The sequence below is a fragment of the Trachypithecus francoisi genome, unplaced genomic scaffold, assembly GCF_009764315.1.
Source record: "Trachypithecus francoisi isolate TF-2019V2 unplaced genomic scaffold, Tfra_2.0 Contig00208, whole genome shotgun sequence".
NCBI classification, from domain to species: Eukaryota; Metazoa; Chordata; class Mammalia; order Primates; family Cercopithecidae; genus Trachypithecus; species Trachypithecus francoisi.
Window position 1 is genome coordinate 146,497 of NW_022680507.1, and position 144,179 is coordinate 290,675.

Consider the following 144,179-nt stretch of genomic DNA (forward strand, 5'->3'; position numbering starts at 1 on the left):
TACATAATGAGTTGATAGGTGCAGCAAACCACCACGGCACATGATTACCTGTGTAACAAACCTGCACATCATGTATATGTACCCCAGAACTTAAAATAAAAATAAAAATTAAAAAAAAAAGAGAGAAAGATCATTTACGTAAGTCAAGTGTGAAAGCAGAGTCCCCCCCGCCCCCAGAACTACTGACATTTGTCTCTGGATAATTCTTTGTGGTGAGGGCTAACCTGTGCATTGGAGGATGTTGAGAAGGATCCCTGGTCTCTACTACCCAATGGAAGTCAGTGGTAGTCCTCCTCCAGGCGTGACAACCAAAAATGACTCCAGACGTTGTCAAATATCCCCCAGGGAGTGACACTGCCCCAGTTGAGAACCACTACATTAGAATTTTTTCTTGTGATTCTGCCATTAAGAAGATTTTTTCCCCTTTTCTCATATTTTTTATCCTCTAAAATCTTCCTACCCTCACCTCTCAGAAAATGTAAGCTCCATGAGAACCTTGTTCATCTTGTTTAACACATGCAGACCCTAGAAACTTTAATACTTCTTGAGTAAGTGAATACAAATAAAATCAAAATAAATCTGCTCATGCTCTATGTGACTGGATAAAGGATGTGATTAGATTAATAATATATGTAAATCTTTGTGAGCTCTTCAGCTGTGTGTTAAATGGCATTTTATTTACCTTGGATAAGTGAACTTTACAAATAATATCAATTGTTCACACTTGCCCTATCTCCCCTCTGCTTATTGGGTTGCAAATTCAACTAATAGCCATTGCAGGCAAGGTTGTGGAGAAATAAGTAAGAAACGTATTGTATACTGTGACTGTTTTGTGGATTATAATCTGGGAAAAAATACAGAAAATCAAGATCTCTTGTCAACTGAAAAGGAAAAACACAATTCACATAAACTGGTTGTTTGGCTTTGATTACTTTTCAATGGGATGTTCCAATAATGGAAAGGATATGTTCATACTTGTGGGTAAAAACTAATGGTGGACAAGCTCATAGACTTCAAAATAATGCAAATTAATTGAGGCAGTTTCAGTGCAGGCTACACTGGAAAAATGAAGAAAGAAGCAAAACGAGGTATCTGCTTTTATTAAGGGAGGTGCTAGAGCATGTGAGGATGTGAGTTCTAAGCTTGATCTGAAGCTAGACATGGGCCAAACTCAGCACAGAAGCAAAAATCTCAGCAACACCTGAAATCTAATGTTATTCAAGAAAGTGTGGATCCAGGGACTGGCAGAGATAAAAACACCAGGCAACCAGTGACAAAGGACAGAGAAAGGAGGAGTCAGGTACAGAGAAACTCTATCACTGGCGAACAGACATAGGGTAGCAGGAATTCAGCCTGCTTGGATGCCAGAGCTTAAACCAGCATCCAGATGTGGGAGCTAAGAGTCCAGCAGATTTAGAGAACTAGAAGGGGCTGGTGGTAATGTGTTTCTAGTCTTTTTGGTCCCTGGTTTGAGGGACTTATATCCTCAGAAGACTCCCCTCAACCGGGCTTCTAGTAGAGCCATCACATGAGAAATGTTTTGGGCTAAAGTTGCTAGCAGGCATGCTCCAGCACCTGCAGGATGGACCATACCCTGTCTATCTCATTGTGGGGTTAGAGGAGGCATGTGCCATCTGCTGCTATTGGGTGACTAACAGGAAACTTGGTCCTGTTGCACAGAAAGCAAGGTAGGGAGAGAAGGAGGTAAGCAGAGAGGGAGAAAAGAAAGGAGGGTGGGTGGGAGAAGATGATGGGTAGTTATATAAAGATATTACATCATTCATGGATTTTATACAATATGCTTAAGTTAAAAGTACACTTTACAAAGTTGCAAGTGCAGAGTGTGTGTAGAGTCCTTTCCTGTAATTGTTCTGTGGATGTCATCATGTTTTGAGATCTTCCCACAATTTTTCAGACAGACTTCCCTAGAACAAAGCATGCCCCCTCCACCTGTTGCAATCAATATTCTAGTTCCTGGAACAGACAAAATGTGAGAAGCTATAGCTCTTACAGAATGCTGTTTAATAAGAATGATTTCCAGTCTAAATGTGTGAACTTTTGGGGAAGCTTTCTATACAAGTAAGCTATTGCCAGTCTTCTTTGATGACAAACTGATATGGTTTAGCTGCATCCCCACACAAAACTTATCTTGTAGTTCCCACAATCCCCACATGTCATGGGAGGGACCTGGTGGGAGGTAATTGAATCATGGGGGTGGGACTTTCCCATACTTTTCTCATAATAGTGAATGAGTCTCATGAGATCTGATGGTTTTATAAAGCACAGTTCCCCTGCACATGCTCTCGACTGCCACCATGTAAGACGTGCCTTTGCTCCTCTTTTGCCTTCCACCATGATTGTGAGGCTCCCCCAGCCATGTGGAACTCTGAGTCCATTAAATCTCTTTTTCTTTATAAATCATCCAGTCTAGGGTATGTTTTGATTAGCAGTGTGAGAATGGACTAGTATACAAACATACTCAGGTGTCCTTTGTGGAGAACAGTTCTTCCCAAAATCTCCCCTCAAGACACAACCTTTGTGCCACTCCATTTCATGCTAAACAGTCCAATTGAGAACTCTGCCTTGCTGTATCTATTTAAGATTCTTACCATTTCTTTTATCCCCCTTTTAAAGTCACTTTCTTCTCCCAGTGCTTTCCTGAAGCTGCTTTCTCTGAGGCTTCTTATGAATTTATGCTGGTTACATCATTCTCACATCTTTGGTATCTCCAAGGAATTGACCATTCTGTTCCCTCCCCTTTGACATCAAATGAGCCCACTCGATTTTCCTGCTACTTCCCTTGTTATTTACCTGACACCATTGGTCTCTTTGTGTTCCATGAGCTCTGACTGTATTTCTGTGATTCCATTGCTGCATGCTCCTCCTGATCAATCCCCTAATCTGGCAGTTGCTTGTCTCATTTCCTCCCCTGCTTGTCTCTTCAGGATTTTGCCTGAGAAAGCTTCCTTGTTACATCCCTTGGACTTGAATCCTTGGGCTGGGGTGAGTTCTGCAAGAACCGGAGATAGACACTCTGGCTCCTTAGACCTCATCATTCCACCGATTAGCACATCATTAGTCTCTATCTTTGCATTCACTATCACATCTTTAGGTCTATTTATTTCCTCCTGAACCACTCCCTTCTTCCCTGACCACCACCACCACTCCATTGGACCACCACTCTTCCACTCCCATAGCTCTATCACCTCCAGGACAACACATACCAAATCGCCATCCTCAATGTTAACCTTTCTCCAAAGCTCCCAATTGGATTATTTTCAATGAAATATCTACAATTCCCACATTCAATATACACAAAAGCAAATCTGTCTTCTCTAGGCCACACTGTCTCAAAGACTTGCTGTTGCTAATCATTTTCTTCCTCTTAGCTTCTGCAAATAGGGTCAAAGCAGCCCTCTCCACAGTGCTGAAGTTGGAGCTGGGGGTAGAATGGAGACGTTTAATTCTGGTTTGCATTCATGTGATGCCTATACTTAGAGTGTCGCCCATAAGACCGCGATATTGGGGAGCTCTTGCACCCAGACATCTGTCCCCTTCACCGGACAAGAGCTCCACCCAAATCCAAACCCATATTTGTGGTGTTAGTCAATCCTCTCTGAGCCAAAGCAGCTTAAAAGTCCCAATATTTACCTAATTCCTCTTGCTTTAGGCTTTTCTCCAAAACTACTGGTCTGGCAATTCTTCAGAGTCTTTGCAAACTCTTGAATCTTTTAAATATACTTTAAAATGATATTTTATTTAGATTTTTAAAAATTACTTTCAGTCAGAAACGGAATTGTTTTGAATGACCCAGTTAGCATTCCTGGAAATTCAATGATTTCTCTTTTCTCCACCATTACTTCAATTCAGACCCTTCTAATCCCATCAGAGAATGATAAAATCATCTCTAAATATGATTTCTTAAGTCATTTCTTGTTCCCACTCAGTGAATTCATATTCGTCTTCCTGAAATACAGTTATGACACCTTCCTCCAATACAGTTCTAACACCTTCCTCCTTCCACACTCAGAAATGGTCAATGTTGTTCCACTGCCAAAGGAGTCATTACAAATTCCTTAGGCACAGGAACGCAAGTTTGTTTCCAGGACATGCCCTCATGTAATCTCCCACTTTTCACCACTGTGCATTTAAAAGATGCTTCAAATAAATGAATTCTACATTAGCAAACCTTCTGTTTCTAAATATGTTTGTGCATACACCCCCTTTCTTCGGCACAGAGTGATCTTCTCAGCTTCTTTACAAGGCATCTTATTGCACATAGTGCTTACCCGGCCTCCCATGCAGAGAAGCTTTCCTATTCCCTTGTGTCAAGACTCTTTTACCTTCAATGATACTTGTATTGCTACTTTGTATTCCAGGACTGTGTTTAATATAGCTCAACATTTTGAGTACTGGTATATCACTATTAGGGTACCCTCATCTCACCCAATTACACCTGGTGTAGTGCATATTACATTAGGTAATCCATCCTTACCCTGAAGATTTATCTTTTTTAAATGTACACATGGCTTTTTAGCAATGAGGAAAATTTCAATACAGTTGGTGTCACTCTTACCCAAGTCAACTGGAAAAAGAAGTAACCAAGTCAGCTGTTGAATCATAAGAGGGGTAAGTAAAGAATAAAAGAAAAGCCTGAACAGAAATAGACTTTTAGAATAAAACTTGGAATAGGTATCACATGATAAGGTAAAGTAAATCCAGGTTTTAGAACTATCTTTCTATGCCTGGGAGAAGGGAAAGACCCCAGACCCAAACAAGAGAGACTGAGAATGTATGTGTTCAGTGCAAAATTGGCAGTGCTAGGCCTAGAACACAGTTTAGGATTGCAGACTGAGTACGTTAAATAAAGTTTCTGCTTGTTCATCCATTTTAAGCATCCACAGAACTCTTCTAGGACAATAGGGGGAATCAGCAGACCATAGTTAACAACTGCAAGTCATAAAATCAGAAAGACAAAGAACATATGGCTCAGGGAAAACAGAAAAACAAACAAAAACCTGTTCCACAGAAGAGCATTAATTCCCAATTGATATGGTTTGGCTGTGTCCCCACTCAAATCTCATCTTGAATTGTAGTTCCCCTAATCCCCACATGTTGTGGGAGGTACCTGGTGGGAGGTAAACGAATCATGGGGGTGGGTTTTTCCCATGCTGTTCTCGTGATAGTTAATAAGTCTCATGAGATCCGATGGCTTTATAAAGGGTAGTTCTCCTGCACAGGCTCTCTTGCCTGCCACCAAAAAAGATGTGCCTTTGCTCCTCATTTGCCTTCCACCATGATGGTGAGGCCTCCCCAGCCATGTGGGACTGTAAGTCTATTAAATCTCTTTTTCTTTATACATTTCCCAGTCTCAGGTATTTCTTCATAGCAGTGTGAAAATGGACTAATACACCCATAAAAGACACTAACTTCTAACCATTGACTTAAAGCTATAGGGAAAGAAAATTTGTAAATTGATCTAGTGAGCAAGAGAAGGCAATGATCATTGATTATAGAATTTTCTTAATTTCTAATTTGGTATCATTAACATGCTCTGAAGGAAGAAAGCTTATTTGTTGTATCTTAATGAAAAGAGTATAATTATCTAAGATTTTCTAAATTTGTGTGTGGCCTTTATCACTCTGTTTTCCCATCAGATCTTAAAAATTTGCACCCAAAACGTCCTCTACATGGTTATTAATCACAGTTGGAATGCCCTCCTGTGTTGGCATTTCATTCATGTATAGCAAGTGAGTGAATGAATGAATGAATGATTAGTGGAATATTATATGAATTTCTTGTTTGCCTTTCTGCCTCTTCAGATACTACCTTCACTTAGAATAATGTTTAAATTAGAAGTGAAACTAGGATTATTATCTTCCCAGATATAGCATTGCTTTTCAATTTTGTTCATAATTTTCTCCATGAGTTGTTCATTTTAGGAAAACCCTAAACAAATATCAAATTATTAGGCTGATTATTTATAATGTTGACTAATATTTAAATCCATATTGATAAAGTTTACTTCTGTGTGTACATCTGGCATACGAACTTTGCCTTCATTCTGAGTTGTATGTTTTAGTATTATGCACAGAGTGTAGCAAATTTATTGTAAGATTAGCCCATTCTGTGAGAAACATCTGTCTACATGGAAGTTTAACATTCTTATCAAATGTTTGTCTTCGGATTTTACAAAAGCCTTGGAAACTTTGACAACTTTTCTGTTCCTTGTCATATAAAACTTATCCCTTATCATCTTCATCTTAGAAATACAGTTCAAATTGGAAATGATAGTTCAAATATCACATTGTGCTTATAATTTTAGATTATATACATGATCTGTGAAGCAATGCTGCACACTTCCCCCAAGTCTGATATCCTTTGGAGAAGCAAAGAAATTCCATAAAGTAAAATTTCCCAAGTCAAATTAATTTTACACAAACACACCAACTCTTTTTCTCAACACAAATAGTTTGAAGACTTGGAGTGCTACTTCAGCATATTTTCTTCCTTAGTTACTTATGCTCAGATGTAAGAACTCATGTAAAGAGTTGTGTCAACTCTCTACCTACAAACCATAGGATGTGTTATGTGTTTGAGAATAAATTGGGCTTAAAAGGTCTTCTACCCTTGCAACTTCCCTTCTCCTCCATTTAGACTTTAGAGTCCATCTTGGGGGAAATGGCACCAGCAAAGCAAGTTTCAACCCCGGTTACCAAGCTGGATGCATGAAAAAACCACAGCCTTCCTTTCATTTTTCATGAAAAGAAAAGAAAACTTAAAGGAGGTAAGCCTTCTGTGCATGAATTTTGAAGCCTCCGTTTGAACGCAAAATGAGATTCCAAGAGAAAGAAAGAACCAAGTCCAGATCCAGGGTCATCTCGTGCATTGCCACATACCTAGAGATCACCACTGAGAAAATGCCTGCCTTCTCTCTTGCGTAGATGTGAATGAAGGAAGCAGAAAGATGTAGAGGGAGTCTTTTCCCAATGCTCATACCTCCTTAAACATGGAGAAGAGTTTTGCTTCTCTTGACAGGAAATAAAAAGGGGAATAAGAAGACATAATTCGGCCACCACTATCAAAGAAACATATGAATAAGGACTCCAACTAATGGATATAGCTTAAGACATGAGTTTCTGAATATAGATGAAATCAATCCTTAAAATGATAAAAACCAACCCAACTTAAGATTAATATGTTTTATAAATTAAACACAGTATATTTCTGTTTTTATATTTCTGCCAACCTGATCCTCAAAATTTGAAAATATTAACACTATCCACAGTTAATGAAAGTGTGGAGGAAAATATTCTCAGAAAATGCTGACAGATTATATCTTGGTACAGCCTTATTTGAAGGGCAATTGCCTAGAATGTCTCAGAATTTTAATTGCATATGCCTTTGAGCCAGCAATGCTACCTGTAGAGGGATATCCCATGGAAGTATTTGTAGTGTGCAAAGACAGATGCACAAAGATCAAAGAGAATCTAAGTGACCACATGTAGGAAATGATCATATGAGTTTTAGTGTACTTAGACATGGGCAATCTATTAAAACTAATGGTTCCCGTGGTGTACTACCTAGTAGTAGGAAAAAACACAAGAGAAAGTTGCAGATGAATACATACCTTACAGAAAGTATGAACCAAATCTATTTTTGTACTAGAAAGAAAAAGATACACTTTTGTGTCTGTGTACCTACACACAAAGGAATACACACCAAACAAGAACAGTTAATACCCCTAATATGTGAATATGATGGACTGATTTGAAGGTGCTTTTTTGTTTTTTTTAAGCACATATACACTTTGTTTTTCAATATGCATCACCATTTGGCATTAAGACATACACAGAATTTTTAACATGTGCTGCCAGATGTGAAGTTTCTAAAAACACTCAATCCATGTAGTAGAAAGTAGTTGGGTATTTGCCTGCCACCCATTGAAAATCCAAATCTCAATGGGTGGCTTGACAGCTATATATAGACATATATATACGTGACTCCCGTCTTGCTTAGAAGAAGTAAACCCACCTAAAACCAATCTGCCCCATGTTGTCAGGCTCAAAAGCTTATTCATTCTAAAATACCCTGAAAAGAAAATACTTCAGCTCAAATCACAGTTTGGAAATGCTTTGCATGTAGAAAGCAATTGTAAAAATAAGTGACTTTTTCTCCATAAAATTTCAGGAATATAATATTTCTATGAATGTTGCTGCAGATTATCTGGTGTCATGAATGGTATAATAATAAGGCTGCTTATCTGACAAATCTGCAAATGCAAACAGAGCTTTTAATAAGAGTATTCATCAAGAGTGGGGAAATATGTCAATTCTAAAAATGTCACCATAATCAAAAAACATTAGCAAGTACAAAAACTAAGTATAATATTAAAATGTAATACCTATGTAGAGTAATTCCAGTCTTTGCATTAACTCCACTTTGTATCATTATATATTCGCTTGTTTTCAACATTTTGTTATACACCATAATAAAAGTTTGTTTCTTTCACTTCTCCATGCCTGTTTTCCCATAAATCACCTTCTACTGATAGTTGTAGATTATTCAGGAAGAACAAGATAATGGAATCTTGTTTTCAAGTGTTTTTCTTATTCTAAACATTCCATCTGTCTAACTATACTTACGGTATGTAAAACATCTGTTTTTATTTCCAAGGGACTAATCTAGTTCTAAACTCACAGCTGGTGATAGTCTGAGAGGGTGTTCAGATACTATTTCTCAAGCAGGGCAGATGGCTATCAAAAGAAGCTTTGTACTTTTATTTTTTATCGCCATCAAGAAATTTGGACAAACTCACAGAACTAGAACTGGGAATACTTCAACATGAACAGTACAGGACTGCATGTGATGAATAATCATAGGCATGTGACAGTGGAAGAGATCAAACACTAAGATTCCTAATCTCATAAGAAAAATGGCAATAGTGTCAATACTTAGGACTAAATGGTGGATGAGCAATGATTTTCAAGAGCCATACTGAACTAAACAGTTAGATGTAACTAGCTTTGGCCAGGTCTCCTTCAGAACAAGCAATGGCAGAGAACACTCCCTCTAGTCTGAAAATGAAGGTAGGCATGAAACAGGTAAGTTTAGACTGATTTGTACTAAGATGACATGTCCAGACCAATAGATGTTTTGGGATCAAAGGTAGGGCTACCAAAAAAAAAAAAAAAAGATATCGACAAACTGTTGGAGACAGTGATATGGACAATTCCTTATGTAAAGGGCAAAGTTAACTCTAAAAGTAAGACCTGTTGTGCAATGGTAAAATCGCCTTGGAAGGTGCAAAAAATTCTGATGACCCACACCATAAATTTGTTAGTAAACCAGATCTTTCAACCTTGGGCAATCTAAAATGCTTCTTCTTTGTCTCTAGGCTGTGTGAGTTTACTGAAACACTCCATACATGTAAAATTAGTAAAACTGATAAAAATGTACAAGAAAGAGAGCTCTAAAAATGAAATGAGAGAGAATAAGAATATAGATAATGAAGAGATACCATGAAATTACAGGTATTAGCACTTTTGACCTCATTAGCCTGAGTGAACCAATCTAATTAAAACAATTGTAACATTACATGTGCTTGTTTTGTCTGCTTTGTATAGCACTTAAAGTATGAAGAAAATCAGATCTATCAGACTGTGATTTTAATGAAATTATTAAAATAATTTGATTAGGTGTGTAATCAATGTTTAAATGTCTATGGGAATCTAATTTGTTAAATTGATTAGCTTTTGCTTCATTGGTTACATAAATAAATATGGATATTTAGGAGAATGCTACATAAATAAAAATAAACCAGATCAAAAAGTAAAAATGGTGGTGACCTTAATGCGCATAAACTTTTGGAATATTAAGTAATTTCTTAACACTAAAAAGGGCAGATGCCTCAGTATTTCACATTGTTTATAGCTTGTACAAATTAAACTCTGGAAATACTGGTAAAGGAAGGATGAAACTAAAGATGCAATGCCCTCTGGAATATGGTAAATACATTATATAAATCTGAAGGATATAATCACTAGTTGAAAATATTGTGGGTTTAACATATTTAATTGAGTGATAGGAAGCAAAGAAGATCACTCCATGGAATTATTTATTAGCTATTAGAATTCATTCTTAAGAGAGATTTTGACACTGAAAGGAAAGCTTGCAATATAATTCAGCAATTAAAGGAATAAGTTGAAAGAATTAAAAATCAAATGATAAAATGTAAAACTGGCAAATATATTACATATACTTTATCATACATCTAGATGGGGTATGGGGCCACTTGAGAAAAAACCATTTTGAGGCTTTAAGAGATGGTGAGGATGAGATCAGTGTTTGGTTACAGATATGTCAAGTTTGAAGATGTTTCTGAAACACCCAACTTGAGGTATTTTGTAAGCAGCTGGATAAACCAGTCTGGGGCCATGGTAAGTCTGGACCAGAGCTAGAAGTTGGGAGTCATCGACTGATGGATTGCATTTGATGCCTGCATTACTCAGCTTAGAAGAGTGAGCGGGAAAAGCAGAGGATTCACAAGATCATCTGAAGATCTCTGACCCTGAACGGTTGTGCGGAAGCAAAGGTGACATTAGACATCTAAAAGAGTGCCCAAGGACTTAGGAGGAAAATGGCAGGAGGGTGCCAGTGTTTGGAGATAGCATGCCATTAATACTGTCATGACATGAAGTAAGGTGAAGAATGAAAAATGTCCCCTGTATTTATCAACTCATACCTCTTTGGTATCTCAGCAAGAGCAATCTTGATGGCATGTTGGGGGCATACCCTACACCAGGATGGAAGAAGTGTTCCTAGGAAATGAGTAAACGGAGGTGGTAGCAGTACGATTCCCGAGAAGTTTGGCTCTCAAGGTGAGTAGTGAAACATGGTGGTGCCTTAGAAGAAAGTAGGGCCCTGGGAGGCTTTTATTTTTCACATGGTGGATATTGAAGCCTGTTAGTGGTAGAGAGTATGAAGGAGAAAGGGAGAGGTTGATGATGCCACCTATAGATGGTGGAAAGAGCTCCCGGAAAAGGTAAGAGGGTTGGGCTACAAAGTCAACACACATTTCGGGGCTTTGAGAGAGGGAGAGACATTTTCTCCATCTTGTAAAGGGGAAAAAAGGGAAGTTGGATATATTGATCATGAGAAGGTGATGGACTCCCCATTAGATGTGTTTCATTTCCTCCATGGTGTGGAAGATGGGGTAATATGCTGACTCTGAAAAGAATGGAGGTACCATGATAGATAACGAGAAGAGAGGAAGAACAAAACTGTTATCCCAGTGGGGAAACTGAAAGATGAATGTACTAGCAAGCACTGGCTACTGGCTCTTTTTAAGTGTTAAAATTAATTCAATGGAATTTGAAAACTAAGATTTTTTCAAAATGTGGGTATAATGAAAATACAACCTATAAATTATTTTATAACGCCTTAACCCTCAAATTATTAACAAACCCCTAAAGTGATTCTATCATCTGAAGTAGAAAGACAAATATTATCATTACTAATCTTTTGAAAAGGTTACTACTGAATGCTCTATTAGTTATTAATAGTTTTCCTGGAATGGTAATGGAATTTGTATATTCATTTTCTATTAATGGCAATGGTAAAGCAGTGTACTCTAATGAGTTTAGAAATTGCTCACCAACACTACCATTCTATGTACAGAATGATAGAATTTCATATCAGAAATAAAACTTTTGATTGGGATATTTCCTGGTTTCTCTCCCAAACTCCCACCCCTAATTTCTTCCATTTTCATCAACCTACCTAATCACTACATAACCCAGGCAGCCATGGCACCAGCAGGCATTGTTGCCATCCTAGGCTTCTTCACTCCATAACTTTCCAGCCTCCTGCCTGTCCGGCTCCCACTACCATCATCCTTGTTCTCTGCTTGCAGTTGCAGGCTATTTAAGTGTGGTAGGATATATATATATATATATATATATTATATATATATATGGTACTGTTTTCACTAATTGTCAAAATACATAATCTCAGCTAGTTTCTTGCATTTTCTCTGGTAGACCCCCACTTTTCATAGCTGTTCCAAACTTAGATGATTTGTCTTTTATTCTGAAAGACAACAGACCTACTCATGTTTCTCTTCTCTGTTCCCAATCCCTTTGTCATAGCCAGCTTCTCTCTCTTCTAAGATCATGCTTCTCTCGAAGAGTTCTGTCTCAGTCCTCCATCAGTGTTTTTGATCTGCCCTATGCCAACTTTCACCAGAAACTCGCTCAACAAATGGACTGCCTGTGTATTCTCTTCCTGTCTTCCATTCTCTGGCCCTTCTTTATTTGTTGACAAATATGCCTCATTCTTCTTTTTTCCCCATTATCCTGCTGTCCTCAACCCAAACTAATTTCTATTCACACACCCAACTTTCAATTTTACAGAACTCTCTCTATCTTTTTAATATCACACATCTTGGGAAAAGTTGGTTTATAAAATACAGCAATGTTGTCTGTATAATCTGTCACTTATTATACACTTAAAAATAAATTTGTATTCCCATCACCATAGAAACCACCATCTTAGCTTTGCTTCTCAAAACTTAATGTGCATACAAATCACATGGGATTGTAGTTAAAAACGTGGTTTTTGTTTAATAGCTGGGAGATGGAGCCTGAGAGTCTTCATGTCTGATAAGCTCCCAAGGGATGCCCCAGGATTGGTTCACGGACCAGAATTTGAAATGTAAAGAGCCAGAAGATCATCACCCAAAGTCTTGTTAATTTTTTTTTTTAACAGGCTGTCATTTGAAGATTAAACCTAAAATCATGTCTACCTATTTTTATCTTCTCCCTCTTTACTCATGGCTATTTGTCTTCCAAGTGCATCTCTCCACACAATCCGTTCTCTTCAGTCATCTCCGTGGTGTCACATCCAATAGATTTTTCATCATCATCTCACTGGTTGCCTCTGCTGAATTCACAGACTACTCATACAATGAAACGGTACAACTGTGGCTTCTATGGAGGAAGAGATTCCCCTTATAGCATTACTGGGTAGCATTTATGCCGTAGTTTCAAAAAAAACCAAGTCATAAAAAGGTTTAAATATTTATCTCTTTCCATGTTGTTTGAGCCACAGGTCAACAAACTGAACACAGATTTAAAACCAAACTGTAAGGATATCCAGCCTCTATGCCCACAGCAGGTCAGGAATGATACATGACTTAATCATGCCCAATCAGAATTCTCTCTTAGACTTTCTTTCAGGCCTATTTAAAAAAAAAAAAGCATATACTCTGTGGCTGTTAATATGATAGAATGTGAGTTTTGCTCTGAGAACAGCCATCTCACTCACCATCTGTAGAAGGTCTGTTGTGAAAACAGATGACATTTGAATGCCTTCATTTCAGCTGCTGTGCTCAGGTGGCCAGGAGATAGCCCTAGATTGTACAGCTATGTATACTTGTAATTCCTTTCTCTTTCTTTGATCTCTCTGTGGCTTGTGGTAATTTGTGCTGGGCTTCCTTCATATGCAACAAAAAGTTTTGACAATAATCCCTCATAAATAATCTCTTATCTATAGATTTTTATGAAAAAAAAAAGTTGAGAAAATGACATGTCTACAATAGATAGAAAAATTTGGATATAAACAATCTTAGTAACTGTTTTTAAGTTTTATAAATTACCAATTTAACAATTGGGAAAATAATAAGTTAGCTATGTTTTTATGGGGTTTTATGGTCTGCCAGATGAACTTTAACATCTATTTGTCACATTTTGAAAACTAAGGTTCTGAGTGCAATTGACATTTGTAAAATTTGTAGTTTATATATGGGTACTCAACACCAATATACAACGTAATTTTCCCATTCAGCAACATAATATGTCTGGTATCACATAAGCAGATTTAATGTGCAGAGTTTTTGTATGTATCTTGCACATTTTCTGTGCGTTGCCATTTTTTTGCTATTGTGATTGCATTTTTCTACTTTTAAAATTTCTGCTGATATAGAGTATTATTAATTTCAATATACTCTTACAGACATTTGAATGAATCCTTTAACTTCTCATACTACTTTTTCAATTGATTACACTGAAATATTTAGGCATTCAGTTATTTATTTATTCCTCAATTATTGAGGACCAGTGGTGTGTTAGGTCATGTGCATGATGCTAGAGACAATTTACAATTTACAATATAATTGTTAGGTTTTGAAGGGAAGCTGTGGGTTAAAAAAAAGACACACACACAGAAAGAGGGTGGCTCAACAGCAAATGCAGGCTTTGTGTCCAGTATAAAACCTAAAGAAGTGGGGGACCAGCTTAATGCCAGAGCCCACCGCTGCTTACAGGCTGGGGGTACTTATAGGTATGGGCGGCAGGGGTTTGGGCAGTATGGCTTGCTGCCCCGCGGGATATTGATAAGATGTTCCCATGATGAGGTGGTTCTGGTCCTTGTTCTGGCGGGATGTCATCGTGGTGTTCCTTGTATCTTTGCCCAGCAAGATATGATAGGGACGTTTCTTTAGTTGGGGCTTTGTCTGCCCTGTGATCAGGGCAGAATGTTTCTCATGGCCCGAACCCCCGTGAAATGTTTCACTTTGATCAAGGTCAGCACAATAGCGGGGAGCTGACATAAAGGTGCAGTTTGGACTCACATTCTTGCAAGGTTTGCAAAATTGCGGGGAGCTTACAAAATGGTGCAGTTTCGACCAACAGTAATGATTCCAGTATTATTTTTTTTCATTTTATTAGTTTTTCTTTTTCTTTGTTGCTGCATTTTCTAAGTCTTGCAGAATGGTGTGTGGAATAGCAGAGATGTCAGGCACACAAGCCTTATCCCTGATTTAATGGAAATGCTCCCATGCTTCCTGACCCAGAATGAGGCTTGCCATTTGATTGTGTTTTTAAAAGGTATTTTATTGAAACTTCTTTTTATTCTTGAGTATAGCTATTTTATTAATCTATCATGCATACTGAAAGAAGAGCATTTTCAAAAGGATGGTCTGCTTTCACTGAACAAAACCAGAAAAGGGCAGTGTTGTGTCTACAAAAGAACTGTATGGGGATGATGCCAATCTCTCTGATACAACACCTGGAGCATTACAAACAGTCCTCACAACATCAAAAAAGACTTTTAAAATTTATTATTATTTTTATTATTATCTGTGATTTTACATTATTTGTGCCAAAAGCATATTAAACTAATCCAAAAGGAAAGGTTTCTAAAGATCAGTCCCAATAGCACTAGCACCATCAGACAAAACAAAACTACTGTCAGCTAATATCTGTAACAACGTCTTCAAAACAGCAGCTGGGCCATCATGGCACAATCCTGTAAACCCAGTACTTTGGGAGGCCAAGGTGGGAGGATCCCTTGAATCCCTCCAGGAGTTCAAGGCCAACCTGGAAAACAAACACAGCAACACCCCATCTCTACCAAAAAAAAAAAAAAAAAAAAATTCTTTCTTTCTTTCTTTCTTCTTTTTTTTTAAAATTATTTGGGTGTAGTGGCATGCACCTATAATCCCAGCTACTCAGAAGGCTGAGGCAGGAAAATCACTTGAGCTCAGGAGTTCAAGCTTACAGTGAGCTATGCATTCACTGCATAGTGCCACTGCACTCCAGCCTCAGTGATAGAGCAAGATCCTGTTTCTAAAACTTAAAAAAAAAAAATAAGAAAAAAGGCAGCTGATTATGATTGAGCAGGCATCATCCATATCAAAGTCATTGAAGATGTGCATTACAATAGCAAAAATACAATAACTTCCCAGCAAATGGCAATAAACCTCTTGAGGAAATAAAGTCATTTTTTGAATTAATGCAAGGATACCACTGGGAGTGAGGATGGCACTGATCCTGCTATGCGTTTTGTGAGGCCATCTTCCCCATTAGTCTATAGCACCATAGACTATTTTATTCTACTTAATTTTGTAATTTAATAAAATCTCCATTTTTAACCTTGCTTATTGACTCATTTACTTGTTACTGCTTTCTCGCCCAGTACAACAAATATTCCCTTAAGTCAGGAACCTGCTTTATTTGTTCACATCTACATGTCAAGTATGTAGCACAAATCCTGGCACATAGCAAATTCTCAATAAATATGTATGGAATAGACCAGAAAGCAATGATTAAATATCTTCTTTCTGACCCTTCTAATACATAGAAATACTTTGCAAATCACTGATATTTTGAAATGTATATTAAAACTACATTGGTACCCTCTCAATCTTCCCAGTTATAGTCAATAATTTAATTACGCCATTTAAGATGACATGGAGGCTAGCCAGTAAATTGTAGCCACTAAGCAAATGTGATAGATCAATATAGAACATGGATTGAAGAAAGATCTTTATGCAAAGTATTTTACAATGTTGATTGCATATTCTAACTCCATATGCATTCTTTTTTTAACAGTAAGTTAATTATATTTCACTGACAGAGATAGTGAAGGTATTGTAAAACACAAAAATATAATATAGTGTATACTGTTGTTATATAAAATAACAACAAATGAAAATGAAATCAATTGCACTTTTTCATGCTAGTAGCCTGGTGTACTAAATTGTTCAAGGACAATCTAGCCAACTGTTTTTATGTTTATTGTTGCAAGGTGACAATGACCTATGTTAGATATAAAGTATTTGCACACTTACAGGTATATTTACTTTATCTTATTGTCCACAATGTGGCTAAAAAATAAGAATACTTTTTGGTTTATATAACTAGTTGATTAAAGAATTTCATCATGGAATGACTATCACCATTTAAGTAGCTTTATATAGATGAAATACATAAACTAAGGAATTTTTATCCATAGCACTCATAGAAAATAATCATGCTTTGAGTAGAAATAATTTCTAGAGATATTCCGTAGCCATAAATTTAAATAAAACATATCTAAGACTTAAGAGGAGAAAGAAAAGGAAATTATTTAAAATAAAGTACTAATTATTTTTGGATGTCATATTTTTTGTAAAGTCTTTTAAACACAAGTTGAGAATTTCAGTGTCTGTGTTTGTTCTAAGTTTGCATTAGAATGTTTTCAAACTGCAGATTGTTATCCATTAGTGATTGTGAAATTATTTAAGTGTAGCATGACGATTTTTACAAATAAAAATGGAATAAAAACCTCAAAAAACATTACACATAATAAAAGTGTTTCATAAAAATTATTTTTATTTATATGGGTATGTATTTACATATTTATTTTTGCATATGTATACCTATATGCATATGGAATATATGTGTAAAATATGTGCATATATGTATTGGATTACCTTATAAAACAGGTCAGGCCAGGGGCGGTGGCTCACACCTGTAATCCCAGCACTTTGGGAGGCCAAGGTGGGCGGATCACTTGAGGTTAGGAGTTTGAGACCAGCCTGGCCAACATGGTGAAACCCTGTCTCTACTAAAAATAAAACAGGTCATATTCAAGAAAGATTGGAAGTCATTGAAGAAAATGTTGTACCAAACATTAGAATACATAGGTGGCTATAACATGCAACCAAAATGTATTCAGTTCTTAGTGTGTGAGGAGGATTTTACAAAGACTGTCAGCTAAAAACAACTTCATGGTGAAATGTAAGGAATGATAATGTGATAAGCCATTTGATCTCCTTCAGCTCCTCCTCTCAGTTTCTGAGCGTTAAGGATGTATTTGAAGGCGGACACTCCTACTCTTTTAACCCACACATAAGTTCTAGTTAAGCACCAGGTTTCTAGTTGGGAGACAGATGACAACCTCTCTTGTTTTAAAGACACATGTCAAAGCTGCGTATCTGTAAATGACAACCTAATCTAAGCCCCTTTATGTTTCCTTTTAATGCTTACTTTAGGAGGAAAGACCTAGGTACCCTAAAACAAGCACAACTGTACTGTCCTACACAGGGATTTTTTAACATAAGAAAGTAATAAAGAAATACTTGTTAAGTCCTCATCTGCTTTTTCACCAGTTGTTGGGTAGTTCTTTATGTACAGTTCATCTTTGAACAATATGGGGGTTGGGGTGCTGACTTCCCTGTCCACCACTCCCGTGGTCAAAAATTCACATATAACTTTTGACTCTCCCAAAATGTAACTACTAAGAGGCTACTATTGACTGGAAGCTTTACTAATAACATAAACAGTCAATTAAGACATGCCTTGTATGTTATATGAATTATACACTGTATTCTCACAATCAAGTAAGCTAGAGAAAAGAAAATATTAAGAAAATCACAGGCCGGGCGCGGTGGCTCAAGCCTGTAATCCCAGCACTTTGGGAGGCCGAGACGGGCGGATCACGAGGTCAGGAGATCGAGACCATCCTGGCTAACACAGTGAAACCCCGTCTCTACTAAAAAATACTAAAAACTAGCCGGGCGAGGTGGCGGGCGCCTGTAGTCCCAGCTACTCGGGAGGCTGAGGCAGGAGAATGGCGTAAACCCGGGAGGCGGAGCTTGCAGTGAGCTGAGATCCGGCCACTGCACTCCAGCCTGGGCGACAGAGCCAGACTCTGTCTCAAAAAAAAAAAAAAGAAAAAAAAAAAGAAAATCACAAGGAAGATAAAATATATTCACTGTTTACCTAGTGAAAGTGGATCATCATAAGGGTTTTTGTCCTCTTCTTCACACTGACTGGGCTGAGGAGGTGGAGGAAGAGGAGGGGTTGGTCTTGTCTCAGGGGTGGCAGAGGCAGAAGACGTAGAGGAAGTGGAAGGGGAGGCAGGCACACTTGGTGTAATTTTTACTGAAAAAATCCACAAGGACCCTCACAGTTCAAACTCGTTTTGTTCAAGGGTCAAGTGTACATCGACTCTAAGTGGGGTCCTTTAGCAGCAAGTTAAATAGACCCTGGCTGTGTTAAGTCACACAGAGCAGGTACTGGAAGGATATGATATCAACAATGTCTAAGTCAATGTCACCTTAGAAACAGTGGCAACCACAGTGACCTAGGATGGCCAACCTGATGCCAGAAATGGCAAAGTAGAACAGATCTTTTCCCTCACTGGGAGTGACTGGCACTAGTAACCCCCTTGGATTTGAAATTGTCAAGAAATAGTTCTGACTGAGGTTGATCAGTAGAGCTAAATTGCCTAGTTCCATGACCTTGCCAGGAACCAAGTTTTGGGGTTGATGTGTCCGCAGTGTCGAGAAGCCCAGTGATCACTCCTTCGACCATTTTACCTTCTTCCTGGAGTAACTTCAGGATTTGAACGCGTGTCATCCTGAGCCTTTCCTCCAGGGGGTCCTCTTGTGAGTGATGGGTGTCCAGGTGAGTGGTGGGTGAGGGGGTAATAGTGAAGTCCCTGTCTTGGCTAGCAACAGACACCAGCACATCTCGCTGTCGGACAAAAGGAGAAGCAGCCACCTTAAACCTTCCTCAAGCTTCCTGGCCCTTTCACATTGCTTGTGTGGCCTGAATTATCTCACATGTTTGTTTTCTTGGTTGCTCAGGTGAACTCCGTGAAGAGAGGGATCCACAAAAGTGCCTGGTAGACTCTTTGCATGGCCCAAGTTCAATCTTGCAAGGGACAGTTTATGAATCAGGGACCCACCTGCAGGGTCATGAGCTTGGCCATAGCTGGAAGGTCATGTTGCAAAGCCATTGAACCCATCAAGGGAGGGCTGATATTCTTGGATTGGCTGGAGCTGTGGGACTTTCCAAAAGAGTAGAGTACCCATATGCACTTTACTAGGTCTGCCCACAAAAGTGGATCTGACTATGTAAATGTTAAAGAGCATTTATAAACTCAGTGAAATCGGGCATTACATAAATGCTGTTTCATCTCGGCACAGTTAAAATGCAGCTGCTGTGACATGTTTTAGGTATTGCATATGTACATACATATATATGTACAAGTATGTTCATAGTCATGTTTTTCACAAATTATCTTATTTCAAGATTAAGTTGGATGTGATATTATGACTTGGACATGACTGTGTACTCACACATGCTTTCTAAAGTATGAATAAAATTAAATCATATTTTTCCCCTCTAAGTCAGTCAAAATGGGGAAATTATACTGAGTTAGGGGATATGTGCAAGGAAAAATAAACATGTATATTAGCATTAAGTAAGCAGAGCTTTGAGTTGTGCAGTTAGAGAAAAATTGAAGTGCAGAACTAAGCAAATAAATGGTGAATTCTGCTCAAGGAAACTGTCAATTTGCAAATCAGAATCATGATAACTGTCTAAAAATCTGTACACTTTTCACGAACTGCAATAATTGTCTTCCTTCCTACTTTGAGTTATTCAGATAATTACTTCAACTTCTGATTTTATTTTGCTATCATGTAGACAAAATTTAGGCAAGAAAAATCCCAAAACACTGATCTTCCATAGTTAGGCTCCTCAATTGTAAAAGTAATAGACTGGATCCAAAAACTTTTTACAACTAATATTTATAAACATGTTTTTATGTAATTGTATTTCTCTTTTTTAATCCTCTAAAAAATTAAAAGCATAATCACTAATATCTGCGTGTTTTGAGTGCTCATGCTTGTTTAGAATCAAAATTCAATGCCCAGAGTGGTGTGACTGTATCTTTGCAAGCTTCTGGTATACACACCCCGCACCTGATACTGAGAACCCAGAATTAACAGGTTTTTTTCTTTCTTTTTTTAATATATGCTTGTTGCTTTAGAGCACTGTTTAACTTCAAAACCAAATCTATTTTCTCTAATTATCAATGGAAGGAGTGGGTTACCACAGTTACAAAGTAAAGCGTGTTATTGAAAAGAAGAAAAGGAAGACTAATGACATTTTTAATGACAGATTCCAAGATATAAGGAAATTGCCCCCACAGAGAATTGGGAATGTATCAAGCTGCCAATCACAGTAATTATCCTGCAAACATATCAGTATCTGGGTCAGAAAGTCCTTTCAGATTTTCTACATGCCAGTTCTACAATGCCTCAAAATTTTGATCCCACAAGTAAGGCAGATCCTGTTGTGAATGGCTGTTTTCAATGAGTATGGCTGCATGAGCACACACTCCAGCAAAGATAAGCAGAGCGTGCTTGGGAGCGTGCTCACAGGAGAATTGGTGCACCAGCCCCAGAGAGTGCCTAGTGTGTACCAAGTATGCGTTTCATTACACCGCTGTATTTCTCTCATGCAGGAAAGTTGCTGCAGACTGATATGTCAATGATCTTACAATATTTTTAAAGTACCATCACCCGGGTGATAAATTAATCTTTACAACAAATCCCCATGACACAAGTTTACCTATAACAAACCTGCACACATACCCCTGAACTTAAAATAAAAGTTAAAAAGAAAAGTACCATCCACCCACAGGGTCAAATACATATATAGTCAATACCAGATACTTCAAAAAAGTCTTATACAATGAGATTTGGTTTTGCAGCTTAAATTTCTTCAATTTAAGGGTACATCAATAAGGAATTTATTGAAATACAGTGTATCATACAAACAGAATATTCACACAAAATGATCAAAGGAAGGGCTAAGGATAAAAGTATTAAAACTGAAAATTTACCTAGTGAATAAGTGGACATAACAATTGAGAATCTATCCACTTCATGTCACTTATGGAAACAACACATTAAGATTAAACCTCATGTTAGCTAGAGTAGGAGAAATTACATACCACAGGGACCATCGTTATTCTAGAGTGGGTCTGTGCAGAACTCCTCAAAAAGAGGCCATCTTTGGTGTTTATGTGTTAAAAAATTGTGTATTTTGCCTTCTGAGAACCATAAAATTGACTCAAAAATAGTTTCAAAGGGTAAAAGGAAAAATGCATGACAATTGAAGACATGGAATTAAATTGGTTTGTCTCTCACTGCCTCGTAGTAATCAAGGGTTCATACTTGGCAAAATCTCATAAAAACAGACTTAGGATTTAAGACAGTGTGAGTAAATTAGTACAAGCCCATACACAAGTCCTCAACGTGATGGACAACTACTCAGAAAGTAAAAGACCTGGGATCAGTATATGATTTAAAAATGAGAAGTGAATGATTATTCTGGATTTAATTCTTATTTACTAGGCTACCTGGTTCTTTGTGTTTAGTAGTAGTTTATCTATTTAAGTTCCCACAATAGATATATCCAATATATAGAACAATAGCTAAATACTCAGAGAGGTATGGCCTTGGAGAGAGAGAGAGAGAATGAATGACAACCAGCCTGATAATCTCCTAAACTGAGGGGTGGGGTTTAGGGGAGGAAGATGAGAGGGGATAAGCCTCTTCAAAATCTCCTGGGTTTCTGGATATCTGCCCTTAACTGCACTGGGAGCAACTGTACACACCTGTGGAAAGCAAACTGCTATGGTTTGGCTGTGTCCCCACCCAAATCTCATGTTGAAGTGTAGCTCCCACAATTCCCACATGTTGTGGGAGGGACCCAGTGGGAGGTAATTAAATTATGGAGGCAGGTCTTTCCCATGCTATTTTCATGATAGTGAATAAGTTTCAAGAGATCTGGTGGTTTTATAAAGGGGAGTTTCCCTGCACAAGTTTTCTTCTCTCGTCTGCTGTCATGTGAGACATGCCTTTCACCTTCCACCATGATTGTGAGGCCTCCCCAGTCATGTGGAACTGTGAGTCCATTAATCCTCTTTCTTTTGTAAATTGCCCAGTCTCAAGTATGTCTTTCTCAGCAGTGTGAAAATGGACTAATACACAAACCTTTGTTCCTCCAGTCCTGATCAAAGGTCTTTAACCATGAGTCGCCTATTTCTCAAATCCTTCCTCTCCTACCCTGTGGCCTGGGTCAGCCTGAGAGCCTAGTTCCTTCAGTTCCAGAGCTACAGGGATACAGCTAAGTCATGGAAACACCCATGCTTCATGTCAAGATCATGCCACACATTCTCCATGGCACTTAAGTGGTGGACCTCCATTTTCCATGTTCCTCAATTTACCCAAAGAGCCTATCCTCCTCCATTTTTTAAAGGACATGACAATTCACCAAAAATGATTCCTTACCACCTAAGTGTATCCTTCTTAATGACATTGTCAAATTCTAATAAAGTGCCTCTTACATCCTTGCACTAGGTAATAATTCAAATATTAAAAATAAACACAAATATTACAAGGAGTAATAATACAATTGAGAGTCTTGATAGATTTTCTAAAAAGGATTTGATTAGAAACTTCCATCAAAAACTGTCTGAAACATGTTTTGCATTATAAGCTTTTAAGCATTTCATTCAAACCAATTTTCTTTAAGTAAAAACTTAATAGTGTCATCAAAACCACACTGATATAGAGATTCCATTTTCCTCTTGCTTGGGGGAAAAAGGGCTTGGTTGAGTCTCACCAGGTTTGCCAGGGACAACTAGAATAAAAAGACTGAAATTTAAGCTGTAGGATATTGCAGTACAGGAAAATATACACTATTTTTATAATCTAGGTTTTCTTATCACAGATACAATTAGCAGTAACAAAAAAATCAGTAGGAAAAATTTAAACTTCAGAAGTTACCTCCACTGATACAGTAAAGGAGGGTTTCTCAGCCTTGGTACTGCTGACATTTGGGGCCGCGACGTCTTAATTGTGTGATGGTCATGTGCACTGCAGGATGTTTAACACCATTCCTGGCCTCTACCCACCAGATGCCAGGGGCACAACTGGGACATGATAACCAAAAATGTCTGGGTACGATATCATCCCACATGGAAAACTATTAGACTAGATTAAGGCAATCAGTATTTTTATGTCAATTATTCATTTGGGTCCCTAAGTTTTTCTCGACTATTTTTATATATTTCATTACTTCCATCTTTCTAAGCAAATAAATGATTTTATTTAAAATTGCTCTGGGCCAGGCATGGTGGCTGAGGCCTGTAATCCCAGCACTTTGAGAGGCCAAGGCAGGCGGATCACTTGAGCCCAGGAGTTTGGGACCAGCCTAGGCAACACAGTGAGACTTTGTCTCTGCAAATAATTTTTTAAAAAGGTAGTCGGGTGTGGTGGCACGTGCCTGCAGTCCCAGGTACTTGGGAGGCTGAGGCGGCAAGATTACCTGGGCCTGCAGTGAGACATGATCTTGCCACTGTACTCCAGCCTAGGGGAAAGAGCAACATCCTGTCTCAAAGAAGAAAAAAATTGCTCTGATATCCTACCACGTTTATTGATGTGAAAAAGAGTTAATAAGCAGCAAAAACGGGTGGGCATGGTGCATGTCTGTAATCCTTTGGGAGGCCAAGATGGAAGAATCACTTGAGCCAGGGAGTTTGAGACCAGCCTGGGCAACCTAGTGAAACCCTGTCTCTACAAAAGATAAAAAAAATTAGCCCTGCGAGATGGTGCACATCTATAGTCCCAGCTACATGGGAGGCTAAGGTAGGAGGGGTGCTAAAAATAAAATAAAAATAAATAAAAATAAAAGCAGCAAAAGGACTTAATGCTGACAGTCCATAAGAACCCAAGTTCCTATGCCTGATACATGTTGTAAAGTATTAAACAATACACTAAAGAGAAGATGCAACCCCTACCTACAATTATCAATGAGCTTCCAGTGCTTGGGAAACACGTTGAAATCTGTGGAAATTTTTAGTAGATCAGGACTCTTCATATATCACTGAATATAATTACTCACCATGATATCCTGCTTGGCGATATTAACATACAGATCCAGCTGCCCTTTGTCCTGCGGGGAGATGTCCAGTCGTCCACTGAAGGGGGAGATGGTCACAGTCCGGCCGACGGGCAGGATGGGAAGAGCGTTGGTGAGGCCTCCGTCCACCCACTTCTGTGGAAAGAAACATCTCACATCAGCACATGTCAACAACACATCCCGCACAAAGAAAAGCAGATTCTAATAATATGTGTGCTTTGGATATGCTTTTAAATTGCTATTTTTGAGGACTAATCCCATTGGGGATCTGTTTTGGGGGTAAAACAAATCTTGGTACACATATCACTTACCAATATAAGAACAACTCTGGACAGAATTTAACTAGATTATTGTCTGTAAGACTTGAATTCTTACTGATTAGAGTGCATGCCTAAGAAGCCATGTGTAATTAGATTGGGGCTCATTATTCAATCAAACTAAAAAGTCAAATTTACTGTGGATGCTGAACAAAACATCCACCACCAGAGGAGGTTCCATTTTTATTATAAGAATTGGAAACTGGCATTTTCTGTGGCAAACCTAAAAAGTAAATACAGCAACTAGAAATGCTTCTAATTCCAAAGTGGTTCCTGTGCTCTTGAAGCAAGGGGCATGTCCTGAAGTCATAAGGAATGGGAGTGCTGCATCAAAGCACACATGCCTCAGTAGGCACTCAGTGCTCTCAAGCCCACCTCAAAGGGGAGTGAGTGATGGAGAAGGCGGAGGACAGAAGCCTTCCAAGGAAGAAAATGAAACAGTCTTGGGGCAATGAGGACGGACAATGAGGTACTCAAGGTGTGTGCAGCCTCAGCCCCTAGCTCTACAGAAGTGCACGATGAGGAATGGTGACAGAAGAATCACACAGACAATATTCCTTCTGCTGTCTATTCCAAGGCCAAACAGTCTCAATGCAGCCATGATCTGATGTATTCACATGGTCAGCCATAGCAATCAATAAACACAACACACATGGAAATAACGTCCAAATTGTCTAAGTTTATCTGTTATTAAAAATAGCCTTCAGATAATATACAAAAAAACAAAAAGTCTGGTAACACTTGAAAGTCCTGTATGCAGGAATCTTCAGTGAGGTTTGTAAACTGAGTTTTGCTTGAATATGTAAAATGAAATGCAGATAAAACAAATCTTTGCTATTCAACATAAAGATGGCAAGAGGAGGGAGAAAACAGGCCAAAATAAAATGTTCTCAACTCACTTAAAACCATGCATTCATTTTTTTCAATGTGTCTTTTTCATGTCCTTCTTAATTGTGTTATTTATTTATTTCATCTTTTTTTTTTTTTCTTTTGAGACAGAGTCTCGCTCTGTCGTACAGGCTGAACTGCAGTGGTGCCATCTTGGCTCACTGCAAGCTCCGCCTCCCGGGTTCACGCCATTCTCCTGCCTCAGCCTCCCGAGTAGCTGGGACTACAGGTGCCCGTCACCAAGCCTGGCTAATTTTTCGTATTTTTAGTAGAGATGGGGTTTCACCGTGTTAGCCAGCGTGGTCTCAATCTCCTGACCTCGTGATCTGCCCACCTTGGCCTCCCGAAGTGCTGGGATTACAGGCATGAGTCACTGTATCCGGCCAATTGTGTTTATTTCTAAAGCTGGTGACAAAATGAGTGGTATTACATTATTTACAAAGGCTCTAGCCAGCCACGAACTCCTCCAAAGGAAATAAAAGTAAATAAATAAAAGATAAAAATGGGTTGAAAATTCCTTTTGAGAGAATTGCATTTTGGTGGAGAAGAGAGTATAAGTAGATTGGATTAAAATAAAACTGACCTGTATAATTTGCATATTGTCATTATGTTTAAAAGAATATAAAGATTATGATATGTTATGTGTATTACACCTACTTATTCATATGTGTATGTGTATATGCATGTATATATGTGTTTGTGTATGTGTGTTTATATATGTATGCATATGTACACATAAAATATAGCTGGTTATATAACTGTATTATCTAAAAGGGAGGTTTGCAAAAAAAGGCGCCAAAATATCTGATTCTGTCCCAGAACTTGCTTTTTTCCCTGATTGCTTTAGGTGTAAATATCAAATTCTGGAATAGGATAATACCCAGAAGGGAAAAGAAAGACAGCTTGCAAAATTATTTCATATTGTCAACAGAAACTGTCATCAATGATGTAAAAATTCATATAGGTTTCATCAAGAAAAATTAAAGATATGAAACTTTAAGTAACAGCTCTTCTGATTTATTCAACTTAATGAAAAGAAGGGCAATCTGGCTCATTAAATGGAAAGTGTTCTAATTTACTGTGGGGTTAATGACTGCTGTTTCAGGAATTGAAAATCCTTTTTCCAAATTTTGTTCACTCTTGTTAGCTTATTCTGATTAGATAAATGACAAGGGAAAATGTACAGCAGCTTATCAAATCACTTGATTAAACTTGCAATGATACCAGCTCCTTCTACAACCCTTGATGCTATAGCCCCACTACTCAGATATGCTAAATGCGGTACTTCTTACTCCTGATTTATGCTCTCATGAGCTGTATCACTCAGGACAATCACACATTCATTTGGGCATGCAGATTCCAGCAAAGTTTCTGGAAACAACTGTCACAACAACAAATATTCTTCAACCTCCAAATTAAAAGTAGAAACATTTTATATCTTGTGCTCTACTGATAGTTTAAAATCTTGCATAGTAAACACTTCTGTCCATGAATTCTCTGGCTGTTCACAACATATGGCTGTGAGTCATTCCCATCTTCTTGCTTCATAGGCAGCATTCTACATGCTGGTAGCTACTTCCATGAGTTTCTGTGACTCCAAAATTGTCCTTAAGAAAAATAGCTGCTGGTCTAAAGTTTTCCTGTGTGTGTATAAGTTTTCATCACATAGCACCATCATCCTCAAAGGAAAAGGGAGATCAAGTACATAAAAATTCCAGGGCAAAATCGTTTCAAAATCATACTCGTTACAGGCTGTACAGTGACCACCTCTCGGTCCCACTGCTAGACCTACTATTCTTTTCTCTAATCTTTGGCCATATTCTAAGTGTGTTCCACATTCAAGTCAATGCCTGAGTCCTAAGACATAGAAATAAGCAACTGCTCAATAGAAAAACAAAAACAAAACAAAAAACTCATGCCCAATTGTGGGGCAGACATCTACTGTGATTGTTCTCTGAAAGTTACAGCACTGAAAACTCTAATTAGTGGAATCACTTCTAAAGAGATAAGAACACTTTCCAATTTAATGAGCCAGATTGCCCTTCTTTTCATTAAGTTGAATAAATCAGAAGAGCTGTTACTTAAAGTTTCATATTTTTAATTTTTCTTGATGAAACCTATATGAATTTTTACATCATTGATGACAGTTTCTGTTGACAATATGAAATAATTTTGCAAGCTGTCTTTCTTTTCCCTTCTGGGTATTATCCTATTCCAGAATTTGATATTTACACCTAAAACAATCAGGGAAAATTGTTACATCTAAACAGGCTAGAATATTCATCTGGCAGTACTTGTTAAACTTTGCTTTATACATTGATATGTTATGGGTACCTATGGGAACATGCCTTATGAATTCAAGTAACTGCTATTATATAATGTAGGTGGAAAACTTAAAAAAGGACTTGATGAGTTAATCTCTACTGAAAGGGCCAGTTTATTCATTCAGCAAGTGATCCCTGAGCATCCAGTGTGTGTCTGGACGTGTGGTAGATGCTGGGGATATGTTTGTGATAGAACTTCAACGAAGGGCTCCATTTTCTTAAGGTATATTTCATTCAAAAAACAAGTGAATAAAAAATACTTTTCTGGAAGAATGAATAAGATGTTGCTATCTATAATTATTATAAATACCATGGCACAGGGCCTAATAGTTCAAAAGTGATTTCACATGTATAATTTAATATGCTCTTTACAAGAACCCTATAAGGCAGAAAGGTCATGCTCGTATATTCAGTTACCTCATGTTACAGAAGAAGAAACTGAGGCTTGCAGGTTTCCTTGCTATAGTTCACAGGGTGGCAAAGTACGGCCCACCATCTGCTTCAGTAAATAAAATTTTATTGGCACATGACCAGGACCTTTTGTTGAGATATTGCCTGCGACTGCTTCCCTCTACAACAGCACAGCTGAGTAGGTGTGTTGACAGAGACAATGTTGAAAGTATTTACTATCTGATACTTTACAGAGAATAAAACATCTATTGCTACAGAATATACAGGCAAGAAGGGATAGAGTTGTCTTTTCACTTCAGGTTTTTTTTCTCACACACTGTAAAATTCAGGGATGCTCTATGGGGCAGGGCAAATTAGAATTGATTTCTGAGGGGTGAGAGAGAAGAAAATGTGCTTTGAACAATAATTTCATATTTGCAAACATATCTGCATTGCTTTCATGAGAGAGCCTACAGATAGCAATGCCCAACAATGCTCTTGATTAGCAATTCCTAAAATAGAAGGGAGAGGGAAAGAGACAAAGGGATACCCACCTCCTTGGATACAGGTGAGAATCTCCCATTATGGTGGGAAGAAGAGACAGATGAGATTTTTTAATCAAAGAAAGACAAGTAAAAATACAATTCTAAAAGAGAGGTTAGAAACCTGCCATACTAACCTCTACTAAGTATTGATTCTTGGTGCATTGCTTTCTTGGTTTTTGCATGTGTGAAGGATGATTAAAAATGATGACTCCAGATACCTACTTTTGAGAAGGCTCTAAAGGGTTATTTAACAGTTGACCATCTATAAACACCATATAGAAAATTTTCCCTAGAGGACTAACATGTTGTTTCAAAAATTAAACAGACAAAGCAAAAAAATCTAAAAAGTCACTGAAGAATAATAGCGTCTATTTCAGAATAACTAGAAATTGATATCCAGGTTTCCATCCAGCCAAATCTAGCTGGTGGCAAGGCCAGCTACCACTGTTTGCTATGACAGTGACAGAGCTGCATTTCTATGTTAAAAGTCTAAGCCATGAGGAAACAGGAGCCTAAGGACCACAGTATAAACCTCATATAAAAGCATAGTTACATGGAGTATTCCACAATTCTGTTTCCGACAGAAGTGTCAAGAATGAAAGAATAAATGACCCATAAGGCCAAATCCGCATGGACTAGGATAATACAATGGTGCATTTTCATGTTCCTGTAATAGTATACACTTAATCTTAGCCAAAAGGCCAAGAAGTGATCTTGTAATACTACAGAGTCAAAATATTACTTGAATTTCAACTCAGATGAAAGGAAACAACGTGAAATCCTACAGCCTTTCTTTTCTTTTCTTTTTTTTTTTTTTCCCCAGAGTTTCACTCTTGTTGCCTAAGCTGGAGTGCAATGGCGTGATCTCTGCTCACTGCAACCTCTGCCTCCTGTATTCAAGAAATTCTCCTGCTTCAGCCTCCCGAGTAGCTGGGATTACAGGTGTGTGCCACCACGCCCAGCTAATTTTTTGTATTTTTAGTAGAAACAGGGCTTCACCATGTTAGCCAGGCTGGTCTCGAACTCCTGATCTCAGGTGATCCGCCCGCCTCAGCCTCCCAAAGTGCTAGAATTACAGGTGGGAGCCACCGCGCCCAGTCAATCCTAGAGCTTTTCTTCTGATCTGAATCTGCCAGTTCTGGAGATGATTTTTTTCTGATATTTTAGTCACCCGCCAATGCTAATTCTATCTTTTAAAACAAATCAGTTAAGAATTCCTCTTGAAAATTTTCATTCTTATTCCAAATTGACATTAATCTGTGAAAACATGGCCTTAAATGTGTGAACATTCCTGTGGATTTATTCTACCATTGGAAAGAGTTCATATGTAGTAAAGAAAAATCATTAGTCAAAAATATAGGACTAAACTTCAATTTATTTCCATTCATTCACTGACACATCTATTAATGACTATGTACTATAAGTAAGGTACTAAAAGAGTCATAACATGAAGCCAGAGAAAACTACAGAACTTTTTAAAATAATATTTTTTAAAAAGCAGTTTTTTCTTTTTCTTTCTTTCTTTTTTTTTTTTTTTTTTGAAACAGGGTTTTGCTCTGTTGCCCAGGCTGGAGTATGGTGGTGTGATCATAGCTCACTGCAGCCTCAACCTCCTCAGGCTCAGGTGATCCTCCCACCTCAGCTTCCAAAGCAGCTGGGACTATAGGCACATGCCACTATGCCTGGCTAATTTTTGTATTTTTTCGTAGAGACAGGGTTTTACCATGTTTCCCAAGTTAAAAAGAAAAAGTAATTTTCAAAGACATCGTTCCACTTTAATCACTGGTAGAGGGTTTTGAAAGGACTCATACTGGTATTTGCTCTAGTTGAAATTAATCTTATGTATTATTAAGGTATGATTCTTCTAAGCGATTAATAAAAACATTTTAATGCACATATTGGATCCACAAATATATCTTAATAAAATCCAGCAATACCTGCAATGTAGAAATGAGGAGGTCTGTGTATTTAACAAAAGTAACAAGTGGAGTGAATAGACTCTGCCCCTGTTTCCCGAGTCCCACTTTGTCTGCCTTCCTGACTCAATGCCACAAACATAAGTAACACTAAGTCCCTTTTTCCTCCTCTGCCACCTCCACTTTCGTCACTTCAGAAAAACAACCAAAGACAACAAATACATCAAAACCTGAGCTCTGTGAAAACATGAAAATCTAGAAAATGAGAGGTGCATTCAGCATGACTGAAATGTTTATATAATTTAAATCACATAAAAAGCTTATACTAACATTAAAACACTGCATTTAAAGCAGCCTTCACACTTCCCTGAAAATGGAAAGCAAAGATTCTAGAAAACAACTCGGCATGGAAACCCTATTAGAATGTGGGAGGTGATCGGGCTTAAGGAGAGTTAGTGTTAAGCAGAGAATGGCACTTGTAAATTGTCGCTTTTTGGTGTTATAAACAATGCGAGGCCGCTGTGGCTCTCTTGTCAATCATGTGCGTGAGGCCCCCTTATTGCAGACTCCATTAAACAACAGAGGAAAATTGAATGCTTTCGGGAGACATAAGGTTCAACTCTACAAGTAATTATGATGTGCCTCCTATGCACAGACACCACATGATCAGCAAGACACTGTCCTGGGACATTGCCCAGGGTCAAGGGGCTTGGGTGGGTCGCTTTCCATCTTCCTCACAGTTCTGGGCCTGTGCGTTCCCTGCTGTTTAACTGTGGCTGTCACTCTATGTTCATGTCCAAAGTACTCAATCAAATCATGGAAAGTTCACTAGAAACTCTGATTCCTCACTCATGTCCTTTTAAACATTGCTAGTCTTCCTGTCACATACCCACGACATGGCACTGGGGCTGGACAGGAAGAAAATAAGGAATGCATTGTTTGAAAAGAACTAAAGGGCAAAGCAGAGTAAGAGGCACAGCAAAGATAGAAACATTAAGGACTATCTTGGGGAAGTTGCCCCCTTCCAAGCTCAGAGACTTCAGTGAAATAGACTGACGTCTTTACATCTCAATTTCCTCACATGTAAAATTGAAAGTAAGAATCCCTACAGCAGACAGCACTGGATTCTGGTGTATACAATAATAACAAAAGTTTTAGGCCAGGCACAGTGGCTCACATCTGTAATCCCAGCACTTTCGGAAGCCGAGGCGGGCGGATCATGAGGTCAGGAGATAGAGACCATCCTGGCTAACACGGTGAAACCCCATGTCTACTAAAAATACAAAAAATTTGCCGGGCATGTTGGCAGGTGCCTGTAGTCCCAGCTACTCAGGAGGCTGAGTAAAGAGAATGGCGTGAACCTGGGAGGTGGAACTTGCAGTGAGCTGAGATTGCACCACTGCACTCCAGCATGAGTGACAGAGCCAGACTCCATCTCAAAAAAAAAAAAAAAAAAGGTTTTACTTCTTTTTTTCTGGTAACAGGAATATCGAGGGCAGGATGGTAAGGCAGACTCCTCAAATCATTTAGGACCTGGGTATTTCCAGTTCACTGCTTGGCCATCTTCGGGGTGTGATCCTTGACCTCATGATGAACAATAGCTGCTGGAGCTCCAGTAATCATATCTAAGTTCTGGGCAACAGGAAAAATGGAAAGGTATACAACTTTCCTTGTACTGTAAGTCTCACAGTTATTCGGCTCACATGTCATTGCCCAACAACAAAATAAACGGCCACACCTAACTGCAAGGGAAGCTGGGATATATAACCTAGCTGCACAGCCATAGGTCCAGATATAAATTGGGATTCTGTTACTAAGGAAGAAGAAGAAAGTGTATATTGGAAGAGAACCTGGAGCTTCTACCACCTGCCTCTCCTTCTAAGATAGAAACACACTTAATTTGTAAATGAGAGACTGGCATAATAGGGACATAGAGGAAAAATATTCTAATTACTAAGTGGCAAAGTAATTTTACTTGTCAATTCGACATTTCGTTAGGTATTTCAAATGACAGCATCCGAATACGTGGAATTTTACCACTCGCTCTCAACCCATTACCTTCTGCTCTATCAAAACATACATTCTCCATATTAACTGAAGCCTATTATGATTTGCACGAGAGAAAAGAAAAATTCCAAAGTTCAGCAAAGCTCAAGGAAAGACACTGATGAGGACCAATGAGATCAGAACAGAGACACTGCCTCGATCCTATTAGCCAAAGGGTTTGTAAAACTCAGTTCTTTTGTTGAGAGACCATCAATTCCTTGAGCACAGCCTAGTGCTGGGCCCTCAAAGTGAGTAGGTGAATGAATGAATGAATGATGGTTAAAGTACTTTGTATGTACTCTTTTATTAATAAATAAATATATATTACATATATAAAAACAATGTAGTTTATTCATCCTGAATATATGCCTGATCTGATATATGCTAAATACTTTATTAGATATATGCTAAATACTTTCATTATAAAATATGTATCTCTGATATGTATTAAATATCTACACTATTTGATTATAAAACATATATCTCTGGCATGTGTTAAATAGGTACTATATTTGATTAAAAAATACATATCTCTGGTACATGTTAGATATTCTGATTATAAAATACATACCTCTGGTATGTGCTAAACAGATACCCTATTTGATTATAAAATACATATCTCTAGTATGTGTTAGATATCTACTCTATTTAATTATAAAATATATATCTCTGGAATGTGTAAATAGGTATAATATTTGATTAAAAGATACATATCTCTAGTACGTGTTAGATAACTCTGATTATAAAATACATATCTCTGGTATATGTGCTAAACAGATACTCTATTTGATTAGAAAATATATATCTCTGGTATGTGTTAAATAGCTATTCCATTTGATTATAAGATGCATATTTCTGGTATGTGTTAAATAGATATTGCATTTGATTATAAAATGCATATCTCTGGTATGTGCTAAACAGATACTTTCTAATTTGATTAGAAAATACATATATCTGGTGTCTGTAAAATAGCTATTGTATTAATTATAAAATGCATGTTTCCATCATATGTTAAATAAACACGTTAAACCAAATACTACATTTGGTTATAAAATACATATCTGTGACATGTGTGAAACAGACACCATATCTGAGAATAAAATGCTCATATTGAACCTGTGTCCACGCGATGGGGGAGCTGCCTCGGATAGAATGGTGAATACTCAAAACAAACTCTGTGTAGATCACAGAAGGAAGCTGGGTCACACTCAGCGCAGACATTAGGTGCATGCCCATGTCTAAATTTCCCTAAAAGAACTGGCATCCTGTCTTAAGTGCCAGCTCCAAGTGAGGAGCACTCTCCTCAAACAAAACAGGTTTTGGCCTTGCAGTGATCAATGTGTCTGGGTAAGTAGAGACCCTTGGAAGGGAGTGGGTCGTCCCCTAGCAGAGGGGCTGAGGGCAGGCTGGAAGGAACCCATGCTGCATTGTCTGGGGGAGGACAAGGTGTGGAGCCCTGAAACCTTTTCTCACCCTGATGGTGGTACAACTCTGCTTAGAAGGGGCTGTGAGTAGGACTTTACTATGTGGGGAAAAAAATCATTCACTGCTAATAACAACAGCAACAACAGAACATATATATATATACACACACACATATATATGATGAAAATAAGAGCATCACAGTCAATCATTCCCATTCACGAGATCTTGATGATAAGTTATCACTGGCCCTGTATATTTTTTCCTCTTAAAGAGAAACAAAGCTATTTATGAGGAAAAAAACATATAAACTGATTTGAAGCCACTAGAATAATTATAAAATTGGATGTTTCAAAAGAAACATATTAATATGGGGAGGAAGGTAATTTCTCAGTTATAACAAGCTTACCTGCCCTTTGTATTCCACTGGCTTCAGTCCTGCATAAATGGGCACAAAACTGCTGGCTAGGAGGACCTAGATGGATAAAATAAAGAAGCAGCTCATGACTACAGGCATGAACATTCAGACAATACAGTTGATGTAGTATTGACTAGCAAAATCTCAATAAATAAGCCCCACAGACTTCAAGTGCAGCACTGCACATAATTACAAAAAAGATAACACTTTTAATAACAGAAAAGACTCTAAACAGATAGGTACAAGTTGACACACTCAGAATCAATCAACTTCACCTGGGTAAAAATCAGCATTTTTTTTTTTTTTTAATAGTAGACACACAAGTTATCATAAACCAAAATTTAAGGTAAGTCTAAGTTCCTGACTATGTAAAGGTTACGGAGAAAGTATTTGTAATGTTCTATCATATACTGTAAAAATCATGTTACGGTTGCACTCCTACTTTCTGGAGGAACAAAGCCCTCTGATTACGACAGGAGAGGTTAGTCCACAGCTCAGAGATGTTCTCATTTATGTCACCAGGATTTGTAAAGGGAATGACATATTTTATGTTCCAATGACGTGGTCAGGATATGTAATGGAACCCTGGCAAGCAGTGACATCAATTGTGCTTTATCTCCCATTTAAAAAGTTGAAAAAGATTGTCATTTAGGCAATTACCATTCCATACATCATAGGAAGTTGGGCTCTGATAGCTTTTCTGAAATGTAAATGTTTATTTGCTGTGTAGTTTCCAAATCACTAGTGTTCTATTTGAAAACATACAGCATTAGATACTGAATATTTTTTAAGCTATAATCTTTCAACTGATAAGTGAAAGACTCTGGCTGTTTGTTGTCAAAGATTTCATGAGACTTTTTTTTCAACATACATTATTCAGAAATGGATTATGGCTCAAATGCTGACTTGCAGATCATCCATTTACAATTATTTAGAACTCAAAAGGCATTTCCTCTAAAAATCAATGTTATAGGTATGGTTTCTGGGTCAGCTCTCAAAAGCCTATTTATTCTGAACTGCAACTAAATTACAGATTCAGTCAGCAGCATAACAATTTCCATAGGAAAATCCTCTTTTAAGCTGCGACCTGACACAGCTGGAACCTACTCTTGCCATTTTTATTTCTGCACCATGTACAGGGAACTTCCATAGCTTTCTTATGCAGTGGTTCTTCCTTGGACATGTCTCCTGTTTCCTCATTACCAAAAACCCCACTGAAAGGACAGGGACTTGTGTCTCTCCTGGTATGTCCAGCCCTTGGCAGAGCTCATACTCAACAAACATCTGTTGGGTATTTCTCTCCCTTCTCTGTGATGTGAATGGACCCAACACTCCTCCACCTACCTCAACAGTGGGACTAAAGAAGGTTGCCCAGTGCTGTTGGTGGCATGCTGGTTGCAAAGGCACAGGCCTGGTTGTAACAGCTCCTACAGCAACAGGCTCCTGACAAATGCCCAAAGAAGCTTCTGGGGCCTCAGCTTTCAGCAGTGGCAAATTCAAGGATAACAGCACAACACAGGGACTCCAGCAGGAAAGAAGGTAAGAAATAGCCATGTGTGAAAGGGTTCTGTTGCACCATGCTGGCACTAGGTGCCAGAACCAGCTATATAATTTCTGGGTCCTGTCCAAAATAAAATAAATGCAGGGCCCCTTGTTCATAAAGTATGGAGAATATTGAGATGTTGGCAGCAGAGCATTAAACCAACGGTGAGGCCCTTTGGATAGTGGAGCCACGTGCACATGCACAGGTCATATACTCATGAAGTAGACTTTGCCTCACATATACTGTCTAGTTTAATTATTTCTCGGCCCTGTCTCAAAAAGATAAAGTTGCTCAAAGATCTCTCTGCTAATACATGGTTGAGACTGCCCCCGGAACCAATTTATTTTAATATAAAATGTATATTTTTACCAGAGCCAACATAAACATGTCAGATTTCTCCCAATGAGTCTTTTTTTCATCTTTTGGTCAATTTTATACACATCTATCTCAATCGCTTGTTTATTGAAATAGTGAAAGCACGCTAGTTTGCAGCACTGTTTCTCAAAGGAAAGCAGGCACTTCTATTTATTTTTTATGTGCTTGTTTATTTATTTATTACAAGGCATAATAATAACCTCACACAAGGTCTGTCAACCTTCTACAAAATGTCATTGCGGACATGCCCGCACCACGACATTCTTCTCAAAATCTCAACTCTAAATGGCCCACATAATGCAATACTGTGACATTACAGCAATCATGTCTCTTTCACAAAGAGGCAAAGCAGGAGTGAGTAGCACCTTGGGTGATTTGGTGAAGATCACTTAATAAATCAATAGGAGAGAGAGGACAGAAAGCAGGCATCTTCAACTCCAACCCTCTCAGCCCACTGGTAGCAATGACATCATTGGCTTCAGAGAAAGGTTGCTTATGGTTAAGGTAACTGCATTCACCCTAACTAAACTCAGCCTTATCAGCAATTGGCTACACTTTTAAAAAAATAATCACAGACCCTAGGTATGTCTTGCAAGCACAATGTAGCTATTTAATGAAGTTATTCAGCAAATGCAACACCACAAAGCAATAACTAGAGCAATTTGTGGATAGCACACATATTGTGAAATTACAGTACTTAGAGGTCTTTAAAGAACCAAAAACACTCCATAAATATAATGATTTATTTCATTATTCTGCAGAGAGACACGTGAACTGCAAAAAAATCACTAACCTTAGAATTATGGTTTGTTTTTTTTTCTTTTCCCCGTGTCAAAGTAAAATGTAGAGTTCACAAGTTAATGCTTGGAACTATTTTGAGATATTTTGATGAAAAATGCTATCCAATTACTTTCCTACAGATAATAACAGTAAGAATCCTCCTGAATGATATGAAAAGTGCAGTGAACTGGAAAATACTTGTCACTCCTCCAAATCAATGTATTTGTTTTTGTCATAGCTGACTCTCCCTTTATGTGGACTGATGATTTGTATATCAAACCAAGTTTAGTGGGGAAATTAGCTTTAGATAGTTAAGAGCTAAGTAGCTTTTCTTATTTGTAGTCAGCTTACTGCAATTTTATTGCAGGCAAACAGGATTTCCTAAGAAAGGAGATAAAGACTGACATTCTAAGGTCATATAATAAAATATTATGCCTAAACATATGCTTTTAGTGTATTTCACCTCACAATATTCCCAGTGAAATTCACCTCGCCAATGAATCTTAACACATCTACAGCACTTGTTCTCAGCTGGGGGTGATTTTACCCCCTAGGGACGTTTATCAATGTGTCTGTCATAACCTGGGGTAGAGGGTGGGGTGGGGGGTGGTGTCCTGCTGGCATCTACTGAACAGAGACCAGGGATGCTGCTCAAATTCCTACAAAGGATAGACAGCTGTCACAAGAAATAGCTATCTGGGGAATAATCTGGGTCCCTACTGCCAGGAGTGCAGTGTTTGTGGCTGAGAACGCTGATGTGGAAAGCAGGGGTGTAATTTTCACACCCTATCCCTTGGTATAGCACTTTAAATGTTGGACATATGTGAAACCAATGATTTGTGTTTTTACTAAATACGCAATGATAAAAATGAGAGCTAGTGTCTTCCTATAGCAACAGTATAAAACACTGTCAGGTGCGCATTCCCGACACGCTCTGATTGACTCTCTTCATTTTGCATTTTATAGAAAAGAGGTGTTTAGAAAATTAGGTGGCCTAGCTTCCTTAGGGATTAAATTCTCAACAAGTTTCATTTACGCCTAAAGTTTACTGTGGACTTTAATGAGAATCTAACTGTTTATACAGAACCTGCTGGTGTAGTTGAAATTCAAAGACAGATTCAAATTTATCTTCCTCAGTTTTTCCAAGATAATGACCAATCTCAAATTCAGTTCTTATTTCACCTTCACAAGGCTAAATGTGAGAGGATCTTGTTAAAAGCATTCTCACACATGTGAAGAAATTCAGGACATCACTGCAATAGAGACAGGGCAGAATTTTCTCAAGATGGCCAGGGACACTACTGTGCAGGAAAGGCTTCCTGGGTACCTCTATCCTACAGCATTCACACATGTCAAAAGACCCTTTTGGAAAACACTTGTGTATCAGTCTTAAACATGAAGAATTCAGTGATTCGTACCAATTCAGGGAAGCAGTGGAACTCCACCACGCCACTGCACTGTTAATTTTTTTTACACATCATTTTATCTCAGCCATGGAGGTTGCATATGACTTTCTTTTAACCTAGGGGCTCACCTCCCTAGTTATGCTTTGCTGAAGGCTAACATTAAAATGTGTTTGGATTTCTTAGTTGCATGCATGCTTCTAAAGAAAAACAGCCTACAACAAAATCTGGAACTCGAAATGAATGAGTTGGTATGCAAAATGCGCACACTTGACACTCGGGGGATACTGTGTAGAGCGGCACACCAGGAAAGGAATCAGGAAGGAATCATGCTAAATAATGAACAGTATGAAGAGATGGATGTCTGGAGAGTGGAGGCACTTGAAGGCGACCATGCACATCTGGTGTGTACTTAAGAGTTGATGAAATACTTTCACACATACTTCTTTTGACCTTGTTCTGAAGGTATCCATCTTAAAGATGAAGAAACCAAGGCTCTAAGAAGTTGAGACTCGCCAAAGGTCCCAGAGCCCACCAACAACAGGGTTAGGTGGATGTGTACCACCCCTCCATGACTCTTTTCCATCCCCTAAATTATCTGCATTTGCAGGAACTGATCTCATCTTGGTTTTGATCTGCTGGTGACCCACAGACATAAAGGGTCATCCTTGGAGGGAACATTTTTCTGGGTGTGGCACCCAGAAATCAATCTCTCAGATGGGAAATAAAGATATGATTTTTGAGGGGGGCCTCCTGGGGCTCTGGTTAACTCTATAAAGGGGTCTCCCCTCTGCAGGCTGCCTTCAAGTAGTTGAGCAGCAGACATCATCTGTGTTTCCCTTTGTTGGTATAGTCACTATAAGGGAGGAGCGGAATGGTTGACACCAATAAATTCTGAACAAAGGAATGCCTTAAGGCCTGCATCTGTCTTATAACGGTTTATAAAGTAGAAAAGACTGAGTTAAATCCTCATGAACATAAGATTCAAAATTCTGTGGAAATTCAACCCTAAATAAAATGAAGAGTTGGACCACACAGTCTGCAAGGGTTCCAAGAAAACAACCAACTAGCATTGCAGCTATCAAACGAGTGATTTTCCATGCCACTAAAGGTGAGCTGATTAAGATAAATTAAGTATGAATTATCACACAAAATTATTTATTTTAAAAAAGAAGGCTTGGCCGGGCGCGGTGGCTCAAGCCTGTAATCCCAGCACTTTGGGAGGCCGAGACGGGCAGATCACGAGGTCAGGAGATGGAGACCATCCTGGCTAACACGGTGAAACCCCGTCTCTACTAAAAATACAAAAACTAGCCGGGTGAGGTGGCAGGCGCCTGTAGTCCCAGCTACTCGGGAGGCTGAGGCAGGAGAATGGCGTAAACCGGGAGGCGGAGCTTGCAGTGAGCTGAGATCCGGCCACTGCACTCCAGTCCGGGCGACAGAGCGAGACTCCGTCTCAAAAAAAAAAAAAAAAAAAAAAAGGAGGCTTATGATGATGAGCTGTAAAATCAAATGCCTAAAGGTGGCAAGAACTCAGTAGCAACCATTTCCTGAAGTATTACAGATATCAGTTAGCACATTGTTCATGAAGACGGGTGATAAGTAAGGGGTTAAAGAATAACACTGATAAGAAAAAGTAAGTCCTATTCAGCCTGAAGAAAAGAAAGCTGTGATTGAACATGGCTTTAAAATTTCATGACAGATTCATAGAAGGGCGCTGAGCAGGGGTGTGTATGGGTTATTACGTTATTTGTTCATTATTTATGAAATATTGGCTCCATTCAGCATGCATAAAGGGCTTTACCATTTAAAACACACTTTCACATGCTTTATCTTATTTATTCTGCACAGTAACACTAGTTAGTATTACTGTGCGAATTATTCCATTTCAGAGATGAGAAAACTGAGACTCAAAAATAATCAGTCCAAGAGGACAACGTCAGGAAACGACAGGCCTAGACATGATCACCAGGACACTCATAAAACAAGTAACCATCTTTGAGGAGATTCAAAAAGACCTCAAAATACACACACACACACACACACACACACTCTCTCTCTCTCTCTCTCACACACACACATTCTAAGCTACAGGTTTCTAGTTGGATTTTCAGGTACGTAGGCACGCTGTCTGTAACAAACAGCATCAGTCAGCTAGTGGATAATGAAAAACTAGGCATTTTCTTAAAAAATTCAACTATTAAGTAGCAAAACAAATGAGTTAATGATAAAAACAGACAGAAAATACAACATGGAGCAAAGTTTAAAGGAGGTGAAAATCATCAGTGTTTAGTATTTCATGCTCTCCCATGCTCTTTTCTCTAACTTGAGTTTTAATCAACCTCTCTCTTTCTCTCTGTCTCCCATCCCTTCCATCTACAGAATATCCAGATACTGGGAAGTAGACTTGTATTAGTTCATTTTCACACTGCTGATGAAGACATACCTGATACTGGGTAAATTATAAAGAAAAAGAGGTTTAATGGCCTTACAATTCCATGTGGCTGGGGAGGCCTCACAATCATGGTAGAAGGTGAAAGGCATGTCTTACATGGCAGCAGGCAGGAGAGAGAATGAGAGAGAAGCAAAAGCAGAAACCCCTTATTAAACCATCAGATGTCGTGAGACTTACTCACTACCAGGAGAACAGTATGGGATGGGGAAAACCATCCCCATAATTCAATTATCTCCCACTGGGTCCCTCCCACAATACATATGAATTATGGGAACTACAATTCAAGGTGAGATTTGGGTGGGGACAGAGACAAACCATATCAAGACCTCAGGCCGTGTGTTCAGAGCCAGGTGTACCAAGCCCTGGGAGACCTGCAGCTACCCATCATCGAGCTGCTTCAATTCATGGCTTCAGAGCCTCTTGTCTCCACCTAAAGGGAGTGGGGTGACCTGCAGGCAGCCTCCCCAACCCCAACCAAAAAGGTCAGAAGCACCATCCTCCATGGCACCACCTCAGACAACATTCTCCACCATCCTCTTCTTTCACGGAACATATATACTTGATCATGTCCCTATCTGGCAGGGGGTTACTTTACTTCCTCTTCACGCTTATTCCTTTGCTACATCATCCCTAGTCTTCCCGCACTCTCACTCTTTTCTGCTAAATTCTTCCTGAGTATTCCAGGCATAGGTTTCACAGTTTAACAGTCACCATCTGCTATCAAGGAACTATTCATCCTTCCTTCTTTTTAATTCTGAAAAAGGTTAAAACATCCTCCTAAACACGTAGAATGTTTCTTGTAGAACCCAGAATAAATGTCAATTATTCGATATTCTCCTTACAAGTATTACACATTTGTGTCAACAATTTCTCTTCTGTTCAATGAACTTAAGTAATTACACGAATTCTCTGAATAGTTATTATCCAAAACAAAGGAACTAGAAAAACATCATGTTTTCTTAACAGCAACAGTTTGCTATTGCTGTTATAACAAATTACTACAAATGTAACTGCTTCAAACAAGACACAGGTATTGTCATACAGTCTGAGGGTCCAAAGTCTGGTATGGGTCTCACTGGGAAAATCCAGGTGTCAGCAGGACTGTGTCTCTTTCTGGAGGCTCTGGTGGAGAATGTGTCTCCTTGCTCATTCAGGTGTTAGGAGAATTCAGTTCCACAGGTTACAGGGCAGGTGCCCCCTTTTCTTTGCTGGCTGACAGTGGGGAGCTGCTTTCCTAGAAGTCTCTGTGCTCCCCTAGCATGTGGCTCTCACATCTCCAAACCAGCCATGGTACACAGAATCCGGGAAACATGTCCATTTTTCAAGATTCCGGTACTTAGTTTGGGTCCACTTGGATAATATGGGATCATCCTTCTATCTCAGACCTTAAACTTAATTACATCTACAGAATCCCTTTTGACAGGTAAGGTTACATCTGGACAGGTTCTGGGGATTAGGGTAAGGGCAGCTTTGGGTGTCATTCTTCTGTTTGCCACATAAAAGAGATGGATAGGGAGGATGAACATTTTATCCAGCGTGGAGTAGAGTTAGGTAAGAATGCTAGACGCGTGGACCACAGTCACAGCTGGGCCCCAGCCAGCTATGTGATTTTGCCCGGGTCATAGAGTACGGAGGGCCCAGCTTCTTTCTTTTCTTTTGTTTTAAATCAAGCCAGTGTAACAGATACAACCTTGGTTCATATCCATTCATTTCACACATATTACAGAGTGCCTACACAATGGCTGGCAGTGTGGCAGGTACTGGGCTGTAGCAGTGAGCAAACCAGAGAAAGCCCTGCCTCTTGGAGCTTACATTCTGGTGAAGGAGGATGGACAATAAAAGCTAAACAGGACAGCAGTAAAGAGGTAGCATGCTAAAGAGTGATATGTAAATCAGGAGGGATGTAGGGAGATCAGGGGCTGAGAGTTCTGTCATTGTAGACAGAGAAGCCAGGGATGGACTCCATGAGAAAGAGAGAGCTGGGGGCAGAATCCCTCTCATTTTATGTCACAAGAGCACATAGTCTGTTCCTAGATAAACACGAAGATGCGTGTCTGCCTACCGCAAGCCTTATCTGTCTGTATTGGACATTGATGACTTAGGACCACTTAGCATGGGTTGCCCAGCTCTTCCCTTACACTGTCAAATCTACATAATATTGTAATGAGATTACAGAATAATGTCTTCTTATAAGATAGAAAGACTCTTAACTTGTAAGTGACAGACTGACGTAATAGGGATATTGAGGAAAAATATTCTAACCTATTAAGTGGCCAAGTAATTTTACTTGTCAATTCAACATTTCATTAAGTATTTCAAATGACAGCATCCAAATATATGGAATTTTACCACTTACTCTCAACCCATTACCTTCCGCTGTATGAAAACATACATTCTCCCTATTACCTGAGGCTTGTTATGATTTGCACTAGAGGGAAAAACAAGAAAAAATTCCAAAAGAAATACACTCTTTCCACCCTACAAATATTCAGTGTATTACCACAGCAGGCACATTGGTATTTGGAAATCAATCAGCTGAAGTATTTCCCAGAGATAATGAATTCTCAATCAACCAACTTTCAAATGTGTTTGGACAGAAAGACATCAGAACAAAATGGAAGAAACAAAATGGAATATTAGATTGAAAAGTTAAGAGACCTGGGTACCAGATTGGCTCCCACTGCCACGCAGGATAATCTTGGGTACATTGGTACATACATCATATAAAATCTTTTCATTCACTTCTCTGTTAAAACATAAAAGGTATCAGGTGCGGTGGCTCACGCCTGTAATTCTAGCCCTTTGGGGGGCCCAGGCGGGCAGATCTTTGAGGTCAGTAGTTCAAGACTGGCCTGGCCAACACGGTGAAACCCTGTCTCTACTAAAAATACAAAAAGTAGGTGGACATGGTGGTACATGCCTGTAATCCCAGCTACTCAGGAGGCTGAGGCAGGAGAATTGCTTGAACCTAGGAGACAGAGGTTGCAATGAGCCAAGATTGCACCACTGCACTCCAGCCTGGGCAACAGAGCGAGACTCCATCTCAAAACAAAAACAAAAACAAAAACATAAAAGGGTCACAATAACACCTATCCTACCTGATTTACAGAAGGACTTGAAGGACTGAATAAGAGAGTACATGTTAAAAACCCTACATACACTCCAAAGTATTAGCCACATAGATTTCGGGAATTATTATTGCTACTAAATTGCATCAGCGACTTGCTTCACATAATCAATGTGAGATCTGAACATTGCAGGAAGACACTGAACAAGTACAGGGAGCTTTTGGATCACAGTGCATCATGAGGCGGCCTCAGGAGGGATCCTGGTGAATACTTTCATCAAACACGTAATTTACTGAGCACTCAACCATCTATTGGGCCTGATAAGAGACACAGGATCTAAAGACCATGGTAATACTCATTACTTTTATATAAAGTATTGAAATCAGCACTTGCTGATTTCTTCAAATAGGAAACATGGCTTTATTACCTTAATGAGGTCCTCCCTGGAGGAAAAAGTGGAGACTAAGTGATTTTCTCTGGTTCTGGTGTTGGTGATGGATACATGCAGTCGGTTCTGGGCCAGCTCGTGAGCATTGGGAGGAAGAATCGACTCCATTCCACTTCTAAAGAAAAAGCAATCTGCATCATTCACCTTTAATTATTGAACACCCTGTAAATATTTTACAAGAGAGAATGCTGAACTTGCCACTGTTTGTACAGAGAGTCGTCAACATTCTGTCTCCATGTACTTTTGGGCAAAATGTACTCTGTATACCTTAGTTGGGCCATGAAGTCATAACCGGGTGTTACTGCCCCAAAAGACTGCCTTCTGATTTCTTCGGCAAACTTGTAGGTAAATGGTTACATTCCTAAAAAAAAGAAATTAAGAAGTGACCCTATGTATCATTATTAAAGGTGTGCAAATTCCCCACTGCTGGGCCTCACCCACCACTCTCAGGCCCTTTGCAAGGTTACACTCTCAAAATCCTAATCTTTTTTGTTTTTTCCTTTGTAAAGCACCTTAAATGGCATTTGCCCCATCTGAAAAATCCTTGAAGGCTCAATCTGAATTTTAATTGAGCACATTCTTCAAAAGGTTTCCTCAGCGCAACTAACCTTCTCTCCCACACCTATTTTGTGGTCTCAGCAGCAGTTTGATTACAACCCTGCAACAAAGCTGATTACAAATGACAGCACCAGTGACAGAAATAGGAGTGGTGACGTCTATGGTTTGCACAGACTGAACCAGTCATCGGAGATTCATCTTGGGCACTGGTATTTTATAAAGTCTTTCAGCGATGCTCTGTCTACCCTGGACTGGGATCCACAGAGGTGACACTGTCAGTTCATCTTCACATCACCCTGCAAGGTGGGTATAACCATCCCACTTGACAGATAAGAAAACGGAGGATTGAGAGTTCAAGTACCTATCCCAATATCTCACTAAAAAGAGTCTCAGAGCCAGGATTTACACCCAAGTCTCTTTTGGTTAAATAATGAATTAATTGGCACTAACTGGACACCACATACTTGGCTAGGCACTGGGACTTGGACAGGACAAGACACAAAGAAACTGTCCTCATGAGATTCATAAGTGCCTCCAAGAGCAGGTGACAGAGGGCTATGAGAGCCCCCACGAGGGTGTGTTTGGCTCTCATTTAGTGCAAAAAATAAATAATAACAGGTAAACTAATTGAGAATATGAGGACATCAAGTCTCAAATTCAGGTAATTATTCAATGTCTTAACATTGCAGAATTTCAGTTAAGTGGCTATCTTATTGCAGTGGTCTCTCCTCTCCCCACAAAGATATCCACATTCTAGTCCTGGAACCTGTGACTAGGAGACCTTTGTTAAAAGGGACTTTGTAGAGCCAATTAAGGACCTTGAGATGAGGAGATAATCCTGGATGACCTGGGTAGGACCAGTGTCATCGAAAGGGTTCTTGTAAGGGAAGGAGGGAGGTAGGAGAGGTAGAGTTGGAGAGATTTGAAGATGCTGTGCTTATGGCTTTAGAAATCAAGGAAGGGGTCAGGAGCCAAGGAGTCTGGGCACCCTCCAGAAACTGGAAAAGGTAAGGAAATGGATTCTCCCCTGGAGCCTCTGGAGAGAGTGAGCAAGGACATTTTGATTTTAGCTCAGTGAGACCCTTTTAGACTTAAGACCTCCAGAGTTGGAAGATGATAAACACATGCTGTTTTAAGCCACTAAGTTGAAGGTCCTTTGCAAAGCAGCAACAGGAAATGAATATGGTGTGTGTCAACCTCCAACCTCGTGGGTTGCCAAAGGTTTCCCTCCAATTTGACACCCAGGCTGGGACTTAAACAGGAGTTGGGCAGGGGATGAAGGTGAAAGCAGAGGATAGTAAAAACAACAGCAAGAACAACTCTGAGACGGGCACAGAGCTGAAATGCATCCCTATGGCAAGCCATAAGTAGGGCTAAGTCACATGGGGCCTTGTGATACAAGCTGAGAAACGTGGGTCACATTATCCTAAGTCAACAGACAGCCTCTGCCCCAGGGGTAATGAGGTGATCAGATATACCTTTGGGTGACATCACTCTAAGTGCTGTGAGGTAGGTGGATTGTAGAGAGCTTGAACGGATATAGGCTGCAGGAAGCTCCTGGGTGAGAAATGGGGATAGCCCCACCAAATGTATGTTCATTCTACTGAGCTAGACTACCCACCTAGCCTATTTCTTTGTACTAATTTTAGTTATATTCAATACTCTCCATAGCCCGGACCAGACTGTAAACTTATTAAAGATGGACCTATTCATCTTTGAGTTCCCCACTGAGTCTAGCACCATGGCTTCCTCGCAAATTGTGAGGGCAGAGGAAAGACTTGTAGCATTGAGTTCTTCCACATCAACGTCTAAATTTGCCTACCACTTAAAACATACCCCGTATCAGGGCTCTCTTAATTATTCATGCATAAGCTCGGAACAAGATTAATTACACACGTATTTGTCACAACAGTAAAAAGCTTGAGGAACTTACATCATCAGGAAGAACCAAGCAAACACGAATCTGAGTAGGTAGAAACATTTGCTAAAAAACACTCAAGGCTATCCTACAGGTGGATTATTTCAGATGCTAAATATAAAGGAACTAAAATAACCTTAAGTCAAAGGGTTACTTTGGCTGAAAAATTATTTTGAAGAAGAACAAATGAGGATGCCCTAAGGAAACGAAGAAAATTATTTTCTACCTTCCCATGGGAGCACCAGATAAAGACATCTTTTCATCATACCAGCACCATCAGACAACATAACCCAGTCTCTCATTTAGTGCAAAAAATAAATAACAATAGGTAAACTAATCTGAGAAGAGGATGGCATCAACTCTCCAATTCAGGTAAATTATTCAATGTCTTAACATGGCAGAATTTCAGTTAAGTATAAGTGGCTGTACTATTGCAGTATTTCCAAATCAGGTTAATTCTAAATCATATAATACATTTTTAATTTGCTGAGAATTGGAAACCAAGTCTACATAACTCCAAAGCTTAGGATTTGCCACAGCTCAAGAAAAGACTGCAGTAAAAAGGAAGAAGTAACACCCTGAGAGTCCCCTGCTTCAAAAATGAAACACAGTTATGGGAAGGAGGTAGCTTGTAATTCAAAGCATATGAATCTGCTAGTTTAGGGGGAATTTTCCCACCTCATTTATACCTTGCATGGCTTACAGTTCTCATCCTGTTTAATCTCTGCAGTTTTTAAATCAGTTTTCTAGTTCCCTGTAAATCAACCATATAAAGACAGGAAGATAAGTGGATTTCTGAATGATTGGCCTCAAATCTAGCTTCCCTTTGATAAGCAGCTCACAAAAGATCTGAAATGAGATTTTGATGATTAAAATTGCATAGTTTTAGAATTTTAAATGTGACTGAAATTCATTCTTGGGCATGAGGGTGTTAAATTATTATTTCATTATTGTTCAAAGCTGCTAAAGTATGTAATGATTAACAAATATATCCTCCAACTACAGAATCCAGCTCTCACAGTCAGTAAATGATTGATCACTGTCTGGATAGCAGAAAACAGATTTTTAAAACATAGATTGCATTAAATAAAATACTGAACGAAGACTTATTTGTATTACTTCTGGATAAATTGCTTGGAACTCACAGCTTCCTCTTACTGTGAGAATTAAAAAAGAATTAAATTCCTATACCATTCCACTTAATAGAAATTGCATGCCCACATTTTAATTTATATATCTATTTCTATGTAGCAGTGAGTAGAGACTTGTTGCCCACATGTTCAAGGCCTTGAAAACAGGCCCCATGCTCTTCTCATCATAGAAAGAAGAAATATCCTTTGCTTGAAAGGAACAGAGCTGGAATCTTAAGGATAAATAAAAACTCAAGAGTAATATGTCATTTTATTTCCTTATTTCACTATCACCCAAAATAATCTTTCCCACAACCAGAGCACAGATCCCTAATAATTACATCTTAAAAGAAAAGTCCTAATCCTTTCTGTTTCCAAGCAAAGGATTAATTCTCTGCCGTGTTAACTTAGTAGAGTCAATGCTCATGTTTGCCTTTGGGTCTTAATTTCTTGATGAGCAACACAGTCTAAGTTACTACTTAATTACCTCTATTTTTTCTGGTGCAGTTAGCAGAACAGAAGCAACCAAGGATCCCGCAGACGCCCCAGCGAAAGCTTTGACATCCTTCAGAAGTTTTTTGCCATGTCTGCAAAGTGCAGATGCTGCCCCCAAGTGGTAAATGCCCAGAAATCCACACGCTGCAAATGACAGGTTGATGTGCTTCATTCTAGCTGCAGCACTGGCAATACAAAAAGCAAAAATGCTGTAAGTTGGAATAGTTTATCCCACGTACTGTGTAGTCTTATGTTGATCATCGTTCCAAGGCTTTCTTCTAACATCATTCTCTGTTTTAAGCACAGTGGTTTCAATTAATTCTAATTAAACACAAGAATATTTCAAGGAAATCTTTTCTTTCCCTCCTCACCTTGACCCAAGTCTTATACATTAAAAACAAAGAAACAAACAAAAAAAAACCCCAACATTCCACATTTATTCGGTACATAGATTACGCAATCTACGATTTAATTACTTGGCAAGAAACAGATGTATACATTCCAATTGGCAAGGGCATTTGGTCTTTTCTCTTGACCCTTTGAAACGTTTTGCAGGGTGGGGGCGGCACTACCATTATGAAACAGAAAATTATTAGAGACCGTATCAAATTCTAAATGAACAATACATTTGTTCTTGGTAAGTGTATCAGAAAATTTCAAATATAGTTCCCTACTCCCCTTCCCCATTTCTATTATGAGCACCCATATTTTTATGAACGCCAATACAATCACTCAGTAATGCAATAAGCAATCACTCAACAATGCAATACATTTCTTTGCCAAGTATCTCAAGACTAACTGAGGTCATGACTGGCGAAGGCAATTTAAGGCTCCATGAAATGTCAGCCACGCCACTTTATACTTGGAACACATCTAAATAGAAAATTATGTTTTCCTATGCCTCAGTGCGCACTACTTGCCCATGTGAATGAAATTGTGCCTCCACAAGGCTGTCCATTCTGAAGGCCTCAGGGTTTCCTTGGGGGCCCGAGGGCCCCATTCAGGGACCCCAAGATGAGGCACATTGCAGGGCCTCGAATTTAGGGACCTAAGACCGCCTGTTCCTGATGCACCCGGCCAGGCCCTGTGAGGGCAGGAGGCTCGGCCGCCGCAGGCTGCGCTGGCGTCCGCGTAGACTGTACCCCAGTCAACGATCCGGGGGAGAGCCCCAGTTTTGATTCCACTTCTGCAAATGGGGATGGGAAGAGGTTTGGGTGCTCAGCATCCAGGCGGCCAGGCCCAGCCAGCACAGGCACAGTGCCCTCCGGCGGCTTGGAGGCCGGCGGAGCCGGGGTGGTCCCCGCATCAGTCCCGCAGAAGCACACCCTTGCTGGACCCCAGGGCTCCGTACCAATGCAGCCCCAGGACACTTCCGTGTTGAACGAGTCCCTTTAAGCAGATGGCGGCGCCCGACCGTCATTCAACGCCCTTCCGCCAACAAGGCAGAGCTACGCTCTACGCAACCCCGCCCATGAAAGTCCTGCGGCAGGGGTCGGTACCGCCTCCCGCGCAGGCATGTGACGTCATCGCGCCGACGCAGGCGTCCGCTCGGCCCCGCCTGCTCTATTTAAACTTCTGGATTCAAGATGGCCGCTAGACCGGAGCGTGCTCTCGCGCAGGCAAGACTTACTCGTTTAGATTCATGTTATCTTCGAGTATCTAGAGAGACATTTTAACCCACGCCCTAGAGAGGCGTTGTAATCCCTGCGTATCTTTTAACGCTACTTGGCCCTCACCTGCGAACCTACTGTTCTTTAATAATCCTCATTTTCTGTGCCCCGGAAGTGCCTTCTCCTCTTCGCGTCTGTTTTCCGGAAGTGGTTCTTCTCCCTCTCCACCCTTGCGCCCGCTTGGGCAGTCCAGCTGCCCCTAGGGCCGACTCAGTGGCTATTTGTCGGCTGAACATCCTGCAGTTTTTCAAGGTGTGCCTTTGGTTTTTTAAGAAGTGCTATCTAAAGGAAAGGCTGGACTATGGCTCTGGGGAACTTTCATATCCTCAGTTGACCTTAGGCTGTGTGACCTTGAGCAGGTAGCATAACCTGAGTTTCCCGCGTGCCCTATGTGCAGATTGAGATGATAAAATGAGAGGGCTAAATCGGAAAGCTCTTTCCACATAGCGGGCCGTTAGCAGGTGGCCATTTTGTCCTCTGGCACCACTGGCTCAGACTTAAGCAGCTTCACTGACCGCCAAGATTGCATGCCATGCCCACCAAGATTTAAAGGACTCTGATAATTCTTTCTCTCCCCAAACAGTGTTTTCCCTCTCTAATCTTAATAAGCAAGCCTGGAGGAATCTCTGAAGGCTCTCCAGGTCCCCTGGTTTAAGGGCAGAGATTTATTTTCTCTGAGGCTACAAAGGAGCATCTGGGAGATGAGAGAATTCTTCTACCTTAGGCAAAACAGAGAGGAGCGGTGGAGCGCTCCAAGTTGCCTCTGGCTTGAACTTTTTCTTTCTCTTTTGGTGTGTCGTCTCTGGCCAACAACACCTGTGAGTCCTTGATTTGGTGATTAGGGAAGATGTTTTTAATTCACATAACTATTCTTTAGAGAAAATTGATCCTGAAAACACCTTATTGCCTGATCATAGAATGACTGCATTACTCAGAATTCTTTACCTCCACTGGAATTTAGTGAAGGGAAGGCCCAACGTACATTAGGAAAATACAGGCACACTCCAGTCCTTAAACCTTCCACAATCCTCTAACTCTTTAAGGTCGAGTGTGATCCTCCCCAGACTGCATCTTCCAGGAAGTTCATGAGAAGGGAAGGATCCCAGGTCCCATCCCTGATCTCCTGAATCGGCATCTGCATTTTAACAGAATCCTGAAGCAGTGGTCTAACTCCTTTGGTTGTGGTATGGTTTGAATGTATACCTCCAAAATTCACATATTGAAATACCCCCAAGGTGATAGTATTAGGAGGCGGGGCCTTTGGAAGTTAATTAAGTCATGAGGGTGTAGCCCTCATGAATGGGATTAGTACTCTTAGAAAAGGGACCCCAGAGAGGTCTCTTTCCACCATGTAAGGATAAAAGTACAAGGAGAAGATGGTAGTCTGCAAACTGGAAAAGGGACCTCCTCAGAACCTGACCATCTTGGCATCTTGATCTCAGACTTCCATTTTCCGGAACTGTGGGAAATAAATTTCTTTTATAAACACTCAGTCAATGCTACTTTATTATAGCAGCCTGAATGGATTAAGACAGGTGGTCTGGTTTAAAGTGATGTGTCGGCATCAGAAGTTTAAGGAGAGACTAGATTCACAGAACCAGAATCTGGGATGCTGTTTACAGAGCAAGTATTTCCTGCATTTGGACACTGTCGGCAGGTCGATTCAGGAGACAGACGAAAACTTTATCACTGGGCAGGCTGGATGAACACCACAACTTTAAGATCTTTCACTTAAAGGAAAGATAAGGGCATCCACTATTTCTACACCTGGCTGGCAGAGTGAGAACTCACCAAGGGTAAGTCGCTTTGGAGCAGCAAAATGCTCCATAATTTAACTCTTAAAATTTTAAACTAGTATTTCCTCCTTACTCCCCTCTGTCTCGTATCGTATCTTCATGTAACTAGTTAAAAGTTCAGCTCCCAGCTGGGTGAGGTGGCATGTGCCTGTAGTCTCAGCCACTCAGGAAGCTCAGGTGGGAGGATTGCTTGAACCTAGGAGTTCATCTTCAGCCAGGGCAGTGTAGTGAGACTTCATCTCTAAAGAAAAAACAAAAGACAAAAAAAGTTCAGCTTTCTAATGTATGGAAGAATGTCATATTCATTCACATTTGTCTTTGTCATCTCATCACCAAGCCTAGCACTTGGCATATAGTATATGATCAATAAATATTTGTTTTGGATGTTGGATTTATGTAAATTACCATTGTGATCTGAAGATATAGTAATGTAATTGCCCTTTAAAACGTTTTTTTCTGTGATTAATTTGCTTATTTTTGCTCATCTGTTTTCGTTAGTAATTTAGTTTCAAACAGGTTTGTTTATTTAGCCATTTATCATATAATTATTAAGCATCTGTTGTATAGCAAGTGTTACATTGATACAGGTCATACATAGTTGAAAGAATTCAGCCCTTATGAGGGATGCAGAGTCCAGTGGGTAGGAAGACATCTGATGTGTAATTACAGAAGTGTGATGATATGGTATTGCAAAGCCATACACAGATGTCCTGGTTGTGCACACCAGCTACGGAGTAGGAAACCTTTAGCTCCGGGAGGTGCCTGCAGTAGCACCCAGCACAGAAACAAAATGCCCCAGCTTTCCTCTCCAGTGCTCCCTCCCAGGAGGTTTATTCTGTATCTCATACAGGAGGAGAAATGGACATGGATAAGGAATGCTTGTCCACACCCCTGCTCCAGGGAAAGGACCGTATCTCAGAATCTTTGAGTCTGATCAGTTCTTTCAGTCTACTCTCCTTGTGGTGTTATTTCATTTTCCAGTCTTGGCTTTTTTTGTTTTTTTTTTCTGGTTTTTTTTTTTTTGAGACAGAGTTTTGCTCTTGCTGCCCAGGCTAGAGTGCAATGGCACCATCTCGTCTCACCGCAACCTTCGCCTTCCGGGTTTAAGTGATTCTCCTGCCTCAGTTTCTTGAGTAGCTGGGATTACAGGCATGTGCCACCAAGCCCTGCTAATTTTGTATTTTTAGTAGCGACATGTTGGTCAGGCTGGTCTTGAACTCCCGACCTCAGGTGATCTTCCTGCCTCGGTCTCCCAAAGTGCTGGAATTACAGGCGTGAGCCACTGCTCTGGCCGGCATCTTAACACCTTAATACCTCTTGTTGGTCAACGTTACAAGTGATTGGTTTTTTTTTTAAAAAAAAACCAAATCTCTCATCATGTGTATTCAATATGCTTAGTTTATTCTGCCTCCTGCTTGATAACTGCTCTTCTTTGTCACTTCCTCCCCATATCTTGCAAACTGATCCCAATGAACTGTGCAGCTTAGATACATGCACTTTAATTTCAGGGGAGTGTGACCACACTGCTGGAGCACTGCCCTTTCCATGGGGGCTTCACAGTAATAACTCAAGATAACATGCCCTCTCTGCCTAGTTTAAGCAATATCTTGTCTTGAGACCACCGTGGACTTCAGAGAAAGGAACTTTTGCAATCTTGGAGTAGAATTCCCCATCCGAAACCATGGAAAGAGGGGCTACTTCTTTCCCATAGATCACCATCTCTAGGAACACAGTGAGGGAATAGATGAAAAAGGTCAGTGTGAATGCCACTATGTGGAGGGAGCCAGCCTGAAAACAGAGGCAGCTTAGCTGGATCCAGAGCTGAGAATGAGGTAGAGAGACACACACAGAGAGAGAAGAGAGAGAGAGAGAGAGACAGAGAGAGAGAGACAGAGACAGACAGGCACCTAGGTATGGTTGCAACTCTTGAACCTGTGGATGCAAATGTAATATTATACATTGAACTGAAAAATAGAGATGGTAAGGATTTCCTGAGTATTTCTGTTATTGTATTAGAATTCCTTAATTACAGTGCTTGTAACTGGTATTCTAGATAAGTATAAGATACAGCAGATAAGCTTTCAAAGGTTTCATGCATAAACAATGCATTTTATATTCCTGACTTGCTTTCCCCACTGCACCTACCCTTTTGTATTTGTTTAGTTAGCATTGAGTTTGTAAAGCTTGCAAATCAAACCATTCTTACTAATATAAGTGCTTTTTACGTTTCACATGGCTGTTTTCCGTTAGAAATATGCTATAAAAACTGACTGCTTAAAGGAACACTGGGTAAATTCTTTCTAAATGTAATAATATATTTTCAAAAAATATGAATTATATATATACTATATTATATATATTACATTATTACATATTTCTGTTATACATATGTTACATATTCATATAAAACAAAATAAGACTTTTCTTTGATAACGTTTGTGTTTTAGTCTGTTCAGACTGCTATAACAAAATATCCAGAACTGGGTGGCTAATAAACAATAGAAATGTGTTTCTCACAGTTCTAGAAGATGAACGTTCCAAGATAAGTCACTAGCAGATGGTGTGTGTTGAGTCCCTATTTCCTGGTTCATAGATGACAGCTTTTTCCCTGTCCTCACATGGTGGAGGGGGCAAGGAAGCTCTCTGTGGCCACTTTGATAAGGGCACTAAACCCATTCATGAGGCTCCACCCTCAGGACCTCCTCCCCTCCCAAAGACCCCACATCCGAACACCATCACCGTCGGGGATAGGATTCAACAAATACATTTTTGGGATGGGACACAAACATTCAGACCATAGCAATCTGAAAATATAATTCAAAATAGCCATCCTTTAGAAATATAATTTATTTGTGACTCAGTATATCTGATAATATATGATAATCTTTAGGTCTTTCAACATGATGTTGAAACTAAATATCAAACTATTTCTATTAAAGAGTAACATTTTAAAAATGTGACATTTATTTTATAAGCTTCATTTTAATTTAATATCTGAAGGGTTCCAAATGTAATATTATGCATTGAGCTGAAAAACAGAGATAGTAAAGCAGGTGAGCTTTCAGAGTTTTCATACTTAAATGATGTATTTTATAGAAAACAGGTTCAGATCCTTGATAGCCAGGTGGTGAGTATGTATGTGGTAACAAATGTACACATATCCTAAATATTTTTTAAAATCCCAATCAAAGAAAACCTGTATTCTCTGCTCTGTGTACTTCATTGCAAAGCAACTGTACAGTGGACATGGCTGCTAGGGGTCCACAAATTGTGCAGACATAAATACTGCTTTCTAGCCTTCAAATATTTTTGTTATCATGGAGCTGATTATTAAGGAAATAATATCAATGTCAAATAAGTAATATTGTTGGGTGACAGGTGGACAGCTTCAGTGCCTTATGCTCCATCAAATTCACCAAAATGCTGTGTTTTAATTTGGACTACAAGATCTAGTCATTATTGGTGCTTTATCAAAATAAACACCCTAACTACTAAAACATTTAATTATCTAATCACCTCATTTCAAAGAGACAAAATAAGGATTTTGGTCTATTCTTTGTTAGTAAAATGCCTTGCTTTCCTGAGCATCCACTCCTATTACTAGAATCTTATTATTAATATTTACTACACTTATTGTCTGCCCACTCCTTGCCATTCCTTTATAAACACTGTCTCATATCACTTGTACAGTGTTAAAAGATAGAAATATATGGGCCAGGCGCGGTGGCTCATGGTTGTAATCCTAGCACTTTGGGAGGCCGACGCAGGTGAATCACGTGAGGTTGGGAATTCGAGACCAGCCTGACCAGCATGGAGAAACCCCGTCTCTACTAAAAATACAAAATTAGCCGGGCATGGTGGCATGTGTCTGTAATCCCAGCTACTCAGGAGGCTGAGGCAGGAGAATCTCTTGAACCCGGGAGGTGGAGCTTGTGGTGAGCCGAGATGGCACCATTGCTCTCTAGCCTGGGCAACAAGAGTGAAACTCTGTCTCAAAAAAAAAGATAGAAATATATAATAGATGACCCCCCAAAAAAGAGAAATATATAATAAAGTTTAAGGTAGCCTTTCTATATCTTTGCAGAGGTTATAAGGCCAGGTTGCCCTGCTCTAAAGCCTGTGCGCAAATTAGTGAAATACTAAGCTCTTATTATGTGCCAAGCTTTGTGTTACTCGGCTACTATGAGTCTCAGAATCTTTCTTCCTTTAATTCTTTCTAGGGTCAGATTTGTGATTGGTATTCATATTTGGATATTTATAATTTGAAAATGGTAAAAGTCTTAATAGATGTTATATATGAGTTTATTTATAGCATTTAAAGAACTTGTTCACGTCTTGAAAAGAAAAGTAAAGCAAGCCTAGCAATTAATTAAAACTACCCTTCTCTATTGGTCATTTGCAGCAGTAACTCTTTTTTATGTCTCCTTTTCCTGGAAGCTATGTCATAAAGTAGGTGATTGTAAAACAAACATAATTTCCATTAGGAGCAATGTTATAAAAGGGGATTATGTTATTGGCTAAGGTCTTAACTACAAATAAATTATGTATCTATTCATTTGTCTTCACACCTTTGCTGTCATTAGATAAACTTTTTGTCTAATATATGAAAAGAGCTGGGCTAGGCATTAAAAATATATTTTAAAAGAATCTTAAGATAAACTGTTCCTTTAGTTCACTGTATTTTCTTGCTCCAATGTCCTTTCACACTTCTGTGTCCCATTAAGCCCTACTTTTTCTTCAAGGCCTAAATCAAACTCTACTTGTGGAGTTACAACCACCTCTGTTAATCTTTGCCATACCCTCATCTTTGTTACTGTGTATACATTATTGCTGTAGCATCTCTGACCATTTATTTCAGTTATAAATATGCTTGCCACTGCTCTTTAGGTTCAGAGTTCATTTGGAGCAGGGACTATGACTTGTACTTTTTGGCTTTCTCCTGCACACAGAAGTTAGCTAAAGCATAGTAAATGAGTAAATGTTTTTAATAAGAATCTTTAAACTGGGCTGGGCACAGTGGCTCACACCTGTGATCCCAGCACTTCGAGAGGCCAAGGTGGGCAGATCACCTGAGGTCAGGAGTTCAAGACCAGCCTGGACAACATGGTGAAACTCTGTCTCTACTTAAAATACAAAAATTAGCCAGGCGTGGTGGCAGTTTCCTGTCATCCCAGCTTCTCGGGAGGCTGAGGCAGGAGAATTGCTAGAATCTGGGAGGTGGAGGTTGCAGTGAGCCGAGATTGCACCGTTGCACTCCAGCCTGGGTGACAGAGTGAGATTCCATCTAAAAAAAAAAAAAAAAAATCTTTAAACTGCATGTTTCAGATATCTAACTAGCTTTAGCAGAGGAAAATATGCTACTTGGAATAATCAAGGAGCTGGAGGTAGTGCTAACTGCAGATATGGCTCGGTCAGGCACTCAGTGAATGCTGTTAGGGCCACGTATTAGTCTGTTCTCACGCTGCTATAAAGAAGTACCTGCGACTGGGTAATTTATAATGGAAAGAGGTTTAATTGACTCACAGTTCCACATGGCTGGGAAGGCCTCAGAAAACTTATAATCATGGCAGAAGGGGAAGCAGGCACCTTCTTCACAAGGCAGCAGGAGAGAGAGAAGTGAGTGAAGGGGGAAGAGGTCCTTATAAAACCATCAGATCTCATGGGAACTCACTTATTATCATGAGAACAGCATGGGGGAAACTGCTGCTATGATCCAATCACCTCCCTTCCTTGACACATGGGGATTATGGGTCCCTCCATCAACAGGTAGGAATTACAATTTCAGATAAGATTTGAGTGGGAACATAGAGCCAAACCATATCAGGCCACCATTTTGCCACTTCCTCTCTATGTTTCTTTTCTTAGTCTCATTCTTCAGGCAGCCCCACATCTTCTTAGCTTATCAGTGGAGAAGTCCTTTTATCATTATCTCCCTCCCAAATTTAGAAAAAGACTCCTGTTGATTCTGTTTTTATTACCTGCATGTCCTTGCAATAATCAAGGTGAACAGCAAATTATGATACATGACGGTTTGAGCCCATGATGAGATGAGCATGAACTGTGCAGACAGTGGGTAAGTATGAATGGATGCACTGCAAGTCCAGAGACAGTGGGTGGGGAAGCCCTCCTAGGAAGAGGCCTGGCAGACTCGATCCACCTGCCCACTGCAGTATTTGATAAATATTTGTTGAATTCAATGAAAGCAAAAAGGCAGCTGTAATCTCATAAAATGGGACAATTTGCTTTACTCCTTTTGATACATAAAACTATATAGTACATATCTAATTGGCACACATTCCTTCAAGAATAGGAACACAAGTATGATGTTTATTACAATGAAAAGTTAGTTGCAATATTAGATATATTCAAATGAACAGCATGTTACTTGGCATCAATATTGTCCAGCATTGAATTAACTATAGGGTTACTTGGCTTCTTTGAATTTCATGGGCTATTTTGGATGTGAGAGGGAGCATAAGACTTGCTCACCAAGTCAGTGTAAATGGATGATGTTTCACTGTGATAAATTTCCCCGTATGGAGCTGTGCTACTTAGAGTGGTGGCAAGAATCTTATCTTACACATAGGATGAAAGTAGATGCTAAGTAAATGTTTGTTTTTGACATCAGTGACAATAATGATAATGCTTTTCTGCCAAAAATTTTTAAGGAGTAGGAGGAGATCCCAAGGTTCTCTCCATCGTCTCTTACTTTAGAACATAGCATCATAAGGCATTTTGAAAAAGAGAATAGTCACCATTTAGTGGACATCTTTTAAGGTATCATATTTTGTGTTAGAGCCATAAATAAATATGCTATTGACATAAACTTTCAAAAATGTTGTTTACAACAACTTCACTAAATTTCTAACGAAAGTAACATAATATCCCAAACCATACAGATACATTCCCTATTTGGAAGACTACAAAAAGAAGAGGTAAAATGGATCAGGCGTCTGAGCTAGAAGTTACAGTGAAATTCCGAAAGGGCCCTGGCTGACATGTAGAAGGTGGCTCTAGTTTCAAGCTCTCTTATTATGACTTGAATTCTCAGAAAACCAGCAGAGAAGTGGGGGATAATAGAACCCAATAACATGTGGGATAATATTTGTTGAATTTATGAATTGATTCTATCATTCCTGGGGAAAAAATTCCCAAGTTCTAATGAACTGCCATCGATTCCTGTAAGCAGCTAAATTTAAAATAATGAAAACCAGGATTCACCCTCTGTGAAGGAAAGAGATGGCAAGTTCAAAGTCATTCCAACAGTATTAATTACATGGGAAAGCCTATCCCCAGGTATACCCGCCTAAGATGTGTTTTGCATTTTAAAATTCCCAAATGGAGGCTGGAGAGTCCTATTTATATTGTCCTTTTAAGCACCAAGCTTTCTTTCCTATATTTTATTCTCTCTCCTCATCTTGAGGGAGCATGATCCCACTCTTAAGATGCGTTAGAAATGTCATATTAAGACAGTAAACCTTTCATAATATAAACATTTGAGTAGCCACATAGCACCTTCACATCTCACTTAAAAAGCAACAGTAGAAGCTGGGCATGGTGGCTCACGCCTGTAATCCCAGTACTTTGGAAGGCTGAGGCGGGCAGATCACTTGAGGTCAGGAGTTCAAGACCAGCCTTGCCATCATGGTGAAACCCCATCTCTACTAAAAATACGAAAAAATTAGCTGGGCTTAGTGGCAGGTGCCCGTAATCCCAGCTACTTGGGAGGCTGAGGCAGGGGAATCGCTTGAACCCGGGAGGCAGAGGTTGCAGTAAGCCGAGATCACTCCTCTGCACTTCAGCCCGAGCGACAGAGTGACCGTCTCAAAAACAAAACAAAACAAAACAAGACAAAAAAAAAAAGCAACTGTAAGAAGCAGAACACATCATAAATATACCATAAGGTTTAGGTTCTTCAAAAGGCTCTTTATCATTCTGGAATTTGGTTTTCCTGTATCTTCATGTATATCTACACCAAACTTTAGAAAATTCACTGCACACCAAAGATGAGGACATTTTTCTAGTTTTATCAGATAAAATAATTCAGATTCTGTAGGGTATAGAAACATTTATAAGATAATACTTTAAAGAGGAGTGAGCTTCATTTCACCATTCTGTGAACCTAGGCAAAAGTTACATTCACTTCTGTTGGAAAAGAAACTGAAATGACATTTTTGCTTAATTGTTAAAAGAGAAGTACCTTCTGTTAATGCGGACAAACACATTGGTTCAATGACCCCAATTTTACTTATACTTAACATCCACCCAAACTGTATTTTCATTAACTGTTGATGTGATTGTTGAAAGTGCAGGTCATTTTCCATCACTTACATGTTTTCAAATATCTTTTTTTACTTTCTATACTCATTTTGTTTTTTACTTTGTATACTAGAATGGCAAATGATTATGCTGTATGCAACACAAACCTCTCTGTATGTACTTTTAATTTCTATTTTGTGTTTTTAGAGGAAAGAGTGTTAAGTTTATGGTTTTTTAAATTTACTTAACACACACTTGCATGGTGTTTACTGTGTGTGTCTTCTAACAACCTTACAGATATCAATGCATTTAATCATCTTAATAATGCTGTGAGGTATGTACTGCACTGGCACTGGCATTTTAAGGGTGGCTAAATGATCTACAAAGAGACTAAGTAACCTTCTCAAGATCACACATTTGATCAGTAGCAGAGCCAGGATTAATTTCTTCACCATTTTGCCATGGTGCCTCCCCAGTGCCAAAGTCAAAAGTCGCAAAGTAGACCCATATTCACAGGCTGTTTATGGCAGGCATTTTCATAGAGACATTGATAAGTGAATTGAGAAATGAGGCTGTCCAGCTGTACCCCAGCAGCATCTTGAGAGGCTCATCCTCCTCTACCAAGCTATTAAATGTTGAGTTACCAAGACTTACACTTGGGGTCTATTTCCTTGTGCCAACTAGGGGACACCATTCCTGCCCAAAGCTTTGGTGCGGCCTCCACATCAGGTAGTGTGATAACATGAGGACTCCCAATTTGGACTGCCTACTTATGCGTAGGAACCAACTCAGGATATAACTCAGGGAAAGCCCCTGCCTAGGTGAAGGGGGAAAGCCCATCCTGCCACTAGCACAGTCGCGGTGTGGGAGAAGGAAAAAGGGGTACCAAGGTAGAAAATATGCTTCTTCCGCCATCTTCATGGTTCTATGTTGGGAGTGCTCTTGTAGACACACACAGGAAGGTAAAGGGCATGCCTGTTTTCCCACGCATGGCCTTGGGGAGCTATAATACTCTAGTACAGTGGTTCTTAATTCTGCTGCTTTTGATGAGTTTAGGATGGAGCTGAGGCATCAATATGATTTTGGTGGTGGGGAGTCGGTGGGGTGGGGGTGGCGGGGTGGAGTTGAGGGGACCTCTCGGGTGAATCTAATGTATAGCTAGGGTTGAGAACCACGATTCTTAGAGAAGTTCTCTGGTTGGTCAACATGGCACCAGGGCTGTAATGCAGGTTTGGGAGAGGGATATGCCTAGATCCTGAGCTAACATAAGCAGCCTGGTGATCAAGGGATCTGGAAGATTCTGCACACCCTGATGAGGAGTGACAGAATGGCTGAGTGAATCCAGGCTGACCTGAGATGGGGATGCAGTCCTGGGGATAAAGAGAACGGAGGCGAGACCAGGGCCATGGAGTCCAGCATCAGGAACATAGCTGGTGCCACACGTGCCAGGTGCAGCCTCAGGGAATGCCAGTCCAGGAACCACCCAGACCAACAGAGATAGCACAGAGCCTTCTGGTACTTGATCAGACCTCCCATTTCTTCCCCACAAAGTCCTAGGAACAGTGCTGGATATACCATTTGCAGGGTCCAGTGCAAAAGGGAAATGAAGAACCTGTGCACAAAAAGCAGGAAAAAAATTGCCATTACTAGGTTTTTCCTTACTTCTGTGGCCTATCTCCCTCAATTTGTTAAAGAGTTTTAAATTTGCTATTTAATGTCTAAGTAAAGAAAAAATTGTAAATAATTAATATGAAACTTCACCACTCATGTTTATATTGCATGATGCCAGTTTTAAAGACAAATATCAGAGCATTTAAGTAGGATGTGGGATTATCACAATCACACAACCATGTTTTATAGCCTGCACATGCACATGCTTTTCATTCTTTCCTGAATAGTGAGGATGCTTTGCAAAACTAGCCCAACTTTTCTGATTCCACTTCTTGATATGCACACATTGCACCAACACTTTCCACCTGCTGAGTGAGGAAGGCCTGAAAGGAAAAGAACATGGGCTTCTCTATCTTTTGCTTTCCTCTATGTCATCATTTTGAGCTTAAGTGGCTGGCCAATCCAGAAGATGACATGGGTAGGTAGGAAAGGTTTTAACAGGCTTCCCTGGTCACATGTGTTTCTTAGTATACATTTGCTTTCTCTCTGCTTTCGAAGAAAATTCTGGTTCAAATGGGAAAATGTGGCATCCGAGGCTGGCAGCATTTCTTCTAAATCAACCATGAGTATAGCACTGTCCTTTTGTACTTGCTTTGAGACTATGTGATCTCCCATGCGTTGTGGGTCTGTTGTTCTTCTGTGCTCATGAAGCATCACAGACCCTATGTGTACGACGCAGGCGGCTGAGAACAGCAGATGTACACATTGCCAGTATCTGCTCTGCTCATGTTTATACATCAGTGTCCCATCAGATGTCCATTAGAAAACACAAGTTCAAATATAAAATCACTACAGATCTCAAGACGGACACAGTGTAGCATTAATCCAAGTATGGGGTCCTTCTGAGCATGGCATCCTTCTGAGCATGAGCCCTGTCTGACTGTGCCAGCTACCTCCCCATGAATCTGGTCCTGCTCAGGGATGCTTTCCAGTATTCCCAGTTAACATCTCACAGAAAATGGGGAGAGAAGAAACTTTCTGCTCTGCATGAAATGAGACTGTTGTGATTATTAGATACTAGTCATAACATGAAAGAACAAAATAACTAACTCTCGGCTATTTGTTTAAAGTTTCTGTTCCTGAGATTCATTTTCTTAGCTAAGACTGCTTGGTTGCTGAGAGAAAAAGCAGAAATTATATGTGGATAAGAAAATTACTGTTAGAATATACTTGCTAAAAAAGTCGATTTTAAGTGTTCTTGTCACAAAAAAATGATAAGTATAGAGATAAGACATGTTAATTAAGTTGATGTGGCATTCCACAATGTAAACATATTTCAAAGCATATTATACGTGATAGTTATGTAAAATTTTTCTTTGTCAATTTAAAAAATAATAATACAGAACCCGGGGAAGAGGGGATGTCTAGGGGATTGGCACTAGGAAGTGGAAAGCCACCAGAAACCATGTGTCCTCTTTGTATTTCCAGGGTCCTGTGGATTCTCACTTAGCATCTCTTACTTCCATTCCAGGAGATCTACTTTCTCTGCTTCTCAGTGTGCACCCCATGACCAAACGTGGCAGCCCTCAGCTCTGGAGTTTACACAACCTCAGCTCAGTCTAACAGCACAGACAGTGTAGAGTCTAATTTTCCTAGTCCATATTTCTGGCAGAGAGAATGTGGTTGGACAAATGTCCCTGGTCCTAGCAGTGATGAATGGTGAGGACTGGGGGACCGGGACTTGGAAGCTCATGGGCTGGACAATATTCCTGAAGTTTTCTACTGTACCCTTCATACTTGGTTAAATGTCCTGGTCATAAGTTAACTTTCTAATAGATAAATCATACATCTAGATCTAGATATCTGGTTTTTCTCTTACTATGTTTACATTTTTTTTTTTTTTTGGTAACTGGATCAATATAGAAGATGAGCACAACATTTAAAAATGAAAGATAATGAAAATAATCTGGGAGCAGTTGCAGAGCCCAGGCCATGTGCCAGTATCTTTGCTCATCGTGTTGTATTCATTATGTCAGTGTCCACAATAAGCACCCTGGAGCTGGGTAAAGGCACTCACCCCAAAACTCCAAGGCCCTTTCCCAGGGGCATGCACAGGAAGGAAGCAGAGCCAGGAAAGAAATCCAGGTTCAAGTCGGTGCTCAGAGCCTGCACTCTTTTTACTAGAAAATAATAAACATGAGCTGGCTTGATTATATACTCTGTTGAGAAACTATCATCATCATTATAGCCCTCGCTTTCTCCCTGGTGATTCATTGACTTCTGTCGGAGTTCAGAAAACTTCTGATGCTTGATTTTTTCAAGGAACTCAATTAAAAAGATAGTAGCAATTAAGCACAGCAGATTGTCACAAATGTTTGCCCTTAGTTAATGAGTGACTTTCAGAATAGCACTAGTGTGTCCTCCAAGATTACATGCATAATCCCACAAAAATTGATGCCAAGTGGGCGTGACCTGCGTGTGAAAGTAGATTTCTTGTGTCTTCAAGATGTTTTTCTATAACTGTTTCCAGTCTGCCCCCTGCTGGCTGATGAGAATTGGATATTGCAAATCACAGACCCAGGCAAGTAAATGCCAGAGAGAGAAGCTACACTTCCCTGGGTTGAAAGAGCCAAGGAGGTCTCAATTTCACAAGGCCTTAGTCCATTCAAAGCCAGCTGACTCTCCCACCACCTGTATTTTACCCTTTCCCAAACCAGCTCCAGGGAGGCGTCAGAAAGTTTTCAGATCAATTTTATCATCTGCTTGCATCTACCTGTGCTGCATGGCAAAGACTGCTTTATGTTACCTATCTGAATCATGATTGAAATCTCAGTGCAAAATTAAATTGATATTGAAAAGAGAGTAACTTAGATTAGTGTTCATCATTTTTGTGTCTCTTGTTTCATGCATCCTTTACCTTGACTCTGCAGAGCTCTTACTGATTTTAAACATAGATGAATTGATTTTGTCCAGAATTAAAAAATCAGTCATAGAGCATAGCTACTTGTTTAGACTGTTTTTAATTTTAATTTTAATTTAAATGTTCACTAGATTACCAAATAATCATTACTTTATTAAGACCACTTTATGGATTCATTTTATTTTTTTAGTGAAGCAAACTAAAAGTTAAAAATGAACATGAAACAATTTCTACATTAAGTAGCATAATTATTCATTAGATCTTAAAATTAAAAGTACTGCTAATGTAACCTTTAGGATATGAAGATAGGCTTTAGAATTATGTTTGTGTGTGGATACACACACTCAATGGGGACTATTTATTTCACAAAATAAATATATGTTATTTCTATTCTTGTTGGAATTTAGTTCTTAAAAAATTTTTTTTTTCTGATTTCCAAAGAAATACATATTCATCATAGAAAATTTAAACAATACAAACAGGAATTAAAAGACTACCTATATAAAATTATATGTATGATATATTCACACACATATAGGTAAAAACATTTTGTAATTTACTTTGTAGAAATTTCTATCTCAAATGTAATATGAAACAGTATATCAGAACCTACCAATATAAGTTATAACCTAATAAAAGAGCTGCCAGTAATTTAAGTTCTTACATAGTAAGTTACCTAATATTATGAATATACATGACTCCTTTTACATGTTTTGTTTTCAGACATCAATAACCTAGACTCATGAATATCATTTTTGCACATAATAGTTATGGATAGATCAAAGATTGTATTAGATGTTGGTGTCTGATTATTTACTAGGCTTTTTCACCACTGAAATGATTTCTCACCCACTGTTTTTAACAACCATGCTGGTGGAATTTGTGTCCTAATAAATTTATAAATTATGACATACCAGGGGCCTCAATACTAGAAACATTAAATGCACGAATGGCAAGGATGTCTATAAAGTAATAGGATATATTTTTAGCACATCTATCCGTACTCATACTTTCAAGCAAGTGTTTTCATCAACATAGGTTAAGAGCTTACCAGCTGTTTCCATAATTGATGAATGTGTTTCCATGAATGTATGTATTCATCAATATCAACTGAGAGTGCTCTGTGTGTTGGCATTTTCATAGGCACTGTGGACATAATAATGAATGAATGACACAGGTAGTCTGCAGTCTAAGGAGGGGGAAAGATGATAGCCATTGCAATATAGGAATCTAAGCCATAAGTGAAAGGTGGTACAAGACAATGTGGGATCTTACCCACTCCAGTCCCAGGGGTCAGGTCACATGTGAAAACAACATGATTCCTGTGCTCAATCTTGGCCATTGGAATTCCAGGGCATGGCTGAACAGTTGAGAAGGTACCTTAATCAGGATTGTATCATAGTCCCAGAAAAAGGAGAGAGCTCTTTTGGAATTGCCTTCAAAGGTTGAGGGTATTTTGTTGAATAGCCTATAGGAAAGTAAGTGATAACATTTGATGTAATTTGTATTCTTTTTCTCTAAGCTAAAGTCTAACATGTAATACCTGCTGCTGGGTCAGTGTAGTATTAGAGTCACATTGACCTTTTAATAGCTCCAGGGTTTAACAGAGGGACAAGCATGAAGTAGATGCTCAATGGATGCTTATCAATAACTGACTACAAGAAAGCTGACCAAATGATTGAAGCACAACTGGAAAATTCTAGTCTAAAACCAGATAGGTGTGAGTGCTGAGAGAGATTTGCTTGTATAGCTTGCTAATTGATTATATTGCTTCCAGGAACTCTCCTGTAGTAAGAGACCCACTTGAACAAGTGAGGGCAGGTTGCCAATTCAAGTATTGGCAGCCTGAATATGCCTTGACTATTCAAGTTGAGTACTTTGATGAGGGCTATAAGCATTTGGATTTTAATGTTCTGATACATTTTAAATCAAACAATTAAATATATATACACACACACACATATATATATAAAGTTCACTTTAAAATTACTCAGTTTGCAAGTATGTTGATACCTTTACATATGTACACACATTTACAGACTGCAAGTTTAATTGGTGTGACTTCAGGTAAGTCAGCATTTGCTTTTCTTGATTCATGCAGATTACCTGGTTCAAATCCAGGTTCCACCATCTATGGCTGTGTTACCTTGGGAAGGTTACTTAACCTCTCAGTGCCTCAGTTTCTTTCTTTTTAATTTTTTTTTATTTTCAATTTTTGTGGATACATAGTAGGCATATATATTTATGGGGTACCTGAGATGTTTTCATACAGGCATGTAATGTGTAATAAGCATACCAGGAAGAATGGGGGTATCCATCCCCTCAAGCACTTATCCATTGAGTTGTAAACAATCCAATTACACTCTTTATTTTAAAATGTATGGTTATTATTGACTGTAGTCACCCTCTTGTGCCATCAAATAGTAGGTCTTATTCATTCTATTGTTTTGTACCCATTAACTATCCTCACCTGTCTCCCACCCCACCCCCAGTAACCTTCCCAGCCTCTGGTAACCATCCTTCTACTCTCTATCTCCATGAATTCAATTGCTTTGATTTTTAGATCCACAAATAAGTGAGAACATGTGATGTTTCTGTGCCTGGCTTATTTCACTTAACATAATTATCTCCATTTCCATCCATGTTGTTGCATATACTGAATCTCATTCTTTTTTATGGCTGAACAGTACTCCATTGTGTATATGTACCACATTTTCTTCATTCATCGGCTGGTGTTGGTGGACACTTAGGTACTTCCAAATGTTAGCTATTGTAAACAGTGCTGCAACATATGTTGGAGTGCAGATATGTTTTCGATATACTGATTTCCTTTCTTTTGGGCATATACCCAGTAGTGGGATTGCTGGATCATACAGTAGCCCAAATTTTAGTTTTTTTTAGAAACCTCCAAACTGTTCCTCATAGTGGTTGTACTAATTTACATTCCTGCCAATAGTGTACAAGGGTTCCCTTTTCTCCACATCCTCACCAGCATTTCTTATTGCCTGTTTTGTGAATATAAGCTATTTTAATTGGTGTGAGATTATATCTAATTTAGTTTTAATTTGCATTTCTCTGATGATCTGTGATGTTGAGCACCTTTTCGTATGCCTGTTTGCATTTGTATGTCTTCTTTTGGGAAATGTCTATTCAAATTTTTGGCCCACCTTTTGATTGGATTATTAGATTTTTTTTCTGGAGAGTTATTTGAGCTCCTTATCTATTCTGGTTATTAATCTCTTGTCAGATGGATAGTTTGCAAGTATTTTCTCCCATTCTGTGGGTTGTCTCTTCACTTTGTTGATTGTATCCTTTGCTGTGCAGAAGGTTTTAAACTTGATGTGATCCCATTTGTTCATTTTTGCTTTTTCCTCTGCTTTTGGGGTATTCTTCAAAAAATTTTTGCCCAGACCATTGTCCTGGAGATATTCCTCAACGTTTTCTTGTAGTAGTTTCATGATTTGAGGTCTTAGGTTTAAGTGTTTAATCCATTTTGATTTGATTTTGATATATGGTAAGAGATAGGGGTCTAGTTTTATTCTTCTAAATATGGATATCCGGATTTTCCAGCAACATTTATTGAAGAGACTATCTTTTCCCCAGTGTATATGCCTGGTACCTTTGTCAAAGATGAGTTCACTGTAGGTGTATGGATTTGTTTCTGGGTTCTCTATTCTGTTCCACTGGTCTGTGTGTCCACTTTTATGCCACTATTATGCTGTTTGGGTTGCCATAGCTGTGTAGTATAATCTGTAGTCAGGTAATGTGATTCCTCCAGTTTTGTTCTTTTTGCTTACTATAGTTTGGCTATGCTGGGTCTTTTGTAGTTCCATATAAATTATAGGATTGTTTTTTTCTATTTTTGAGAAGAATGTCATTGGCATATTGGTAGGAATTGCACTGAATCTGTAGGTTGCTTTGGATAGTATGAACTTTTTAACAATATTATTCTTTGAACCCATATACATGGAATATTTTTCCATTTTTTTGTGTCCTGTTCAATTTCTTTCATCAGTGTTTTATAGTTTTTATTATAGAGATCTTTCACTTGTTTCATTAATTCCTAGGTATTATATTTTATGTATGGCTATTTTAAATTGGATTACTTCTTAAATTTCTTTTTCACCTTGTTCACTGTTGGCATATGGAAATGCTACTGATTTTTGTAGGTTGATTTTGTATCCTGCAACTTTACTGAATTTGTTTATCAGTTCTAATAGTTCTTTTGTATAGTCTTTAGGTTTTTCTAAATATAAGATTGTATCATCTGCAAATAAGGATAATTTGACTTCTTCCTTTCTAATTTGGATGCCCATTGTATCTTTCTCTTGTCTGATTGCTCTAGCTAGGACTTCCAGTGTTATATTGAATTAACGGTGGTGACAGCGGTCTAATTTTCTTTTCTGCTGTAATAGAACAGCACTGAGTTCAGTGCTACTGCTGTGAGGCATGGGGTGGATGGCGTTGGTGATTCAGGAGTATTTTTTCTCTCTCTTTAGTGCCTCTTTCAGTGATACGAAGTTGAAACCAGGTCCTATGAGTGCTCATCTGATTTTTAGTACTTATGAAGATGTTTTTGTCTGTGTGTGTGTAAATATTTGTTAACTTGGTGTCCTTGCTGGGGGACAATCTATAGAGCTTTCTGTTCTGCTCTCTTGTTCTACCTTGTGGAGTCCTGATAAGTAAGCAACAACAAAGAAGGGGCTCCAGGTGGGGGAGGGTCCCAGATGGGGGAGGGCCCCTAGCAAGGGTGAGCAGTGAATTTGTATTGAGAGACAGCCAATCACAAACAACCCACTGATACAACTACCTCCCTGCGCACATAACCCCAACAGCATGACCTCATTTCACCCATAGCCCCTTCCAGCAGAACCCTGTAAGACTTCCCTCCACCCCCTGCCTCTTGGCAGACAGCCCCTTCTCTGCTGTGCTGCCTGTTGCATCCTTGCAATATATTTTCATACTTTCTCTAATAAATCTGCCTTTCTTTGCCTACAACTATCTTGGTAAATTCCTTTACCTCACACAACACTGGCCCCAGCCTGTGACACCTGCGACATGCCTCCCTCAGTTTCTTAATCTATGGATTGTGGATAATGATTATGCCTAAATTATAGAATGTTTATGAGGCTAAATGACCTAGTATATGTAAGGAGCATGGGATGCTATTTGTCAAGTGTTCAGAACAGTTTAACTATTGTTATCCTAAATCATGACAAGGTTAACATTAAAAACATTTAACTTACTAGATCAGAATAATCAATAAAATGTGTGTAAGAGGGTGATGATTATACTTAAACTTTAAAATGTATCTAAGGCTAAATGAGTCAATATATGCAAAGAGTATAGACTACTGTTTGTCACACAGCAACTATTTTGTTAACGTTAAAAATATTTTTATTAAAAACATTTGGATTACCAGATCAAACTAATATTTTGAAATACTGTACTATTTTTAGTATGAAGCTTTTTGAATATCTTTAATGTTTTAAATATGTTGAAAAATAAAAATTACTAAAACAAGAATGAAATTCAATGGTTAACGTAAGCAGTAATTTAGAACACCTTTTCTCTCTCCAGATGAAAATGTATCTTCAAGTAATACAATTCCTTGGAACTAAATACATTTTGAAATTCTAATTCACTTTCCTACAATTTATAGATCTAGCATTATTAAAATATTCATCTTTGAGTTAATGTGGCTTAACAAATTTAATTTGCAAAACAAAGATGATATGAAAAGAGCATGATCCATAATCACTTTTTTCCTAAGCCATATGTGGTAGGCACTCCATTAAAAAGACAAGCCAGTCAACTTTATAACTCCGTAGAACTGTCAAAATAAATAAAGTATTAGAAAACCAGGAAAATAACAGAATTTTGGAACAAAGTGTTTCCCTAGAATTTTTTTTTCATTATTTCTCAAATAAGTAGAGTACAACCTTGGATAGGGTTGTTTAAGATGTGCGGAGATGTTTGAGGCTGTTATTTTGCACCTGGAGGGCTTTTGACCACGGTGCAGTCTGAAACCTGTGAAGGGAAGTGGAAGTGGAGGAAGATTGGATAGGAAGATCCTCAGGTATCATTGCATCTCTGAGGAAGGTTCAGCCAGCCCAGGGATCTCCAGTGCAAAGATCATTCATAGGGTAGTGACACAGAAGACAGAAATGGGCGTACCCTAGTGTTGGTTACCATACTCCATCTTGGCTGGGAGCTCTGACAAGAAGAGTGTGACTTCCACATAAACACAGCAGCTGATCTTGAGGCATTGCAGCTGGAGGCTGCAAGCCAACTGTAGTCCCTGAAGCTAGTCATGACTTCTTTTCCAAAGAGAGCTTCTGGTGGCACATCTCCAAGGCTGCCAGTCACCTATGTTTCTAAATGCATTCGAGTATCTATATATAGTCTGTTCCTGTGCTATAAATGCCAAGGATTGCCAGAGTTCGGTATTGCTACATTTCTGGGTGTTTGTTTCTCTACAGTGTCTTACTTGAAGACTGTTCATGTGTGTTTTGTTTTATTTAATAGTGTGTGGAGGAGAGTAAAGATGAGCACAAAGGGCTTCATTGTAATTAACCTTGTTTAGTTGAATGGACACTTACTGATATTGTTTGTCTTTGTGTTCCCACGCAAATCTCATGTCAAATTGTAATCCCCAGGTATTAAGGGAGGGACCTGGTGGGAGGTGATTGGATCATGGCGGTGGTTTCCCTCATGCTGTTCTCATGATAGTGAGTGAGTTCTTAAGAGATGTGATGGTTTTATAAGGGGCTCTTCCCCCTTCACTCTCTTTCTCTTTCCCGCCGCCTTGTCAAGAAGGTACTTGCTTCTCCTTCTCCTATTGCTATGATTGTAAGTTTCCTGAGGCCTCCCCAACCATGCAGAGCTGTGAGTCAATTAAACCCTTTCTTTATAAATTACCCTGTCTTTCTTTCTTTCTCTTTCTTTCTTTTCTTTTCTTTTCTTTCTTTCTTTCTTTCTTTCTTTTCTTCCTTCCTTCCTTCCTTCCTTTTTTTTTTTTTTGGAGACAGAGTCTTGCTGTGTCACCCAGGCTGGAGTGCAGTGGCATGATCTCGGCTCACTGTAACTATGCCTCCTGGTTCAAGCAATTCTCATGCCTCAGCCTCTCAAGTAGCTGGGACTACAGGTGTGTGCCACTATGCCTGGCTAATTTTTATATTTTTAGTAGAGATGGAGTTTTGCCATGTTGGTCAGGCTGGGCTGGTCTCGAGCTCCTGGACTTAGGTGATCTGCCTACCTTGGCTTCCAAAGTGCTGGGATTTCAGGCGTCAGGTACTTATGGCAGTGTGAAAATGGACTAATACACTTATTCTGCCTATAGTACTGTCTTAGTATGTTCAAGCTGCTATAACAAAATATCATAAACTAGGTAGCTTATAAACAACAAAAATGTATTTTTTTGGAGCTTTGGCGGCTGGAAGTCCAAGATTAAGGAGCCAGCAGATTTGGTGTCTGGTGAGGGCCTGTTGCTTGGTTCTGAGACAGCACTTTCTTGCTGTGTCTCACATGGTGGATGAGGCAAGAGAGCTCTCTGAGGTCCCTTTTATAAGGACATCCATGCCATTTGTGAGGCCCAGCCCTCATTATCTCATCACCTCCCAAAGACCCCACCTCCTAATACCATCACCTTGGTAGTGAGGATTTCAACATAGGAATTTAGAAGGAGTAGGGACACAAACATTCAGACCATAGCAAACAGGGATTATATTATAAGTTCTATTAGTAGTAGTAATGATAGTAGTATAGTAATTACAGTGGTAAAAGGAGGGAGAAAGAGTGGAGGAAGAGTAGCAATAGCACTAATAGCAGTGATTGTTAATATTTATTGGACATAGTGCTATGACCTTTCATGTAATACCTCATGAAATACTGGCATCACTGTGTAGCAAGGATTAATATTATTGTGACTTTAGAGATAATGTTTAGGTTAAATGACTTGAACTAATTTATTGAGCTAATAAAGAGACAGAAGTAGAATTCAAACCCATGCAGGAGGAGGGCCAGGCACCTTCTCTTATCTGCCACCATTTAGAATCAAGACATGGGCTTGATTATTCCATTTGCTCTTTGTATAATTTAAATCTGTACATTTATACTTTGTAAGCAACGATTTCCTCTCCTACAAAAGTCGATAATAATAAACCAACCTGACTTTCTCACAGGTTAAGGTTAGAACCTAAAAAAAAAAAAAAAAAAAAAAAGAATGACACTGAGAAAGTGTTTTTGCAAACTGCAAAATGCTTTTGTGGTAAACTGCAAACTCTTCCTAAATGAATACTGGTTATTATCTTCCTGGTATTCAGTAGTTATTTGTTCTAAATATGATAATAGTTTGCAGTTACACAGCTTTGCCAATAGCAAGTGCCATAAATTTATGCTCAGAAATTATGATCCCTGAATTTGAAAGCCAGGAAGGGTTTTAGAGATGATCCAGTTCAGTGTGTGTGTGTGTGTGTGTGTGTGCATGTATTCTCCCAAGATGATTCTAATATATAGTCGGGGGACAAAAATGACTGAATTGGACCAACACACTTCTTTCTGATAATTAGGGTATCTGTATATTTACCTAGGGCAGTTACAGTTGACACTTGTTGCTTAGTGTCCCGTCTGATGGTCCTGCCCTCTTTCACTCTCAGGTGTCACAATTTGGATGACAAATTGTGTAGTCCCTCTGCTGATAAGGAACTGAGGCTTAGAGAGGCTGTTTCCCTTCTAAAAAGGAACTAAGTATAGTGTCTGACCTGGGCTTGTAGAGACTACCTTGGAGTCATGTTGAACACCATGTGGGTATGCAGGATGCTTCTTGATATTCTTAAGGTGAGATAATTTCTTAGTTTTTCTGTGACAATAAAACTGTTCAAAATAGAAGTATGCTGTGTTTCCCTGTCACTCAACTAGGTAATGCAATACTGAGGTCTGTTATCTGACCTAATTCATTTATGAGGGCATTTGATTATTGCTTACAGTTGCTGGAAAAATCTTCTCATGTATGCTGTCAATTGTTCTCTAGGAAATTCTGTTTAGAAAACAATCAAGAGCTTTATTAACTGCCTTGACACTGGTTTTCTGAACATCATCATGCATAGCAATGTGGATCCTGCTGTATGTGACATTTCTAATGATGACATTTAATGAAAGCTCTAATCAAAAGACTTGAACACACAATTTGGATGTGGTGATGCAGTCTTCTTTGCTGAGACTTTTGCAGCCAATGTCGAATTTAATTTTAGCATTTAGGTCATCAGAATCCCTTATGTGCATTTCTCAGAATAATGAAGATACTTTTAAGCTAGTATACAGGAAGTTTGTATTCTGTACACATCAAAATCTATTGATATGGGCGCATTTCTAGAGTAATAGTAAGTGTTTCTTTTTATCATTGGGCATATTGTTCCAGTTTGACCCAATCAGAAATGTAGATCTTGAAAAGTGAAGGTTTGCCTCCAGAGGTGTTGCCATTGAAATCCATCAGAATGAAACGAAGGACAGAATAAGTTCTTGTCACCCAGCATTAATGACTTGACCTACTTTGGGAATCCAGGGATTTTGTGATATTCCAAGGATCCCATGTGCATCACCCTGCTGGAGACTATTCACCCATCTTGCTCATCGATGATTGTGGGTGAAAGTCAGAAACTGATTGGGTAGCAGATATTCTTTCTATTACAAAGTCTCAAGAAAGTCTTTGCAAACTACCCTGGGATTTCCTTTTATGTAAACAGTTCCATGGCCTCACTGTGGGTGTTGGGACCTGTGTTACAGCTGTGCATATGGCCCCTCAACAAACTCTTGTTATTTGCAAAGTGTATTTTCTAATATTGAGATTTAGAGTCTAGGAAATCTATATTCTTATAGTTACCTAATTTAAAAAAGAAAGACCAACAGATTTCCCTAGACATAGAGGAAATGGGACACTTGAAAGTGTTTTTCCTGGTTCATTCAAGCCTTGTTGAGTGATTCTTCTCTGTATTTCTAGTGCAGCATGCACATTCATTTATCATGCTTCATAGCACATTGTACTGTAATTATTTGTTTGTGAGTCTTTCTCTATCACTAGACTGGAGAGCAGAAATCAGATAAGATGTATTTGCATCCCCCGCACTTAGCAACAAAATTGGAACACAATGGATATTCAAAAACCTTTGAGTGAATTAATAACTGCCCACAAAATGAAGAGCACCTTGAGTATCCAGTCAAGCTGTGTGACCTCAGAGTCCTCCCATACACACTCAGGGAGCTATAATATTTAGTTTGAAGCCAAAATGATAAAATGAAATTTCCTATGAATGAGAAAGTTAAACTCATTTAATGTCTAGAAAGAATCACCGTCTTACTATACCTGCTTGGAAGAGCAAGGGAAGTAAGAAGGGCTTACCAAAATCTGTTTTTGCTCAATAGATCAATTCATTTTAATGGCTCTTCTGAGGATGCTGAAACAGTCATGCCCATGGAAGTTCATTTTGAGTTAATCCAATCTGTGTGGAATGTCTTTCAACATGGAAATGCCCAAAGCTTCATTAATATACTTTCTAGAGCAATGTGATTATGAGATCAACCGAGGACGACCTAATGGGAAGATTTTAAGAAGGCCTAGAAAATTTTGACTCACCATGTCAGTGAAAATCACTGCATATATCAGAAACAAGGCTGGACACGGTGGCTCGTGCCTGTAATCCCAACACTTTTGGAGGCAGAGGCAGGCAGATTGCTTGAGCCCAGGAGCTTGAGACCAGCCTGAGCAACATGGTGAAAGCCTGTCTCTACCAAGAAAAAAATACAAACATTGGCCAGTTGTGGTGGCACGAGCCTGTAGTCCCAGCTACTCAGGAGGGAGAGGTGGGAGGATCACTTGAACCCAGGAGGGAGGCAGAGGTTGCAGTGACCCAAAATCACACCACTGCACTCTATCCTGATGGAGTGAGACCGGTCTCTGTCTCAAGAAAAGAAACAAAAGTGTGTTACTAATCCTACTAGCACCTGCCTCATCAGTGACAGCCCTTTCTAAAGAAGTGGTTCAGCTGTCAACTCCAAAAATGTAAGAGCTCTGAGTCTGTTAGACTTCTGACGTGTTTTTCTTACATAAAGGTGCCACCTTTGAGCCACTACATCCCCTACATGGTAAAGAAAAAATTTTAAAAAGTATGGAGAGTTGGATTCCTGAACAGAAAGGTGCTTTTTGTAATGTCAGGCAGTTACTGATTTCCAAGTGTGTATTCAAAAGAGTATAAACCACCTGGCTGAGTTCAGTTGTGCCTATCCATAAAATGCCAGATGGCCCCAAGACACCAGTTTTGCTTACTAATCAAAAGCAATGTCATGTATATACCAGCGTAATGTGTAGGTTGATAAAGTTGTGCAATTCTCGTGGGAGTAGGGGAGTTTTATAACCAAACCAGCTTCTACACCTTCACAATTTGTAATGTTTACAGGCTGCTTTGGGAATTTTTCTCTGAGGATGAATCAATCCCTTTAATCTCGTTACCATCTATACATCACTGAGGTATTTTGCTCTGTGCTTTTGCCGGTTTGCAGGATGATGGAAACTCTTCCTTCTGGATGCCAAACCAGCATATGTAAGGAACTACTGGGCAACGTCAGACTACTGGGAGCCCCCTCACATACAGAGGTCTCTAATCCCCAACCCACCAACATTACAAAATAAATTGACAGGGATTTGGAACTGTATTGCTGTCCAGAAAACAGATTTAGAGAAAAATTTCCCTGAAATTAGCCCTAGCAGAGGTGGCAGGGTTGACTGATTCATCTCTCCTTTCTTGAAGTGTCCTTTGTGTGCCTGTTTGCTTGGGAAGGGTAGTTGATACTTACTGCTAACCACCATCTGCCTTAAAGAAATTCTGCAAAATAATTAACTTCACAATTTACTGATGGTGGAAACTATTTCATGTGACTTGGATAAAAGTGATTGTGTTTCTATTTTTCTAAAAAAACAGGAGAGATGTTAAATTGTAATAACCTTGGACAGCAGTATTACTTTTAACAGGAATATATTATAAGCTGCAGTGAAAGAATAATTACCTCATATGTTCATTGTTTGTCTCATTTCTATGCATCAGTTCTTCTTCATTTTTTTAATCCAATGAAATCGTGTATTTTAGAACTAGGAGACTGTAGTTCTAATTTTCAGGACAGACATTTCTGAGATTATAAAAAATATTTTTTGGCTTTTTCATAAGCAATTGAATTACTCTTCCCAGGAATAAAACATTTTTTCATAAAATCTGCACTCTGTAGTTGTAATAGTATTAATTCCAGTTTTCAAAATGATGAGGAACTCAGCATACTCAATTAATTTCTAAAGGTGTTGCCTGCCACTGTATTAATTCTAACTGTGTGAACTCTTTCTGCAGTGGAGGTTAGATTCCATTTTTAAAATGGCTCGATAAGGGATCTAGGGTGAATGCAAGACCCAGAAATCCACTTATATTTTCAGCCTTTTAATACAGTTTTAGTAGAGAGATGCAGCTTCTCAGTCTTAAGAGAACTAGCTGTAAATGACCCACAATGCTTTTGTGTCTGCTTCATGCTCTTTCTTGCAATAATCATGAATATCCTTTTGTATTTTATAGACCTGTCTGCTCTGCTTAGTTTAAGATTTCAGACAGTGCCTAATAAAACTTTTTGCAGTATTTGGTGACTCACTGGGGCTACTGGCTTGTCCTTGTCCAAACTGTCAGGAAACCATCAGTGCCTCTTCAGATCAGAGCGTTTCTGCCCATACTCCATGCAGGTGATGGCAGTTCCTGTCTGAGGTGGAGTCTAACTAGATTGCCACCCTTTTCTGGGCAGGTGATCTATCTGCTCTCAAATCTCATGAAGCCCAACATCCTAAGGAGAGCAAAATTCTGTAACTGCAAACACAGCTTCTTATCTCTCAAATATATCCAGATATTTATGTTAAGCTGCAAGGAATCTCCATCAGTTAAAACCAGCATTACATTCCAATGTAACATGACTGATGATTTCAAGAGATTAGGGCCTTACTTGATTGCATCTAAATGCAACTTAATTCTCTTCTTGTTCAAATATCCTGTGTTCTCTATCTTATTTTATTGCATAGTTTCTTTGCAGAAATTCTGACTCAAAGCCCTCATTTGATGTGTTATTTTGTGAATCCACTCTGTATCCTAGGTCCAGACCCCTTTCTGTATGCTGGCATAGGGCAGTTATCTACAAGATGCCCTACCTTGCAGGCACCTATTTGAACTGATATTCCAGAATCCACTAGATCCCATATTTCTCTGTTTTGATCCAAATGTGTGGAGTTTTAATAATTTTCTAAGTACCCACTATGTGGCAGGTATACACACTAGACATTTTATCATTTATTCTACCCAAGAGCCTGAGTGAAAGATGGGCAGTCATTTGATCCCCATTTTAAGTTCAGGCACTTAAAGTTTACTGAAGTTAAATGACTTTCTTAAGGTGACATAGCTAGTGATTCAACCAACCGGAATAAAAGATCTGTATGATTCCAGAGTCCATACCCTTCACATCCACAATGCCTCCTGGTTAAGAACTTTGCTTCCATCACTTACTTTCTACCAGGTCTAATGAGGTCTGATTGGCTGGGGTACCCAGCCACATTTTCAGCAGTACCCAGTGCCTCTCTCTCTCTCTGTGTGTCCTACATTTCAGTCAGGGTTGTGTTTTTCATGCATTCCTTATATGCACACACAGCTCCCTGTGTTTTCCTGCCGGTTTCCCTCTGCCTTGACCATTTTGCTAACTCCTCCTCACCTGCATCACCCACTTAAGTATTACCTACTGTGTATCACTTTCTTGACTTCCCTCCCGGGTTCCTCATTCTAAGCTCCGTGGCATCCCTCCATATATTGAATTGTGGTGGCTTGGGGTGTGTATCTCTCTGTTCTACCATGAATTCCTTAAAAAACAGTATCAGGTTTTAATCATCTTTGTGTTCTCAAGATCTCATACAGTGGTAAGACCGTAATAATGATGGAATATATACTTACTTACTTCATTTGAATTAACATTTCCTGCCACTTTGCTCCTACAGCCCTGTTCTGACTCTGATTTTTAGTCACATTACCACAGGGTTTTACCAGCTAAGAGCATGCTTCCACTCTATCTTCTTCACTCTCTTAAAATGGACCCATCAACATCTCATCCCTTCTGGCGTGGGGTGTGGGCATGTTAAGAACATCTGACCTCAAAGTCTTGTTCACCTGATTTTCTTTGTCTAGAAACTCTTGCCTTCCCACTTCACCCAGCTCTATCAAATTCCATGTGTCCTACTTTTCCATCCATGTCTACCTTGACCTCATGTTTGCCTTTTGCTTCCCTGGGAATGGTTCTCAGTAATGCTTATGACTCTGCATGGTTAGTTTACTTGCATGAATGTAAGGCCTTATTATGCTTGACTTTCTGCTTTCCCAGAGGGATACAGGAGCTTTAAGAACAGAAACACCTGTGTGTTTTTCACCTCTTGATGGAAGTCTCTATGGGGAATAATTATGTTCCCCATGTCACTCCTCAATAAGCCCCAATAACTGTGTATTCAGCACCTGGTGAGTTATTGTCAGATCTCTGTAATTCATCCTCTCTCCTTCTCTCCATGTCTGAGTCTCTTTCTCATCTCTATCTCTCTCTCTCTCCTTCTGTCTCTTTATCTCTCTTCCCCCATTCTTTCTTCTCTCTTTCTTCATTTCTCATTTTAAATGTTGATCTTACACCTTCAAATTAAGAGAAATGAGGAGGAGGTGGAGCAGGAGGCATTGCTGAGCACTTATGAGAAGAGCTCCTTTTTAATGCCCCTCCCTGACTCTAGCACCATCTCTCTTCACCTGCCACCCTCCCATATGTCAATTGCCTAATCAACCTATATTCTCAATTTGCAAGGATCACAAGTTTTCTTGTGCCTCTCTGCCTTTGCACCTCATTGAGGATGCCCTCGTATTGACTTTCTCATGTTTCTGATAAAGACATACCTGAGAGTGGGTAATTTATAAAGAAAAAGACATTTAATGGACTCACACACAGTTCCATGTGGCTGGGGAGGCCTCACAATCATGGTGGAAGGTGAAAGGCATGTCTTACATGGTGGCAGGCAAGAGAGAATAAGAGCCAAGTGAAAGAGAAACCCCTTATAAAACCATCAGATCTCACGAGACTTATTCACTACCATGAGAACAGTGTGGAGGAAACTGCCCCCATGATTCAATTATCTCCTACTGGGTCTCTCCCACAACATGTGGGAATTATGGGAGCTACAATTCAAGATGTGATTTGGATGGGGATCCAGCCAAAACATATCACTGTCCCTTCTCCCCTGTCTTGTTTGTTTGCCTGAAATCTCCCTACTGGTCCTTTGGACCAGCTAAATTTCTCTTTATTTGAGTTGGCATTTCAAATTATGTCCTTCCTAGATAAGGGAGAAATAGAAGTCTCCTTGATATTCTATTATAATGCTTATCAGTTGGTTCGTTACTGGTTATTTTCATATACATGATATTTATGTAAGTCACTGCTGATTTACATACATGAACCTGCCCAGATTTTGGATTTTATCTTGTTCCTCCTTGTGTCCTAATAGCATGCAGTGTACCTGGTATATCCTAACCACAAAATAATGACTGAAAGCACTTCCACTGCAGGCAGACTTCAGGGACTTGACTATGTATTCAGCTTTGGCTTCCTTTTGATTCAAAGGAGATGACCTTCCTTCATGAACAATAAGCACACACATCAGCATCAATAATTTTTATTTTAAGAATTGAATTGCGGCCGGGCGCGGTGGCTCAAGCCTGTAATCCCAGCACTTTGGGAGGCCGAGACGGGCGGATCACGAGGTCAGGAGATCGAGACCATCCTGGCTAACACGGTGAAACCCCGTCTCTACTAAAAATACAAAAAAAAAAAAAAAAACTAGCCGGGCGAGGTGGCAGGTGCCTGTAGTCCCAGCTACTCCGGAGGCTGAGGCAGGAGAATGGCGTAAACCCGGGAGGCGGAGCTTGCAGTGAGCTGAGATCCGGCCACTGCACTCCAGCCCGGGCGAAAGAGCAAGACTCCGTTTCAAAAAAACAAAACAAAACAAAACAAAAGAATTGAATTGCTTGTTTTAAAAATACATCCTATTTTTATGAGCTTGTCATATCTTGTAAACAAGCTAGTGGCTCTCATTCAGACTACCATGAGAGCACTGGTAATTTTCTTTAGGTGTGCTTTGGTAGCATTTCGTTAGGATGGAGTTACACTGCTCTTTAAAAAGCAAGTATTATGAATGTGGAGTACTGTTGAGGGTCCTATTCTGAGCAGTTTCAGAGGGCCAAGGTTTAGTGGAATCAGATTAGGCTAGTTTTGGGGCAACTGAAGTTGGAATCTCAGTTTTGTCTTTAACCTGATGTATAACCTGGTCATGTCCCTTGAATGTATAGTTCCCTCGTTTGTATAATATAGTATCTCATGCCAGAATTTTACAAGAAATAATTTGAAAATGCTTAAGAATAAAGCAGAATAGAAACATAAGGGTTTAATATCGGGAGGCAGAGGTTGCAGTGAGCCAAGATCGTGCCACTGCACTCCAGCCTGGGCAACAGAGCAAGACTCTATCTCCAAAACAAAACAAAACAAAAAACAAACAAAAACAAAACAAGGAAACGTAAGAGTTTAATAATGTGGAGTTACTTAAATTTATTTCACTGTATTTTCCAATATATATACCTCTTCTGCTTATTATTATTGTTATCTTATTTTTGTTTCTTCTTCCTATTTCTTTTCACCTCCTCCTCCTCTTCCCTCTTTTCTCTTCTTCTTCTCCTTCTCCTTTCTCTCTTCCTCTTTCTTCTCCTTGTCCTTCTCTCATTTCTTTCTTCTTCCTTCTTCTCCTCTCCATCTTCTTTTTTTTCTCCTTTTCCTTCTTCTCCTCCTCCTCCTCCTTCTCCTCTTGTCATTTAAGGTGATGCCTTCTGTTGACCTGTGCTCCCTTGGATAGGAGGTATTTGTTCGACAGCTCAGTAGGATGCTCCCTGCAGTAAAGAACTTTAGGAACTTTTGTTTGAATACATGTTTCCCTAGAAAGGAAAAACAAAAGATAAAATAAAAGGGAAACAATATTGATGGGACAACAGTACGTCCCAGACACTGTTCCTGCTGCTTTCCACAGTGATTCATTTGATTCTGTCAATAGCCCTTATGGTAGACACAACCAGCTTCCTTTTATAGGAAGTTATGTAACCAGCCAGCGATGGGACAGGGTTTCCCCTATGCCTGTAAAACCCAGAGCCTATGCAAAAGACTTTAATACATGCTTTTGATACACTTAACCATAGAGAGGTACTCAGAGAGCAGTTTGGAGGTCCTAGTTAAAGAAAGCAAAATAAGACAGAACTCAGTCTGCACTTCTAACATCTGTACTTGGGATCTGTACCAATATATGACCTAGACGCACCCCTGGCTCTACTCTACAATATTGGGTCCCAGTAATTTGTTCTGGCTCTCCATCTTGCCACCCCTGATAAGCTTAGTATTTAGTTAAAAGAAAATTCCTACCGAGAAACGTTATTACTGACAGTGGGTCTACTAATTTGTGTTCTTTCCTTTGTAATATCTTTGTTTTACTTTGACTGACATTTTCATGTGAAATATTCTTTTGTCTAAAGTAAAATATCTCTATTTAATTTCCTTCAAGATAATGAATTCTCTACAAGGAAATGCTATTTTCTTTGGGGCCTTTTTTCTATTACTTTACCTTGCTGCTGCTTTGTAATTTATTTACAGTTCTGTTCTTTGTTTGAGAACATTGCTTTGCCATATGTTTCTGACTTTGTTTTTCCTGCAGATGGCTTTTTTCCCTTCTGTTTAATTTCTCTGAGACAGTCGTGTCCTATATATTTTCACGTGCACCTCATTGTTTTTTCATGGCACTTCATAAACCATGATTCATGTCACACTGAGCAGAATCACTAGATGAATTTTCTAAATCTGTTTCTCGCATCACAAATGTGTGCATCCACGTGGGAATTCTGTGGAATGTATGATACTGATAAAGTTGGTTGACATTTCAACAACACTGCTTTTCAATTTTTTTCCTAAATGTTTACAAAAACTCATAAAAACAATCACTCATAGTATAATATATTTTTATTTTTGTCCTTAAAAAGATTGTCTCATTTATTGGATGTGACATGTACCCTCATGAGTCGGTTCCCTACGTTTAGGTCTTCTACAGCATTTGTTTTGAAAACAAAATCTACAAACTTTCAAAGATATTTAGTTGGGAAATAAAGCAGAGATATTGTGAAAATATGAGTATTTTAGCTATTGCAGATACTCAGCTACAAAGAGTAGTGGTTCTAAATTTTACCGCTTTGCTGATGCCCTGTTTTTCTCTGACTTCAAACTTTGTCCGTGCACCTCATTCTTCCCTAAGGGCAGTCAATAAAGTGGGCAACTTTGAAAAAGTATTTGCTTTTCAGCTAGGAGATGGGAAATACACACACATGTACATACATGCACATATACATACTCATGCACATATGCGCACACACATCCACAGATGAATGTATCTGTGTATATGCAAACATATATGTAGGATGGTAATGCATGGTTTGGCTGCAACTTGACTAATTTAGTTGACAGTAGGATCTGTGCAGAAGCAAAGAGGAACAGAAGAGCAGAAAAGTGAAGAAGCCTCTATCACCCCAGTTTTTGGCTAATTTGAGGGCAGAACTGAGCAAGAACCTAGGGTGTGGGGCAGTGTGTAATAAGAGCTTTTTGGTAGCCTCAGTGGATAGAAGTTGCCATTGAAGGTTAGAGATTTCTATCAAGGTTTAGGCAGGAGAATAGAAATCAAGTCCCTCTGGGAGGTGGGAATAATGCTAGCGGGATGAGTCCCTGTGGTTTCCTTGCCAGAGCCATCTAGCCTGAAATTTGAGCTTATTTCCTATTTCCAATAAGGAACTAAGTTGGAAAGCAGAAATTAAGGCAGAGCACAGCAGGAAGGCCCAATTGTAAGTGGCCCATAGCTCAGCAGTTTCTGAACTTTCTTGCAATCAAGGCAGTGCATATTCACTGAGAAAAACACATTTCTAAACAGATAATGAAATGGAAAATAAGTAACACCCAAGTAATTACCAAGATTTACATTCAAGTTTTATTTTTTCATTTATTAGATCAAGTGGACATATTCTCTTTGGGGTAATTTATAGATGTGCCATGTCAGAAAATCAGGGTTGTGTACCATTGAGGGAGCTTATTGGTCTACAGGATGTGGATGGACTGAGACCCAGGGGACCAGCGCAACATCAGCTAAAGTGTTTGGACTGGGCTTGTGAGCAGCAGGAGACATGTCACATGCATAAGGAAGGTGGGAATGAGGAGAGCTGAAATGGTAAAATGGTAATTGTGTGTGGAGGTGTCAAGGATTGTGTGAAGCAAAAGTACAGGGAGCTGGCAAGTTAGCCAGTAGTTTGGGTCAGGGAGAGTTAAAAGCACCTGAACTAGAAAGGTGAAGGTAGACAAGAAGAGAAGAGAAGGATTTGAGAGCTCTCAGGAAGTAGAATGCAGGTAACGTGGCACCTGATGAGAACTGTTGGGTGAAGAAGGACAGACATTGCGAGAAATGAAGTTCTGTGTCCCATTGGCCAAAATGAGTGGAAGCTGACAGTTCTCACATGGATTTGTCTGGGAGGCAATCATAGGCCTCAGTGTTGGGCATTCAGGGGAATGGAGAAGACATGGGAATAGGCTGTGGCAGGTTAAGGAACTGACTTTGGAAATGGCTTCAAGGAAGGTGGCCCATAGTATATTCCTATTGTTCATACAGGTACCATCATTTATTTCATTTCTACCTACTCCTTATGATCAAAAATAAAGGCACAATGTCAAAATAACAAGCTGGTTAATGAGATCTGTATTTTCACAGCTTTTCAGATTCCTTTGCCATCTTTCTTGGGTTCCGCATTCTTAGAGCAGTGTTCAGAAGTCTCAGGTTGGTCATTCCAGTTCATCAGGGAAAGCTGGCATTACATTCACACTCCAGTCCAAGGAAGATACTAGAGTTGAAAGCTATTATAAGAGAGTCAGAAAATGTCAAGAGGAACAGATCAGTGTGCTTAAGTACAACATTAAGATACATTCTGCATGGTGTTTCCAAGCAGCTGTTGGAAGTAACAGATGGCTTCTATAAGAAAATGATACAAGAAAAGTACCTAAGTCATTTTCAGCTTTGGAATGCGGGGATTTTTGAGTCACTAAATATAAATTCTGTTACACTATGACAGATTATAATCTCTAACATCAAGCATGATGCTTGAAGGGAATTTGAAAGACGGTCTTCCATTTCAACTCTTTTATTTTTAAATCCTAACCATACCTTTTATGACAGGATTTCAAAGGAACCTCTTAATTCAACCTGGTCTGTTATACAAGGCACATTGAGAGAGTCATCCCCAATTATGTGGGGCAATGTAGAAAAGGGGTAGATCCTGAAATAACAGTGCTCGTTTGTTGGGTGTTTTATGTTCAGATTACACAATCACTACCCTGAAAACTCATTCACCTCAGCCTTCTCCGTCTTGCATTATGTTTATAATATCTTTAGTTAGGCAAGCGTGGTAAATAGCCTGAATTTCTAAAGTCTCTGTAGGTGAAGATGAAAAAATTGGTAACTGGTTATAAAGTAGATTGCAAATATAATCGAGTATAAAATCATTACATCAAGTCCTTATGCTTTTAGCATTAAAATGTAAGTGAACTAGCCATCATTTTTGAAGTTAATTCCAATAAACATTTTACAAATTTTAAAAATGATAGAAAAATGGTACAATGATGGAGATAATTTGTCTCATGTATTTTCCACAAGAGAAATTTTTTGTAAGTTAATTTTTAAACGCTGGGTCAAAGGGCATAAAATTTTGAATTAGAAGTCTTGGGTTTGTGTTCAGGGTCTACCATTTAACTCTCATTCACAGAAAGTTCATTTTCATGTAGGACTTTCAGCTAAATCATCTGTAAAGAGGAACTTCTTATATAAACCCTTCTGTTGGGTTGCTGCAAGAGCCTCGCAGATAGCTAATGTGTGTGAAAGAATGTAGTGAGCTGCAGAGCTCAGTGCAAATTTACAGATGTCATAAAAGTATATAGTCATTGCCTTAAATAGCAATATATATATACATTTTTCTTTTAAAACTTTATTCATGAGAAATTAAGTACTCCATGAGTAGTAATTCTAACTCCTTGAATAGTAAAATTGAATGCACTTTCTTTTCCTGTAATACACCATTTGATAGCAAGACAATAATGTTTAAGACTTTCTAGGTTTAATGGATAATGGAGATTAGAGCTCTTTTTAAAAATGATCAAATTTGTCCTTGAATAGAAAGGCATTGCAGTCAAATCACTATTCAGTTTGCTTGTCTTATTCCAACTTTCTAAGCTATTTCCTAGAGAATCATTGAATATTTGCCACCTCTTTTGAAATTCACAAATGATATTTAGGAAAGAATTTTCATTTTAGAAATGTAAATGGTAAGCAGCATTGAATGAGTACATCTAGTGTGCAGAATATCTAGATAATGCTATATGACAGGAGGTCTGATGTGGCTGAAAATGAGAATAATAGAGAATTTTCAACGCTAGATAATGCTTTGGCCTCCCCACCCACCTTCAGTTGATTTGCATCAGCTGATTCATCTAAGGACCTAGGGACACTGGGGGCAGGACAGGAAGCCTCAGTTAGGGCCAACAGTTGCAATACATAGACACGTGTGTGGTGGCTTGCAGGGCAGGAGTCAAGGAGGGAGAAGGTACAGAGGGAGAGATTAAGACACCTTCAAGAGCCAAATCCCCACAGTGGAAGGTGTATCCCCTGAAGACAACTCATCCTACAAGGAGGAAGAACTCAGCAACACTGTGGGAGTGTTTTAAGGGAAACACAGGTTTAGCCACTATCCTGGCTTTTGGAAGAACTCAGGGAGTAAGAGATAAAACAGCTATTTCTGGTGCTAAGAGCCACTAGGAAGCAATTGTTCCTCTTCTCCTGGGTGATAGCCAGTGTGCCTGTGGTGTGTAGAACTGTGGTTGCTTCTCTTACGCCATGAAGGATGAGGAAATCTCTGGGCTGCTGCAGTTGCTACAGCCTTTCCCAGGCATTTCCTGTTCTACAGAATTGTAATTTTCTTGATTTTGAAAGCTTTTTGGAGTTAAGATTTCTTGATGTACAGTGAAATCGTGCTGAATGATAAAAATCTGTCTCCTGGAGGAAGAGTCAGATATTAGAAGACCCAGGGAAAAACGACCAGGATCATTTAACATTGCTTGAATCATTTCCACTGCTTTCTGTATTGAAGGAAAGATTGGGGGATAGAGGAGATAGGAATCATGGCATTGCTTCTCTTTGCCTTTCCTTTGGTCAGCCCCTATTCCTTGATTCTGTCTCATGTTCCCATTTTAAAGGTAAGCAGTATTGGTTGCTTGAGATAGTTTGTCCTATCGCAAACCTTAGATAATTAGTAATACATATTCAGAGAGAATCTATTGCATGCAAGGTGAGACTCCAGATTCCTGGGAAGCCACAAATCAATGAGTAAATGTGGCATCTTTTACCAAAAAAGCTTTAAGGAAAAACAGAGAAATCTTATTGGGATGAGAATGTTCTTCTGAATGAATTTAATATTCTCAAAGGATTTTCTTGGAAGGATGGCTAGGGAAAGCATGCCGCATAGCTGGCATATGCTCAGAGGCATGGAAGAGATTTAAGAAACCTAGGAGAGGACAGGACTGGATTGCTCTAACATTATACTCATTCTGCAGGCCAGGCAGGAGCTTATGTACATGCATCTCATGAAAAATAAAGACTGTCTCAAACACAAGATAAAAAATTGCCAAACATCCTGGGCCATCTTAGAATTTGCATGTCCTGGAAATGATTCCTTCCAGTTTCCATCCAGCACTGCAATTCTTTGCTTGAACCTAGCTTTGGCAGAACTTTTTCTTATGCCCAGGGTGTCAGAATTAAGCTCAGGGCTGTGATGTTTAGTTTCCAGGAATTCACTGGCACACGCCTACTCTGGGATTGCTTTCAGATTTGTCACTCGGCTGACCTGCAAGCCTGTCCATCAGCCAGGAATCAGGAAGCCTACAAGTCACAACTGGATCCATTTTGGTGGAACAAAGCTCAGTTGCCAATTTCAGAAGAGAAAGCATGTTCTGCTCAGGAGTCACATTTAATTATGCAGAATTTATGTGTTTTATTTTTTTGTAACTCTTGAGTGTTAAACCATAAGTGTGAGCTAATGAAAGATAATATGTGTGAAATACCTAGCAGGGTTAGGCAGAGAGGAGACACAAAATGAAATCCATCTTGTTTGTTCCTCTTGTACTTCTCTCACCCTTACTTTACAAGTAGAGTAATAACTTGTTAGAGGTGGTTACTTAATATAAACTTACAAAAAAATGTATCAACACAAAATGGTGCACATATATTGTGAACGAAGATAGGAGGTTACTATTAGAAAAATGTAATCTACTGTCCTCAAAAAAGCCAAGATGAATGTCCATTTGGTACATTTTCATATTGGGCTAGGTTAAGCTATACAAAATAACAAGAGCCTTCTAATCATAAGAATGTAACATGTTTTATAAAAGTATAACTCACTGCCCCCACTAATGCTACAGCAAAATCTAACAACTAATCTGATTTCAAATATAATTTTAGAAATAGCATCTGAAGTGCATGCAGAACAAGTAAGGAAACTAAGAAGATGCATTGAACATCGAAACAGCTCCACAGCCAGTTGGTAGGTTTTGGAATTCAACTCTGAGAACTGCATCATTCCTTTAATCTTCTTCCCATTGTAGATTTTACGTGACGTTATTCAGAATGTAGAAACTGCACCCCTATTGTTAGTGTTGAGGAAGAAATAGATAAATAAACATTATAAGCTAAAAATTCACAGAGTAAACAGAAGACCTAGGAAACAGTTGCAAACTATACCTCTGATAAGGAACTTGTATTAGTCCGTTTTCATACTGCTGATAAAGACATACCCAAGGCTGGGCAGTTTACAAAAGAAGTTTATTGGACTTACAGTTCCACATGGCTGGGGAGGCCTCACAATCATGGTGGAAGGTGAAAGGCACGTCTCACATGGCTGCAGACAAGAGAAGAGAGCTTGTGTAGGGAAACTCCCCTTTTAAAAACCACCAGATCTCATGAGACTTATTCACTATCACGAGAACAGCATGGGAAAGACCTGCCCCCATGATTCAATTACCTCTCACTGGGTTCTACCCACAACATGTCGGAATTCAAGATGAGATTTGGGTGGGGACACAGCCAAACCATATTAGAACTAATACCTAGAATCTACAGGGAACTCAAATCAGCAAGCAAAAAAACGAATAATCCCATTAAATTGGACAAACTACACGAACAGACATTTCTCAAAAGAAGGTATACAAATGGCCAACAAACATATGAAAAAATGCTCAACATCACTAATCGTCAAGGAAATGGAAATTAAAACTACAATAACATACCACCTTACCCCAGCCAGAATGGCCATTATTAGAAAATCAAAAAACAATAGCTGTTGGCATGAGTGTGGTGAAAATGAAACACTTATATGCTGCTGGTAGCAATGTAAATCAGTATAGCCTCTATGGAAAACAATATAGAGATTTCTCAAAGAATTAAATGTAGATCTACTATTTGATCCAGTGATCCCACTACTAGGAATCTATACAAAGGAAAAGAGGTTGTTATATAAAAAAGCACCCACATTTGCATGTTTATCATAGCACAATCCACAATTATAAAGATATGGAATCAACCTAAGTGCCTACCAACCGATGTGTGGCTAAAGAAAGTGTGTTTTATACATATACACACACACACACACACACCATGAAATACCACTCAGCCATAAAAAATAATGAAATAATATCTTTTGCAGCAACTTGGATGGAATTGCAAGTTATTATCCTAAGTAACTCAGGAATGGAAAACCAAATACATGTTCTCACTTATAAGTGAGGGCTAAGCTGTGACTAGGTAGAACCATACAGAATAGCATAACAGACATTGGAGACTCAGAAGAGGAGAGAATCGTAGGAGGTAGGAGATGAAAAATTACCTGTTGAGTACAGTGTATGCTATTTGGGTGACGGGTGCACTAAAAGCCTGGACCTCACCACTGTACAGTTCATTCATGTAACCAAAAACCACTTGTACCTCCAAAGGTATTGAAATGAAAATAATAATGTAAGCAAAATACAACGTACGGCATAAATGCACAGAGCATGTATGTGATGCATTTATGTGATTTTAGCCATATTTGTATTTATATGAACTTTTCAATTGATGATTTGGCATATGAGATTAGGAAACCTTTAAGGAGAATATACCTGGATTTTATAGACATGAGTTCTGTACTTCCTGTGTGTTATGAAATTTCTGGACTCAAAACTTTTTGCAGTGCACAGCAAAATAGAACTGTCTTTTCTGGGCACATTGCAGAAATTAAAAGGAGCAGGGGCTAAGTTCAAAGGAATATAATTAATGTCCTAAAGGGGTTAAAAGCATAAACTTAATCACTGCATCATCACGTGACCTGCCAGCATGAGAACATTGCTTAATCTTGTACAAGTTAGCTTCAGGAGAAAGTTGGTAATTCTTTCGTGATTAGAATTACTTGTCAGGCTCACTTTAAGAATACATAAATCTGAGTTTTTCCCGGTGACAACCAGCCCAGTCAAAGAAAGCATGTGTTAGGTAGAATGAAATTGCATTGTAAATCAATAAGCCCAAATTAGAATAGCACTGTACAACTTCTCTCGGTATTGTGATTCCAAAAATTTGTTATACGACTGAAGTTAGGAGACAGATTGGAAGACAGAGATCGCAAATGTTAAAGAATGGTTGTGACGGAGGTTACTAAAGAGCTAGCTGTACTGATAAAATGCATCAGATTGTTTAAACTAAAATGTATGGAAATTAAAATGTTGGAAACAAACATCTCAGTGAAGCTTTCTACAATAGTTTTGTGTGACTCCATTTAAACACAGATTACTAAAACCACTATAAACTAGAAAGTAGAGAATCTCTAGATAAAAACTGAAGAAAGCATTGAAAGGGCATAATTCGCATAAATCATGATCTAGGAACATCATGTAAAGAATGTAACAGCATTTTCTTATTACAGGGATTCTTGCCCACTGATGAACACTGAAGCTTTCTGAAGTTGTAACTGCTCTTTCCATTCTTTCTACCCTTTTATCTTGGAATGCAGCCGAGAATACTTGGCATAATGTGTTGCACAGTGACCACTCCACAAATTGTGAAACTGACTTTGCAAAAATTATGTCAATGAGAAAATTATGACAGTGAAAGAGATCTGAGCTCATCCACTCCCCATCTTACCTTTCCCTTAATTATTCCTGCATTATTGGGCCTAGCTGATCTATCAAGGGCAGGGTCTGCAAAATATCTTAAAAACTGATCTTAGGTTTGACAATAGTGTTATTATCCCCAGGAGCAATTTGGGGAGGTTCAGACATTTGAAGCAAGAGGTTCCATGACCCCTAAACCGTAATTTATAATCTTATAGCTAATTTGTTAGTCCTACAAAGGCAGACTGGTCCCCAGGCAAGAAGGGGGTCTATTTGGGAAAGAACCATTATCAATTTTGTTTCAGAGTTAAACGAGAAACTGAATTCCTTCCCAAGGTTAGTTCGCCCTATGCCCAGCAATGAACAAGGACAGCTTAAAGGTTAGAAGCAAGATGGTCAGTTAGGTCTGATCTCTTTCACTGTCATCATTTTCTAAGTTATACACACACACACACACACACACATATACATATATATATATATATATATATATATATATATATATATATATATATCCTATTAGTTCTGTCACTCTAAGAGAACCTGACTAATACAACAACTGAGCAGGATATATTAATGTCAGTGCTGAGACACTGGTTTGTGGGTATGTCATTTCCACAAAGACATCAAAATGCCATTTAGTTTGTTTTGGTCCACCATTCAATGATACCTCTCCTTAGCATTGAATGAAAGTATTTTATTAGCATTTATGTATGCTTACAATTATTTCACATCTTTGTCAAGCTAAATTACAAAAGGAAAGGTAGGAGTAAAACTTTTATCATAGTTTTATTTTGGAACCTTGTGTGTTTCCAGACGTACAGGAGGTGCACAATACACATGTACTAAATAAATGAATGATTGGTCATTTGAAAGAACACTGAATACACAGCAGTTCTCTAATCTCTGTGTTTATGCAAACACAAGAATTAACTTTATTGGCCTAATTCAAACATTATCTTGAAATTTATTCAAACTTCCCATTTTCCATGATTAACCATTTTTTTGCTACTAGATTTTCACTAATTAACCAGTTAAATCTCTTTTGTCTTATATCATTTTAAAAGAGCATGTGGAACAAATTCAAACAGCTTAGGTAGTTCACGTCTCTTGAGCTCACGATTTTAAGGTGTGAAGTTCACCCCGCCACTTGCCTACCTGTCTCAGTACTCACACAACACTTGCATCGATGTCGTGCTAATGTACATGAAGTCAAATATTCATAGCTGCTTTGAAGTGTGTGCCCTAGTCAACAAACAGGTCACTTGGTTATCATTGTCTTCCATCCAATATAAAGATAAAATAAGTGCTGGAGAAAGATGTCCTATAGAGATTCTCACAATGTACTAGTTACACATAAACAAATTAATTACTGGAGCACACATTCCTACCTTTTAGAAAGTGAAGATTTGTTAATAGGAGTTGAGAGTGAAGAAAATCAATTCTTGTTGAACTGATAAATGTCCCTTCTAGATAGTTTACGTTGCCATTAAAGCATAAAGTTGCCATTTTTCTTTATCTGTCAGCTACTTATTGCACAAGCTATTCTGGCTTTTCAAAACGTATCTTTTGGTCATTTGCCAAGTGCTTGGCAGTTGGGTACACATGGAACAAATTAACCAGTAAAGAAATCTCAGAGCTTTCCAGCTATTTTTGATCAGGTACACCTGTAAATCTTAAGCCTATAAAGAAATACCTAACTAGCACATTGGATACAAGAAACAAAAATCTCAGATAGGAAAATAGTAACTGAAGTTCTGAATGTTGACTCAACGTACGAAATTGCAGGCGTTAGGGAGAAAAATCCTTAAAGCTTAAAATTCTACTAGGTGGTAACCACTGTTTATACACACATGCATTTTTCTCTTCGTATTTGGGAAACTGATGGTTGTGTTTCCTTTTTAGGGTGGTAGAAGGAATTCTCCCTTAAAAGAAGGGAAGGAAAATACAGTAAAAAAAAAAAAACAAAAACAAACAAACAAACAAAAAAAACACTCTTTGAAGCCATCTATTGCCAAATCATGAGGAAGAGCTTGTAGTTCTGAGTTGCACAAATGTGCTTTAGTTGTTTTTCCGTAGGATACTTGGCGAGATCACCTGTTTCATGATCGCTGTGTCCTCAGACCCAGTGTAGGAGAAGGGTAAAAAATGTTGATTGGATAATGTGTTATATTGCTAGTTCATACCTCTCTGAGCATCTCTTGAAGCAGCTGCAGGGAAAATTTCTCCATCTTTTCTTCATTCTGTCACTTGCATATTGGGAGCCTTTCCTACTGCCCTTGTTATGTTGCTTTGGTTTGTTTTACAGCATGAATTTTTTCCATTACATATGTTTGTTTGTGCTTCCAGGGTCTTGCACATAACTGCTCAATAAATATCGAATGAATGAATGAACACATGAGTTTCAAATGTCCTTTACAGCCACTTCTCATTGAAGTATGTCCTTGTTCTTTGCCTCTTCAAAAGGGGTGCAACTCAATGAGAATAGGATTGCCAAATGTTGCAAAACTAAGCGTAGTCTTACAAAACTAAACATAGACATGCCATACAATCTAGAAATTATACTCCCTGGTAATTACCCAAATGAATTGAAAACTTATGTCCACACAAAACCTTGTATGCCAATGTTGAAGCAGCTTTATATATCATTGCCAAAATTTGGAAGCAACTAAGATGTCCTTCAATGGACAAGTGCCTAAACAAATTGTGGTACATTGATACAATGGAATACCATTCAGCAATTGTAAGACATGATCTAGCAAGCCATGAAATGATCAGGAGGAACCTGAAATGCATATTGCCAAAAGAAAAAAGCCAATCTGAAGAGGCTGCATGCTGTATGATTCCTGCTATATAGATGACATTATGGAAAGGCAAAAGTATGGAGACAGTAAGATGATTAATGTTCACAGGGGCTGGGGACAGGGAAGGATCAATTGGTGGTACACAGAGAATTTTTAAGGGCAGTCCAAATACTGTGTGTGATACTAAAATGATGGATACTTGTCATTATGCATTTGTCAATATAAAGAGTGAACCCTAAAGGAAACTGTGGACTTTAGGTTATAACGATGTATCATTATTGGCTCATCAGTGGTAACAAACCTATCAGTTTGATGTGAGATATTAAAAGTGTGCATGCAGGTTTGTTGGGGAAGGAGGTACATGGGAACCTTATGTACTTACTGCTCAATTTTGCTGGGAATCTAAACCCATACTAAAAAATAAAGTCAACCCAAAAAGTGTGGGGCACCCAAATAAATGCAAGTTTCAGATACACAACAAATACTTTTTTAGTATAAGTGTGTCCCAGGCAATCTTTAGGACATGATTATAGAAAACTTTCATTGTTTACCTGAAATTCATGTTAAACAGCCCTGTATTTTATCTGGCAGCCCTACTTGAGAGAAGACATCTGATCTTATTACAGCTTCTTGGTGTTCACCACAGTGTCAGGGGAGATGTTGGGGACTTGGGCTTAGCTTCTTGGAGAGCTGCATCAGATGACTTCAGGAGTACTTCTTCCAGCTCAAGACACCGCACTATTGAAAAAACCTGGATAAACTGAACACACTTTGAGGAGAGTGATGAGAACGATGATTCAAACCCAGGATTCAGGATGTGTGGTTGAAGAACTGAGGTTATTTAATCTGGAGAAGGGATGATCCAGGACCAATGGGAAAGTTGTTGCTAAAGCATCTTTTTCATAAAGATTCATAAAGTCTTTTTCTAAAGCTCCAAGTGGATAACATCAGTGCCAATGAGTGAAGGCCACAGCAAAGCCTCTTTCAGCTGGCTGGTGGGACTCTTTTCTAATAGCAAAAGTCATTCAACGATGGAAGGAGCTGCTTTGAAAGGTGGTGCCTTGCTCTATCCTGGGGGTATTTGTACATAAGCTGGGTGATCCCATGGCAAGGGTGCTGATGTGAGCCTCACCATATGAATGTGTAGACTGGCTGGTGACACGTATGTGTGCACGTGTGCACCCAAAAGAACTTTGACATAGTACTGACCTTTTCATTCATTTTTACTGAGATACTGCACATAGTCCAAAATTTACCACTTTAAAGTATAACTATTCACTAGTTTTTAGTATATTCACAAGGGTGTACAAGTGTCACCATCACCACTATCTAATTCCAGAACATCTCCATCACCTCAAAAAGAAAGCCATTAGTAATCACCCTCCAATCTTCCCTTCTCCCAGCCCCTGGCAACCACTAATCTTTGGATTCTGTCTCTGTGGATTTAGGACTGGTAAATATTTAAAGTCTCCTTGAACTTGAGATTCTTTGTTTCTATAAAGTGGCCCTTGGATTACAAGCAGGTCATTCCCAAAGACAAAGGAATCTCAGCATACTGGAATCAATGTTAAACTCAGACTCTCAAGAAGTTAGAATACACCATCTTTAAATCCCACATTCTTATGGTGGCACTGTCTGTTCAAATAATAGATTTTTTTTTCGTTCCATATAAACATGCACTGGTGAGCCTGAGACTTAAAGGAAATGCCATGAAGTCAAAATAGTGAAAACTACATTTTACTTTGTCAACCTAAATAACAAAATCTCTCCAAAAGAAAAGATGTTTATTTGTGAACAGAGCATTGCAATGGAAACACACATGCCATATATGCATATTCAGGGAGGTAAAGGAAGACAAAGGTTTTTAAAGGGAAAAATGAGGAGGATGATGTAATTGTTTTGGAATAATTATCTTTGGCTACAAAAATCAATAACAAAGGTGACACCAGTCTGAGTTTGAACAGGGAGTAGTTTGGCAGATGTCCTTATAGAAGTATTTTTTGTGTAAGGTTGTGATGATATTTGTGCAAGGTTGTGGTTTTTGCAGCCTTTTGTGATAGTTTTTGTTATCAGACCTACAAGCACGCAAACTGTCTCCATAGCTTTCCCTGGCTCTGTTTGCCAGGATTTTCTTAACACTAGTCAGCCCCATTTCATTCTCACAACTTTCACAAATTGTAGCCTCGTTTGTGTGTACGATAAACCTTCATTTCTATTCTTTTTTGAATGTTCTACAGATGGGGTACAGTTACTCTCTAGGGTTTTTTAATTTCTTTTCTTCATTAGTAACTTGTGATTCTGAGAAGAGGAAGTAGGAAATTACAACCTTTGTACTAAAACTTGACATAGCATGATTAGAAAAACTGTTCTTAGGCACAGTTGTGATGAAGACATGAGGACAGCTGGTAAACTCCCACACTTGTGCTTCTAGGCTTTCTTTTGGTGGGGCATAAAAAGCTCAGCTCCAATAAATCATCATCTAGCCTAAGACATTTATGATCAGATATGTTTTATGAGAGGAGCATATTCAGGATCGGATGAAGACATCTGCTTTTTATTCTCAATGTATCACATCTGGGTTAACTACTTTGCAAAAGTATAGAAATGTTATCAGTAAAAATGAATTTGAGTTCAATTGTGGCAAGAGCCACAGCTGAAAACATGACAGGTTGACAACTGAGAAAGCTAGGGCTTTTATTTATTTATTTTAAAGCTATGGCTAGGAGAGGGCTTAGGGGCTAAAGGAAAACACTCTACAGTGAGACTTGAACACTTTACATAACCGTGATCCTGCTCCCGGGTCTGCTCAGGGGACTTTATGGGTATCTGGAGTCAGGGGGATGTTCACACGCTGTAGATGTGTAAGGAAGGCTCTCTTTGATGAAATACAGTGTGGTATTGACTTGATGAGCCCACTCTTTTTTCTTAAGGAAATCCTTTGTATTCAGTGTATTTGAGGACAAGTAGTGACTCATAAACCTGGAGCAATATGAGGATCTAATAGAATCAACCCCTTTACCTCATACATTCCTAGTGGATGCTCCACAAGGGTTCTGGGGCTTCTCAGGGAAGGAAGCCATCCTCACAGGGTTCCCAAGAATTCCGGACAGAAATAGAGTCATCATTCAGCATTCCTCAGCCTGCCCTTGCACCCACTTCCTTGTAACCACAAGTCCTGTAGCACTAGATCCTGACCATTTGCACCCCTGTTGTTCCTATTGAAAGGATCTGTGATGTTAGAATCACAGGCTTCTGTTGAAGAACTGCTTCAGCAGATCCTGAATTCCAGTGAAACAGCTGACGCCAACCAGTTTGAAGACCCCCAGAGAGGAACCCAATCAGCATGAGAACACAGCTTCTTCATCTCCCTGGCCCATGACTTCACCCTGCGCTCTTCTACCAATCAGTGATCTCCACGCTTCAGCCCACTCCAAAGCCCGTGAAGCCCCTAGCCCCAAATTCCATGGAGAGATGGATTTAAGGTTTCCTCTCATTTCCTCATTTGGCAGCCCCATAATTAAACCTCTTTCTCTGCTGCAACCCTGTGTCTTGGTGCAGTGACTTGCCACATGCATGGGGCAGTGGACTTATTATGGTAACAGAACCTTGATGTACAGAAGTGTGGAAAAAGTTTACCAACCATTTAGGAACAGCAAAAGGGACCTGTGGCTACATCACTGGGAGGACGTTCTATACAATCATATCCTCCCAAGTTGACCTGGCAACAGAACATCCATATCCCAGGATAGAGGCACGGGGGTTGGTTAACAGTGGAGGATGTGGAAGCAAGGTGAAACCAAGCCAAGTTGCTGCACCACCCCTAAGTAGCACTGTGGCAGCCCCTGATAGCTTGGTTTGCCATTGTCCCATGGATTTGGCTAGTAAGGAGATGATGAGCCAAGATAGATTCTGACAGTGTAGGACTTACACATACATGTGTCCTCCAAAGCTCATATGCTGGAATGTAGACCCCAAAGGGAATGTATTAAGAGGTGGGGCCATTAACAGGTGATTAGTGCCCTTATAAAAGGGCTTTGGGGAACCAGCTCGTCCCTTTTGCCCTCTGCATGTTGAGGACACAGTCACAAGTTGCCATTTTGCCAACTTCTCTAGACAGAACAGTTCTCACTAGATACTGACTCTGCCAGTGCCTTAATCTTGGACTTTCCAGCCTCCAGAACTACGAGAAATAATTGTTTTTTACAAATTACTAGTCTCAACTATTCTGTGACAGTATCACAAACAGATTAGGACATTCCCCCCTACCCACACAGACAGTTATTTGCCACAGACAAACCATCCCTTTCTGTCTTTTGAGAGGGAGTGATTGCATTGTCATCAACACCTGGGCACTTGGCAGCTCTGAGTTACTTGGGGACCAAGGTGAAAAAGACTTAAACTTGACAAGCGAATGAAAAAGACGTATGGAGAGATAGATAACATCTCCCCACCATCTGTCTCAGCCAGCTGAAGAATAAGATAGAAGGTCTTATTGCAGCTGAACATCTGGTCGAACTTGTGGGCTCACTTGGAGATGGATGACTCTCCAGCAAGACCTGCATCAAAACTGCTCTAATTGTTCTCATTAGTTTTCTCTGGCTCAGCTCAGTGGGCTTTTTTTTTTTTTTTTTTTTTTTTTAATAATTGGGAAGCTCCTGCCTTAACTTCTGTGTCAGTCATAGTAATAAAATATGTTGAGTATGCCCTAGAATAATGATGTATACATGCTTAAGATGCAAATTGCATCTGTGTACATGAGATGGAGGTCAAACCCAAGGGTGTCCTCTCTCAAACTTCCACTGTAAGACATTAGACGTCTCCCTAAGGCTTCCTCGTGCTTGACCCCTGAGGGTCACCAAATCATCGCAGAAGGGTCTGCTTGGATTTTATCCTTACTTAGCTACTTGTAGATGCTTTATTATTGTTATTAGTTATTTATTAATCATTTTAGCATATTATTTTAGTAATTTTTATATTGTTCTATTACCATATCTTCAAGAGATAAAGAGCGCATCAAAAGATGATTTGAATCTCCACATTGAAAAGGCACAGAGAGTAACTACGAACATCAACCTCAACCCCAAAAGATAAACATTGAGATATGCTGTGGCGATATTTTAAGACTAAAGAAATTGAGGCCGGGCGCGGTGGCTCATGCTTGTAATCCCAGCACTTTGGGAGGCCGAGGCGGGCGGATCACGAGGTCAGGAAATCGAGACCATCCTGGCTAACATGGTGAAACCCCGTCTCTACTAAAAATGCAAAAAATTAGCCGGGTGTGGCGGCAGGTGCCTGTAGTCCCAGCTACTTGGGAGGCTGAGGCAGGAGAATGGCGTGAACCCGGCAGGCGGAGCTTGCAGTGAGCCGAGATCACGCCGCTGCACTCCAGCCTGGGTGACTGAGTGAGACTGCGTCTCAAAAAAAAAAAAAAAAAAAAAAAACTGAAAAAAAAAATCCTCCCCAAAAACCTCCGGAAAGGAATGCAGCCCCAGCAACACTTTGATTTCAGTCCCATGAAGATTGTTTTGGACTTTTGACCTTCAGAACTAGAAGATAATTAATCTGATTTGTTTTCAGCCACTAAGTTTGTGGTCATTTGGTGTAGCAGAAATGGGAAACCAACACAGTGTCCATTTTCTTTTCAGTTGCCTTGTGTAGTTTTATGGGAAGACTTACAGAGATTTTTTTAAAAACCTCACCTTTGTCATCTTGTTTTTGTCTAGGATGTGTTTTTCTAAATTACAATTTATTTAAGCTTTAGCACACTGGACTAAGTTGACTGAAAATTATTAAATATATTTTCCTCCCTCAAACTGTTATTGGAAGCATTATTTTATAGGAACGAGCACAGGGTTCGTGATACTGGCTCTTAAACAAAATGTGGATTTTTATAGAAAATTTTCTGGGCTTGCTCATTGTTTGTAGCAAGGGAAAAGGAAACTTGTGTTCTATTTTTCACTCCCTTTTACCGACACATTTGTTATGGATGTTGAAACTATTGCTGGTGTCTTCCCTGTAAGTGATACATTTGTACTTTTCAAAACCCGTTTTAGAGGCATCAAAGATATGAGCTAGTGAAAACCATCTGTTTGTGAGCGAGAAGAAATGAAGCACATTTGCCTCCTTTTTTTGGGATTGCAATGTATGGACTGTTCATTGAAACCATCTTAAGACGTGGATAAATATGAGGACTTCTGGAAAATGTCTTTTGCAATGTAGTGAATGTGGATGCTCAATTGATGATGTAAAAAAATAGACTCATATAATATAGTGAAATGAGCTAATTAAATATGTGACATTTATTGTGGCACAGATGTAATAGATAAAATCCCTTTTTCCATGTTCTTCTTAACTTCTTTTCTTGTGGGTAAGCCTGTTTTGCTTAAAGCTTAAAAACCAACACCTCTAAAACCTCTAGCCTGTCTTCTTATTTGCTGTAATAGGACACTGTCTTTACTACACCCTGTCAAAGTTCTGGTGCCTTAGAGAATTTTGGGGCAAGGGTGGCCTACTCTCCCTGACCTTCCCTTGTGACTCTCATGAAAAGCATGTGGCTGACAGTGATGCGTGACCCATAGGAGTAGTCATCTGGAACTGGGAAATCTGCACAATTCTTGTCACTTTTCTAATTGTGATAGAAATCTCATATGTGCATCAGAAAAATAACTTTAGGGCATGGTGCTGAGCCTAGATTCTAAAATCGTAACTCAAATCACACCAAATGCAGCTTGGGGACTAGAGTACAGATTGAACTTATGCCAGTAGAGCAAGCTTTGGGCATTGGGTTCACCACTGAAGCTTCAATCACCATTGAAATGCTTACCCCCGAGTCTGGTGTCCAAAGTATTCTCAGATCTGAGACATTAACATGAAACATATTTCTCTATCCATCTGTCTTTCACTGCATATGTTTTTGCAATGCTTTCTAAACTCATCCAAAGACTCTATCATTAATCCTTTTTCCATCAGTCCAATGGAGTAGGCATGGAAAGGCATCTTTTTACAGTAGAGATTGGAGGAAGATGGTCCAGAAAGGATTCAGAGTTATACTGTAGTAAATATATTGTGATATATGTATTCTCTCTCTCTCTCTCTCTCTCTCTCTCTCTCTCTCTCTCTCCTCTCTGTGTGTGTGTGTGTGTGTAGTAATAGTAGTAGTAGTAGTAGTAGTAGTAGTAGTAGTAGTAGTAGTACTAGTAAATTAGTGATGGAATGATTGAAGCCACACTGGGCTGGTTCACCTCACTCCTCTGCAGAATGATACAGCCTTCCTTACCACAAAAAACATAACTCTTTTTTTTTGCCATACATTTAGGGCCCCATCAGTAATTACTAAGCAGCAAAATAGACAATTGCCTGAAGAGCCCTCCTTAGAGTCCACCTTCCTGCCATTATTTCTCCCTGCCTTACTCCATTCTCCATATGGGAAATGATCCGAGCTCTCCCAGCTAGCCTTCCTGGTTCCAGCTCTGTCCTCTGTCCCAACCACTACTTGATGCTTCCGCCTGCACATGCCAGGGTGTGCGGGCTCTGACTGCTTCTCCCCTTAGCACAAATCACTAACCCTCAGCCAATGTCTTTTGAGTTGAGATTTCATATGCATAGGGTAAAGTCCAGAAGGAACCTCATTGTAAAATATTTGAGAGCCAGGTGTGTGTCGCATACTTTGGTGCATACTCATGGCATATCTGTTATGATACTTTGAATCTAGTAGATGTTTGAAGATTATGTATTAATTGGTCCCTTGAATTAGCACAACTAAGCAATGAACACAAGAGGAAACTTCATCATTTCAAATATCGGCATCTTTTTCCTACCAAATACTCTAACTGTGGAGATCTTTTTGGGTTTTCTCTTGCTACTTTGGCATGCTTACAGCTCACACTGCATGCCTTTGGACATGCACAACCCCTGAAACTACTCACCAAGACATAATCAAACTGGTTGTGTGTTTAAGCATACAGCTGCCTAAATATCATGTGGATATTATTGAGATTTTATTATCCAGATGTAATGGGGAAATATCCTAATGGAAACACTTCACTCATTTTCTGAGAAAGGTGTAACTGTTTTGAAGATTGATTGGGCTGACCAATAAGCATAGAAGGGATTACAGAAAGGCAGCCATTTGTAGAAACCCATGCTGATAAGTACCAGTTGAACAACATGTTTATTAATCCCACTTAAAAAAAAAAAAAAAAAAAGCATATATCCAGCTTTGGCCAGAGGTTTTCCAGTTTGTCTTCCCATCTGATGCTCAAAAATACTATGTAAGATATAATTGTAAAAATAATTATAGTCACACTACAGCTGGCAATGGTACACAGAATTGCCTTGCAGAAGGTCATGCAGTTAGTAAATTGTAGAACAAGATTATCACCAAGTCTTCTGACTCCAAATTCAGTGTCTATTATATATCACCCTGGCTGCCGAATTCCAGGACCCATGGAATATCCCAGAACCTATGGAAAGACATTAGGGAGGCTGTAAACACTCAGAAACTATATGTGCACATCCGTAATTACATTTTTCTCAGGGAACGCACCTTGATATTTCAAATTTCTTAAAAAGTTTTATGACGTTTACGGACCGTCAGAGATAAAAAGCATAGGAAATGAAAACTATAAAATGTAAAAGAGGCAGCTTTCCATCTTTTCTGTTAGAATACATGCTTATCACTCCCACAGAGTGTACCCTCAGAAAAAAAAATCTCTGTTTTACACTAGTGGCATATTGATTTCTTTATTGATGGCAATAGGGTCAGTGATAATGAAAGATGATGGAGTTTCTTTAGTTATATGCAAATATATAAATTGTGTTACATTTCCAATAGCCAAATATTAGATAATGATTTGTCCTGATAAAAATCAATAATAAGATTCATTTGTCTATCTCCAAGCACCAGCTTCTCATATGAAAAGGCATCTGTGAGCCACTGTTATGGACTTAGAGATATTCTTATTGTTCACCAGGGATGGCATCATCATACTGCAACCAGTAAGAATGGCACCACTCTTAGAGGAGCTGTTCATACAGAAGAATCCTGCACAAAGCACACCCCTGGTATTGGGCAGTGCACAACTGTACAGCTTCACACAGTGACCGTGACTCTGTGAGCAAAAATGGAAAACAGTATCAGGGCAGGAATCTGAGAGCAGGCGAGTTCAGGAATAAGAAGCTAAACGCTGGCTACATACCAGATAGAGACTGGAAAATACACAAGTGTCAAAGGACAAGATAAATGAATGACTGACTAGACAGTTGTCAGGCTGCCTGTGAAGGTAGGATGCTCTCCTTCAGTGTGTGGTCTATACATTCAAAGATTGAGTATGGTACCACGTCTCCAGTGAGAAAATTACATGGGTTGTGAAGCAAAGAGATAAAAGTAGAACGGTCCCCACTCATTATTGTTCCCAGTGACCCACTGGGGGACTTTGTGCTTCCTGTCCTTGGAACTCTTAGTTTTGCAGAATTAGAGGTACTACTAGTCCCCCAAAGGCAGCATATATTTGCCAGGGGATAGGAAAGAACTCTGTTAATTTTATAAGCAACAGAGGCTGCTTGGGCACTTCAGGCTCATTGTTTCCAATACGCAAGTAGAAGTGTTGTCATCTTGACCTTCATTATTAGAAGAGATTGTGATGCTGTTACACAATGGAGCAGGGAGGAAGAAGGGTGTCACCTCAGGATTTACTGTGACCAAAATGAACAGGGACAATGACCCTGGATTTCAAAGAACATAGTGCCTGAGCTCGGTGCCCCCCAGGAGTGAGGACTTGTGTCGCTCCAAGTCACGACCAGCAGAAATGGTAGCCAAGGGTATGGGATCTAGAAGCATTTTGAGAGAAGACAGGAGATCAATGTCTGTTGTGATCCTGGGATGAGATGTTGCACTGGGACTTCAGGTTTTTCTCTTAACCTTTTTGTACTGAGCTTTCCCCTAAAAGGAGAAGCCTGCTGGGATCCTGAAGAGAAGTGTTCCCCAAACAGAGAGATGGGTGCCTGGGATGGAGTGTAGCGGACTCATGACATGCCACCCAGATCACCCTTCAAGGATTGTCTAGGCAGGGCGCTGTGGCTTACACCTGTAATCCCAGCACTTTGGGAGGCCCAGGCAGGTGGATCACGAGGTTAGGAGTTTGAGACCAGCCTGACCAACATGGTGAAACCCTGTCTCTGTGGGTTTTGAGACTCCATCTCAAAAATAAATAAATAAATAATAATGTTCAGCTGGTTTAAATGACCATCGTTTTTGTGTGTGTGTGATGGAGTCTTGCTGCATTGCAGCTCATCTTTTCCCTGCACCCCATCCTGTTTCCATCTCCTCCTTTTCACATGTGTTGATCCATCATAAATACCTTCCTCTAGTATCTATTTCAGTATCTGCAAGAATAAATACCTTGAGTGATTTTCAAAGTTTATATTGTCAATTTTTTAAAGGCATATACTGTATAATTTTATTTATATGTGGTATCTCAAGTGGGCAAACTCCTAGAAACAGAAAGTAGAATGATACTAAGGGGTTACTAGGGTGTGGGGCAGGGAAAATTGGGAATTGCTTAACAGGTACACAGTTTCCTTTTTGCAAGATGAAAAAGTTGTGGAAATTGGATTTATAACAATATGACTATGCTAAATACTGAACTGTATACTTTTTTTTCTTCGAGACAGAGTCTCGCTAATTTTTTGTATTTTTAGTAGAGGCGAGATTTCACAGGATGGTCTCGATTTCCTGACCTCGTGATCTGCCTGCCTCAGCCTCTCAAAGGCTGGGATTACAGGCATGAGCCACCATGCCCGGCCTGAACTGTATATTTAAAGATGGTTAAGAGGGTAAAAATGGTATGTTCATTTGTGATACAATTAAATCAATTTAATAATAAAATAGAAACAAATGAATCAATAAATCTGTCTACATATTCATTGTAGAGTTCCTGAAATATAAATTATTTGTTATTCTTATGAGACCGAAAACCAGGTAAAATGGATTATATATACATATAATTGTAAGTGTTATATATACATATCATTGTAAGTTTTGTATATACATATAATTGTAAGTTTTGCACTAATGTCACAATTCCCTTGGAGGAATTTTTAATAATGTGGTTTAGTATTTTCTTCTTAAGAATAAACTAAAGATTTATTTTTGTACATTGCATGTCACCTGAATAATTGTTACAAATGTCATATGATTTCAATATGAAATAGCCTAACAGACTTCTCACCTGCCTGTTACCTTAAAAATTAACCAAACTGAACACAAGAAAATTAGATTGCTGAAAATCTTCACTCTGAAATGAAGAACCTGAGTTGTTCCTGCAGGTGGCACTGTCTGACAATAAAAAAGACCAATCTGTGACCTGCCCTCTTAAAAATTCAATACTAGCCTTCTTGAGCTAATGTTTAAGCATATATTTTCTATAGTATGAAAATGAACTTTTTTGTTTGTGGTAATATTTATTAACAACTGTTCTTATCCTTTATTCAAATATAGTTATTTAACTTTCACTATTGAACATTAGATTGTTATTTTTTAGTATTTTTTAAAGGTATTCAATTAGTGAAATAATATCTTAGATTTCTGGAGTTTATATATTTATCATTATTATTAATTTTCACCAAACCAAAAAATCCTGAATCATCCTGAATGCAGCTAAATTCTTCCTCTCTGGGTAAATACCCTTGAGTGATACCTGACCACACATACTTGGTCACCCTGTGGGTGTGTCAGAAGCATCCCAGTCCTTCTCTTTGTACAGGCACTGTGGCTTTTCTTGAGTTAGATAAGAGGAAATTCCTTGGCAAATTGTTTACGTTTTAGCACCTCACAGGATTTAGGAACTTAATTCTATGCCTGATACCTTGGCCCCTGTTCCCTTGGAAGAACCAAGGTGGAAATATTGTTGCCAAATTGACTTTCCACTTCAAACAGAGAAATAATGCTTGTCACTTTCTGTCTCCTCTGTTGACATTCATATTCAAAAATGACTGTTCCTGTTCAACTGAAGTAGGGAGAATGAGTTCTTAAAGAGTTCAGAGATACCACAAACTCAGGAAAAGGCTTCATTTTATCGACTCTTTCCAGTTGTTTCTCAATGTCTTAATTCACTGGATCCATGCAAGGATGTTTAATGTGCACTTTCAACAAAAACCAGCCTGAGAACCAGGCATCTCATGGCCTGGTGCTAGTGCTCTGTTGCCTTTTTACATCTGTGTCAACACAAGGCTTCATCTACGCCCTCCGGCCTTCGTTCTGAGCACCCAAGCCTTTGTGCTGGGTGGCTTGTTCTTTCCTCACTCAAGATACATCACTCATCTACTTCATGTATCCAGGCCTTTTGTGTTTAACTTACCCACCGAATCCTCTTCTGCAATTTATTTGAAGATACAGACTCCATGAATTTAACGTATAGCGTGCCTCCTGAACCTTGTTTGAGGCTTAATCTTTTAAGGGTGCTTGTGACTTGGTTTGACTCTTCTGAGCATTAGAATCTTGCCTCCCATAGTTAGGAAGGTTCATCTTTTCAGGTGCATCTCTCTATAATAATTTAAAGAGGATTCTATAAAATCCAGCCTTACAAATACAACAGAATGCTGAGGATAATGAAGCCCACACTCCACTCTATAATAAAACTCGGTAGCTTGCCAAATGAATATTCAAACACTTGTGTGAATATTTTCTAGATATGCAACAGATTCCAGAAGATATACAACAACTTGAAATAAGACTTCAGGTTCCACTTGCTGTTGAGATGGAGACAAATCCTACCAAGCAACAAAAGTTTGTGCTTGTACCTCTTCCTGTTTGGTTATGAATTATTATTGGTTAGGAGCAAATATTGGAGCACCTATTTGCACTGCATGAAGATATCATAAGGAAACATCTTTAAAATTCCTCTAGAAATACTAGCTCTACTTTAATCAATTTATGCTTTTTCAATTTGCATTCAGTGCCCTCTGGCTTATGAAGGCAAATACTCAACAGCCATGCCTGTCATTTTCTAAATCATTTCCATGAAGAGGCTTTGGAAGGGACCAACCCACCCTCATTTATAACATGCAAGAAGGAAGTGTACCTCATATACCTTCTTGACCATGTCTTCATGGACCACAAAAGGCCTTCATTGACCCAGAAATGGGAAAAAAATCAAACTAATAGCCATATATGGGTGCTTCAATTCAGACTCTAATAATGTGAACTTCTACAACCATGTAGCATGCAGTGGGAAGTGGGGCATGGGTTGAGGATTAGAAAGGAAACAGAGTCTCAAAACTAAAACACTGTTACAGTCTGAATGTTTGTGTCTTCTAAAATTTCTGTGTTGAAATCCTTATTCCCAGTATGATGGTTTCAAGAGGTGAGGCCTTTGAAGGTTGATTAGGTAAAAGGGTGGGGCGCTCATGAATGGGATTACTGCCCTCATATAAGAGATCCCAGAGAGCTCCCTTGCCCCTTCCACCATGTGAGGACACAGCAAGGTGCTGCCAATGAACCAGGAAGTAGGTCCTCACCAGACACTGAATCTGCCAAGTCTCGATCTTGGACTTCCAGCCTCCAGAACTGTGAGCAATAAACGTCTTTTGTTTATAGGCTACCCCGTCTATGGTATTTTCTTATAGCAGACCTACTGACTAAAATAGGACCTTCCATAATTTTTTTTTTTTTCCAGGACAGGAGATGGAAAAAAAAAAAAAAAAAAAAAAGCCTATCAAGGAAATCCAAAAGATAAGAGATTATGTAATAGCCTCTGAAGACACTTCTGCAAGCATGGTCTGCAAATGCCTGAGGTGCAGTGAGCTAAGTTTTTAACATGACTCTGACTGCCTTCTCTGGATTGCATTGACCCTGGGCCACCTGGAACCAGGGAACTTCTTCCCCTACCCTCTAGCAGGGAGCTGCATGCAAACTCAGCTGCCCATGACAGGAGGGCCTTTAACTACCCCTTGGGTTCCAGAGTCCCTGGGTGCCCAGCAGCTATAAATGGCCGCTGGCCAGTTCCAGATGACCAGACAGTCAAGAAGTTTGTATGTCATTTCACTGATAAGGTTACCCACATGCTTGTCCTAAACACAAAGGAGAGCAATCTGGTGGCTGAGTATCCAACGTAGACCCTCATGGTGTGTCCAGCCATGCTGTCCTCTGCACACCTCTCTGTAGGATGATGAGTGGACAGAAGCAATGGCTTCTCTTCTGTCATTGACGTTGTCTTTTGAATGTCTCCCAATCTCCAGTGAAAGCTATTCCTTCACCCGTGCTGTGTCATTGCCAGATTTCTTATAAATGCTGATGCAGTAAGAGAGACTGACTATGCAGTCACTCATCCTGCCCCAATTACCTAAGTTAGAAGCAACCAGAGATATTTTAAAGCACAAATTTCTGGTGCTCTGGCACAACCTTTTGAATCAGGATGGAGCCTGAATTTTTAAACAGGTTCTCAGGTGAGTTCTATACACAAAATGACTTTGAAAACTAATGATCCAAAACATTGTTTCTCAAACCATCAGATGACCTGAAGGGCTTGTGAAACAGATTGCTGGGACCCACACTCAGAGTTTCTGATTCCATTATCTGGAGTGGAGTTCTGTAATTTGCATTTTATCCAAGCTTTGGGGTGATGCTTTTACTGCTGATCCTGGGGACTAGATTTAGATAACCACTAGCCTAAGTCTTAGACTCTAAAACAGTGCTAATGTAGTCACAGTAACCTTTGAGGAAGCTAAGAATTTTTTCTGGTGTCTACATTCCTAAAATAAGAGAAGAAAAAAATGGAAATACATATTCTGAAGCAGCATACTTCTGGCTTCCTTACCAATATATCTGGAAAATGGGAGAAAAGAGACAAAGATAGAATGGCACAGTCAACAGTTTTTTGGGAGAATGTGACAATATGATATCATAATCACTACAACTGAAAGTTTTGTACATGTGGCATAAACCAAGAACAAAGCAGTATTTACTAGATTTCCAAATATTTCATACACTGGGAATGTGTAAATGCTGTAAAACCGCAATATAAAGGCACAAGTTATTTAACAGAGTACACTACATTTCTCCTCTTCAATAAAGATGTAAATGCAAATATAAATGTCAGAGTTATGTAATCCATGCACATAATTCCTTTTCCATTTATTCACTCATATTAATGAACCTTGAGATGCATGACTTTTAAAAACATGGATATTGATACAAAAATTAGTCAGCATGGTGACAGATGCCTGTAAACCCATTTACTCAGGAGGCTGAGGCAGGAGAATCTCTTGAACCTGGGAGGCAGGGGTTGCAGTGAACCGAGATCGTGCCATTGCCCTCCAGCCTGGGTGATAGAGCAAGACTCCATCTCCAAAAAAAGAAAAACAAACAAACAAAAAAACCCCAAAAAACAAACAAAACCACACATGGATAACGACATAGGAAGAGTTATTTGATAGTCACTTACCCTGTCTGTTCCTACTTGTATTTAAGTTCATGACTTTCAGTGGTAAGACACTTGCTCAATAAATGAACAAATGATTAACAGTGTACATTATGTAGTTTACAAAAATTGAAGGAATAAGGGGGAAGAAAAAGAGTACCCATCTCTCTTTTCTTCAAATGGTTTTATTGTGATAGAGTGTTTTTGCCACTTAATTCACTCATTTAAATTGCACAGTTCCGTAGTTTTTGGTATTGTGTTAGTCTGTTTTCACACTGCTGTAAAGAAATATCCAAGATTGGGTAATTTATAAAGGAAAGAGGTTTAATTGACTCACAGTTCCGCATGGCTGGGAAGGCCTTAGGAAACTTACAATCATGGCAGAAGATGAAGGGGAACTGAGTACCTTCTTCACATGGCAGCAGGAGAGAAAAGAGTGAGTGAAGGAGGAACTTGCCAAGCACTTATAAAACCATCAGATCTCGTGATAACTCACTATCACGAGACCAGCATGGGGGAAACCGTCCCCATGATCCAATTACCTCCCACTAGGTTCTCCCCTCAACACCTGGGGATTACAATTCGGGATGAGATTTGGGTGGGGACACAAAGCCTAACCATTTTAGGTATATTCACAGACATTGCGAATATTACCATGGTCAACTGTAGAATATTTGTATCATGTCAGAAAGAAATCCCATCTCTTTTAGCCATCATCCTCAGTGACCTCAGCCTTCTCGCAGCCCCCGGCAACCACTAATTTACTTTGTTTCTATTGACTTCTCTATGAAAGATATTTCATATGAGTGTAATAATATAGTATGTGGCATTTTTATGCCTTGCTTCTGTTAGTCAGGATAACAGTTTTAGGTCCATCCATGCTATAGCATCTATCAGTAGTTCATTCTTTTGTGGCTGAAAGGTGATGATTATATAGTTACATGACATTTTGTTAATGGGTATTTGGTTGTTTTCAATCATTAGCTATTAGGAAGTATCTCCCTTATTCAATGGTAAGATATTTTTTATGGTAATAATTTTAAATGAAAATATTTTATATTAGTTTCTAAACTATATAGTGTGGATAAATTGAACATTTTTTTTGAGTCATGCGGTTTTATTGGCGTTGACTTGGTACCCCCTTAAAAATATTTATGCATAACTTTGAAACAATAATTTATAAATATATATATAATTTTGAAATGTCATACTATACATATATTATTTTGAAGCAGTCACCAACTTACAAAAAATTTGAGTATAGAGTAAAAAGAGCTTTCTTTTTTCTTAAAACACCTGAGGGTAAGTTTCCACTGTGATGCCTCGTATCCTGAATATTTTAGCATGCATTTCCCCGGAAGAGGATTATTATACACAGACACAGTCAAGACCTAAAAATCAGGAAATGGGCACTGATGTATTTCTACCTTCTAATGGTCAGACTGCCTTTAAATGCTTTGAGGCAGAAGGAGCCAGTTAGAATTATGCATTGCCATGAGTTTTCATGTCTGTTAGTCTTCTTCAGTCTGATTTCTCATCTTTCTTTGACTTTCCTGGTCGTAGCACAATTAAAACATACCAGCCAGTTATTTCACAGAATGTCCCTCCATTTGGGTTTGTCTGATATTTCCTCCTGATTATATCTGGACTGCACATATTTGCCAGAGTTAGTGCAGGAGTGAGGCCCTGTTCTTTCCTTCACATTCTGTCATATTCTAAGCAAATGATTTTCAGTTTGTCCTATTATTGATGAGGATTTGATTAAAATGTTCCCCAATTTTAACGCTCTTATTTTAAACCATATGAAATCTTTACTTGATGCTAGCTCAATTAGTGACCAAGACTAGATTCTATAATAAAATAATTCTATCAAAATTTTAGACATGAGAAACATCAGTTCCTCTTTTAACATATGACAAGTACTCCTGATATCTAGAATGTAAAATGACCCCTTATTCATCTGTCATGTAGATTCCACTATTAATTTTGAAATTCATATGGCATTTTATAGGAAATTGAATAAGACTCAAATGTTTCTGATTGAGTTTTGCTTAAGTCTTGAATCTTTTCTTTCCTGAAAACTCTTCAAACTGAAATGCCTTTGTAAGAACTTCTTGATTGTGTCTTTCGGAAAATAGAAAGCCACATTCTGTAAAAAGATATAAACAACATTGCTTTCTCAAAAACTCTAATTCAATATATAAATAGTATACCTTCACATTCATAAATCCTACTGTGTTCAAAGTTTACTCGTTTTCTAGTTATTCCTTTATTCATATTTATGTAGAATATTTCAGAATAAGTAATATTTAATTTTAAAGAATATATTTCACAAGGTATTTTCTGATGCGTTAAACTTGTTTTATCAACAGAAGACACACACTCAGAGTAAATTGTGTGTTTTCAACCTCAGCACTACTGAAATGTATGTTGGATTGTTTTTGTTGCAAAAGGGCTGTCCTCTGTATCTCAGGATGTTTAGCAGAATCTCTGGCATCTACCCACTAAATGCCAGTCTCACCCCTACCCTCAATCCTGACAAACAAAAATATCTCCAAACTTTGTCAAATGTCCCCTTCTGGGGCATGGGGGTGGGGTGTGTGTGTGTAAAATTGCCACTGGTTGAGAACAACTGAAACAAATTTTAAAATATTTATGTAATTTTAAAGACTTCCAATTTAGTAAGTATGGAAGTAATTATAGATTTTAACAGATTTCTAGTGGTATAGAATCGTCAACATTTACATTATTAAAAGTATGAGGTGTTAGTTATGAATTACAAGAGAAAAGACCAGAAAGGGTTACATTTTAAATATTTCTGAAGGTATGTTTTTATAGTATAATATATATTAAAGTAGATGATATAGGACTAAGTGTTATTGTTAAATTCAATCATAGTTTGGACAAAATGTATTCCTTTTTCATGTCGGTTAAGCAAGTTGACTTATCTATGAATAGATTTTGATAGGATTTCTTGTCAAATACAAGAATGAATCCTATGGAACTGCAGTCATCAAGATTGCAGTTGTTATAACTGGTCAAAAAAACACTCATTCCTGATAAGGATTTTTTGTGGGAATATATATTTTTTTACTCTAGGCAGTTTACAGTCAAATCAAGACCTGCTACAGAAATATTTTAATGTGCCAAGTTCATATATGTTTTCAATCCTTTTCTATTAGATTACCACTGTGCATATTGAATTGTAAGCAACTGCAAATAATTTGATATGGGTGAATATTAACTACAAATATCCTCCTTTTGGCAAGCAAAATATTTTTACTAAATTTTCTGTAGGTGGTAGGGAGAGTTGGGAAACAAATAATTTCACACAGTATCTACTGGGTCCTTGGTTAGGTCAAAAATTCAGCATAAGCAACACCAGGTGCTTAGAAAGGATTGCAAAAAACATATTTGATGTATTTTTTTGTCCATTTTGCAGATATTTGTTTTATTACCGCTATTGAAATGCTTTTAGAAATATTTTCTGGCAAAGCAAACATTTATTTTGGAAACATTTACTTGGCTTCTAAGGTTGCTATTATTCAATTGTTTGCTTAATAGAGGGGAAAAATGTTTGGGAGGTGCCTGATGGTTCTTTTATTTCCTCTGAGAACAAATCTGTGGTGTTATGTGAGTGTTAAAATGGTTCAGGAATCAAATAAATATCTGAAAGAGTTAGAATAAGCCAATCTGTTTGACACAGGAAGGGGACAGGTCCTGGCAGAGGGTTAAGAATTAAAAAAAAAAAAAAGGATAAAAAGAAAACACAAAAAACTTGAAGATAAAAATTGGATGACAACCACAGGCAGAGACTAAAGAAAATTAGCAGCAGAAGGAGCTTCAAGGGAATATGGAATTTCCCTTTGTTCTAGGTTTCTGTTTTCTGCATTTTTTTTTCCTCTGGCCCACCTTACTGTCAGAAGCTACCATGAAAAGTCAGAAGCTAAGAGTGTGATGTAGGTCATGGGTAGGCATGAATATAAGTTTCTGCTAAACTGGATTTATGAATAAAGGAGAATTTGTCGTACAGACAAGAAAAAAAATCAGGTTAATAGATTCTATGGCATGTCTGGAGAAAAGAAAATTTAGCAGTTGCTGTCTATCAATATATGGCAAGCTGAGTGTAAAAGCCAGGAGGTAAGAGGTAGTGAATTGAAACCCATGAGTGAGATACAAGTGTTGGTGGTCCTGGAAGGACAAGGAAAACAGTGTGATGAATTCTGAGTGACAAAGACTGGAAGGGTTTTCCATTTGGGGTTGGATTTCTTGTTTCTGCTGCTACATAAATTCTCCTAGGATACAATCAATGCATATGGAGTGATAAAACTCAGTACAGCAAAGGCCAGGAGAAAAAGAAATATTCCATCTAGAGACAGACTGTAGAGATGTGGGGAAAAATACAAAGTTTTATTTTGTTAATAATCTTTATTGCTCATGCAGTTGACTCAAAAAAAAAAAAAAAAAAAAAAAGATCCCCTTCTACCCACAGCATCTCGGCATCAATTTGTGAAGTCTGATAAGGAAATCCAGGTTATATACAAGTATGGGTCTTAATACCTATAAATTTTGTTAGCTTTACTCAGAAAATTAACAAAACTTCCACTTTGAGAAGCTTCCATCTTATGACCTGGGAAGACATAAATATAATTAGTAAACTTTTGTTTCCAAAGCAAGATTGGTTGTGCTGCCCTTCCCTCCATCCTCTGAAAGAACAATCTGTTTACCCCCATTTTGCTTTCTGCCTTTTAATTTCCCTGCTCTTCTCTGGATGTCTCTAAACCTGAGTTCATCTCTGTTCTCTTCTGATCCAGCTGGATGTCTTGGTTTCAGGGCCTTCTTATCCTTTTGACCTTGTTTACAGCCCTCACTTGGCTGGATGTAATTAGCTTCTGGCCTGTGTCCAGTATTATTTTTTAACCCTTTTCCTGGTCAATTACCATTTTATTAGTTCTTTTTCCTTTGACCAGGATCACAAATGCATGGCTGTGTATAAGGGAGAGCTGCAGGGGAGAGAAGAGGTGGCCTGAAGTCATGTTCTGTTCATTGTAGGAAAAGTAACATGACTGGGATGGTTAGGTCACACGATGTTTGAGAACCTAATGTTCCTCATTAGCATCAATTGGATGTTGACATTGGTTCAAGCTACTTCTTGTTTCCAGTCACATAACCACTGCCCCAAGCTAAAGACAACATTGCTAGGATACAGATGCTATGTGAAAAGCCACATGCTGGAACAAGGTTCTGAATCTTTCAGCTGATATGAGTAAGTAATCCAGCTTTACATTGGACCATAAAACATGATTTTCCAGGAATACAGAAGAAAGCGCTTCTTTGTTCCTTTTGTTCCTTTATTCTCTTAATCAACCTGCCTCTTCTGTGGCTCATAAAAATATTTTATTTTACAGTCATTGTCAGTGCCTTGTTTTTTTCAGAGGTATTATTACAAGCTAGAGGAAGGTGCCAATCAAACGTGGCCATGGTCATGAATACAAAGAGGTGATTTCTTCTCTTCTTTCTTATGCAACTCAGCAGAAGTACCCCCAGCTTACCTTTGAAAGATCTCTCCTTTTTTTCTGCCTGATGAGTGAAAATACTTTGATGACTCCTCATGAATAGCAATGTGCATGATCATTTCACATCCATTTTTGTGTTTCCAGAGCCTTTGTGCAGTATAGCACAGGGATAGTGCTAAAATGATAATGATTGAAATGAACTAAGCTGAGATTAAATTGCTCTTCATGAAGCTCATGGTATAGCTAAAATGCAGGCTCTGAGAGAATGGGTGGCATCTGTCATCGTGGAGATTAGTATATCTAATAAAGTTTAAACTCTTGAGGGATTTGTCTTCATTCCAAGCCTTGTATTAGGACTTATTCATAGGTTGGGAGAAGTTGAGAAGTCTTGTCAACACCACATGAGGACGGACACAGATGGGTCCTTTCTACCCTGAAATGTTATACATGGGCCCAGCAATAATAAATGGCTGTTGCTATCTAAGAGCATTTGAAACCCCAGGTTAAGAAGGAGCTATGCAATGTGGGACTGATACAATCAGGATTTTATTACAGAATTTCTATCCTGGCAATCCTTCAGCTCAAGCAAGTAGTCCACTAGTCACCTGTTTCTTAGATGAATGAGAACAAGTTCATTCATATGAATAGCTCAGTGCTTTATGTCCATGGAACACAAAAAGCTAATGCTTTAAGTGTAACTTTTCTCATATGATGATTGAATATTCTGGCAATTCTGATACCTGGAATTATTAAATAATGTATTATGACATAATATTATTTTAAAATGTTGTTGTTATCTTTACCATTTCACATTCAATAAACAATATATCTGAACTTAACATTTCACATTTCTTTACACTTTCACCAGCTAAATTTCCTTTAATTCTTACCAAATCCATCAAACTAAATGCTTGTTAACGTGGCTAATAAAAATGTCACTGATATTTCTTAAGAAAATGTAGCTATGTGTGTGTAGATGAAAATGAAGTTCCTTTGTAAATATTGACCCGTACAAAGGTAAACACAGGTGTAGATGAAGGATTTATATAGGAGGAAATAAAAGCTGAGAGTGTGAACAGGTTGTGTTTCAGATGGTACAAATAAAGGAGAAAGAAAGATCAAAAGAAATAGCAACATTCTAAAATAGTGTTCAAGGACCTGGGAAGGAGTCAAAGGAGAACTAGTGGTTCTCAAAAGAGGCTTCAGTACTCCTTAAGGGGTATTTATATTGGGGTGGGGGCATGCTTGGTTGTCACAATTAGAGGGGGATTGCACAGGCAATGGGAGGGTTCTGCTCTACAGAGAAGTATCCATGTCACACATAAGTTTTGAATGACCCCCAGGAAATAGTTGTGTCTTATTCTCCAATGCTAACAACAAACTCCAATGCTAACAACAAACTTCAGTTTACATAGAAACCCCAGGCATTCTATATATTGTTTTAACATACACTGCGTATTCTAGCAGTGAAACCAGCAAGTAGCTTGAAGAAATTTGTTTGATTGCTTGTTTTAGAGACAGGATCTTGCTCTGTGACCCAGGCTTTAGTGCATTGGCACAATCATAAATTGCTGCAACCTCAAACTCTTAGGCTAAAGTGATCCTTCCACCTTAGCCTACCAAGTAGTAGCTGTGACTACAGGCAGGCATGTGCCACCAGGCCTGGCTAATGTGCTACAAAAAAATTTTATAGAGATGGGCTCTCAGTATGTTGCTCAGACTGGTCTTGAACTCCTGGTCTCAAGTGATCCCCGCATCTTGGCCTCTCAAAGTCCTGGGATTGCAGGTGTGAGCCACCATTCCTAGCCTATTTGTTTGTTTTTGAGATGGGGTCTTGCTCTATTGCCTAGGCTGGGTGCACAATCATAGCTCATTGCATCCTCTGACTCCTGGGCTCAAGTGATCCCCCAATCTCAGCCTCCCAAGTAGCTAGGACTACAGGCACACACCATCGTGCCTGGCTAGTATTTTTTTATTTTTTGTAGAGATGGGGTCTCACTATGTTGCCCAGTCTGGTCTTGAACTCCTGGTGTCAAGTGATTCTCCCATCTTGTTCTCCCATAGTGCTAGGATTACAGGCATGAAGCACTGCACCTGGCCTTGAGGGAATATATTTCACTTTATTTTATTCAGTATGCTTGAGAGTGTTTTTCTGCTTGAGAAAATCGTATCACTTTTGACAGTGCCTCTCGTTTGAATTGTTGGTCAACACTCATACATCAGGCTGCAGGCAAAGTTGAAGTATTTATGGCACATTTACAACTGTGTACAGATACACTTTTGTTTTCAAAATATCCTTTTTTAAAAGAAATCATTATTCAGTTGAAGAGATTGTTCTTATTAATAGGAGAAAGCATATAACAACCTTATTCTGCATTCAGGTGCCATTGTGCCCTAACATTTACATATTTTAAAATGTAACTTATAAATCATATTGTCTTTATTTCTGCTTTATATTGCAATGGGCCTTATTTCCTGTAATGTTTATAATAATATGTGTAGGTCATCTATGCTCTCTATCGATTCCATTTCAAGAGTTAAAAAGGAATGAGGAAGTGTTTTTGGTAAGGAGTAAAAGAGCCACTGATAAAAAGGCCTGCAGGACTTGGGAGGAACTGCAGGGAGTGGAAAAGTCAGATCATTAGCGGAGCTCTAGAAAAAGCATTGGCGCTTAGGCTTCTTAAAAGATTCATATGCTGGTGTGGAGAGGAGGGCCTACTAACCAAGGCCTGAGAGAAAGAAGCAGGCTCCAGGAAAGCATAGGAATGGAGCTTCTCTGAGAGGGACTGTTAGCAAAACGTTAAGGTAAATTTGAAACAAACAGACAAAAAAGAGATAAGAACTTTTTCTAAACCTAAACCGCAATTACTTTTGCACCAACCTAATAAAAATCACCTGTCAGGTACCAAGCTGTTTTTTTTGCCTCAGATCCAAAGATGACCAAGACAGATCCCTCCAAGAAGGGTGTATATCCTACTGTGAGTGAACTACACAAACATGACACAGGAAAAGACAGTTGGTTCCCAAGGTTAAGAGTGCAATTGACTTTTGTGAAAAACATGCCTGAGCGTGTTGCTAGAGGTTCTCATTCTGTTTTTTTTTTATATTTTTTTAAAAATCCATGTTTAAATTGACAAATAAAAATTGTATATATGTTATCATGTACAACATATTGTTTTGAAATATGTATACAATGTGGAATGGCTAAATCAAGCTAATTAAGAGATATATGATCTCACATTATACATCTTTTTTTTGTGGTAAGAACACTTTTTTGTGGTAAGAACACTTAAAATCTTAAAATCTATTCTCTCCGTGGTTATCAAGTATGCTATACATTGTTATTAACTATAGTCAGCATGATGTAGAGTAGGTCTGTTATTCCTCCTGCCTAACTGAAATTTTGAATCCTTTGACCAATATCTCCCCAACCCAAACCCTGTCTTCCCCTTAACCACTAATAATGACCACTCTACTCTCTACTTCTATTAGTTCAACTTTTAAATATTCCATACATAAGTGAAACCATTCAGTATTTGTCCTTTTGTGCTTGGCTAATTTCACTTAGCAAAATGCCCTCCAGATTCATCCATATTGTTGCACATTACAGGAATTTCCTCTTATTTTAAGGCTAAATCAGAATTTCATTACAGAATTATCCCATTGTGTATATATACACAATATTCCATTGAGAGAATCACATCACATCCATTGTGTATGTATACCACATTTTCCTTATACGTTCATTTACTGATGAACACATAAGTTGATTCGATATTTTGGCTATTGTGAAAAACATGGAAATGAACATGGGAGGGCAGATATTTCTTTGACATACTGATTTACCTCCTTTCAATATACATCCACTAGTGGGATTGCTCATTAAGTTGCTAATTCTCGAAAGATTAAGATAGCCTTTATAAATGTCTGGAAAACTTTACATATATTTATAATTGCGTATAAATATATGGGATAATTATATATAAGTATATAATTATGATAGAAAATGAGTCTTTTTCTCCTATTTAAATGCTTAAAAATCATTCACCTCAAGAAGATCAGATGCTTATCTTTTTTTTTCTCCCATGAGTCATAGTTTTAATTAAATTCTCTAAACAATTTTGGGCTTCAAATTTGTGTTTGATATGATATAAAACTCTAAATCTGTTTATTTTACCCAAATTTTTAACCAAGTGTCCTGGTAACATTTATTGCAAAATTCTTTCTCTCTTGACTAGGGTAGTTTAATTAATCCCCACCTCCCACACTGAGTTATATTTAATATATACTTCCAGCTTCACAGAGCCTAAACTTTATTCTTTTTTTTTTTTTTTTGAGATGGAGTCTCACTCTGTCGCCTAGGCTGGAGTGCAGTGGCGCGATCTCGGCTCACTGCAAGCTCCACCTCCCGGGTTCACGCCATTCTCCTGCCTCAGCCTCCTGAGCAGCTGGGACTACAGGCGCCCGCCACCATGCCCGGCTATTTTTTGTATTTTTGGTAGAGACGGAATTTCACTATGTTAGCCAGGATGGTCTCGATCTCCTGACCTCGTGATCCGCCCACCTCGGCCTCCCAAAGTGCTGGTATTACAGGCGTGAGCCACCATGCCCAGCCTAAACTTTACTCTTAATGAGAATAAAAGTGATTAACCTAGTATGATCCTACCAAATAAGTTAGAATATTATGTTGCATGCATGAAATACATTTTTATATCAAACACAGAATAATAGGTTTATGCTATTTGCCTTAAAAGTATTTTCTCTGCTTCCATTTAATAAATAGTGGACAGATCTTTAGATAACATATTTTGAAGATACACCGGAGTATTAGATTACCATGATAGCCACATGATTTCACTTGGCTTTAGGTTGATTGAACTGTTTTTTGCTTTTTCTTTTTAAAACCTCCATCATCCTTATTGTGAGTTGAAATTCTTCTTGCCTGCCCTGAGAATTGGAGTGGTCAAACCAAAGAGCTTTTATGAAAGAGTTTTTAATGGTGGTGTGAGATTTTGTTTCTTATTTTTCAAAGACATTTTGGTAGGAGATAAGAAATTGCTGGAATCATTTCCAAGCCTGGCCATTCTTTAGTAGTTCTGTAATTTTGGGCACATTGCTTTCTCAAACTTGTTTCCACGTGTGTAAATAGGAAATAGTGATATCTACATTACACCGTTATTAGCACAGTTTCTAGCACTTGTAACCATTCAGTGAATAGTAGCAGCAATTAGTATTTACAAAGTAGGGGAAAGTTGAATACAAAGTTAGTATCCAAAAGTATATTGGATACTAAAAGCCAGATGTTCTCTTCTGCAAGAATTCTCTCACAGATGACTTCAATAGGTTACTATCAAATGAATGATAAATGGACAAATGAGTGGATACCTTCATAAACAAATACAGATAACACATGGCAAGGCATGGATGGATCAGAACTGTCTACTTCCTTCTGGCCAATCCAACTTTTATTTTTTTTCTTTCTTTCTTTTTTGAGATGGAATCTCACTCTGTCCCCCAGGCTGGAGTGCAGTGGCACGAGCTTGGCTCACTGCAAACTCCGCCTCCCGGGTTCACACCATTCTCCTGCCTCAGCCTCCCGAGTAGCTGGGACTACAGGCACCCGCCACCACGCCCAGCTAAGTTTTTGTATTTTTAGTAGAGACAGGGGGGTTTCACCATGTTAGCCAGGATGGTCTCGATTTCCTGACTTCATAATCCGCCTGCCTCGGCCTCCTCCAACTTTTCTATGTGCCTTGCAACTTCTTGCCTATACAGGTGAATTTCAAATGTGCTGTCTTGTTGTCATCAGTTACCCTAGATGATTCCTCTTCTCCACCAGTTCTCTTCCTCTAACCCCTTCTCAGGAAGTCCTTGAACCTCTGATCCAAAGTTCTCTGCCTTGAACCTGCATAGGGTCTTCAGGTTTGGAATTTTTATGTTAGTGTCTGTATTCTAACCTTTATTTTCCATGAAGGCCCTGGCTTTAGCTTAATCCTGGATGTTCTCCATGATCTGAAATACAAATCATTCAGCAGAAATATTTGAGATCCAATTTGTTTCAAGAGAACAATATTTCTGAGTTACATACTGTAAATTTTGGCGGATAAGCTATGATATTTAGTGCAGAATTATAGTATTGTAAGCAATATGTGATTTTTTTTCTCTTCCGAGATGGAGTTTTGCTCTTTTGCCCACGCTGGAGTGCAGTGGCACAATCTCGACTCACTGCAGTCTCCACGGCCAAGCTTCAGGTGATTCTCCTGCTTCAGCCTCCTGAGTAGCTGAGATTATAGGTGTGCACCACCAGGCCCAGCTAATTTTTGTATTTTTAGTAGATAAGGGATTTTGCCATGTTGGCCAGGCTGGTCTCAATCTTCTGACCTCAGGTGATCCGCCTGTGTCAGCCTCCCAAGTGCTGGGATTACAGGTATGAGTCACCATGCCCGGCCAAATATGTGAATTTTAAAGGTGGCTATGCATCCAAAACCTATTATTTTGTACATGTTTAAGATATAAATTAAATAATGGCAATATAATGTATTAGTTGATATCAAGTAAAAACAGTTGGGGTTGCCTGAAGATGGGAAAATTAACACATTATAATAAAATCCTTACTATTTATTGAGAAATAAACAATGAACTAATTTTATTTATAAATTGTCCTACCCCTAAATGAGAATTCACAACGCAAGTGCCTTTCCCGAACCTGTCAAAACAGAACCACCTTGCAATAATAATATCCAAGAAATTATTATTTACCCAGAAATCTTAGCTGATTTGCAGATGGAAGTAGCAAAGTCTCTTGTCCTCAGGATTGGTTGTCATAGGTTTACACTACCAAAGTGTCTTGGAAAATCCCATCAGCATTTTATGCTTTATTTTACTGCCTTCTTTTCAAATGTTCTCTCCCTGCCTCGAAATGAATTCTGGTTCATGAGATGTATGGCATTTTCACAGCCTGAGAGACCTGGAGATCAGCATCACTCTGTTTGTAGATTGTAGATTGTGCAGTTGTGGTGGCTTTGGCAGCCAAAGTCCCAAAGATCACGTTGTCAGTCACTGTGTGCAGTCTAGAAAATTAACTTTCAGTCATTATAATTCTGTGGTTTTTGAACGTATATCAAAAATAATATCCTTTTAGAATACTTCTGTAGCATTCTGATTTTTTAACAGAATTCCTTATTCTCCTTTGAGTCACTTGGAATCTACTTCTAATCCAGTCACTTGGACCATAGGATCCAGCACAGTGGGACCTACCCATGCTAACCCCACCCTAAAGTGGGTGGTTGCACAAGGACCAAGGTCAGTTGCCCTCAGCTGCAGCATTACTGACATTTGGAGCTGGATCCATCCTCTGTGGTGGGGTTGCCCTGTGCCTTGTGGATGTTTTGCAGCATCCTGGCCTCCACCCACTCAATGACAGGAACATTACCCTCAATGGTGACACCTAAAAATGCCTCCAGACATTGCCTAATGTACCCTGGGGGACAACTTCACCCCTGGGTGGGAACTAATGAGCTAGATTAATACTCTCCTCATATCAAAGCTTGCACTAACTCTTTAGTGTGGGAGACTTGGCAAATTATATCACAACAGTGTATCGAACCTGTGCATAGAGCAGTCACTCTCACATAACTTTTATTGCCCAGCTAAAAATTCCTCCAGGGGTTGCTACAGATACCTATCTAGGCTGTTTGAACTCTACCTGACTAGGTACTCAGAATTAATGTGCCTCAAGATGTTACGATCAAACCAACTCGTGGACTGATCATTGATATAAAGCTATTTAGACTTGAATAATATGTGTTCCATACACATGTATGTCAGTGTTTTAAAAATCTCCTTAATCGGATTAAACGATCTCCCTCCGAAAAAATATTTTTAAAGAAAATAATTGTCCCTGCAATATAGCTATTTATCCTTGCCTTTTTAAAAATAATGTAAAGAGAACAAGAGTAGGTTTTTCTCCAAGACAATATTTCTTTGTTCACGCTCCTTAACAAATTCAATTTCTTTAAATAGCAAATTTTTTTTTCTGCAGACATAAAGGTTTACTTATTTCCTAAGTTATTCCTAGTGACTGTGAATGTGTATTTTCACCAATTTATTAACAAAATATTTCTAATTATTCAAAACTGATTAATCCCTGTATAATACATTTTTTTATTTTGAAATACTCTTAAGAATAATTTCAAAAAAAATCTAAGAACTTTTATTTTTCCTAAGCCATTTGAAGACAATTGTTCAAATACTTGTGTGCATATTTTCTACAAAGAAGGCATTCTCTTACATAATCAGAGTACAGCCACCAAAATCAGGAACTTCAACTTGGCATGTAGCTGCCACATATCCCCTTCAAAGTTTGCCAGTGTCCTCATAGTGTCCCTCACAATGGAAAGATTCAATACAGAATCATGCATTGTGTTTAGTTTCATGTGTTTTTTTTGGGGGGGGGGATGTCTCTTTCAATCTGAAATTATCCCTGCTTTCTTGGACTGTCGTTTTTGGACCTTGATGTTTTTGAAGGTTTTGAATCCAACAATGTATTCATCCATTATTTCAGGTATTCACTCGTTTTTTAGGCAGTGTCTCTCTTAGACTTCTCCTGTCACTTTTTGACCTTCACTTGTCTTTTCTAGATTTTAAACTTGTATACCTTGCAGGATTAATGCAGTGCATCTCTTCTAATTCTGTGAGCCTTCCTTTATTCAATGGGTGAATAAATGACGCAGGCTCCTCCTGGGTTCTTCTGAGCAATGTGGTGCTGCCTTCGGAGCTGTTTCATGACCTGGCCACCCCAGCTTCAGCGTGTCACAAAAGTTCCAAGACATGAAGGAATCACATCACAGGAAAGTTCTCACCTTGCCATATTCTGATTTTTTCTGCCACTTAAGCAACACAGTGGTCACTGCTAAGGGGCGTCCAGTGTTCTGAGCAGTCACCCCAGCCAGGCCAACCTTGGACTGCGTTAATTGTCATGCTGTTAACGCAAAGATAGACGGGTGACAGCTGCCCTTCTTTTAACATAGAGGTGTGCTTGAACTCTATGTGTTTTTCTTTAAATGGTTGGAGGATTATCTGAAGCAAATACATTCCCAGGCAGTTGCTATATCTATGATTAAACTTTTTTTTGATGACAAGCTTTTGAATAAAAGTGCTGGTAAATTTCATGAAAACAGTTATGGTAACAGAGTTGGACATTTATTCACATTATTTCCAAATGTGCAAAAGAGAAGAGTAACTAATTTATTTATCTATCCCCCTACCTCTCTTTGTAGCAGAGGAATTCACACTTGTGTACCAATAATAGCCCATCCTCCTCCCTGCTAAACTGTTGTATTCACTTAACTTGCATTCTAATCATAGACTGGTTTTAAAAATATGGCTTTGTAGTTTTCTGCAGAGAATCAAATCTTCTCTATGAACAGCACACAATAGCTAGGAAACCTAATTTCCAATTTAAAATGTTTCAGTCTCTTGCTAAGCAAGTTCCTTTCAGTTTAGGTATCTGGTGTAGTAAAGTAGAATTGCTTATCACACCTGTTTTAAACAGTCACTTATGGGCACCTTAGACCTTTTGGGTAGATGCTCAGCTGATGAGAGCCCTACTCACCTTCCTCTTCCCCAAGATGGTGGATAAGTTTATGAGGGCGTCACTTTGTACAGTGGGATGGGGGCCCTGGGCTCTTGCTGGTCCCTGCATGTGCATGGCTCGCTTCCACTGGGTGGGGTTTGTCTAGATCAGCCACAAAATCTCCACCGTTTGATATGCAGGTTTGCCCCTGAAATATTTCCTGGTCTGGTCTCTTCCAGCTTGTTGGAGGCCTGCTGGTCTTTCCTATGGACTTAGCCCCACCTCAGCTCTTGCTGCCACTAGATGTCTGGTGGGGACTCCTCTTCCATTCCTAGCCCCAGCATTCTGCTCTGCCTCCTTTTGCTAGTGGGCAACTCAGCCTGCAGCAACCCCATGGGAAGTCCACCAGCCTGTACTGCCTTTCATCTGTACTCCTCCCCAGGGATCCAGGGAGTGGAATCTTCTGCTAACTCAGACATACGTGCTGCCTCCACAGGTGGCCACCCTGGTTGCTGTGGGACACCTGTGCGAATGTCTCCTCCTGTTGTCCAAAAGAGCAAGAAGCACTAAACCTATCTTCCGTCAGTGTGACTCTCAACCCATGTAAGCTCACCTTGGCAGTACCCCGAGGCGGGAGATCAGAGTATATGCTCTTACTGTCAGCTTTACTCAAATCCACATCTTCTCCCGCGTGTCCTTGGATTGGAAGGAACAGCTTGTTTTTTGTCCTACATCAGTGGTTCTTAAACTTTACTGTACCAAGAAAGCTTTTAAAAAATGCTGATGATTGGGACCTGCAGATTCTCAGTCACTGATCTGAGTATGTCCTGCACGTAAGAGTGTTTTGCAAATCATTTCTAATGTGCAACCAGGATTACAAAACATTATCTTGTATCCTGAGTTCTCTCTACTCTTGGCGTAAAATTAAAATCTGTTTCATCTTGTGTATGTATGTGTCTGTGTATGTGCATGTAGAGAAAGAGATAGAAACTGCAAGGGTGGCCTCGTAATATGTTAAATGGTAACTGTTTCAATTTGGGAAATTTTGACTTGAAGAATCCTTTTGTCCCCCTTAACAAAGTATGGTCTGTGCAGCTATTGTCTTGAAAGAAAGAAAAATCCCCTGTGCTTGTCAGTAGCTCAACATGGCGTCTTTATTTCCCTTTGCATTTTGTCAGTAGCTCAACGTTTTGCATTTTGCAGCAATAGTGCAAAAGCCCCCTTCTCTGCCTTAGGCCCCTGGATCCCTCAGAATGCTTCAGGACGCCTAGCGAGAAGGATATGGTCACAGAAAGGCAAAAATGGAAAGCACATTAGTAGAGTTTGCAAAATACAACCTTTGCATCACTGCTATTATCCACCCCACAGCAAATGAGGCACTTCTAGGTGAAGGGTACATTTATTTGAGCCACATAAACCAAGGATTATAAAGTTATGAAATATGGAACCAATAGGGAAATAAATTTATTTTTAGAGAGACAAAGGGACTTGCCCAAGGTAGCACGATTATGTAAGGTTTTAACCAAAGGCACCATTTCCGTGAAAGCCAGGAAGAAGGTCTGCGGGAGTAGGGCCAGGAGGGTGAAATCCAAGTGGCTTAAAGGTGACGAATGAGCTTTCAACAGAATATAGAAAGAATGAAGACCTGGGCCTATTTTCTCTCCTTGACACTTCCATGAAACCTATTATTTCACCAGCTTTCTGCAGCCTAATGATGCAGGGGGCATAAGAACAAGGGATGGAGTTTCTGCCAGTAGGTTCACCTGTGCTGTCATTATTTAGTTATTATTCACCAAAGTGCTGTTGATAACTATCTTTTGCAGCAGTGGCTCAATAAACAACTAAAGCAGCCTGGGCAAGGTCGCTCATGCCTGTAATCTCAAGCTTTGAGAGGCTGAGGTTGGAGGATCACTTGAGATCAGGAGTTCAGGATCAGCATGGGCAACATAGTGAGACCTCATCTCTTAAAAAAAAAAAAAAAAGCCAGGTATGGTGGCACGTTTCAGCTACTTCTCAAGAGGCTGAAGTGGAGGATTGCTTGAACCCAGAAATTCAAGGCTGCAGTGGGTTATGATTGCACCACTGCACTCCAGCCTGGGTGACAGCAAGATCGGTCTCTAAACAAAAAATAAAAAACAAAAAAAAAAGAAAGAAAAAGAAAACAAATATAGACATTTGTAAGTATAAATGCTAATGATAAACTGACTTTTAATATTTTGTTTCACATGAGCAATATTTTAACAGCCACTGGATTGCTTATCTATTAGTGGTTCTTGGTGATTTTGCCCTTCCAGGGAACATTTAGCAGTCTCTGGAGATATTCTGCATTTTATAGTACTTTTCATGTTTCCTAAAGCTTTTGAAAAGCTGATCTTCTTAATTGATTACTTATGATGCTTTCAAGATTCGAATTGTTCCATGGTAATTCAACCTTCTGTATTTCATTGTTTATTTTCTCTTCTCTGACATTCACGATTTTGGCAAAGTTAAAAACTTATGTTGGGTCACAGACTACTATGATAGAGGCCTGAGCCTAATTATTATCAGCTTAGGTTGTAGAAACAGCTCTTGTATTGACACTAGCTGGATTTATTTTATTTAATTGTTTTGGAATGTGTAAATATTATGCAGTTGATGTGCCTCAGAGGCCGTTTTCTGTCACTTTTTAAAGTACAACTGCAAGTTGATATTTTTAGCATTCAGGATTCTACACTTTGTGGACAGATGAACTTCATAATGAAGTATGAAGAACAACTGTACCTTAAAGAAAAAAATAAGTACATCAAAACTAGGTGAGAATGCCCTATAGTGGAATATTCTATGCTGCTCATTGTATTTTACAAGTCATAGCAGTGCATTATGTGGAGAGATGTATCTTGCTGGAAATGTACTTTATGACCTATTTTGGTATTCTAAGAGGATATTCATACTTGATTATCTCCTACTCAATTGTGAAAGCATTTATGCTTTCAGGTATGGTTTCACCCATCATGTGGGCTGGGCTGGTTTCAAAAATATTCATATGGCAGTTGCTAATTGTAGGATCTCAGGAACTATTAAAAATAAACACAGGCGCCTGAATTCGAGAAATAAAGAAGCTGATTAGGAATAGAAGCACATTGAGACCTTAGCACAGTTGTCAAAATCCATGAGTTTGAGCTGATTAATAGAGCGTATTATTACAGAATGGTGATTTCCTGTTTTCTGGCTTCCCACAGTGCACCAATTAATAATGTGTATCTTATCCACAGGCAGCAGAGGTCCTCCCCTGAACTATTAGCTTCAGCAACTTGCTCTTCTGTTCTTTTTTTTGTTTTGTTTTGTTTTTAGACAGAGTCTCACTTTTGTCACCCAGGCTGAAATGCAATGGCATGATCTTGGCTCACTGCAACCACCACCTCCAGGGTTCCAGTGATTTTCCTGCCTCAGTCTCCTGAGCATCTGGGATTATAGGTGCCTGTCACCACACCTGGCTTTTTTTTATTTTTTTATTATTTTTTTTTTTTTTATTTTTAGTAGAGATGGGGTTTCACCATGTTGTCCAGGCTAGTCTCGAACTCCTGACCTCAAGTGATTCACCTGCCTTGGCCTCCCAAAGTGCTGGGATTACACCGTACCCCACCAACAACTTACTCTCCTGTTCTTGTTTGAACACTTGCCATAACTTGATCTTGAATTCTTTCCTGCAGACATTTAGAACAAAAATCAATGTGAAATATTTGTTAATTACATCTGACCTTGTCAATCTTGAGCAGCTCAACAAATCTCATGCCAGGGTCCTGGCTGATATTTGAAGATGTTTGAGGTTCCAGTCATAGACTGTGAAAGAACATGGTGCCCGTTAATGCTTAGTTTTCCAAATACATAAATAGTTCTTTGTATTTGCATACATTGCTTTACATTTTATAAAATATGCTGTACCACCTCATTGGATTCTTCAAATAGCCACAGTGCATTACAGTTATAATTTTAAACATGGATAAAATGGGGTGCAACCATATTAAATCTAATAGTTGGAAGTGGCCTTTTCCAGAATGTTGCCTAACATGTAGGGCATACTTAGTAACTATTTTTTGAATGGATACATATTAGTGCTTGGAAGTAAGAAACATTGTATTGTTGTTGTTTTAATAATAGTTAGTTTTGCTTATGACATAGACAGGTAGGCAAGATATATTAACTAGGTTTCAAAAGAGATTTAAATCCCAATTCTGTTGTTAACAACTTTGTGACCCTGAAATTCTCTTAACTTTTTGGCACACACTACTTATTTTTGGATAAACAATCTCAGGGAGGAAGTTTGAGTAGATACTGTGTAGGATCATTTTCTTTTCTAAATGTTCAGGATCTTACATTTCATTGAGTAGAACAAAGCTTTAATTCAAACAGTTTTGATAAAGATGTAGAAAGACAATGCAGTTTGTTTGTTTGTTTCAAGACTGGATCTCTCTGTGTTGCCCAGGCTGGAGTGCAGTGGCACCATCACAGTTCACTGCAACCTCCACCTCTTGGACAGGCTCGTGTCATCTTCCCGCCTCAGCCTGCTGGGTTGCTGGGACTACAGGTGCACAACACCACAGCCGGATAATTTTTTTGTAGAGATGGGGTTTCACCTTGCCCGGGCTGGTCTTGAATTCCTGAGCTCAAGTGATTCACCTGCCTCAGCCTCCCAAAGTGCTGGGATTACAGGTTTGAGCCACACAATGCAATTTTTTATTGGGTTTATAAATTAGGCTTTCTTGTTCTTAACTAAAGTATTTACATAACGATATCACCTGGCTGTGGAGCAGTTATTCTTAGTGAAATTAAAAATGGTTATTGTTCATCTAAAGCTCCCAGGATTACAATGCTCTGTCCTGGTATATTAAATATGTCAGATAATACAGCTGTATTGGGAGCTCCCATTTATGTTATTTTTGGGAGTTCTGCTCATGGGCTTTGTATTTAACGTGCAACATATTCACTTAGGTCTTACTGAAGGAGTTAATTATGGAAGAGCAAATGAGAACCTTATCATTTGATTCACAATTACTCAAAATTTTATTTATATTATCCATTAGACATCCCTTGAGTGCCTACTATAGACCTGACACTACATGAGGCCCTCGGACCTTAGAGACAAGCTAGACATGGCCCTTGACCTCAAGGAGTTACAGAGTGAAGAGGTCACTTCTACATGGTGCTTGAGATGATGTTTAGGAAACCTTCACAGCAGAAATGATATTTGAACTGTGTCTTAACAGATAAATAAGGGTATTCTAGGCAGCAAGGAAAAAAGTAATTTTGGTACAAGTTGCAGTGTGAACACTGACATGGATTCATGAAATAATTGTGAATTTTGGCAAATGGAAATTGTCGGTATGTCACATGCACTAGTGAATGATGCTGCATCACAAAGAGGAGGCTGTGGAAGCTGGTGGGGAAAAACAGTAGAAGGCTGTGAAGACCATGTTTTGTTCTTTGTCAAGTAGACACTTGGGAGCCATTGAAGAATTTGACTTGAGGAAACACATGGACAGTGCTAAATTTTGGAAAACCTCTATTGGCAATGTAGTGTGGTTGAGAGATAATATTTAGGGGATGATAGACAAGGAGATTTTGAGAAGCCGAACAAAGATGGTAACAGTAGGATGGGATTAAAGAGATGATGGAGGCACATGTTAACGAAAGTCAGTGGAACCCATTTGTTAATTGGAGGTGAGGTTTAAGGAAAGGGAAGTGTGATGGTTTATTGTATGTGTCAACTTGATTACATTGAGGAATGTCCAGATTGCTGGGAAAACATCGTTTCCGGGTGTGTCTATGAGACTTTCTCTCTAAGAGACTAACGTTTGAATCAGTGGACTGAGGAAAAAATTGCTCACCCCATGTGAGTGGGCATCCTCCAATCCATTGACTGCCTGCCAAAAGGGAGAAGAAGGAAAAGTTCTCTCTCTCTCTTCTTGATTTGGGACATCCCTCTCCTGTCCTTGGATATTGGAGCCCCTGCTCCTCAGGCCTTTGGATTTACACCAGTGTTCCACGCCCTACTGCCCTGCCCTTCCTACCTGGTTCTCAAGCCTTCAGCCTCAGACTGAGAATTACACCATGGACTCCCTTGGTTCTGTTTCTCAGGCCTTTGGACTCAAGACTGAATTACACCTCCGGCTTTCCTGGTCCTCCAGCTTGCAGATGGCATATTGTGGCAGTTCTCAACTTCTATAATCACATGAGCCAATTCCTATAATCAATATCTATCTATCTATCTATCTATCTATCTATCTATCTATCTATCTATCTAATCTCTTTCTCTCTCTGTCTCTCTCTCTACTACCTACCTATCTGTCTCTATCTATCCATCTATTTATCTGTCATATTTCTATCTATCTGTCTGTCTGTCTATCTGTCCATCCATCCATCCTATTGGTTCTGGTTCTCTGGAGAACCCTGACTAATATAGGAAGAGAAATGGCCAAGATTGTGATTTGAATCACTGGGAAAAGAGGAGGAGAAGGATGTCACATGGAGGAAGTTAATAGTTTTAGTGTCATAACTCAGTTTGGGGTATTGCAGGACATTTCTTTGGGTAGATCTAGTGGATAGTTGAACACACATTTTCACAGCACATGGAGACTTTCAACTCTTCATATTGGTGGAGCCATAGTGAGATTCTAAAACCTTATTGTGGAGGAATTAAGAAGGCACCAAGGATAGAGTGTTGGGCTAGACAGGATTGCAGGAGTACACAAAGGGAATTGAGTTTACTATTTAGAGTCCAGACTCTCACGCTATCAGGGAAAATCTTGGGATAAAGTAGTACCTGGAACTAAGATTGCTGCTTTCCAGCTAAGTAAATTCAAATATAGTTTAGAGAAGGAAATGGCTGAAAGATAGAAAAGAATATGGTGGAAAGACCGACCTTGATTCCAGAACTGCTTTGGTTTTCTTCCTTCTGATCTAGAAGTGGGCTGTGGCTTCACTAGCCACAAAGTCACTACTTTCTGCATTTATGTCTCTGTCCTAGTGATATCTTACTTCCTGAAGGAGTAAGGGCTTGCCTTATCTCAATCCTGCTTCTGGTCCCATAAGTGTACCCAGTTATTCCATAAAGTCTATTCCACACTGTCCTAAAGCTAGGCTCCTCTCAGCTTGCAGGTGTTCATAGTTTAGACCACTGGCTGACCTGCCTGATATTACGTGGCTTCCCATGGGTTCACTTCTGCTAGTATTAATTTACTGGATTATTTGGGTCTGGGCCTCCTTGAGTTGGTTTGTCCATTTCTAACTTTATACCCATAGCTCTGCATTCTTTAATCCTGTAACACTCATTGTCTGCATAGCTTCTTAGTATTTATCATATACCTTATTATGCTATTCTTTTTTTAAAAAGCCTTTGCCTTTAATCTCAAACACCTATTGTATTAGTCCATTTTCACACTGCTGATAAATATATACCTGAGACTGGGCAATTTACAAAAGAAGGAAGTTTAATAGACTCACAGTTCCACATGGCTGGAGAGTCCTCACAATCGTGCCTGAAGGTGAAAGGCATGTCTTACATGGCAGCAGACATGAGAAGAGAGCTTGTGCAGGGACCTCCCTCCCTTATAAAACCATCAGATCTCATGAGAATTATTTACTATCACAAGAATAGCACAGGAAAGACCCACCCCATGATTCAAATATCTCCCACAGGGTCCCTCCCACAACACGTGGGAATTATGGGAGGTACAATTCAAGATGAGGATTTGGATTGGGGACATAGCCAAACCATATCACCTGTGAAGTCAGAGATGAGGTATTGCAATTCTGTTATCATGCTCTTCCCCAGTCCCCCTGCATATACAGTATTTGCCAAGTATGAGTGAAGGTGGAGCAGATCTAGGTGCAGATCTGGGGGGATAAATTATTTGTGGTCCCATCTGAAACAGGAGTAGTAGCAAGATTCACTTCTGTATTAATTCATCAGGTGCTTTTGAGCTCCTAACATATGTACAGGGGAGTGCTGGGCACTGTGGAAGATTCAAAACTCGATCACATAGGAACACTGCCTTAAAGAAAGCTGTGGCCAAACCCATGGATTATTAGGGCTAGAAGTCATCTGATAGCATGATAAAACTTCACATTATTCTCTTATTTTTTTAATTTAGTTTTAAATTAAAACCAAATTTGTGTTCATCCTTAGTTTAGACGTGTAATTAAAGCAATAATTATAGGCTTCAAACAACAGTTACAAGAAAACCCCGAAAATAAAAGGACACGTGTACACTTGTGCTTGGAGATGGTAAGCACTCAGCCAGTGACTTACATTTTGTCATTTGACATGGCAGAGGTCAGTAGTTACACAATGTTATAAAACATTAAAGATAAGCCTATCTTTACTCTGAATTTCATCATCACAAATTTGTAAGTCTGACTAAAAGAGCCAAGGTAACATTGAAAGATATTGTTCAGCATTTCCAAAAATCGTTAACTCATAATCTTGATTCTAGAATGTGCTTGTTTTTGGCAATGACATCTTTTAGAATATTTGCTTTAGAAAACTCTTTTTGTTTACTAAGATTTTGAAACACATTTGCTATAGGAGGTGCAGTTTTCCACGAATCTGAGAAATAATTAATTTTTGATAACCTTACTGATCTAGTTACACTCACAGTAAACATTTTTTTTTTTTGGTAAAAAAAAATATAAATATATAATATTTGTTCTTTTTTTTTTTTTTTTTTTTTGAGGCAGAGTTTCGCTCTTGTTGCCCAGCCTGGAGTGCAATGGCAGGATCTTGGCCCACTGCATCCTCCGCCTCCCAGGTTCAAAGGATGCTCCTGCCTCAGCCTCCCAAATAGCTGGGATTACAGGCACCTACCACCACGCCCAGCTAATTTTTGTATTTTTAACAGAGACGGGATTTCACTATGTTGGCCAGGCTGGTCTCGAACTCCTGACCTCAGGTGATCCACCTGCCTTGGCCTCCCAAAATGCTGGGATTACAGGCATGAGCCACCGTGTCTGGCCCAGGTTCTTCATTTTTTAAAAATCAAATTCTAAAACAAATATGAAAAATTACATAAAAGTGAGTTTCCTGGACAGAGGTAAAGTCAAAGCTGCATACAATCAGGTGTTCATTCATTGTTTGGTTTATCCATACATTCATTCATTTATCCATCTATCCAGTTGTCCTTCCATCCATCTGCCAACCCACTCATTCCTCCATCCGTCCATCCATCCATCCATCCATCCACCCACCCACCCACCCACCCACCCATTCATCTTTCCATCTACCCACTCACTCATCCTTCCATCCATCCACCCATCCACTCATCCTTCCACCCATCCATCCACCCACCCACTTATCCTTCTATCCCTCTACCCACTCATCCATTCATCCATCTATTCACTCATTCATCCTTTCATCTATCAACTCATCCATCTATCTACTCACTCATTTGTCCATCCATTCATCCATCCATCCATCCATCCATCCATCCATTCACTCATCCATCCATCCATCTGTTCACCCACCCACTCATCCTTCCTTCTACCATCCATGCATCTACCCACCCATCTATCCATCCATCCACCCACCCACTCATCTTTCCATCTACCCACTCACTCATCCTTCCAACCATCCACCCACCCACCTACTCATCCTTCCACCCATCTATCTACCAACTCACTTATCCTTCTATCCATCCACCCACCCACTCATCCATTCATCCATGTGTCTATTCACTCATTCATTCTTTCCTCTATCAACTCATCCATCCATCCATCCATCCATCTACTCACCCATTCGTCTTTCCATTTATCCATCCATTCACCCACCCATCCTTCCATCTATCCATTCATCCACCCACTCATCCATCCATCCTTCTGTCCACCCACCCACTCATCCTTCCATCCATCCATCCAGGCATCCACCTACCCACTCATCCTTCCATCTATCCATCCATGCATACACCCACCTAGTCATTCATCCATCCATCCATCCATCCATCCATCCATCCATCTATCCATCTATCCATCCATCCATTTTTTAATTAGTTAACGAAAATTCTCGGCCAAGAGCAGATATTATAACAGTGTGTCAGGAATTGTGTTAGATTCTGGAAGTAGAAAGGAAAGATGCTTTTTTGGATCAATTGTTCTACAGGTGGGCTTTCAGAGGAGTTTCTGTATATAGCATAAAGAGTTCCTCAGCAGAATTTTTGAGACTTACCCTATAATTCCACAGAGGCATTTACTAAATCTTCCTAAAGTATCTGGATTGCAGGGGTTAATCCACTCACTTGTTTAAGAATGTAACTGAAGATGGTAACTGCAAAAGGCATAAAATGAGCCTTTTTATGTCCCACTCTAACAACTTTCACCCCTAGTCAGAGCGCCGGAGAGGCATCTGACCCAGTGAAGCCAGAGCCTCTAAGTAACTGTTGGAATGATGTGTTAACAGTCCATAGCTGCCAAATAAGAGACCCATATAAAAGACCAAGCTTGAGGTTTTGGGCTCCTTAAGCCAAACATGTGACAGGAGTAATGAGGTGTTTAGCATTTGAAAGGGACTGACAGCCCTCTTCTGGGTAAGTGGAAGGAGAGGCACTGGATCCCATTCTTTAGGAGCTGTGCTTCTGTAAAATAGAAGTTGGAATCCAAAGCCAGTGAAATATGAATTAAAGAAGGTGAGAGAAGCAGAAATTTTACAGAGAACAAAGATAATTTAATATTTGAAGTGAGTGGTGGCTTTTGAGAAAATGATGAAAATTCATTAAGTTGATAGTTCATTAAATTAACAGATTTGAATGTATACTGGCATTTGCTCTTTTATTTATTTATTTTTTAGAGATGGAGTCTTGCTGTGTTGCCCAGACTGGAGTGCAGTGGTGCAATCACAGCTGGCTGCAGCTTCAAACTCCTAGGCTCAAGTGATTCACCCACCTCAGCCTCCCAAATAGCTGGGACTATAGGTACACGCCACCATGCCCAGCTATTTTGTTTTAATTTTTATAGTGATAGGGTCCTGCTATGTTACCCAGCTCATTTATCCTTTTAGGATGAGACATCTATGTCTATATTTCTGTTCCTTTTACAGCTTTCAAGAAAAATACAAGACGCCCTGTATCTTCCAAATATGACAGCAAATATGTCCTAATATAAGGACTAAATAAGATGATAACTTTTAGAAAATTCGGTTTTCAGAGTAAACTTTTTAAAGATTTGTAAAATTTTCTTGTTCAGCAGTGTCAGTTCTCACATGGGTGGTTGGGAAATACCATCAACTGATTTCCATAGGTATTTTTAGGGGTGGTGGTGTGAGTTTATAAACTTATTCAACTCATCTTATGGAAACTCTCTTTTGATTGCTGTCATATGTTTTAAGAAAACGTTTCATGATTTTTAAAAAATAGATTTAAGGTGTAGAAGTATAGCTTTGTTCCATGGATATATTGAGTAGTGATGAAGTCTGAGCTCTTAGTGTAACCATCACCTGAATAGAGTACATTGTACCCAAAAGGTAATTTCTCATCCCTCACCCGCCTCCCATCCTCCTACCCTTGTGAGTCTCCAGTGTGTATTATTCTGTTCTCTGTATATATATACTCATTGTTCAGCTCCCACTTATAAGTGAGAACATGCAGTATTGTACTTTCTGTTTCTGAGTTTTTCATTTAAGATAATGACCTCCAGTTCCATCTGTGTTGCTGCAAAAGATATGACCTCATTCTTTCTCATGGCCAAGTACTTTTCCATGGTGTGTGTGTGTGTGTGTGTGTGGTGTGTGTGTGTGTGTGTGTGTGTGTGTGTGTATGTATGTATCATTTTCTTTACCCATAGAATCGACCTGGCCTAATTTAATTTTCAACATAAAAAAAATCTAAAATTAGAACTGCTGTTCTATCCAGAAATCCCACTACTAGGTATCTACCCAAGGAAAACAAATCCTTATATCAAAAAGACATCTGTACTCTTATGTTTATTGCAGCACTATTCACAATAGTGAATATTCACAATCAAGTGTCCATCAATTCATCCATTATCCATCTATTCACCTATTCATCCTTTCATCTATCAACTCATCCATCTATCTCCTCACCTATTTGTCTTTCCATTTATCCATCCATTCACCCACCCACCCATCCATCCATCCATCCATCCATCCATCTATCCATCCATCCATCCATCCATCCATCCATCCATCCCTCCATCCATCCATGAGATCTCACCATTGCACCAGCGCAGGCAAGAAGAGTGAAACTCTGTCTCAGAAAAAAAAAAAAAAAAGAAAGAAAATTAAATTAACTGGTTAGTTCACCATATCTACTAGACATTCTTTGTCCAGAATGATATTTAGTTGCATCTGAAAGTTAAATCCACCATAAAAGATTAAAGGGACACCACTGATCATAGTTTTTAAAGTGTCCTTCAGATGTAAGGACACTGAAGGAGGAGATAATCCAAAAATGATGAAAGGGAGGGTAGCATTATTACATAAGTAAAGCATTAAAGATGACTACTTGGATGACTGTGATGGTACTCAATGTGTAAGATTCAGTGTATTTGCCAAAAAAAAAAAAAAAAAAAAAAAAAAGATCTGCCTCTTTCCTTAGAGACACATATTGTAAATGATTTAATGTCCTGGATTGTTTTGATGTCATGCTAGGGACATAAACAACAGCTTTTAAGAGGCAACACCCTCACTGCCCATTTGCCAACGTTCTATTCTCACCCTCTCCCATTCCTAAGGTGCTCACCAAACTACCTTGAACAGCACCATGCACTTTCATGCCATTATCAATAGGCAAACATCTTCCCCAAGCCTACGCCATTATCGGCTGGGAGAAGACCTACAATCAGTGCTTAAAGAAAAAAATACAAACATTTGCCAGACTGGAGAAATGTCCATTTAAATGTTACTGAACTAAACTAATTATGGAATGTTCTAACCATCTGATGCTGACATTCCCTACCTCAACATTATACAAATAAAGATTATGGTGTGTTTAATATGGTGCCTTGCAGCCAGGTGTTTAGTATTGCATTTGGTTTCTTGGTATTTGGAATTTTTATGGTCGTCATTACAGTAGGAAATTTCAAGGGAATCATTTTATGGTATATATTTTACTTCTTACTCATGCCTTGGCTTCCAACTCTACAAGACTCACTTACCTTTACCTTTGTGAATTACGTGCAAATATTTTCAAACTCTTCTTTGTGTTCTAATTGTTTTTGGCTTCAATATGTTACAGCAGAGCCAAGCAGAATAGAAAAGTAAGTTTTAAATAAAAATCAGAAACTATTGGATTTGCCAAATGCTTTCTCCTTCATTTATTTGGGAAATAGTCTTGTATTTTGCCAAAGTTTGAAACAAAATTCTAATGACCTTTAATACATCTCCTTTTCATCACTTGGCTAAGTGTTCAACATTTTTCATGTGCATTCAAAGAGAGGGAAATGTTTTCATTATAAAAATGGAGTTACTTACATACTCTGGTTTCTACACTTTCAAAGAGCTATAACAACAGGTTTTGCAATTCTGTAAGTAGAAAAGCCGTGGATTCTCCTGGTCCATTCAGCCAGGGTATTCACTGTGCACAGACTAAAGTGGGGCCAGGATATTCACTGTGCATAGACTAAAGTGGAAGAGAGGTGGTGAAAAGACAGAATGAGAACAACACAAAAATTTAATTTTTAATCTTTGGAAATTTGAATCTCAGAGAAGCAAAGATTACAGACTATCGTACTTAGAAACGATGTAATGTTTCCAATTCAGCCATCTACCCCATTCACAGACACTCTCACCAAAACCCCTACAGAGTCCTTTATTCAAGAATACAAGAACTCACTACCTTCTGAGATGGCCACTTCCATTTTTTAACAGCATTAACGTTCCTGTTCTGAAATAAGATGCCTCTCTGGAATTATTCTTCTCTGTTTCTTGTGCTGACCTTTCCAGCAATGCTGAATATTTTTAAAAGGTTTCTGAATGAAACAGCTTCTGATGTTTTGGGTTTATCGTTGTGCCTCCACTCTAGGTTTTTCCTGCATTTTTCCAAATTCCTCTCTGAGTAGAGTGCTTCCCGTTCTCTCACAATTAGGTTTACCCTTCGGAACACCTACCCCGCTTGCCAGTACTCATGCCAAGAGGCGCAGAACTGGATCCAGCACCCTAGGGGAAGTCTAAAGATGTAGAGTGGATTGGGCGTACTTTTTTTCCCTTGATGTTCATAGTTCCATAAGGAAGTCAGAATTGCATTAGCTTTTGAGACAATCATTCCACTGTTGAATTATGTTGAACTTACAGTGATGTGTCTTTTCAGGTAATTTTATATACCACTACCCCATATCTGGGATTTATGGATTTTTTAAAACCATAAATTTAAGACTTTACATATTTTGCTATTATGTTAAAAATATCTATGGAAAATATCATGTTTATAAAAATCTAGTAAAAAAAAAAAAAAAATAGCCAGGCTTGGTGGCTCGCATCTGTAATCCCAGCACTTTGGGATGCTGAGTGGGAGAATCACTTGAGGCCAGGAGTTCCAGACCAGCTAGGGCAACATAGTGAGATCCCATCTCTAAAATAATTTTTTTTAAATAGCCAGGTTGGTGGTGCATGCCTATAGTGCCAGCTATGCCGGAGGCTGAGGCAGGAGTATTGATGCTTGATGCTAGGAGTTCGAGGCTGTCGTGAGCTGTGGTTCTGCCACACTTCAGCCTGGGTGACAGAGCAAGACCCTGACTCTTAAAAAAAAAAAAAAAAAAAGAGAACAAAAAGCATAAAAAATAGTATGGTGTTGGCCGGGCGCGATGGCTCATGCCTGTAATCCCAGCACTTTGGGAGGCCGAGGTGGGTGGATCACAAGGTCAGGAGTTCAAGGTCAGCTTGGCCAAGATGGTGAAACCCCGTCTGTACTAAAAATACATTTAAAAAAATTAGCTGGGCATGGTGGTCGGCACCTGTAATCCCAGCTACTCGGGAGGCTGAGGCAGAGAATTGCTTAAACCCGGGAGGTGGAGGATTCAGTGAGTGGAGATCGCACCACTGCACTCCAGCCTGGGCGACAGAGCGAAACTCTGTCTCAATCAATCAGTCAACCAATCAATAAAATAGTATGGTGTTAGAGGATGGGGATAGACTTCTTTATCCTTTTGTTGTTATTTTTGAGTTTCTCTTATTGTTGATATAATAGTTATGCCCTCGCAGTAAGCCTTGAAGCATTAAGTCCTCGGCTTATTGCAATGCCTATTCTAGCTGCTGATATTCCAGGGAGCTCCTGATTTCATATTCTTGTTAGTTTTCACCTGATTTCCACTGTTTCAGGCTCTCCCTGCATTGTCTTTTCCCTTCTGTTTTTCCTCAGTCAGCACCTGCAGGTTTTCTCTTCTCTGAGGTTCCCATTCTCACACCAGGTATTCTCTGCAAATATAACCCATCTACTCCCAGGAGTGACTTCAGCTACTCCCACCTGTGGCCAGTGGGACTCATGTGTCTAGCAGAGCTTCTTCTGGGATAAAACTTACGATGGTCTACTTCACCTGACTTCTGTGTGTTCTCTCTGTGTGAATTAGTAACCTGAGACAAGAATTCCAGTACAAGTAGTTTATTTGGGATGGGTTCCTGGGGAAGAGTGGAGGGGGGAGTGGGAACTGAGACACTAAAGAGGGTGGCCAGGAGGGTGTTTGTTATTCAGCAAGTTATCCTTCTGGGTAACTAGAGGGGAATCTTCCCTGGGAATTCTGGAAGGCAAGTGGAAGATACCCCAGAATTAGCCTACCTGAGGGCACAGGGGATGGAGCATTTCTGCAGACTCAGCTTGCATCAGTCACCAGCTGAGAGCTCTTCTGGGTACATTCATTCCAAAGCAGGTCCACACAAGTATTACGGGCTCTGACGTGGAACTAGCAACAAGCAGAGAAATTCAGTTCTGGCTGTTCAGTGAAGCTGAGAACGAATGAATGGGTTCTCACAGCTTCACCTCCTTACCCATGTTTATTTCTATCTCTTTCCAAATGTGATGACCTTTTGAAATATGTTTATATGTGGGGTCTAAGTTTCCTTTCCCCTGTGGATCCTCTAGAAATTTCTGGAAAATTCTGAAGCTTGGGGATAGGGCATGAATTAAATTCCAAAGACATTTCTGGAAAGTTCTGCATCTTGGGGATTTGAATTGGATCCCAAGAAAATTTCTGAAAATGTGAGTTCAGGGTCTGAATTTTGTGCATGCACACATTTTGTTTTGTTTCTTAATCTGGTAATTTTGATGTGCTAGGGAACTTGATGTGAGTTTCCCTGCCTCTGGATGGTGAGCACTTCGCTTCTTCTTTGCTTTTAAATTTTGAATTCATTCTCTTTCCCATCACACACACACACACACACACACACACACACACACACAGAGCGCACACCCAACACTTCTCATGTGTTGGAAAACCTTCCCTCCTCTTCTCTGATTCTGCTGCTCTCCCTGCCTCCTTTCCATTTCAGTTTCCCTACTTCACAGTATGTTCTTGGACACATCCTGGGGTTAGTGGAAATGAGAATGAAGGGAACATTGAGCCTGGGGAGTTTGAGACACTGCAAGGCAGCAAGGGGTCAGGACCGGAAGAGCAGGCGGTGTGGGCTGGATGCAGCTTCTCTGAATGAAAACCAGTGAAAACTAGGTCAATAACCTAGTGGGGACATTGCAGCTGTTTGCTCTGGACTCCACCACAGCATCAGAGCTCGAATAATCATGAAGCTCAGGTGCTGTACCCAGCCCAGCACAAGCTCTGACACCAGTCATTCTTTTCAGCTTTAACAAATCCCTATGGACCCCTCCTGTGAAGACCCATCCTACAGAACCTTCCATCCCAACCCTCTGCTTGCCATTCATAGTGTCCCACATTCTCCAAACTCGGGCTTCAATCCTTATGATTCCGTTTGAATGGTTTTGGCTGGGGAGTTAACTAGAACTTATGCATAACATTTAAATCTTTCCTTTCTGATATATATATATATATAGATAGATAGATAGATAGATATCAGAAAAGATTTAAGATATATATATATTTTATATATATATAGTCTGAACATTGTCACTTTGGAGACTTAGATTTTATATATATTAATGTATTAATATAATTAATATATAACTATCAATATAATATTTATATATTAAATATTAATATATTTTAATACAGTGTGTTAATATATGAATTAATATATGATTATATAAATATATATTTATGTATGTGTGTGTATATGTATTATCTAAGTGAACATTGTCACATTGGGGAATACTGCATGGACTCAGTATAACCAACCAGAGTTGAATGGTTTGTTGAAAAGGAATGAGCTATGCTTTCTCCTTCACACTGTAGCACTACATTCCCACATCTATCTTAATCTGTTCATTATCACCACATATGCAAAGTTTAATGGAAAACATTTGGAGACATTGCAGTAAGTATAACAGATATATATGAACAACATACATAAAATGTCCTTCACTACCCAAGCTCTTATTAACTGAATGTTTGCATCTAAACTCATGAAACAGAATTTTTGAGATAGGATTATTTGAAGAGTATTTTCAAATATATTTTCCCTTGCTTAAATAAAAACTGATATCTGACCCCAGGAAGCAAGCAGATTTGGAAAAAACAATTCTTTCACCACACTTTAGAGATGGACCTTGGGCATAAACAATCATTTCAGAATATAACTTTGTAAAACTGTAAGACTTTATCAGAGGTACCAAAACACAGGTAATTTGCTACATAGTACTGAAGTGAACCAGTTTGGTGTAAAGTTATAAAGAATGGAACTTCTTCCCATGGACAAGTACATATAATTGGGTTCTGTGAATAGAACTTCAGTACCAAAGGCCCCAAGCATCTGTAACATAAACCAGCTTCTATCTAATAATGCAGCATACTCACACTCAATAAAAGGTGTTTCTGAGATTTCAGAATCTTGAGAAGTGTTACTATACATTTTTATGAATACTCACAAGAGAGATTCTGCCAGAAAATGTTTCTAGGAGAGGATTTAGCACATGATCGATGTTGGTTTGGCACAAGCTTTTGTAGGTTATCGCAAGTGTCTTTTGTAGATGTTCCTCCTTTCTTTGTCTTTAAATTCGTATTTGGTTTTCAATGATTTAGGAAGAATTACATTAATTAGGTTATAACAATCACAGTCAAGAGGCCACCCACTTTAAAAGCATCCATTTGATGCCAGTGACACTTCAGGGAGGAAATGTTATTTATATTCTTAACCGACCATCTTTTTGTTTCTGACAATTGAGCATTGCCTATCATTGCTCTTTCAGGTGTTTTGATTTTACCTCCAACAACCAGAACAACAGAAGCCTACATTATAAGATTTCACTCCTTTTCCTTAATTAAAACAATAGGACACTGTTTTACTCCAGTGAAACCATGAGGATTTTATCCCCTGCAATGAGAAGCACACCTCAGAATTGCTATGCTAGTGGCTATGGGAATGTGAACGAAATGCTGTTGCTTCTGACTTTGGAGTCGAATAATGGAGTGTCTACAAATGAAAACCATTGCTGTTTAAATTCTTGGATAACATAAGCCTACTGCTGGCTCTAAAAACGTTAAGCAGATTCTGTTCTTGGGGCAAGCAAACAGATAGGAATTAGTCATCTGTGGACTGATGATTAGTACAGTGTGATTTAGAACTAGCATGGGCATTCCTCCTGTTTGTGAGCCATAGTTTAAATCCAGTTTTGTTTCATTTCACTGAGCTAAATGGCTAGATCTTTTTCAGATAAAATTTCATCAAGTTTTAAAAATGTCAGCTCAGAAAACATTCCTACAGTGTACAAATAGAGACATATAAATGTTAAATACAGTATTTTTTTCTTGTATTAAATTAGGCACCCGAGGAGGCATATTAATATTTTTGATTATTAGAAGACTATTTACACTGCAATAAAAAAAGGGGGGCGGGAAGCAAGCATCTTTGTTCATCCCAGTTTATTCGGCATCATAGGAAAAGTAACTGAGGCTTCCCACACGTGTGAATTTAAAAATGTGTAGTTATTAAAGGGTATTCATCCATTTTGACAGAAAAAAATATTTATACAATATGTCACTCATCTCCTTGCCCCTGCAATAGAACCTGTAAACTTTATTTGCATGTTGGTCAATTCTGCTTAAGCGTATAATATAGAGGTCGTCCTCAAGGTAGATTGGTCTGCATACGGCTGTTTGCCTTTGTATTAATAGTCCTCAAATGCCTTGTTTGTTGA

The 144,179-nt window shown here is 39.1% G+C and overlaps 1 protein-coding gene and 2 long non-coding RNA genes across 3 annotated transcripts in view; 1 reads left to right on the plus strand and 2 right to left on the minus strand.

Annotated features, from left to right (window-relative positions):
* Positions 1 to 21,317: 21,317 nt before the first annotated feature.
* On the minus strand, positions 21,318 to 50,489 carry PNPLA4 (patatin like phospholipase domain containing 4). Its single transcript, XM_033201670.1, is given in 8 exon segments — positions 21,318 to 23,267; positions 24,531 to 24,683; positions 34,806 to 34,871; positions 44,866 to 45,001; positions 45,154 to 45,238; positions 45,241 to 45,247; positions 48,980 to 49,172; positions 50,339 to 50,489. Coding segments are annotated over 7 exon segments (759 nt in total). The 5' UTR covers positions 49,160 to 49,172; positions 50,339 to 50,489; the 3' UTR covers positions 21,318 to 23,135.
* A 70-nt stretch (positions 50,490 to 50,559) lies between these two features.
* On the plus strand, positions 50,560 to 92,070 carry LOC117078306. The gene is made up of 3 exons (XR_004434973.1): positions 50,560 to 52,453; positions 88,328 to 89,041; positions 91,448 to 92,070. It is a non-coding gene; the product is annotated as an uncharacterized LOC117078306 (long non-coding RNA).
* A 46,162-nt stretch (positions 92,071 to 138,232) lies between these two features.
* Positions 138,233 to 144,179, minus strand: part of LOC117078348 — a 6,653-nt gene continuing 706 nt past the window's right edge. Inside the window, exons 2-3 of the long non-coding RNA XR_004434979.1 lie at positions 140,694 to 140,817; positions 138,233 to 138,545 (exon numbers count right to left, since the gene is read on the minus strand). This is a non-coding gene — a long non-coding RNA (uncharacterized LOC117078348). The remainder of the gene's footprint in view (positions 138,546 to 140,693; positions 140,818 to 144,179) is intronic.